The sequence below is a fragment of the Choloepus didactylus genome, chromosome 22 (genome assembly GCF_015220235.1).
Source record: "Choloepus didactylus isolate mChoDid1 chromosome 22, mChoDid1.pri, whole genome shotgun sequence".
Taxonomy (NCBI): domain Eukaryota; kingdom Metazoa; phylum Chordata; class Mammalia; order Pilosa; family Megalonychidae; genus Choloepus; species Choloepus didactylus.
The window spans coordinates 3,462,245-3,580,981 of record NC_051328.1 but is presented as its reverse complement, the minus strand read 5'-3'; the positions used below and the strand labels follow the sequence as shown (position 1 = coordinate 3,580,981).

Below are 118,737 nucleotides of genomic sequence, written 5' to 3'. Positions count from 1 at the left end.
ATGTGCTCCATAAAGTTTCCGTGTATTTCTGGGCACTTTTATTTTTAAGACCTCTTTTGGTTCAAACTTCCCGAGCAACTTACCAACCCATCCACGCTCTCCTTTTTCCACACCCCTGACCTAGAAGTAGGACTCAGCACCTTCTCTAATTCCCTTTGTGCATAAAGAAGACATTAATGAAGTTTTGGGCTAAAAGAAGGGTTTCAATCCCAGTAGCTCAAATAACCTCCAAGGGAATATGAAATACCTATCATTTTAAGGAGTTTGTCTCGATTCCTGCCCCTCAGGCTCTAATCTCCTTCACGCTGTTTGCCATTAACTGCTCTGTTCTCCTGGCCCCACCTCCCAGTTGTTGGACACGTTTTATGCAGAGCAGTTTAGTGTCACTTTTGCTGCCTTTTTCTGCTAAGCAAGTCATAAGAGCCTTATAGTCTACCCCAAGATACTTATCAAGGCAGTTCTCTAAACAAACTGTTTCCACCCCATGGTACACTCTGGTGCCAGCTGTTAAGACAGTAAAATGTCACCCCATTAGCTTAAATGTCCTCTATTTTATCCCCATCTCATTTAAATAAGCCTATGGAATCCAACTATGTCAGTCAGAAGCAACCTTAAAAGATCATCAGTCCAGATGTTCTTAGCCTGTGGTCCATGCACCTCTTGGCTAGATTCAGGGGATCCATGAACTTGGATGGAAAAAAATTGTCTTTATTTTTACGAACTGAAATTTAGTCTTTCCCTCAATTATGAACGGGGCAACAAACTCTAATAGTATTAGCAGTACCTGTGACTTTTTCACCAATAAAAATCAAAGATATTTTTGAATCTCATTTCACTTGTTTCAGATATCTCCAACTATCATTTATACACAACTACTACTTTGATATTAAAGTAGCTATCCGACTTGCTGCTAGATTGTGTTATTTAGTGCATCAATATAGAGAAATATATATTAAATATCCAATTTGTTGTTTAAACATATTTGTGTAACTATTTTTGGTACAATTGATTTTCTTTGCAAGCCTATGTACTTTATTTTATGCATTAGAAACACTATTCTGATAATACACGAGACTGACAAAGGAGTCCATGGTGCAAAGAAGGTTAAGAATTCCTGATCTAGTTTAGCTCTTTGATTTTATAGATGCATCTGGAGACCCAGAAAGAGGAGATTCCTTACCCATGACTATGCCACTGGCTTTTAGCAGGCTGGCTGGGGATTCGAATCTGAAAAAGAGAGGAAAGGAAGTTAGAAAGAAGGGACAGGCAGGCAGCAAGCACTGGAGAGAAACACCCGGCCCCAAATACCAGGGTCAGGCCTGGTCTGCCCGGAGCAGGGGGATGAATAGGCTGGCTCCCTGGCAGCCCTGTCTTCATGAGAGTTCTGTTTCTGATACTCGGCCTACCTTTAGTTGGGTTTTGCTACCTGCTGTAGCAACTGCGAGTAACATCAGGGGAAAACTATTTCTCATTTCAACAAAGAAGGGTATAATTTTCTAACTTAACGACAGTGTTCTTTGAAAAATCTGTGGCTCCCAAATGCTCTGTGATCTGCACTGAGCTCTAGAGAAAACTATACTCCTCCCAGAAGCTTCTATTTCAATATGAGGGTCTCAATCCCACTTGGCATTCACCTGAAATACTCTCTCCCTGCTTTCCCCAACACACGTATTCTGGGGTTGTGCTTGATTCATGACTTAAAGCTTACAGAGCACATTCTCAGACATTATTTCACATAAAATGTATGCCACAAGATTGTGCCCAGATACTAGAGATGGCTAAGAGTTTTCACTCTCTGAGCTCCTTAGCAGTAAATGCAGAGACAGAAAGAAGATGTCTCACAAGAACTTTATGACCCAATTGTTGAAAGAAAAAAAAAGTTGCTCACAGGAAGCCCAGTTTTCCTGGTCCTGAGAATGGAGAGGACTCTTTCCCATATATGGGGTGAGTTTTCATTCCCAGGCTCAGCTCTTGACCACTACGTGCTCTTGATTCTGTACAACCCCATACTCTGATTTCTGAATGATTCCTGGGGCCTTTGGACCAGGTCAGTCTCTCTATCTATAGTATCTATAGCATGTATATATCTCCCTCTATTAAATCTCTATACATACCTATAAATTCTCTATATATTAACTCTCTCTTGCTATAAAACTATATATATTTAAACTCCTATATCAACTAAACTTTCTCTCTATATTAGTTCTCTACCTATATTTATATGTTTGTATATATGTAAACATTTTTTTTTTTTTAAAAATGACCTAACTCATGACTTTTATGGTTTATTGAAGACATGTTTGTGAAGGGCAAGAAGAAGGAAGAATTCAGACAGAGCCTCACTTGAGAAGAAAGACATAACAGAACCCCAGAGCTAGGAAAACTTTCTAGACCAGAGAACCCAAAACTTTCCACTGAGCACACTATTGATTTTGGGGCACATGGAATCCCAATTTGTGCATGTATATTTGTTTACAAATGATGTTCAGGGTATACTCATATATCACTGTGCTAATATCTCTGTACAAAAAATAGATTTTTTTTAAAGGATGAGGAATAATATAGAAAGGATTTCAAATTTTCTTCCTGGACCACAATGGGTTCTCTTGCCCCCGACTCCTGGGGTGTGGGTGCATTGCATTGGGCCTCCATTTCCTGACATTTGTTGAACACACACGGTCTGGAACAGGAACTTCTCTCTTCTTTTTATAAGGGCTCCCTTGGGCAAAGATTTTTCAACCCCTCTCCAGCATTCTATCTCAGAAATCTATCTCCTGATAGGCAAAACAGTCTTCTTTTTACAGTGCCAAAATACTCTCTGTCTTGGTAGAAATCCATGTCTGCCCAGCCTTCCGTGAACAGGGAGAAAACAGCTCAGCTTCCTCCTTCCAGAAACTTGACGATATTCGAATCTGTCTGGAAAAGGGTGAACATGAGTCTGTGCTGTGTTTTTGAGACCTCCTGGAGACGTGGCGAAGATCAGGAGACAGAGAGGATGCAGAACTCCGTGATACACAAAGGGCACTACAAATGTCAGGTGATATTATTAGCAGTGATTTGCATTCATGGAGGAAGGAATGGAGGCATAAAATGAGACGCTTTAGACATGCACAAAGGATGCCTCTGCTGGCCTGGTCCCTCCCCAGGCCAGGGCTCCTTCCTCTGAGGACCCTTGCCCCAGACTCCGACATCTTCCAGCCCTCTCCCTTTACCACCTCCCTTTTGGGCAGGGGAAGAGAGAGGAGCAGGTGGGTGAAAGCAGCCTCCTCTGTGAATCACATCCCCAGGAAGCGGAGGAATCCGGAACAGCCAGCAGGGGGAGGAATTGGCCAGGATAAGAGTGGCAAGAGGCCCCGGGCAGGCTTGAAAATAGATGTCAAGATTTGTCATAAAATCCATGTGAGTTAGGAGGAGAAGATCTCCGAAGGTATCTGAAAAATTCTTAAAAATAAAATAAGATTGGTGGTTTCTGAATTTAGAGACTTTGTTCCCTTCCAACCCATTCACTCTGGCAGCTGTAGAACCCTGGGCATCTGCTCTGGGCAAGGCACTGTGGCTGGGTGTTTGAATGGATCCAAGAAGCAGGAAAAAAACGTGGGTTCCAGGAGTTTTCAATCCTTGAAGGATGATAAACATGAGGCTTTTATATGCAAGAAGAGCTGTTAATGCCAGCCCTGGACTTACCCTTCATTCAATCTAAGAAACAAAATTGAGTTGAAATTGCCTTTTGACTTTTTGTTAAATTAATGGGGTATGAATAAATGAATGAATGATTGTTTATTTTCTGTATTTTGAAGAATGGATTTCCCCCATGTCCGCTCACCCCAGGGTTGCTTCACTTTTGCTGGCACACCTGGGAGAAATGGGATGTACTCTTATGGGTAGGTCCCTGGACTGGGGATCAGGAGACACAGGTTTTGGTGTCAGTGCTGTCCCACGCTGCTCATGGAAAGCTTTCTGTCCCTCGGTTTCCTCATTTCTAGAATGGGGGCGGGCAGGTTTCTCCTGCTGTTTTGCAAAGGTGTGTTGTGACAGGCCTGGGACTGGGTGGCTGTGCAAGCGCATCGTGTGGGCCCTGAATGCCCCTGAAGGAGCTGACCATGCCACAGGCCCGTCCTGGGAGGGGGCAGTGCCCTTTAACGTGGGGAGAGGGAATGTTGGCCCCCCAGAGTTCCCTGGGCCGGCGTGGCGGGAGTGACAGTTAAATGGGGCAGTTGAAGAGGAAGGCTCCAGGCAGGTGGGACAAGGGACACCGAGGCTGAGGCCATCGAGAAGGGGCCCCCAGCAACGCAGGCAGCAGACACCACCATCTGAACCCCAAATCTGCTGATTCCTGCCCCTCTCCCTCTCAGCCTCAGGACACCCATATTTCCTACTAGGTAAAACTCTCTCTTTAGCAATTGGTGGTCTCCAGTTAGTCCCATGGGACATTGGCTCTCTCATCGCTGGGACAGGCTGGGGTGAGCTGCACTGGATGTGGCAGCTGTGTGTGGTGGGGGAGCTGGGACCTGGGGCTTCCCAGAGGTGAAGAGAGGCCTGGGGCACTTCCAATTTTGGAAGCCTCTGGTATCATAAAAGAAAAAGTAGAAATGCCAAGACAGGATTTCAAAATCTGTGACACATAGACGTTTACACTGAATCATTTAAGTGTCAATGCACGCACAGAAGAAAGAAGTCAACCTAACTGTACATTGTGCAATTAAATCACAGAATTTTTTAAAACCTTGAATTCATGGTGCACTGCTGTGTAGTTCACTCAGGGTTAAAATAGGGAATTGTCTGTCTTTCTTCCATCTTATAAGATCCTCTGTGATAGAATGGGTGACTTTTGGAGATACCGTCGCAGGTTACCGTTTGGGTTAGGTTATAGATTGGGCCCTCTGGGGACAGAGGACTTGAGCCAAATCCTCCCACCCCCCTTTCTGCACCTCTCAGGCTTTGTGCTCTCCCACCTGTCCGTGCATCCCTCCCTCATCCTCTCTTCACTGCCTGCTCCCTTTCTAACACCAGCCCCAGGTCACTCGCTGGTCCTTCTCCCCTGTCTGGCTGCCTCGATGGCTGCTGGGGGACAGCCAGCATGGACAGACGGGAGAGGTGAGGGGCAGGGGCTGAGGAAAGCCCCCCACAGTTAATCCTCTGTGCTGGAGGCTGGTTGGTCCCTTGGCTGTGGGAGTTGGGAAAAGGGCAACAGGAGAGCGTCACACATTGGGAATCTTCGTGGCTTTAAATCAAGAATGGGTTTATTATTAAGATAGGAGCAGGGGCTACAGGGGTCTCCTATCTGGGAAGGGCTTTATGATTCAAAGTGTGTCTGCATTTGGGTTGAAGCAGGGGAGCCCTAAGGAAGGACTTCCACTAATGGCACCAAGGAAGGCAGGAAATTCAATCCTCAAAAGAGGCAGAAATAGAACATAACCAAGCCAAGTGGGTAGGTGTGGGAAATGTTTCCCCTAAAATGCCCTCTAGACATCTTTTGTTCTCCCACTTTTGACAGGAGACAAGGATAGAGAAAAATGAATTTAACTGTAAGGAAAACAACAGTGCAAATGTGGGATGATAACTGCCAAGTGACTCAGAGCCCTGGGGTCAGGCAGACAATAAGGAATGGTGGAGACTGTGGCAAACCAAAGCCTGCATGCTCTGCCTTATAAGGGGGGGCTGCTGCTCAGTGTGAGCTAATTGTAGCCACAAGAGCATATAGACCCAGTGTGGCCAGAGTTCTTCCAACAGAAGTCAGAGGGCTTTTTTTTTTTTTAATGTGGTATTCTAAATTTTCAATTGTTTACCAAAAATTCAAAAATCTTAAAAACTGTGCAGAGCAAATAAAATGAACCTATAAGTTGATTATGGTTCGTAATCCACCAGTTTGTGTCCTCTGCTCTAAACTGCCTTGTCTAGTCTATTGAGGTTAGGGTAGGCCCCCCCCAACACCTGCAAACAGAAGACCCCAGTGACTTTTTTTTTCCCTACAGGAGATGGGAAAAAAAGTCAGATACTCAGGGTGTAAAAAGTCATGCCAAGAACAGAGTCACCGTGGCTGCAGGGGACCTGGCCTGGTCAGGCCTCACGCCGTCTGGTTCCCCTCAGCTGCTCCCCACTTGCGCCCCATGACTGCCGGCAAGCAGATGTCTCGCTCTAGGCAGCTCCTCACGCCTGGCAGAGGATGGCATGACAGACGGGGATGGAGACGTTAGCCAAAGCAGACTTCCTGATTTTAAAAAAAGTCTCATTTTCCCCTGGGACTGCCAAATTTAGCAACGTGCTATTCCAGCTGCAATGCTTCCAAGCTGACTTAGGTAATCATAACTCTGCATTTCCCTGTGGAGAACTCAAGGAAATTACCTCCCGGCATCAATTTCCTTTGCACTCTGATTACCGGATCCTGGCCAGGGAAGCCTGGCCTCCCATGTTTGGCATCTTGGAGTCAGAACCCCCTAAGACAAGCGTGATGACAACTTGCGGCCAGAAACCTTTCCCATTAGGAAAATGATCCTGTAGAAATAGAAATCATGGGTATGGGTTCTCCACGGAGGGTGAGTTCCAACCTCTCAGAAGGCCATGGATGCAAGGGCTGGGGATGTTTAGCTTAGACAAGAGATGAATCACAAATGGGTGGCTGGGGGTAAGAGGGGTTAGGAAATGACGAATTTCAGAGGGATCACCCAATGAAGAGGGTACAGGCGTGTGGTCTGCATGGCTCTAGAGGACAGAGCAAGCATTGCAGGAAAATAGACTTCAGTTCCACAGAAAGAAAAAAATGCCATCTCTGTTGAGGCTATTTCTCTTAAAAATGTTTAACTTGTTTATTTTGAAAGTAAGTATAATAATACCAAGAAATCCCAATTACCCTTCACTCAGATTCGCAAATTAAACATTTTGCCACATTTGCTTTAGTATTCTCTCTCTGTGCATGCATATTGTTATTGTTGTTATTATTATTCTGAACCATTTGAGAGTAAATTGCAGACATTTTCTCTAAATACTCCATTATCCCTAAATACTTTGTGTATTTCCTAAGAGTAATGACATTCTCTTTCATAACCACAGTATGATTACCAAAATCAGGAGATTTAATATTGATATAATATTGTTATGTAATCTACAATCCAGTTCTTTTTCAAATTTCTCCACTTGTCTCAGTAATGTTCTTTATGGTAATTGTTTTCCTGGACCAGGAGCCAATCCAGGATTATGTGTTGCTTTTAGTTGTCCAGTCTCTTTAGTTTCCTTTAATCTGGAATGTTTCCTTGTCTTTCTGCATCTTCCATGACATTGGCATTTTTGAAGGGTACAGGCTAGTTGTTTTGTAGAATGTTCGTTTGGGTTTGTCTGATACTTCCTCAAGAATTAGATTCTGGTTATGCAGTTTTGCAGAAATGCCATGTGGAGAAGAAGTGACTGGGATCTGTTGCCAAAACTTGCTGAAGTGTAGTCTGGCTGAGTTTGCCATGTCTGATATCTCTTGGATCCTTTTAAATTCCTAGATTTTATGATTCTCTTTCCACCAAATAATTTCAACTGGCTTTCAGGATTTGTTGTGAATTCCTCCTTCTTCCTCAGCTAATCTGCTTTGCTCAGACCCACCTTGGGGTCTTTGGTGCAGGGCTCTGTGGGCAGGGAAGTGACAGTGGGAGGTCATGGATAGCGGTCAGGGATCATGGCTTGGCTGTTCACATTCCATATTCGTGGCAGTAACAGGACAATGGGAACACTGCAGAAAGACTCATGGACAAAGGTAGTGCCTTGTTCAGTTCTCTCTCCTCCTGCCTCCACGGCCAGGGCTGGATGACATCAGCCAAGGACCACCCATCATCGGTGAGAGGCCAATTCCTTTACCTTTCTCAGTCTGAGCAGCCCTGCAGATGCCAGCAGCCCTCCACCATCTCCCTACAGCAAACCCAGAAAAGTCAGGGGGACACAGTGTTTTGGGTAGAGAAGGGCTTCCTGGTAAACAAAGGAAGTCTTGTGGGGAAGTCTCTCCAGAGGGACATTTGCCCAGGGCCAGGCCTTTGCAGGGATCAATAGGCTTATGTCTCCATAGGCAGGAGCTAATCCAGGGACCTTCACTCCTGCTTCCAACTTTGTAGTTCTTGACTCTCTTGCTCAAGCCTGCTGCACGTGGGTCCCTTAGGGGCCTCACAATGCAGTCAGCACACGCCAATCTCAGCCAAGAGCTGAGATGGGCTTGCTGTCAAAATCTTCTTCCTTCCTCCCCATTCCCTTCCAAGCACCCAGTTCTATTTCACCTCCCCTAGGTGTTCCTCCTTAACCCCACCTCCTCCCAGACCATACTTACCTCTCCTTTTTTGGAACTTCTGTAGCACAGGTGGTCTGTATTACTCAGTGACATGGAGCACAGCTAGCCTGGTTCCAGGCTTTATATTCCTTAAAATATGATTAAATATTACAACTACATGGAGAGCCCCCGAGAACTACAAAACTACAAGTTCTCATTTCCCTACGTCCTAAAGTCATTTGGACTTTGGTGATATCTTTCCCATTCCTTTTTTTTTTTTAGTTTTTATAACAGTTTTAGATTTACTGTGAAAAATTGTGATGCTAGCGCAGAGAATTTCCATATGTCCTGTGTCCAGTTTTGGTTACTATTAATATCATACAAGGGAATGGTATATTTGTTGCAATTAATGAATAAATATTGATACATTAACTAATGTCCATAGTTTAGATTTCCTTAGTTTTTACCTAATGCCCTTTTTCTGTTCCAAGATCCTATCCAGGACACCACATTACATTTAGTTGTCATGTCTCCTTAGGCTCCTCTTGGTTGTGACAGTTTCTCAGACTTTCCTTGTTTTTGATGACATTGACAGTTTTGAGGAGTATTGGTCAGGTATTTTATAGAATGTCATGAGTAACCCCAAGTAACCCCAGGATTATAGGTCTTTGGGAGGAAGACCACATTGGAAATTGCCATTCTCATAGCATCATATCCAGGGTACACGCTATCAACATGACTTATCACTGTTGACATTGGCCTTGATCACATGGCTGAGGTGGCGCTTGTCAGGTTTCTCCCTGCTTGCCCCCTTTCCATGCTGTACCGCAGCCTTTAGAAGCACTGTATTCTAATTAATGAAGTTGTTTCACACAGGAGTACGGGGTTAACAATTCTGATATAGCTATACATGTGTATTCAAATTGAACAATTAAATAAAGGGATGGTGGATGTTGGGGGTCAGGTTTCTCATTGTTGGAATTGGAATTTTCAGATAAGCAGGGAGAGGAGATTAGAATTATCCCATGTGTAATGGATTAGAGTTGGAGAATAAGTATGGATGCGTGTTTAGTTTAAAATAGATATAGACGGTTACATGTAGAACTATTTTTTGACATGTGACTATAGATGGGCTATAGTACACACATGCATGTCCTTGCTCTGTCATTTGAGAGAGCCTAGATGCAACAACACCACAGTAGCAAGGAAAACACCTAGTGTCCAGACCTTAGTTTCCAACATCATTCTCCAAAACTAGGAACCAGGACTCCTTGGAGAAGTGGCTGATTCTAGGACTGGGGCTGGAAACATACAAGATGAGCCTGAAGCATCTTGTAGCACCAGAAAGTAAAGAAGAGCCGAAAACAAAAACCCACAGTGATGAGGATATGTCAGAGGGACAAAGGAGTCAACTGAAAGCACATCCAATGGCCAAAGCTGGGGCAATTCAAGCAAAAAATAACTACAGTAATATTGAATTATAACCCAAAATATAAAATAAATATCCACAAGTCCATAATGATATAAATAGATGATTGGATAAATAAATAAATGGAGGAAAAGAGACAAATCTCCTGAGAAGAATAATTTCAAGTAATTTATATAGGTACTGTCTTTCAAGGAGTGGGGTGTAAATCCCAACTCCTTAAGGATGGGCTGCACTTAATGTCTCCCATTCACTTTTTTTTCTTATGAGTCAATTTTTAATGCAATTTTATTGAGATATATTCACACACCATGTAATCCATCCAAAATAGACAATCAAATAGCTCACAGAATCAGCATTTAGTTGTGTATTCATGGCCACAGTCAATTTTAGAACATTTTCTTTACTCCAAAATAAAGAAAAAAATATATATATATATAAAAGAACACCCAATGCATCCTATACCCCTTATTACTCCTATTATTTATGTATTTTTGCCTTTATTTTATTATTCATTTGTCCATACACTGGATAAAACCAGTGCCAGTCACAAGGTTTTTACAATCACATGGTCACACACTAAAAGCTATATACTTATACAATCATCATTGAGAATTAAGTCTACTGGATTACAGTTCACCAGATTCAGATATTTCCTACTAGCTATTCTAATACACTAGAAACTAAAAAGGAATATCTATATAATGTATAAGAATAACCTCCAGAATGACCTCTCAGCTCCATTTGAAATCTCTTAGCCTCTGAAACTTAATTTTGTTTCATTTCTCTTCCCCCTTTTTTGTCAAGAAAGCATTCTCAATCCCACAATGCCAGGGCCAGGCTCATCCCTGGGAGTCATGACCCAAGCAGTGGGGAGGGTAGTGAGTTTATGTCAAGAGTTGAGTGAGAGAAAGGCCACATCTGAGCAACAAAAGAGGTTCTCCGGGGGTTACTCTTAGGCATGTTTATGAGTAGGCTTAGTTTCTTTTTGCAGGAATAAGTGCCATAAGGGCAAGTCCTAAGACTGAGGTCTTGACTTATTAAATTGGGAGTCACTAATGCTTGTGAGAATATCAGGAATTCCCCAGGTGGGGAATTTGAATATTTCCACATTTTACCAGTCTCTTAAGAGGAATTTGCAAATATGTTTTTATTTTCTGCCCAAAGTACTCTGGGATGTATCAGGATATTACATTAACCTTCACAGAATAACAAGACCTTATTCCCTTCTAGGTTCCATGTAATTATGTTTAAATTAACTGATCATACAGGTTAAATTAGATAGTGTGCTACAGAGAATATAAATTTTGTACCAAATAAACATCTCTTAAATAACAGTTAAAAATCACAAATAGATGTGACTGCTGTAAGAGCTTACAATCTAGGAACCTTTACAATAAGTCTTATTGAACATTCTGTACTCATGCATTGTTGATTGCCCAATCTCTGCCCATGTTCTATCCCCTGATAACCTATGCTCTCGAATTCAATTCTCAGCATTTTCTCATTATGGTTAATTTATATTAGTGAGGGCTTATAATATTTGTCCTTTTGTTTCTGGCTTTACTCAATGTCCTCAAGTTTCATTCACCTAGTTGCATGCCTCATAACTTCTTTCCTTCTTGCAGCCACTCAATATTCCATTATATGTGTACACCACAGTTCACCCCTCTGTTCACCCATCATTGTACCCTTAGGCCACCTCCATCCATTGCAAATCATGAATACTGACGCTTTAAACACCAAGTGTGCAGATGCCGATTCATGTCTATGCTTTCAGTTCTTCCAAGCATATACCAAATAACAGAGTTGCAGGATCATATGACAGCCCAACACTTCCCTTTGGGGAACCACCACACTGCCCTCCAGAGAGGCTTCCCTATCAGCAGTAAATATTCTCTCTCTCCACTCTAGGTTTTGCTAAGTTACACAGTCCCATTTTTATCTTCTATCTTTCCTTCTGGTGTCATACATGCCCCAGCCTTCCTCTTTCAACCATACTCACATTCAGCTTTGTTTGTTATACTTACAATATTGTGCTTCCATCAGATAATAATGAGTTTTCCATTTCTGGAACTTTACAACCAATTCTGTTGAACATTCTTTACTCCATCAGCATCAAATGCCCAAACTCTACCCTCTTTCTACCTCTTGATAACCTGTGTTCTTAACTTGAACTCTCAGAGTTTGCTCATTATAGGAGTTCATATTAGTGAGACCATACAGTATTTGTCCTTTTGCTTTTGGCTAATTTCATTCAACATAATGTCCTCAAAGTTCATCCACATTGTTGTATGCATCATGACTATTCTGTCTTAACACCTGCACAATATTACATCGTATGTATATACCACAGTTTGTTTATCCACTCGTCTGTTGATGAACATTTGGGCTGTTTCCATCTCTTGGCTATAGTGAATAATGCCGCTGTAAACATTGGTGTACAAATGTCTCTCTTCGTGTCCCTGCTTTCAGTTCCCGTAAGTATATACCTATTAATGGGATTGCTGGGTCATACAGTAAATCTATACTTAGCTTCCTTAGGAACTGCCAAACTGCCTTCTGAAGTGGTTGCACCATTCTACATCCCCACCAACAATGAAGAAGTGTGCCTCTTCCTCCACATCCTCTCCAGCACTTATTGTTTTCTGTTTTTTTGATAATGGCCATTCTAGTAGGTGTGAGATGACATCTCTTTGTGGTTTTGATTTTCGTTTCCCCAGTAGCTGTGAAATTGAGCATCTTTTCATTTATTTTTGAGCCATTTGTATTTCCTCTTTGGAAAAGTGTCTATCCATGTCTTTTGCCCATTTTTAAATTGGGTTTTTTATCTGTTTGTTGTTGTCTTGTGGGATCTCTTTATGTTTTCTTATCTGATATGTGGTTTCCAAATGATGTCTCCCATTGTGTAGGCTGCCTTTTCACTTTCCTGTCAAAATCCTTTGATCTGCAAAAGTATTCAATTTTGAAGAGAACTCATTTATCTTATTTTCTTTCATTGCTTGCACTTTGGATGTAAGGTCTAGGAAACCACCTCCTATCACAAGATCTTTAAGATATTTCCCTACATTTTCTTCTAAAAGTTTTATGATCTTAGCTCTTAATGTTTAGTTCCTTGATTAATTTTGAGTTAATTTTTTTATTAACATGTGACATAGGAGTCCTCTTTCATTCCTCTGGGTTTGGATATCCAATTCTCCAATCATTTTTTGAAGAGGCTGCTCTGTCCCAGTTGAGTTGACTTGACTACATAAATCAAAAATCAATTATTCATAGGTGAGAGGGTCTATTTCTGAACACTCAATTCAATTTCATTGATCAGTTTACCTATCTTTATTCTAGTACCATGCTGTTTTGACCACTGTAGCTTTGTAATATGCTTTAAAGTCAGGTAGTGTGAGACCTCTCACTTCATTTTACTTTCTCAAGATATTTTTAGCTATTCAGGGCACCCTGCCCTTCCAAATAAATTTAATTATTGGTTTTTGTATCTCTGCAGTGTAAGATTTTGGGATTTTAATTGGTAATGCATTGAATCTATAAATCATTTTGGGTAGAATTGACATCTTAACTATATTCAGTCTTCCAGTCCATGAACACAGTATGTCCTTCCATTTATTTAGGTCTACCTTGATTTCTTTTAGCAAGGTTTGGTAGTTTTCTGGGTATAGGTCTTTTATATCCTTGGTTAAGTTTTTTCCTAAATATTTGATTCTTTTGGTTGCTGTTGTAAATGGAATGTTTTTCTTGATTTCCTCCTCAGATTGCTCCTTACTAGTGTACAGAAACACTACAGATTTTTGCATGTTGATCTTGTATCTTGCCACTTTGTTTTATTCATTTATTAGCTGTGGTAGCTTTATGTAGATTTTTGGGATTTTCTGTATGTAAGATCTTGTCATCTGCAAACAGTTTAAGTTTTACTTCTTCCTTTCCAATTTGGATGCCTTTTATTTCTTTTCCTTGCCTAATTGCTCCAACTAGAACTTCCAGCACAATATTGAATACAAATAGTGACAGTGAACATCCTTGTCTCATTCCTGATCTTAAAGGGAAAGCCTTCAGTATTTCCTCATTGAGCAAGATGTTAGCTGTGGGTTTTTTATATATTCCCTTTATCATGTTGAGGAAGTTTCCTCCTATTTCTGTCCTTTGAAGCGTTTTCATCAAGAAAGGATGTTGAATTTTGTCAAATGCTTTTTCTGCATCAGTTGAGATGATCATGTGGTTTTTATCACATTTATTGATGTAATGTATTACAATAATTGATTTTCTTGTGTTGAACCACCCTTGCATACCTGGAATAAAACCTACTTGGTCATGGTGTATAATTCTTTTAAAGTGCTGCTAGATTTGATTTGCAAGTATTTTGTTGAGGAGTTTTGCATCTATATTCATTAGAGAGATTGGTCTATAATTTTCTTTTGTTGAAGTATCTTTGTCTGGCTTTGGTATTGGGGTGATATTGGATTCATAGAATGAGTTAGGTAGCTTTCACCCCTCTTCATTTTTTTCAAAGAATTTGAGCAGCATTGGTACTAATTTTTCTTGAATGCTTGGTAGAATTCACATGTGAAGCCATCTGGTCTTGGACTTTTCTCTTTGGGGAATTTTTTGATGATTGATCCAAACTTTTCACTTGTGATTGGTTGGTTGAGGTCTTCTATTTCTTCTTGAGTCAGTGTCAGTTGTTCATGCTTTTCCAGGAAATTGTCCTTTTCATTTAATTTGTCTAGTTTGTTAGTATATAGTTACTCATAGTATCCTCTCATTATCTCCTTTATCTCTTCAGGATCAGTAGTAATGGCTCCCCTTCCATTTCTGATTTTATTTATTTGCATCCTCTCTCTTGTTTTCTTTGTCAGCCTAGCTAAAGGTCCATTGATTTTATTCATTTTCTCAAAGAACCAACTTCTAGTTTTGTTGATTCTCTCTATTGTTTTCAATTTCTCAATTTCATTTATTTCTGTTCTAATCTTTGTTATTTCTTTCCTTCTGTTTGCTTTGGGGCTAGTTTGCTGTTCTTTCTCTGGTTCCTCCTGGTGAGCCGTTAAGTCCTCTACCTTTGATATTTCTTCTTTTTTAATGTAGGCATTTAGGGCAATAAATTTTCCTCTCAGAACTGCCCTTTGCTGCATCCCCTAAGTTTTGATATGTTGTGTTCTCATCTTCATTTGCCTTGAGATATTTCCTGATATTTCTTGTAATTTCTTCCTTGACCCAGTGGTTGTTTAAGAGTGTATTGTTTAGCCTCCATATATTTGTGAATTTTCCAGTCTTCCACCTGTTATTGATTTCCAACTTCATTCCATTATGACCCAATAAACTGTTTTGTATTATTATGATCTTTTAAAATTTATTGAGGCTTGCTTTGTGAACCAACATGTTGTCTATCCTTGAGAATGATCCATAAGCACATGAGAAAAATGTGATTCCTGCTGTTTTGGGGTGCAATGTTCTGTAAATGACTATTAAGTCTAGTTCATTTATCATACTATTCAAAATTTCTGTTTCCTTATTGATCCTCTATCTAGATGTTCTATCTATTACTGAGAATGGTGTATTGAAGTCTCTGACCTATTATTGTAGAGGTGTCTAGTTCTCCCTTCAGTTTTGTCAGTGGTTACCTCATGTATTTGGGGGCACCCGGGCTCAGTGCATAAATATTTATGATTGTTTTGTCTTATTGATGAATTGTCCTTTTTACTAATACACACTGTCCTCCTTTGTCTCTTTTAATTGCTTTACATTTCAATTCCAATTTTTCCCATATTAGTATAGCTACCTTTGTTCTTTTCTGGTTGTTGTTTGTATGAAATATCTTTTTCCAGCCTTTCACTTTCAACCTATTTTTGTCCTTGGCTTTAGAGTGTTTCTCTTGTAGACAACATATAGATGGGTCCTGTTTTTAATCCATTCTGCCAGTCTCTGTCTTTTGGTTGGGGATTTTAATCCATTAACATTTAATGTTATTACTGTAAAGGCAGTACTTTCTTCTACACTTTTGTCTTCTGGATTTTATGTCATCTTATTTTTTTCCTCTCTTTTTACCCTTATAATCTTCATTTCTACACTCTTCTCCAAACCTATCTTTCTTGTCTTTTCCTATCTGCCTGTAGCACTCCCTTTTGCATTTCATTTAGAACCAGTATCTTGTTCACAAACTCTCTCAGTATCTGTTTCTCTGCAAATATTTTAAACTTTTCCTCATTTTTGAAGAACAGTTTTGTCAGATATAGAATTCTTGGCTCTTTCAGTATCTTAAATATATCATATCACTGCCTTCTCATCTCTATGGTTTCTGCTGAGAAATCCACTCATAGTCTTATCAAGCTTCCCTTGTATGTGATGGATCACTTTTCTCTTGATGCTTTCAGAATTCTCTCTTTTTCTTTGACATTTAAAAATCTGATTAATAAGTGTCTTGGGGTAGGTCTATTTGAATCTATTGTGTTTGCAGTATGCTGTGCTTTTTGGATCTGTACTTTTACATCTTTTATAAGAGTTGAGAAATTTTCATTGATTATTTCCTCTATTATTCTTTCTTCCCCTTTTCCCTTCTCTTCTTCTCCTGGGACACCCATAACATGTATTTTTGTGCACTTCATGTTGTCATTCAATTCCCTGAGATCCTGTTCATATTTTTCCATTTTTTTTTTTACCTCTATGTTCTTTTGTGTGTAGGATTTCAGATATCATGTCCTCTTTCTTTTGCCTCTTCAAATCTGCTGTGCCGGTTTGAATAGATTGGGTCCCCCAAATGCCATTATCTTTGATGTAATCTTGTGTGGGCAGACATTATCAGTGTTGATTAGATTGTAATTCTTTGAGTGTTTCTTTGGAATGAGCCCCACCCAACTGTGGGTGATGACTCTGATTGGATAATTTCCATGGAGGTGTTGCTCCACCCATTCAGGGTGGGTCTAAGTTGATCAGTGGAGTCATATAAATGAGCTGACATAACAGAAGAAAGTCAGTGCAGCTGTGAGTGATGTTTTGAAGAGGAGCTACAGCCAAAAGGGACACTTTGAAGAAAGCACAGGAGCTGCAGATGAGAGACAGTTTGAAGATGGCCGTTGAAAGCAGACTCTTGCTCCAGAGAAGCTAAGAGAGGACAAATACCCCAAGTGCAACTAAGAGTGACCTTTTTGAGGAACTGTAGCCTAGAGAGGAACATCCTGGGAGAAAGCCATTTTGAAACCAGAACTTTGGAGCAGACGCCAGCCACGTGCCTTCCCAGCTAACAGAGGTTTTCCGGACACCACTGGCCATCCTCCAGTGAAGCTATCTGATTGCTGATGTGTTACCTTGGACACTTTATGGCCTTAAGACTGTAACTGTGTAAACAAATAAACCCCCTTTTATAAAAGCCAATCCATCTCTGGTGTTTTGCATTCCAGCAGCATTAACAAACCAGAACATCTGCCATTTTATGTCTCCATTGTGTTTTTCATCTCTTCTATTGTGCCTGTCATTCCAATAAGTTCTATTTGTTTTTCAAGCTTTCACATTCTTCTGTATGGTCACTCTGTCTTCTTTGTATCCTTCATCTCTTTGGCCATATTTTCCTTCTACTTGTTGATTTGATTTAGAGAAATCCACTCTAAATTTGTTTGAACATATTTAATTAGTTGTTTGAACATATTTAATTAGCTGTTTCAACTCCTGTGTCTCATTTCAAGTGTTAATTTGTTACTTTGAGCCATATATTCATGCTTCCTGGTCTGATTCATGATTTTTTTTGCTGGTTTCTAGACATATGATTTCATTGATTTGTTTATTCTGGAGATTATTTCCTCTCTTTTACCTAGGGTTTTTCTTGTTGGCTAGCTTTGTTCTCTATCTGTTCTTTGACATTCAGTTCAACTTATGCTAGACCTCTAGCATAGCTTCTGTTTAACTGATCAGAAATTTTTAGCTGTCATTTTTCTGCTTCTTGCCCTGCCTATTTGGAAGTGTTTTTTTGAGGATGGTCTCCCCAGGTAGGATCGACCCCAATCAGATTTTCCCATAGAAGACAGGCCCCATACTCAGGAAGAGGGTGTAATCAGTATCAAAGTTCCCTTGGGATGAAACCCAACAGGGTGCCAGTCTCTAACTATGAAGCCTCTTCATTCTGTGCTTTTTCCATCCTACCCAGCAGGTGGTGCTTCTCATTCAGCAGCTCCCCACTGGTGTAAAGTTTATGTGCCTTTAATTATCAGCAGACCCCAACCCTTCCAGGGGCTTGGTTGAGACACAGGCTGAGGCAGAGGGTGGGATTAAACTGTTTCTCTTTACCAGCCCCTAGGGTCTAAATTCTCTGAATGAGAGCTGCCACTTGTGCTGGTCCCTGACCCCCATTCTTCCTGAAGATATGCTGTTCAGGGAATTATCTCCTTCACCTGACTTTTCTTTGTCTGTCATATGTTCCTTAACTCTGCCCTTGCCTGGGGCAGTGCTGACTACTGAAAAACTTGATGCTTTCTTTATGCTAAAAAGAAAAAAAAATCCTTTTCAGATCAGGTCCCTAGTGTCCCAGTTCACCAATAAAGAGCTGAAGTGGGTACCTGGCTTTATGTGTCCCTCTCCTCGGGGCACAGCCCTTTTCTAGTATTCTGTTCTCAGCCAACTCCAAATGCCTCTTTTTTCTCCCCATCAGCCCCACTTCCTCTCTGCCAGGGAGAGATCTTCAGGTTCCTTTTATGCTTTCTCTGGGTTTATCTGTGTTCAGAGCTTGTATTCAGCAGTCTGAATTTGTTAATTAAATCTGCAGTTGGAGCTTGGTTGAGCAACCTTTCCTTGCTTCTAGGAGAGACTCCTTCTTTTTCCTACAGGGAAGTGACTCCAACCCAGCCTCCTATACCAGTAGGGAAGGGTCACCAGCCTTGACAGATTGGTAGACTACTTAAAGTTCTCCACTGTGATCTCAGCCATTCCATCCATTCCAGACTGGTGTACAATGTCTGTCTGGTCATGGAAGTCCCCCAGTTTCTCCAGACTGTACTTGGCTATTTAACAGCTGCCATAGAGGAAGAATGAAATTCCATACCTCCCCACACTGCCATCTTGCCCCCTTATATGCCCCATTCACTTGTTTTTGTTTTTTTAAATTCAATTTTATTGAGATATATTCACATACCATATAATCATCCACAGTCAATTGTTCACAGCACCATTATATAATTGTGCATTCATCACCACAATCAATTTCTGAACACTTTCATTATCACACACACAAAAAAATAAGAGTAAAAGTTAAAGTAAAAAAGAACACTGAAAACATCCAATACCCTCATCCCTCCTGTGCCGGTTTGAGTGTATTGTGTCCCCCAAATGCCATTATCTTTGTGGTCTTGTGTGGGGCAAACGTTTTTGGTGCTGGTTGGATTTGCTTGGAATGTGCCCCACCCAGCTGTGGGAGATGATTCTGATGAGATGTTCCCATGGAGGCGTGGCCCCACCCATTCGGGGTGGGCCTTGATCGGTGGAGCTATATAAATGAGCTGACTCAAAGAGGAAAGGAGTGCAGCTGGGAGTGATGTTTTGAAGAGGAGCAAGCTTGCTAGAGAGGAACGTCCTGGGAGAAAGCCGTTTTGAGGCCGGAGCTTTGGAGCAGTTGCCAGCTGCCTTCCTAACTAACAGAGGTTTTCCAGAGGCCATTGGCCATCCTCCGGTGAGGGTACCCGATTGCTGATGTGTTACCTTGGACGCTTTGTGGCCTTAAGACTGTAATTGTGTAGTGAAATAAACCCCCGTTTTATAAAAGCCAATCCATCTCTGGTGTTTTGCATTCTGCAGCATTAGCAAACTAGGACACCTCCCTATTATTTATTTACTTTTTGTCTTCATTTTTCTATTTAGCTATCCATACAATGTATAAAGGGAGTGGGAGCCATAAAGTTTTCTCCATCCCATGGTCACATAGTGTAAACTATATAGTCATTCAGTTTTCTTCAACAATATAGGCTACTGGGTTGCAGTTCAGCAGTTTCGGGTATTTCCTTCTAGCTATTCCAATACACTAAAAACTAAAAAGGGATATCTATATAATGTATAGGAATAACCTTTAGAATGGTCTCTCAATTCTATTTGATATCTCTCAGCCACTGAAACTTTATTTTGTTTCATTTCTTTTCCCCCTTTTGGTCCAAGAAGACTTTATCAGTCCCACAATGCTGGGGCCAAGCTCATCAACATGAGTCATGTCCCACATTGCCAGGGAGATTTACATCCCTGAGAGTCATGTCCCACATAGGGGGGAAGGCAGTGAGTTTACCTGCTAAGTGGGCTTAGAGAGAGAGGCCACATCTGAGCGACGAAAGAAGTTCTCTTGGGGCTTACTCTTAGGAACAATTTTCAGTAGGATTAGCCTCTCCTTTGCAGTAACAAACTTCATAAGAACAATCCCCAAGAATAAGGGCTCAACTTTCTAAATTGGTAGTCCCCAGTGCTTGTGAGAATATCAGTAATTCCCCAGGTGGGGAAGTTTAATATTCCCACATTTTCACCTGTCCCCCAAGGGGGCTTTGCAAATACATTTTTATTCTCTGCCCAAATTACTCTGGGATGTATTGGGGCTTCATGCTAACCTGCACAAACCAAACACATTTCATTCCCTATTCAAAGTTCCATGTAATTATGGTGTTTGAAAAAACTGACTGTCCAAGTTAAATTATATAGCATGTTACAAAAAAATTTTCACTTAATAAACATCTCTTCCTTTGGTCTCACATAGAAGTTGAAGTTTTAAAACACCATCATTTTTGTCCTTTACCCTTTAGTCATATTTGCCTTAGTCCTAACCAAGCCCATTTCATTAATATCACTAATTGAGGTCTAATATCTTTTTCAATCTCTTTACCATTTGCTGTGTAGGGTAATGCTGACATTCATAGCTGCTGGACTCTGGCTCTGAGTCTCAGGTGTCACACAGACACAAAGTTCCAGGGACAAACCAGGTTATAAACAAAGAGCCCAGCATCTCAGAATTTGAAAATAGTCATTACAACTCAGGAATAGATGCAACTGCTGTAAGCTTACAGTCTAGGAACCTCTACAATAAGCCTTCCTCTGATAACCCATACTCTCAGATTCAATTCTTAGAGTTTGCACATTATTTTGAGTCCATATTAGTGAGTCATTATATTGTTTGTTTTTTCATTTCTGGTTTATTTTACTCAACACACTGTCCTCAATGTCCGTTCACCTAGTTGCATACCTCACAACTTCATTCATACTTGTAGCAGTGCAATATTCCTTTATATGTATACACCACAGTTCACCATTCCTTTCATCAGTCAATGTACCCTTAGGCCACCATCATCCATTGTGAATTATGGATACTGCCACCATAAACCCCACTGTGCAAATGTACATTTGTGCCTCTCCTTTCAGTTCTTCTAAGTCTATACCCAATATCAGGGTGGCAGGACCATATGGCAACCCCATGCTCAGCTTCCTGTGGAACCACAACACTGCCCTCCAGATGGGCTGCTCCATTCTGCCTCCCTACTAATGGTGATTAGGTACATCCCCTTCTCCACATTTTCCCCAGCACTTGTATCCCTCTGTTTATTTTTTAGACAGTTATATACACACCCCATACATTCCATCTTAGGATAGCAATCAATAGCTTCCCTGTATAATCACATAGCTATGCATTCACCACCACCATCCACATGAGGACACCTCCAGTTCTTCCAGAAAAAGGGAGAGACAAAAGAAGAAAAAAGAAAAAAAGAAAAAGAAAGGAAAAAATTACAACTAAAATGCAACAAAAGAAATAATAAAATTAAAATACAATTAAAAAGGTCAGACAACAAGACTAATGTCAAAAATCCCATACTCCTCCATTATATCCCCCCCTGCAGACATCCAGCCTTAGTATATTGCCTTTGCTACAATTAATGGAGGTGTATTACAATGCTACTCTTAGCTACAGATTCTAATTTGCATTGATTGTATTTTCCCCAATACCATCCCATTTTCAACACCTCACTAAGTTGACATTCATTTGCTCTCTCACATACAAAAACATTCTTATATTTGTACTTTTAATCACAATCATTGACCACTCTAGGTTTCAGTAAGTTATACCATCCAAGTATTCATCTTCTATCTTTCCTTCTGGTGCTGTACATGCTCCTAACCTTCCTCCTTCAACTGCACTCACAGTCATCTTCATTCAGTGTGCTTGCAGCTTTGTGCCATGATCACCCAGCACTGTGCCATCCATTTCTGGATCTATACAATCAATCCTGCTCAACATACCATACTCCTTCAGCATCAAACGTCTGATCTTTACTCTCTTTCTCTCTCCTGGTAAACCTTTCTCCCTTGTCTTTTCCCATCTGTTGGCAGCACTCCCTTTAGTATTTCCTGTAGAGGACATCTCCTGTTCATGAACTCTCTCAGTGTCTGTTTATCTGTAAATATTATTAACTTTCCCTCACTTTTGAAGGACAGTTTTGCCAGATATGGGGTTCTTGGTTGGCAGTTCCTGTCCTTCAGTGTCTTGAATATATCATATCCTGCTTTCTTGCCATCATGGCTTCTACTGAGAAATCTGCACTTGGTCTTATTGCACTTCCCTTGTATGTGATGGATTGCTTTTGCCTTGCTGCCTTTAGCATTCTCTCTGTCTTTGATACTTGACAATCTGATTTGTAAGTGTCTTGGAGTAGGTCTATTTGGATCAATTCTGTTTGGCATACACTGCACTTCTTGGACCTATAGTTTTATTTCTTTCATAAGTCTTGGGAAATTTTCATTGATTATTTCCTCTATTATTGTTTCTGCCCCTTTTCCCTTCTCTTCTCCTGGGACACTGTGCCAGTTTGAATGTATTATGTCCCCCATAATGCCATGTTCTTTGATGCAATCTTGTGGGGGCAGACATAATTAGTCTTGATTAGGTTGGAACCTTTGGATTGGATTGTTTCCATGGAGATGTGATCCACCCAACTGTAGGTGATAACTCTGATAGAATTATTTCCATGGAAGTCTGGCCCTGCCCATTCAGTGTGGGTCTTAATTAAATCACTGAAGCCCTACAAGAGCTCAGACAGAAGGAGCTTAGTGCTATAGCCAAGAGAGAAATTTTGGAGATGGCCATTCAAAGCAGACTTTTGCTTACACTTTGCTCTGGAGAAGGTAAGAATGGACAAAACACCTCAAGAGCAATATTTTGAATAATGCACAGGAGCTGAGAGAAGAGCTGGAACACAACCAGGGATCAACAGATTCCAGCCACGTGCCTTCCCTGCTAACAGAGATTTTCCAGATGCCATTGGCCTTCCTTCAGTGAAGGTATACTTGTGCTGATGCCTTAATTTGGACATTTTCATTGCTTTCAGATTGCAAATTTGTAACCAAATAAACCCCGTTTATAAAAGCCAATCCATTTCTGGTATTTCACATAGCAGCAGCATTAGCAAACTGGAACAGACAGCTACAACATGTATATTCATGCACTTCATGTTGTCCTTCAGTTCCCTGAGCTCCTGCTCATATTTTTCCATTGTTCTCCCCATCTGTTCTTTTGTGTGTAGGATTTCAGATGTCCTGTCATCTAGTTTAATAATCCTTTCTTCTGCCTCTCCAAGTCTGCTGTTGTATGTCTCCCTTGCCTTTTATTCCCATTAGTTCTGCTATTTGTTTATTCAAGCCTACAAATTATTCCTTTATGGTCATCCAGCATCTTCTTTATATCTTTCATATAACTCATTGATTTGATTTAGATTTTTTGAGCATCTTTAATTAGTTGTTTCACCTCTTGACTCTCAGTTGAGGTGTTAGTTTGCTCTTTGACTGGGCCATATCTTCATTTTTCCTGGTGTGGCTTGTGATTTTTTGCCGTCTAGGCATCTGATTTTCTTGATTAGTTTATTATGGATGTTGTTGTCTCTCTTTTGCCTAGGGTTTTCTTGTTGGTTTTCTTTGATCTCTTTATTTCTTTGTTTCTGTCACTGGCCAGTTGTCAGATTGAATCTGCCCCCCAGTCTTCCCCCCAAATCAGTTACCCACCATGGCCTGCCACAGGGATGGGAGGTAGGCACTGGGCACACCATCAAGTTCACTGTGTGGCAATATAGGTCTGCTGGCTTCCAGTGGTGCTCTACTTCCCATGTACTTTCCAGACTGTCCAGAAGATGGTGCTGTTCAGTAACTTAATCACTTTCAGAGGCTGCTTTGCCTCAGAGCACAGGGTGCATACAATTGAGCTGAAACTGCAGGATTCCTGCACCCTCACTTTGCTGGCCAAAATCTGGCTTGATTTGGGGCTACACCTGTGGTAGAATACTCCCTCAGCTGACCCAGTATTTCAGCTGTCCTCAAGGCAAGGAAACAGCTGCCAGCTTCTGCTTCCCTCAAGGGTGGGGGAAGAGATTTCAGACCCAGGGCTGGAAACAGTCTCTGCCCACATTTTCTGTCTCTTTGTCCCTCAGTAACCTGGGCCTTGCAATGTCCTCTCCTGTCCCCCAGGTCTCCAATAGTGGGGGAGTGCTCTACTGCTGTGAGAGATTTCAAAATCTGTTTCCCTGGTGGGAGGGTTCCCATCTGCTGATTCTGTGCCTTTCCCACACGGAGACCAAGTGAGGGGTAGAGGAGAGGACAAGCTGGTCCGAGACAGAAGATTCCTACCTGATATTTCTTCTCTCTCTTCAATCTGGCATCTGCAGGGCCTTTCTCCTGTGTGTGTGTGTGTGTGTGTGTGTGTGTGCGTGTGTATATACACACACGCACACACACACACATATATATATCTCCTCCTGCAGAGTTCCAACCAATTCAGAGTTGTCCTTTTTTTTCATTGAATCTCTGGAGAGGAGTTTTCAGTAGCTGTTTATGTCACCATTTGATGATGTCATCCCCTGTGTCTCTTTTTAACCTTTTAGAAATTATATTTAATTACATTTATTTAACAGACATAATTTTAATATCAATCATTTACTTCATGGTTTCTGATTTTTAAATTTGTTAAGCTTTCATTTCCTATCCTGAGATCATAAATACAGTTTTTTATATTTACTTCTGACTGTATGGTGTTGTCCTTTTACAACCTTTTATTTTCAACCTATCTGTGCCTTTATATTTAAAATGTAAATATAGGCAGTATTGGAACCTGATTTTTGATCCAGTCTGAAAGCTCTGCATTTTTTTTTTTTGTAGATTAATTTGAGTATAATTACAGAAAAAAAAATATAACATACTGGCTATACAAATGGCCAGCTATTAATTAACAAGTAATTTGAAACACTGCACAGCCAAACAAGCTCCTATAGTACAAAAGGTCTAAAATACCTTCTCTTTCTGTAGCAGAGCTCTATTATCCAGACAAATAAGACTAACATGAGACTTACATTTTTTCTTAGGCTCATTACTACTTTATAGAGTAAAACACCTAATGACAATCACTAGCTAGTTTTTCACCATTCTACAAAAATGATATGCCTCATTTACAACTCCACAACTCTGAATATCTCTCTGCCCAAAGTCTCTTTTACTTCTTATTTGCTCTGCATTTTAATTGAAATGTTTTGGTCTTTTATGTTTAATATAATTATTGATATGGTTGGGTTTAAGTCTATCAGCTTGTCTTCCATATATCCCTCATCTTCTTTATTCCTCTATTCCTTCTTGCTGACCTCTCGTGGACTAATCTACTGTTTTTGAGTGTTTCATTTTATTTCCTCTATTTATTTCTTAGCTTTAACTCTTATTTAGTAGTTTCTTTAGGACTTACCCTATGCCATAGTTTACATATTCATGTGTATTATTGCATGCTTATTTCTCCTTTTCTAGGAGGATAAGTTATGCCTTAGACTTTCTCATACTCATCATTACACATTCATCTATTCAGTGAATACATTTGAACATTTACTGTGTGCTAGGGTCTGTGCTAGGTGTTAGGAATATAGCTGTGAACAAGATAGGTCATTCCAGAGGAATGCCTCTTGTAATGTAAGCAAGGGATTTTCAAAGGTTATGGGAGAAGAGAGAGAACATCAATTTCTCTGTATGTAGACTACTCCAGATAAGACAATGCCAGTCATTCTCTGTGCACGCTTGAGGATGGCCTTTCCCCTCTCTGTCTCCTTTCATGTACAATGAGGAGTTTTTAAAAGATTGCATCTGAGGACACTTCTTGCTCTGACATGCCCTGGATTTTCACTTTGATGGGAATTGATTTATCTGATGTTTCTAGCCATGAGCTGGGGAACATGAGAGAAAACTCATGGGAATAGGACCCTGTGCATGTATAATAGCAAGGGTGCTGGTTTCAAGGGACAGAAACCAATTCAAGATAGCGTAGGTTTAAAAAAAAGAAAATTAATACATAGGGTATAAGGAGGGATGTGTCCTGGAACCTCAGGAGAAGAATACAGCTGGGTCTCAGCTAAGAACTGGAACTTATTGGACTAAATAGGAAAATATTCAGGGTCATTAACCATGGTAATTTTTCTTTTTCTCTGTGGCTATACTTTTTTCATTCCCTTTGCTTTCTGTTCTTCTCTGGTTAACATGGGGGTATATGGTGGTTGCTCAGCTCCCAATTCTACCCATTCTTTATCTTGATTTCATATTTCTGAGTGGTAGAGAATCTGGTTGGCCCAGCTTGATCAGGTGTGTAGTCCTGAGCCAGTCAGCCATGCTGATGGTAGGGTGGGGTCATGCACCTCTACGGGTTTAGGGAGGTTGGTTGCTAGAGAATGGGGTGGTTGGTTTGTTGGTTGTGAACTTGACAGGAACTTCAAAAGTGTCCTCTCACCTGGACTGTTTGGTTTGCATTGTAGGTGGTGATCACACAAGTCGGAATAATGTGGCCAGTCCTGAACGGGGGTCAGGAGCCTTGTTTAAGGTCTCTGGCTACTTGTGTGGGGAAGTAAGGCACAAACTCTGGGTACCTGAGGGAATCTGAAAGAAGGGGTGTGTGACAAACTTGACTGTGGGTCACACTAAGTAAGCAAAACCACCTTCTTGGGACCCTACCTGGCTGGGACTCAGCTTGGCCATGGGCTGAATCCTGATAGAAAACCCACAATAGGCATTCCTGCTCCCAGTCAATGCACAATGGGATAAGGAGAAGCATGGAATATCCTTGCTGATAAGAAAACCTCAATGTGGAGTTGAGAGGTATGGTGGGGCTTCTGTCCATGGCCTCCCATGGCGAAACTAGGTCTGAGGGCACAGAGAAAAGGAGCTGGTCTGGATGGAGTAGGAGCTGCCCAATCCCCATACCAGAGTACCCTTGCTTCTCAGTGAAGCTTCCCCATTTCTCTCCTGCAGAGTGAAATTGTCCCAAGGCCAAGAGCTCAGGGCTCTAGACTGCCATCAGAATGGTGGGTGAAGGCCCCTACCTTATCTCAGACCTGGACCGGCGAGGCCAACGGAAGTCCTTTGTGGAGAGATATGACCCCAGCCTAAAGACCATGATCCCGGTGCGACCCTATGCAAGGTAAGCCAGGAGGAGGCTTGGAGGCCTCAGGGACCGTGGGAGATGGGGTGGGGTGAAGCAGGGCTGGTGCAGAACCTGGGAATGGTTTCTAGCCCATCATAAAAGCCAACACTGTCCCTGCTCCCCATGCTGCTCTCCCTGTCTTCCTGTCCTTTTATCCGCTCATCACACATTTATTCATTTATTGACTACTCATTTCTTGCCTCCTCTTGTCCTTGGGTAAAAGGGAGACAATAGCTAATGGTAAGGAGCTAATGTACCAGAAACTTTACAAACATCTTTTCATTCAATCTTCACAACTACCCTGGAGGTGCTACCGTTAACCTTCACATGATAGGTGAGGAAACTGAGGGACAGGGAGGTTAAGTAAGTTGCCCAAGGTTAAGCAGGTAGTTTTTGCTTCATCATAAACCATCTCAACACTCCACAGCTTAAAACAAGTGTCATTTATTTAGCTTAAAATTCTATGGGTCAGCAACTTAGGCTAAGCTCATCTGGGTGGTTCATCTGGTCTTGCCTGGGCTAACTCATGCAACTGCTGGTCAGCAAGGTGGCTGTGCTTCTGGGGATTGGCTGGCTGCAAGCTGGGGCAAGTAGGTCAAATGGGACATATGAGCTCTTCATCTCCAGAGGCTTCCCCGGCTTGATTACATAGCCATGCAGCAGGCTTCCAAGAGAATGAGCATGGTGGCATGAAGGGCTTTGGAGGTTCAGGCTCAGAACTGGCACACTATTTCTTCTGCTGCATTCTGTTGGCCAAAGCAAGTCTCAGGATCAGCCAAGGTTCAAGGTGTGTGGAAGTAGATTCCATTTCTTGATGGAAGGAACTACAAGGTAACATTGCAAAGGGCAGGGATACAGATAAGGAGGGAGAATTGGGGTCATTTTTGCACTTCAGGATAGTAACTCAGGCAGTCAGACTCTGTAACATGCTTAACCATAATATTATATTTTATATATTAACACTTTATTAACCACAACATTATAAAATGCTGTCTTTTCTACATGAAATGGGGCCAAATGGCATCTCTGGCAGTGAAGTGACATTCTCCCAGAATCTCTGGATGAAAGGTGCACATTTCAGCCTTCAGAAGTGAAAGGTGAAGGTTGAGAAGTGAGGGCACGGGCCCCAGGAGAGCTCTAACTGCCCACTGTTTTGGCCCAGTTTAAATTGCTTAATGAAGAGGCAATGTGGGGTGGTGCTTAAGCACATGATGGGGCCCTGGAGTCAGCATGAAGTGGGTTGGAATCCAGACTAAAGTTAATCTCTCTGTGCCATGATGTTCTTATCTGCAAACTCTAATACCCATCTCACTGAATTGTTGGAAAGTTTAAAGGTAATGCATGACTTTATAATAAAAGCCACCTTTTATGAAACTTCCACTATGTGTCAGGCCCATAGTACCTATATCAATATTGTCTTAGTTTGAGTTCACCCAGAAGCAGAGCTTGAGTCAAGAACTTGGATGCTAGTAGCACATTTGGGAGGCGATACCGGGAAGCAGGAGGGAAGATTTAGGCAGAGAGGGGCAGTGAAGGAGAAAAAGTGACTACAGGGGTGTTTCATCATGGCTTACTGATGCAAGCCGTGGAGACTGGATTCTATCAAGTCCTCCTGAGAAATTAACAACTTTTCCACTGGAAGGATGGGAGGTGGGGCATTTATCCATTTAATCCACCCTCCATTACTTAAGGTTTGCCCCCAGAGCATCAACCCCTCCAATTTTGGGCTGCACTTACACCCCTGAGAAGGTCCTGAAACGGAAAGTGAAAAGAGGCACAGAATACACTGGAGATGGGCACTGCTCTCCTGAGCCTGAGCTTGCACAAAACTGTCCTCTACAGCTGAGACCAGAAGTGGAAGTGACAAGAGACTGTGGCTTGGGCGCCTTTAAAGAATCTGCTAGAGAGAGAAAGCTCTTTGAGGGCCTGACATGTAATAAACCCTCAGTAGGTAGATATTACTCTGACTCTGATTTTTACTCCCTCATGGATTAATCCCTCATGGGCAAAATCAAGGTCGTCTTCCTCACTTTCTCTTCCGTTTTTCCTCTGCCTCTCCTCTTCCCCTATCCCCCTTCTCCTCCTCTTTTTCTGCCCTTCCTCCTCCCTTTCTACTTTCCCTTTCCTTTCCTCTCCCTTTTTCCTCCTCCTTCTTTATCTGGTAGCTAATATTTGTGTAGCCCTTTATCTGTATTAATACATTCAATCCTCATAATAAACCACGAGTTTGCCTCCAGCAGCCCCACCCTCACCCCACCCTGGGTCGCCTCACCCCCTTCTCTGGCCCTTCCCCTGCCTCCTGAGAGCAAAACATGTATCTGACTCCTGTGATGACTCCACTGATGGGTCTCCACTTCCTCACCTGTCAAGCAGGGCAGGCATCCTCTTTCCCAGTAGACAGCCATGAGGCTCAAACGCTGGTAAACGTCCAACAACTGACTTGCTAAAAAAATTCCCTTGTTTGTGACATTTTATCATTTTTTTATGGTGCAAATACTCCTACTGTGGCCAATTTCAAGATACCAACATGATGCCACTGAAGGCAGAGTTGGAAAGAGATGGGCCATGGCACACTATTATAGGGTCCCAGGTATTGCAATAGACTTAAATAACTGCAAGAGCATAGATATTGGTAAAATGTTGAAAGATAATTAGGTAGCTATGAATTTTGCATGTCTGTTACCTTTGCTTTTAACCTAAATTATTTAATTGTAAGCTTATATAATGCAGTTTTTTAAAAAAAGAGTTGTGTTTAACAACCAATGTGCAAAAATTCCTGAAAATTTAACTATCATCTCACAAACTGGTCCAAGTTGGCTCCGGCACACTTCTGCTCAAAGGGCTAACAAGAGTGAGCCCCAGGCTCTGTGTGCATCTGTGGTTAGTACTGTCGTTGAGAATTCAAGTTGGGGAACCAAGGCATTGTCCCCGACGTCCTGGAACACCAAGCTTCTTATTTGTCTGTAGGTTGGCGCCCAACCCGGTGGACAATGCTGGGCTGCTCTCCTTTGCTACATTTTCCTGGCTCACGCCAGTGATGGTCAGAGGCTACAAGCACATGCTGACAGTGGAATCCCTGCCTCCACTGTCACCATATGACTCATCCGACCCCAATGCCAAAAGGTACCAGGGCTTGCTTGGGACTCCTTGGGTGAGAAGCCCATCCTAGGAAGGGGCCTTGCAAGCCCCTTAGTGTGCTTCTGCTTCTCAGGTACGGAAACTGAGGCCCGAGGTCCCAGTGACCTTCCTCAGTGGCTGCTCCAACCCTTGGCCAGATCCTTGGGGAGGTGAGGAGGGGGAGGAGTTGTGGGGCGTGGTGGAGAAGGTGCTGGTTGAAGAGCTGTGGCCTGAAGCTCAGGACCATTCTCCTGGGCCATCTGCTTGTTTGTAGAGGGGCCATGTAAGGACGAGAGGGGCTGGCCACTCACTTTTCTCTGTGCTGGTTGGACCCCACTGGGGCTGCTGCACACAGCTCCAAGCATCCTGTTTTGCTTCACTTTAAAGGACATTATTGGATTTTTAAATTACCAAATATATTTAGATCGACCCAAATGAAACTGCCAATATTTGACAAGTTTGACTTGCAAAAATGGCAATTTTAATTTCATTATAAATGATCATTAAGGCAACAGAAGTTGTAAAATGAAACAGTGGAAGTATCCCCATCATACCCAGACTCCACCCCCCAGAGGAGGGTACTGTTAAATGTTGGTGTGGATCCATCCAGAATTTTTTCTACTCTGATTACATACATCCTATGTGATACTATAAAAGTACCACATAGTATACGTATATAGTATAGTATAGTACAAGTCAAACTTGTCAAATATTGGCAGTTTCATTTGGGTCAATCTAAATATATTTGGTAATTTAAAAATCCAAAGAATCTTTAAGAATCAATAGCCCCTTTTCTTCCTCCTACACAAAGTTGTGTTTTTTTTTCTATAAACAAAAAATGAAACATACCACATGATTGTTGATCACTTTGTTATTTTCACTTATGAGTTTACCAAGATTTTTCTGTGTTAGCACAAGGACAAAGACAACTTCATTCTTTCCAACAGCTGAATCGAACTCTGAGGTTCCAATGAGCCATCATGTCCTTTTTGGGGATAGATTTTACTTTTAGAGCAGTGGTAGGTTTACAGAAAATTGACACAGAAAATTGGGCTCCCACACGCCATCCCCACATTCCGAGCTTTCCCTATTATTAGCGTTTTGCACGTGTGGTATATTTGTTACAATTGATAAACTAATATTATTAACTAAAGTCCACAGTTTACATGAGAGTTCACTCTTTGTGCTGTTCAGTTCATGTTTTTTGAAAAATTTTTATTGTGGAAACATATATATACACAAAATAAAATTTCCCATTTTAACCGCTTTCATGTATTCAGTTCAGGGCTGTTAATAACATTCACTATGTTGTGTTACTGTCACCACTATCCATCACCAAAATTTTCCATCACACCAAACAGAAACCCATTAAGCATTAACTCCTCATTCCCCACTTTTACCCCTTGCCCTTGTAATCTGTATTCTACATTCTTATCCTACGGATTTACATTTTCTAGTTATTTCATATAAGCGAGACTGTACAATATTTGTCCTTTTGTATCTGACTTATTTCACTTAAGATGTTCTTTTCAAGGGTTATTCATGTTGTAGCATGTATCAGAACTTCATTCTTTTTAACAAAGGCATTGTAAGGATTTTCCACATTTGTTTATCCATTCAGTTGTTGATGGACACTTGGGTTACTTCCACCTTTTGCTTTTGTGAATAATGCTGCTGTTAACATTAGTGTACAAATACCTGCTTGACTTCCTGCTTTCAATTCTTTGAGGTATATACCTAGAAGAAGTGGAATTTCTGGGTAATATGGTAGTTTGATATTTAACTTCCTGAAAACTGCCAAACTGTTTTATATAGTGGCAACACCATTTTACGTTCTCACTGCTAACGCACCCTCGCCAAATCTTGCCAACCCTTATCAACTCTTGTTATTTTCCATTTTATTAAAAAATAATTGCCATTGTAGTGTGCATGAAGAGGCATCTCACTATAGTTTTGATTTGCCTTTCCTTATTGGCTAATGACATTGATCTTTTTCACGTGCCTACTGAGCATTATATATCTTCTTTGAAGAAATGTCTTTTCAAGTCCTTGACACATTTTCTAATTGGGTCTCCTCTTTTTTTGTTGTTGAGTTGTAGGAGTATTTTTAATATATTCTGGATATTAAACCCTTATCAGACATATAGTTTCCAAATATTTTCCCCCATTCTATAGGTTGTCTTTTCACTGCCCTGATATGTCCTTTGATGCACAAAAGTTTTAAATTTTGATGAAATCCAATTATCTATTTTTCTTTTGTTTCTCATGCTTTTGGTATAAAGGCTAAGAATACATTGCCTAATAAAAGGTCCCAAAGACATCCCCTATGTTTTCTTCTAGGAAGTTTATTGTTTTAGTTATTATGTTTAGGTCTTTGATCCTTTTGGGTTGGTCTTTGCATATAGTGTGAAGTGTAAGTCCACTTTCATTTAATTATATTGTGAATATCCACTTTTCCCATCACCATTTGTTGAAGAGACTATTCTTTCCCCATAAGTAAACTTGACACTCTTGTCAAAAATCAGCCACAGACGTGAGGGATTATTTCTGTGCTCTCAATTCTATTCCATTGGTCTATATGTATGTCCTTATGCCAGTACCACATAGTTTTGATTATTTTAGCTTTTAATAAGTTTTAAGTCAGAAAGTCTAAGTCCTCTAAATTTGTTCTTTCCTTTCAAGATAGTTCTGACTATTCAGGACCCACTGCCCTTCTATATGAATTTGATAATTGGCTTTTTCATTCCTGCGAAGATTGGGATTGCATTGAATCTATAAATAGCTTTGGACAGAACTGACATTTTAACACTATTTAGTCTTCCAATCCATGAATACTGAATGTCCTTCCATCGATTAAGGTGTTCTTTAATTTTCAGCAATATTTTTTAGTTTTTCACATACAAGTCTTTTACATCCTTGCTTAAATTTATTTCTAGATATTTAATTCTACTTGCTATTGTAAATGGATATTTTTTTCTTGAATTCCTTTTTGGATTATTCCTTACTGGTGTATAGAAAGCCCACTGATTTTTGTGCATTGATCTTGTACCCTGTCACTTTTTTTATTCATTTATTAGCTCTAGCTGATTTCTTGTAGATTCTTCAGGATTTTCTATACATTGGATCATGTCATCTGCAATTACTTCTTTTTCAATTTGAGAAATAATTTTATTTCTTTTTCTTGCCTAATTGCTTGGGCTAGAACTGCCAGTTCAATGTTGAATAGAAGAGATCAAATGAGCATCCTTGTCTTTTTCCTGATTTTAGGGGGAAAGCTTTCAATCTTTCACCATTGAGTATGATGTTAGCAGTGTGTTTTCACACATGCCCTTTGTCATGTTGAGGAAGTTTCCTTTTATTCCTGGTTGTCTGAGTGTGTTGATCAAGAAAGAGTGCTGGATTTTGTCAAATGACTTCTGTATCAATTGAAATAATCATGTGATTTTTTTTCCTTCTTTCTATTAATGTGGTGTATTGCATTAATTGATTTTCTTATTCTGAACCAACCTTGCATTCCTGGGATAAACCTCATTTGGTCTTGGTGCAAATAATTTTAATGCATGGTGGATTTGGTTGCTAGTATATATAGTTGCAGATTTTTTACATCTATATTCATATGGGATATGGGTCTGTAATTTTCTTGTTGTGACACCTTTATCTGACTTTGGTATTAGAGTGATGTTGGCCTCATATAATGAGTTAGGAAGTATTTCCTCCTCTTCGATATTTCAGAAGAGTTTGAGCAGGATTTGTGAAAATTCTTGAAATATTTGATACAGTTCAGCACTAAAGCCATTTGGTCCTGAGATTTTTGTTTTGTTAAGAGGCTTTTGATCACTGGCTCAATCCCTTTGTTAGTGGTCTGTTGAGGTCTTTTATTTCTTCTAGTCCATGTAGAATGTTTGTGTGTTTCTAGGAATTTGTCCATAGTTTATCTAAATTTTTGACATAGAGTTGTGCATTGTATCCTCTTATAATCCTCTTTTATCCCATGGGATCAGTAGTGATGCTCCTCCTTTCATTTCTGATTTTAGTTGCTTGTGTCCTCTCTTTAATCTTTGTCCCTCTAGCTAAAGCTTTGTTGGTTTTATTAATCTTCAAAAATCAACTTTTGGTTTTGTTGATTCTATTGTTTTTGTTTTTTTTAATTGACTATTTCATTTATCTCTGCTGTAATCTTCATTTCCTTCCTTTTGCTTGCTTCTGTTTTAGTTTCATTCTCTAGAACTTCTAGTTGTGAGATTAGGCCTTTGATTTAAGAAATTTCTTCTTTTTCAATACAAATATTCAGAGATCCTTCTGAATATATCCTTCTCAGCCCTGGTTTTGCTACATCCAATTCGTTTTAGTATGTTGTCTTTTTGTTTTCATTTCCCTGATAGCTAGTGATGTTGATCATTTTTCATGTGCTAATTTGGCCATTTGTATGTTATATTTGGAGAAAGTCTATTCAGGTCTTTTGCCCATTTTTAAATGGTTGTTTGCCTTTTTATTGTTGAGTTGTAAAATGTCTTTATACATTTTGGATAGAAACCCCTTATTGGATATGTGGTTTTCAAATATTTTCTCCCATTGAGTAGGATGTATTTTTACTTTCATGATAAATGCCTTTGAGGCACAACAGTTTTTAAAGACACAATTTATCTATTTTTCATTCCATTGCTTATGCTTTGGGTATATCTGAGAAGCCATTGCCTAACACAAGGTTCTGAAGTTGCTTCCCTATGGTTTCTTCCAGGGGTTTTATGGTTCTGGTTCTTATGCTTAGGTCTTTGACCCAATTTGAGTTGATGTTTGTATATGGTGTGAGGTAGGGGTCCCCTTCATTCTTTTGCATATGGAAACCAAGTTTTCCCAGCATCATTTGTTGAAGAGTCTATTCTTTCCCTATTGAATGGTCTTTGATCCCTTGTCAAATATTACTTGGTCATATATCTCCACTCTAACCTTTGTTATTTACTTCTTGCTCCTTACTTTGGATTTAGTTTGTTTTTATTTTATTAGATTCCCTAGTTTTGAGTCAAGTTCTCTGATTTGCGATCATTCTTCTTTTCTAATGTAAATTTCAATCTCAGCACTGACTTTGCTGCATCTCATGATTTGGTATGTTGTGTTTTCACTTTTGTTTGCCTCAAGATATTTCCCAATTTCCCTTGTGATTTCTTCCTTGATCCATGGGTTAAGAATACATTGTTTAATTTCCACGTATTTGTGACTCACTGTTATTGATTTCTATTTTCATTCCATAGTTGTCATAGAAGATATTACTGTATTATTTCATTATTTTTTAATTTGTTGAGACTTGATTTGTGACCTAAGATATGGTATATTGTGGAAAGTGATTCATCTGCACTCAAGAAAAATGTGTATTTTGTTCTTGCCATTGGTTGAAGTGTTCTATATATGTATGTTCTGCTAGTTAGTTTGTAGTATTGTTCAAGTTCCTCTACTTCCTTAGTGGTCTTCTTTCTAGAGGTTCTATCCATTAAAGAAAGCAATGCATTAGAATCTCTTACTACTCATGTAAAACTATCAATTTCTCTCTTCAAATCTGTCAGTATTTGCTTCATATATTTTGGAGCTCTGCTGTTATGTTCATATATATTTAAAATTGTTACATGTTCTATTTAATTGACCCCCTTACTGGTATATTATGACTATCTTTGTCCTTCATAACTGTTTTTGACTTAAAGTCTATTTTCTCTTTTATTAGTATAGCTACATCAGCAATCTTTTGGTTACTACTGGTTGATATATTTTTTCCATCCTTTCACTTTCAGCCTTGTAGACAGCATATAGTTGGGTAATACTTTTTCTCTATTCTGCCAATCTCTGCCTTTTGTCTGCAGAGTTTAATTCATTTACATTTATTGTCACTACTGATAACGCAGAACTTTTTTTTTTTTTGCCATATTGCTATTTGGTCTTTGTAAGTCTTATAAATTTCTTGTCCCTCAACTCTTTTGTTAATGTCTACTTTCATATTTATTTCATTTTTTTTTGTGTTGTAACATATTGGCTGCCTTCTCATTTCTATCTGGATATATTTTTCATGCATTTCCTTGTGCTTACAATGGGGGTAAAATTTAACTTCCTAAATATGTAACAATAATATTTGATTTGATACCAATGCCAACTTGACTTAAATATCATACACATACACTTTTCCTATATCCTCCTACCTTTTTTATCATTTGTACTTGTTACCAATTATATCATTGTACATTGTACGTCCAAAACAATATACTTATCATTACTTTTCATGCATTTGCATTTTGGGTCCTGTAGTAAGTAAGAAATGCAGTTATATACCAAAAATACAATACAATAGTACTGGCATTCATAATTAGCCAAAAGGTTTCCTTTAACAGAGGTCTTTATTTCTTTATCCTGCTTTGAACCACTGTCTGGTACCCTTTCCTTTCAGTCTGAACAACTCTTTTTGGCATTGCTTGTAGGAGGTCTAGTGTTGATGAACTCCCTCTGATTTTGTTTATCTTGGACTACCTTAATCTCTCCCTCATTTTTGAAGAAAGCCTTTCTGGATATGAAATACTTAGTTGGCCATTGTTTTCTTTCAACATTTTAAGTATTTCAACCCACTGCCTTCCTGCCTCCAAGGTTTCTGATGAGAAATCAGCACTAATTCTAATTGGGACTCCCCTGTACATAACATGTTGATTTTCTTTTGAAGTTTTCAGAATCCTCTCCTTGTCCTTTGCATTCAATAATTTGCCCAATATGTGAGAGGGTGTACTTTTCTTCAGGAATATCTTGTTTGGTGTTCTCTGGTCTTCTTGTGCAGATTCAAGTCATTTGCTAAGTTTGGGAAGTTTTATGTCATTTTTTTTTTTTTTTTTTGAGTAGTCTGTCTCCATTATCTGTCTTTTTTTCTGGAATTCCCATACTGCATGCATTGGTTCCTTTGTTGGTGTCCCAGATGTCTCTTAGGCTATTTTCACTTTTTATAATTCCTTTCTGCTCCTCTTTTCACTTTTTATAATTCCTTTCTGCTCCTCAGCCTGAATCAATTCAATTGTATTATCTTTGGTTTCACTGATTTTTACTTATGCCAGCTCCAATCTGCTGTCAAAACCCTCCTACCAATTTTTCATTTTAGTTATTGTCGTCTTCAACTCTAGTAGTTCTGTTTGGTTCCTCTGTTAAAATTTCTATCTCTGTATTGAGATTCTCATATTATTCATTGTGTCCTGATATCCTTTAGTTCTTTCTTTGTATTTTTTCATCTCCTTGAGCATACTGAATATCACTTTAAAAATTTTTGTCCATCATATCCACAGTCTTGTCTTCTTCATTGGTGTTTTCTGAATTTTTATATTTTTCCTTTGGATGGGCCATCATGTCCTGCTTTTAATCTTTTGGTGCACTGTGCATTTTAATATTTTAAAATGTTAACTCTGGGATTTTTTCCCAGAGATGTCTATTTCTTGAGTTCGTAACCAGCTGGTGATATGATAGAGATTTTATTGAATGTCAGCCCTTCTACCAGGAATGTCTGCCCAAGGTGAATGCAAAGTACAGGGTCCTCCCTGTCTTTTGGGGGCTTGTGTCTTATCCTGGGGTTCTGCTTGCTAGTTGTTTAAGACTTCTCCTATTTAAGTGATTTTGAGTGCCCTCCTCTACTTCCCAGGAGACAGAACTTTTCTCTCTCCTGTTTGTTCCACTGCTGAATTTAGAGCAAGTGAGACTCTGTTCCCCCTCATCCACCTCAGTTGTTTCTTATTCTTCTTTCATTGTCTCAAGCTGCTTTTGCTTGGATGCCTAACTCTAGGAAGGGGTCACACCAGAGAGGAATTTCTGGACAGTCTCTCCCAGGCAGAACAAGGTCATGGGGTCATAGATTTTTATGTTCCTTTCTGGCACCAGCAACGTTAACCTGAGGCCAGAGTCCACTAAGGTCTGCCATGAGAGTGGGGGATGGGTCCCAGAGAGAGCAATTTACTGGCCTTTACAGGAATTTACCAGCCTCTTGCTCCTGCTTTTGATGTTGTGCCATATTCTAGTGGGCTTCAGAGTTTTAAAATAGTTGCTTCAGACAGCTCCTGGCTTTTTAGTAGTCGTTCTGGTGGAGGGACTGATTCCTTGAGCTTCCTATTCCACCATCTTTCCACAATCTTCTCCTCTTCTTCATTTTTGAAAGATAGTTTCACCAGTTATAGAATTCTTGGTTGGCAATTATTTTCTTTCAGCACTTTTAATATATCATTCCACTGCCTTTTTTCATCCATGGTTTCTGATGAGAAATTGACATTTAATATTATTGGGGCTCCTTTGTGTCTAACACTTTGCCTTTCTCTTGCAGCTTTCAGAACTGTTCTCCTTGTCCTTGACATTCACAGTTTGGCTACCATGTGTCTGGGTTTGGTTCTCTTCAAGTATGTGCTATTTGGGGTTTGTTAGCCTCCTTGAAAGTGTATATTCACATCTTTCATTAAATTTGGGAAGTTTACTGCCATTACTTCTTTGAATATTCCTTCTGCCCCTTTCTCTCTTTCTTCTCTTCTGGCACCTCCATAAGGTGTATATTGGAACATTTGATGGTGCTCCACAGATCTTTTAGGCTCTGTTCACTGTTTTCATTCTTTTTCCTTTCTTCTCCTCAGCCTGAATCATTTCAGTTGGGTTATTTTGAAGTTGACTGATTCTTTCTTTCACCAGCTCAATCCACTCATGAAATCCTCTGAGGGAATTTTTCGTTTTAGTTACTGTGGTCTTCAACTCCAGTGTTTCTCTTTGGTTCCTTTCTAAAATTTCTGTCTCTTTATTGAGATTCTCATATTGTTCATTATTTTCCTGAAATTCTTTAGTTTTTCCTTTGTGTTTTCTTTTACTCAGGAGCATACTGAAGATCTTTTTCAAATATTTGTCTGGTATGTCCAAAGTCTGATATTCTTCATTGATGGTTTCTGTATTTTTATTTTCTTCATTTGGATGGGTCATCATTTCCTTATATATATATATATATATATTTTGTCTTTCAATCTTTTCTTGCACACTCTGTATATGTTAATATTTTAATGGTAACTCTGGGATTTACTCCCTGAGCTGTCTGTTCGTTAAGTTTGCATCCTATTTGTGATATGAGAGAGATTTCCTTGGGTGCTAAGAGCTAATAAAAACAAAGAAATTTTAAAAAAATGCTTTTCACCGTCTTTGCAGCTGGGCTCTGCATTGGCTGGTGCTTTCCTTCAGAGTTCAGTCCTTCTGTCAAGAAGATCATACTGAGGTGAAAGTGAAGTGCAATCTTCATCTTTTTTGGGCTTGTCTCTCACCCTGGCTTGTGCTTGCTCATGGCCTTAGGAGTCTCCCCATTTACAGGAATCTGAATGTTCCCTCTCCTCTCTAATACATAGACACCCACCACCACCTTTCGCAGATGCTTTATTGTATGCCTTAAACTTGATAATCCTTTGCCTCAGGCTGCTTCAACTTAATTGCTTCTTATACTGCATTAGCTGTCCACAAGCTTCTTCTGCCTGCAGGGTAAATTCTGAGAGGGCAAGACAGAGACTAGTAACTTCATTTAGTATTTCAGGCTGCCATCTAATATATTGGCACCTACACACATATACCCTTGTATAGGGTTTATTCTGCTCCCTGTGGAATGGGGCTGGTACCCATAATGAGAGTCCCTACTATGCTGGGAAGGGTTGGGGGAGTGGTTGCCAAGATTGCCACAAGCTTCTCCTACCATGTATAAGCTGCATTTTCTTATTTCGCCACTGGACCAATTACTACAATCCCTTAACTGTTTTTCTGGGATTTTGAGGAAGATTTTGACTTAAAGGCTCTTCCAGTTTTTGCTAGTTGATCAAAGATTCTGTAGGGGAATGGCAGCCTGGAGTATCCTACACTGCCTTCTTTGTTGAGCATAACAACACTCTTATTCTTCTTTTCCAGTGTAAACATTTAGAGCTGTAAATTTCCCTCCCACCACTGCCTTTGCTGCATCCCATAAGGTTTGGTATGTTGTGTTTTATTTTCATTCATCTAAGATATGTCTTAATTTCCCTTATGATTTTTTTCTACCACCCATTGGGTGTTTAAGTGTATGTGTTTTTAAAAATTTCCACATATTTGTGAATTTTCCATTTCTCCCTCTGTTATTGTCTAGCTCCATTTCATATGGTTGAAAGAAGATACTTTGTATGATTCAATCTTTTAAAATTTATTGAAACTTTTTTGGTGACCCAACGTGTGTCCTATTCTAGAGAATGATCCATGTGCACTTGAGAAGAAGTTGTGTTTTGCTGCTGTAGAGTGAAGTGATCTATATTTGTCTGTTAGTTATAGTTGTTTTATAGTATTGTTCAAACCTTCTGTTTCCTTATGAATCTTCTGTGTAGCCATTCTATCCAGTATTGAAATTGCTGTATTGACATCTCCTATTATTAATATAGAACTGTCCATTTTTCCCTTCATATCAGTCAATATTTATTTCATATATGTTGGGCTCTGCTATTAGGTGCATATATATTTATAATTGTTAATATCTTCTTGATGTATTGACTCTTTTGTGAATATATAGGGTCCTTCTTTTTCCATTGTAATGGGTTTTGACTTAAAGTCTCCTTTATCTGATATTAGTGTAGCCACCTCAGCTCTCTTTTGGTTACTATTTTTTCCCGTCCTTTCACTTTCAACCTACTTATGTCTTTTAATTTAAGGCAAGACTTTTGTAAACAGCATATAGTTGGGTCATGCTTTATTTTAATCCATTCTGCCTTTTGACTGCAGCATTTAATCCATTTGCATTTCAAGTTAACTACTGATAATGCGGGACTTTTTTCTGCCCTTTTGTTATTTGGCTTTTCTAAGTCTTACACCTTTTTTTGTCCCTCAATTCTTCCATTACTGCCTACTTTTGAATTTGGTTGGTCTTATGTGGTGGAACCATTCAGAATCCCTTCTCATTTTCTTCTGTGTATACTTTTCATGTATTTTCTTTGTGGTTACTGTGAGGCTTAAATTGACCATCCTAATCTAAAACAATCTCAGTTGATTTGATACAACTTCAATTAGCATACACTAATTATTTTCCCATCTTTATGTTGCTCTTGTCATAAATTATATCTGTGTACATTTTACATCAAAAAACAGATTTGTCATTGCCTTTTTGAAAATTTGCATTTTAGATCCTGTAAGAAATGTCCTTTCCTTCAATTTGAAGAACTCTGTTTAGCACTGCTTATAGTGTAGGTCTAGTCATCATGAGCCACCTCAGCTTTTGTTTACCTGAAAATGTCTTAATCTCTCCCTCATTTTTTTTTTTAATTTATGGACTTTATCTTTTTTTTGGAGTAATTTTAGGTTTACTGAAATATTGTGCAGACAGTACAGAGAGTTCCCATATAGCAACCTTCCTCTGCCCAGTTTTCCTTATTATTAACATCTTCTGTTAGTGTGACACATTTGTTACAATTGATGAATTGTCATATATTGTTATTAACTAGAGTCAATAGCTTACATTAAGGTTTGCTCTTCATTTTGTATAGTTCCATGACTTTTGAAAAATACATAGTATCATGTATTCACCATTAGAGAATATTGTACAGAATAGTTTCTCTGCCCTAAAAATGCCCTGTGCTTCATTTATTCATCCCTCTCCCTTTCCCCTGAACCCCTGACAACCACTGAACTTTTAAAAAATTTTAAATGCAATTTTATTGAGACATATTCACACACCATATAAACTATCCAAAGTATGCAATCACTGGTTTCACCTCCAAGAGAGAGTTTCATTTGCCTCTTCCTTCTCCTGGAATGTTGTTCTGTTCTGTTTGTTTTTGTGCAGACTTTTCTCCCCAGCTCCTATGATTTGTTTAAATTCTCTCCCTCACTCAGTCCCCCATTTTCCTTACACTTTACAGTTCCAAGACCTGTCCTGTCTTACAGCAGTTCAGTTTAACCCCCCTTCCCCTTTTTTTTTCTGTGAGGTTTTTCTGCCTCTGGTTTCTTCCCCATTAAGGTATCCCACCCCAGGGAGCCAGATGGGATCAATCCAGAAAGGTGTGATACTTCAGAAAATCTGTGTTGTGTTAGGTCATCCAGCTGAGTGAAACTGGACTGAGGGCATAACAGTTCTTGCCAGCATTTCTATCTCAGTCTATTTTCCTCCGTGGCCATGCTTTTGTTATGCAGCACTCCTCAGTGGCTTGTTTTGCACCCTGGATCTGTGTGGACTTATTTCCCTGTGCCTGGAAAACTGTGGAGCTCTAATTCACTGCTGTGAGTCACTCTAGGATCTCTTTCCACAGTAGGAGGGAACCAGACTGTGCTGCCTCTGTGCGACTCCCAAACCGTGCAGGATCGAGCAAGGGCAGGGGAATTGGAGCAGACAGGAAGTCCAAGATGGAATTTTCCTACCTGATATTTTTCCATTTCTTCGGTTCAGCATTGTTGGAATACTTCCCCGGCCCCTACAATCCTCCCCCAGCCCCTACAATCCTCCAGAGGTCAAAGCAAGTAGGATTTGCTAAATCTCTGAGGAGGCCTTTTCTGGGGATGTCTTATGTTGCCATGTTGATGACATCCCACTGGTATTTGTTTGTTTTAATGGGCAAATGTTATAACTCTCCATAGCTCTCCATGATCTTTGAATTGTTCAGTTTCCCGGGGATTGCAAGCTCTTTTGCCCTGACTCCAGAGCCAGTGGACTAGTGGCAGCAGGCACCAGAAGATCGCCTTCAAATCTTTGATCATGTTGAAGGTTATTTAAAAAGTCTTTCTCTGGTATGTCAACAGTTTGGTCTTCTTCATTGATGATTTCTTATGTTTCATCTTGCTTCTTTGAATGGGCCATCACTTCCTGTTTCTTTGAATGTCTTATAATTTTTTGTTGCACATTGCACATTTTAATATTTTAATGTGGTAACTCTGGAATTTAGTCCTTGAGCTGTATGTTCATTAAGTTTGTATCCAGCTAGTATTATGACAGTTTTCCTTTATTGCCAGTAGCTTAGAAAAATAAAGAAATGCAAAACAAACAAACAAACAAAACCTTTCAGTCTTTGTAGCTTGTCTTTGTGTTGGCTGTTGCTCTTCTTCAGAACTTAGGTAGCCTAACAGTGAACTTGAAAAAATAGCCCTAGGCAAAAGCATATGGTTATCTCCTTTATTTTCCTGAACATCCGTGTTTTCTGGGGCATGCACTCATGGACTTAGGAATTCCTCCATATACTTCAGTCTGAATGCTCCCTCTTCTTCCTATTAAAGTCTTTCTTCATGGCCTAGGCTCTCTATTTTATGTCTTAAAGCTGGTAATCCTTTGCTCCAGACCACTGCAATTTGTTTCTTAGCTGATTTATCAGCCCACTGTCTGCTTCCACTTGCAAGGCAAGTTCTGGGATGGCAAGCCAGAGATGCATGTCCAAGTTCAGTCCTTATTCTGCCACCAGAAATATTGGTAGAGACATATATGCACTCCGGTATGCAGATAGCTGTTAGCCTATTCCCTCTGGAAACAGGACCAGGGATCTGCACTGAGAGTGTGGGCTGGCTCCACACTGAGTCATGGTGGGGGTAGGGGAAGTACCATCAATGGAACCACAGGGTTTTCCTACAATCTTTAAGCATCCTTTTTCTTGATTCAGCACTTGCCCAGTTATTGCAGTTTTTTAACTTCTTTCTGGGACCCTGAGATAGTGCTGACAATTTTTGTTAGTTGTTTAAAGATTCTGTGAGAGAACAGAACCCTGAAGTGTCTCACTCCGCCATCTTGTTCTGCATATAACTCTGTGTTTTCCATAATGTCTTAAACAGCAGAGGAGTTCTCAAAGCTCTTTGCATTAGTTTCTCCTGGATGTCTCCTTATCTTTGGCTACAGCCCAGAGTATATACTTAAAGGGCTAGGAGTTCCAGTCATGGCCTTGCAGTTGATTCTAGAATTACGCTTCCCCTCATCTGTGCTCTAAAGAAATCTCAGTCAAGTGGTAACTTCCAAAATCTACTGGCTACAGAAAGTTGCCAGTGATCTCTGAGAGTAAGGGGCTGGACCAGTGTCTTGTGGGTCCATGTCCGTGGAGTTCTGGATTTTTCTTCTACCTTTCTGACCAGTCTGTTTTTAATGTTTCCTTCCATCTGCCCCAAATCAATTTAGGCCCTCTTTTCTTCCAAGCTATATCTGTCTCTGGGTGATCTCATCCACTCCAAACACTTAAACACCACACACATGCTGACCACTTTATAAAATGTCTATCTCCATTCTGTGCTCTCTTCCAGACTCTGAATTCACATATCCAGTGTCTGACCTGGCAGCTACACTTGTAAGTTTCCAGCTATCTGACATATAACACTAAATTCTTGACCCTCTTCCCCAACTTGACTATATTCTTTTCCTCTTCCTCTTTTCCCGTCTTGGTAAACTCCATTCACTCAGTTGCTGAGCCAGAAAACCTGGATTTATCCTTATTCCTGCTTCTCCTTTCTCCCACATCTAATTTGTTAGTGAGTGCTGTTGTCTCTCCTGTCCACCTTTCCTTAAATCCACTGCTTCTTTACCCCAAGCCACTGCTACCTCTTGCCTGGACCCTGACAATCTCCTACTGCAGTCTCCTTGCTTTCACCTTTGCTGCTCCCATAATCCACCAATTTCACAGCTGCCAGAGTGTTCTTTTAAATATATAAAATGATCTTATCACATCTGCTTAAAAACCTGTGCTGTCTTCCTTTGCTCTTGGAACAGAATCTAAACTCCTTCCTGAGACCTGTGAGGTCCTCTGTCATTGTGGTTTGGCTCTACCTCATCTCCCAGTGTCACCTCAGCCCCCTTCTTTGCTGCGCACACTGCTGTCACACTGGTTTCCTTTCAGATCTTTGAAATGGACAAGCTCTTCTCTGCCTTGGAACAAATTTTTCCCATGACACCTCTGTTGCCCGTCTTCTTATCACAGCTGGTATTGTGCTGATAAGCAGTGCTGGGTGCCAGGGAGAGGCAGGAAGAGGAGAAAGTGAAGGACTCTTGTGTCTAGTCTCTGCCCCCTGCAGTATCCCACTGCTCCCAGAAAAGATGAAAAGAGGATGAATGCTGGCCTCTGAAACTGCCACTGCCAGGGTTGAGGGTTGTGTCGAGCATCCTTGCAAGCGAATGTCCATCAGTCTAGCTTCAAACAGCAAGTGGAAATCTAAGGCTTTTCCTGTATTCCTGCCTTTTCATCACAGATTTCGAATCCTTTGGGATGAAGAGCTAGAAAGGAGGGGAGCTGAGAAAGCCTCCCTGGGCCGAGTGGTCTGGAAATTCCAGAGGACACGTGTTTTGATGGATATTGTGGCCAACATCCTGTGCATTGTCATGGCAGCCATCGGGCCGGTGAGTGGTGGCAGAGAGGAGGCCTTCTTCCGCCTTGTCTCCTAGGTCCCCAGACTGGTGCAGAACATCATTAGTTACTTTCTCTACGAGCTGGTGGGTTTAGTACATTATCGTTATCATTGTGCTCCTTGGGGCGAATTTTTTATAAGGCTAATCCTTGTGAAGCACAGCAGCAGCCACTGGAATTAATTAAAAAGTTTGCCTCATAAAGTCAGCTTGCTGACATTATGTGGGCCTCTTGTACCAATCTCAACCCCCAGCAGCCCTCTTCTCTCTCCACTGCATTGTTTTACAGACGGTTCTCATCCACCAAATCCTGCAGCAGACCGAGAGCACGTCCAGGAACGTCTGGGTTGGCATCAGCCTGTGCATAGCCCTTTTTGTTACCGAGTTTACCAAAGTCTTCTTCTGGGCCCTTGCCTGGGCCATAAATTATCGCACTGCAATCCAGCTGAAGGTGGCCCTCTCCACTGTGATTTTTGAAAGCCTGGTGTCCTTCAAGACACTGACACACATCTCTGTTGGTGAGGTAAATTGGTCCAGAAGGAGTAAAATTTTAGAAAATGAAATCCTCAGTTTGCTGAATGTATGTGAGATGTGCTTCCTGGAAGGAGCACCTGCCTTCTTTGTGCTTGTTCAGGCCCTTCCCATCATGCCCCATCTTGCTGCTAAGTGGGAGTGGAGACTCAGAAAGCTAGAGAAGTTCAGGGAAGGGAGCACTCCATTCAAGCCGGAGAATTTGGAAAGTCCTCCTAGTATCCCATCTGAAACAGGGTTTAGGGGTGACTTCATCCTGCAGCTTTGATTCTCAGTGAGGGCACTGAGGCAGTGCTAAGCACAATATCAACATTAAATAAAACTGATTGACTAATGGATCAGAGAATTCTGATTGTGCAAAAATTGGGGCCACAGTAATGACCGTGCCTGTTGGACCTCAGAGTTGAAATTTCCTTAAGCCCTTAATCCTTAGCAATAAAATCCCCACCACTTACACAAGAGAATTTCCCCAGTCAAAGGAACCCCAGGAGGTACAGAGTGAGGAAAAGAATTTGCTTCTTTTTAACAGTTGTTTTTCCAGTATGTTCAAAGCATCCCATGTCATTTATGATTAGACTCAGCTGCATATGACAGAAAACTCCAAATAACAGTGGATTAAACAAGATGAATTTATTTCCCTCTTATGTGGAAGAAATCAAGAAAATGGTCATCCAGGGCTTTCACAGGGGCTTCCAGGTCCTTCTGTCTTTCTGTATAACTAACCTAGCACAGGAGCTTTCATCCTCAGGGTCACCTAGTGGTTCAAGATGGATGCTAGAGATCCAGCCACACCAACCATGTTCCAGACAATTGGTAGGAGGAAGCAGAGAAGAAAAAAGGGGAGTGCCTTCCATGTTAGAGTTGGCTCCCTTTAAGAATTCATTCCCAAAGTCCCATTCAACACGTTTGTTAACATCTCATTGCACAAAACAAGGTCACGCGGCCATACTCCTTCCATAAAGGAGGCTGGGATATGTAGTCTTTTAGCTGGGCTCATCGCTGCCCTGAATAAAACAGGGTTGTGCCAATCAGGAAGAAGGGGAGAATAGATATAGGATAAGTAGCTAGCAATTGCTCTAACATGCTCCTAGATGGCAATGTTACTCTTTAAGCATGTCTTCATTGGGATTCTCAGTCCTAAAAGACTGGACTTTATCCAAAGTCCTGCCAGAAAGAGACTCACAAAATCCATTGCTTTGGCCCCTTGATAACCCTCCAATTAAGGAAATTTTTCTCTTCTCTCTTCAGAGCCCTTGGCTATTCTGAAAGCCTTTGGTTGAGGAAATGTTTAGATGACCTATCCAAAGCCCAAACCCATGTGCTTTCTTTCAGGTGCTCAATATACTATCAAGTGACAGCCATTCCTTGTTTGAAGCTGCCTTGTTTTGTCCCTTGCCAGTCACCATCCCCATCCTAATGGCCGTTTGTGCAGTGTACGCCTTTTTCATTCTGGGGCCCACAGCTCTTATCGGGATATCCGTGTATATCATATTCATCCCAATCCAGGTAATGGCAGCCCCTTGCAATGATAACTGCTCTACACTTACATTGTGCACCCACAACCTCACTGAACCAGATACAAGGCTTCATTTCTGAAGCATGAACCGGAGGCCTGTGTACCCAATCTGTGCTCATAGGTGTGCTTTCTTTTGCTAGCACAGTGTAGTTTTTTAAAAAACAGAATTTGAATGCCTGGAGGAGGGGGGTGTGCTTTTTCAGTTTGCCATAGTCCCAAGCCCCAGGGCACCACTATCCTGGGAATTCATGCATTTATACTGCCTGATCCCCAGCAGTTTTCCCCAGACCGCATCAGCTGCCATAACTCAAGGGCTGAGAATCTCGAGCCAACTACTCTTAGAACTTTCCTGGCACTTATATTCCAATCTCTGGATTTTTAGGCCAACTGCAATTCAGCAATTCTTTCTGAACAGTGTTTGTACCTTGATTTCAGATGTTTATGGCTAAGCTCAATTCAGCTTTCCGAAGATCAGCAATTTCGGTGACAGACAAGCGGGTTCAGGCAATGAATGAGTTTCTGACCTGCATCAAGCTGATTAAAATGTATGCCTGGGAGAAATCTTTTATGGACACCATTGGAGGTAGGATGAGCAGCAACTTAAAGAGGCACTTACTCTGTAGAATGTGCTCTTCAAAAGGGTTCTTGATATTCCCCGGGCTTGGCATTCCAGAAGGGGCTGAGAGAGTCCTCTGAGCTGCTCTGTAGGTTTTTCAAAGGATTATGGAGATTTTGTAACACAAGTCGGCATCTGTTCTAGTGAACCCAAGGGCTCATCAGGTTGGTTTAGACATATGGTTTAGACTTTAGAGAGGCATGGGGCCCTGGTATTGACCAGTCACTTTTTAGAAAAATAATTCACTAAAACATTATGAATAGGAGAAGAGCTATCACAAGCTATTTCCTTGACTTTAGAAAATGTCTAGACATACACAAACATACACACATGTGCAGACACTCACACTCACATACTTCTCCTCCTCACCTGTAGCAGCTCCATCATGTTTGGATGGTCCACTGACTCAACATTCCTTGGGTAGATATAAGGATGAGTGTACAGTTTTTTTTTTTTTTTTAGTATGATACTAAAACTATTTCAATCAAATATAAATGCGAATCTAATTGCAAGGACATTTGCATAATTGCTGACATAGACTCAGGTGGTTGGCCGGTTAATGATCTGAGCCACTGTTACAATTGACTCTCTGGATCTACAATTACACTTTTGCACCAGCATGTAATTGGAACTGAATCTGTAACTGTGTTGCAAGGACTGGATTTAGGATGAGCCCCAGGGTGGGACACCAGCAGTCCTTCATGACCCTCTTTGAGGACCTGGAAACACTTCCTCACACTTTCAGCTCACTTCAGTATAACATAATTTGATTTGATTAAATCTGATTCCATTTAATTCAGTTTAACTCAATTTAAGTTGTCAATTTAATCCAACAAATATTTACCAAGTTCCTACTATGTACAAGGCCATGGAAGCTACACAGTAATCAGGAAAAGGATCCTTGCTTTTAAGAGTAAGGGAAGATGAACTTACTAAGCCCAAAAATAGCTCTGAAGTTTTTGGCTCTATTTCCAGAATATATCCAGAATCCATCTGTTTCTCTCCATTCCTCCGCCGCCTTGGTTTAAGCCAACATCCTTTCCCTTCTGTCCTCTGGCAAAAACTTCTGGATGCTCTCTCTGTTTTCCCTCTTGTGCCCCACAATCCATTATACACCTAGCAGCCAGAGTGATCTTTGAAAAATGTCAATCAGATCATTCCCCTCCCCCGTTGAAAATGCTTTGGTGGCTGCTCATCACACTTAAATTTATTCAAACTTAGGACTTTTGAAGGAAACCCAAATTCCTCCACCTTGCCTATTAGGCTGACAGGCTCTTCCCGCAGCTGAACTCTCTGCCCTCATTGCATCTTATGCTGGCCCTTGGAAAGTCCACTCCAGGCATGCTAATCTCTGTCTATTCCTAGAACAGCATGCAAAAGTCATTCATACCTCAGGACCTTTGCACATCCTGCCTAGAATTATCTTCTGCTAGACATTCCTGGTGACTTTGCCTTGACTGTAGGACTCCTCTCAAATTTCATTAACACAAGGAGGGCTGTTGAACACAGTCCATGCAGGCCCTCTCCCACCAGTTCCTCTTAACCATTTGACACTGTTTATTTCTTTCATGTCCTCACCACAGTTTGTAATAACCTTATTTAATTGTCTGTTCCTTTATTGTCAATCTCCTCTACTGGAAGAGGGCTGAAACCTTGCTTAAACTCTCCAGCACCAAGGACAGGGCCTGGCATATAGTAGACATCAGGTGAAAATTAGTTGAATGAGTGAATACGTAAATCAATTATTCTATAGGATAAAAATAGGGAAAGTGCCACAAGAAACTGAGAGGAGCTCATGGCCTCATGGCAGAAGTGGCATTTTAGATAGTGCTTGAAGGATGGGAAAGATTGGGACACAAAGAGAGCTGGGGAGGTCCCCAGGCAGCAGCAAAAGCCTAGAGGTGGAGATGTGTGGGTGTGCTTGGGGAAAGAGAGGTGGCTGGGTGTTCTGGAGGCGAAGGGCATGTGGTCCCAAGCTGGCTCCACCACTTAACAGGCAAGTTCCTTAACCTGTCAAGAGGGTGTCACTGTGGCCTCTCCCTCACCACCCAGTGGTGGGAGCAATCTATTGAATGGGGCAGGTGAAGGGCCCAGCAGAGCACCTGGCAGCTAGGGAGCACTCAGTGAGCAGTAACTAGGGCTGTGGTGCTGCTAATGCAAAAGGGGTTTTGCAGATGAGGCTGGAATCAGGGTTTTTGAGGATTTTAAGCACTAGGGGAAGGAGGCTTGAATTTAATATGTGAGCACTGCGGAGACATGGGCATCATCTGGAGTTATTAGAAGGGAGAAATGCCGTTCAGTTTTTGTAGCCATTCCTGGGACACAGAGCAGGGGCCCCAATCTAGTAGTCTTCAGGCCAACATATGTATTTACTTTGGCCCTTATAGTAGTTAAAATTTTTCCCAATTAGTTCACAATATTTAAAAGTAGGCAGATCTTTTGCAAAAGTCTGGATCTCAGATTTCCAAACAATTGAAGGTGTGGTAGCACTAGGCTTGCTTGTCCACATGGCACCTGTTTGCTGGTGCTCAGAAGTGGCTGCCCCTTTCAGCAAAGCACGTGCTCCCCATTTTAGTACATTCTACACCCCCCTTCTGCTCTTACTCTGCTCGTGCCCCTCATTTATGTTACTTGCCCGGCCCCTGTAGGCATCTGAGTTTATGACTCCTGACATATGGAGAATCAGAACCGGAAGGAACTTTGGAACCATCCATTAATGGCAGCTGATGTGCACCGAGCTCCCAGAACAGGCTGGGCTTTTGCTTGGCTCTTTTTGTGGACTTCATCGCCGAAATCATTTCATTTGGAGGAGGATTAGGGAGGGGTAATACATTTCTTGAAGCTGGTGCTTGACATGCAAGATGAGACCACCTTGGACTGTTTTCCATTTCACAGGTATAAGAAAGAGGGAAAGAAAGTTACTGGAGAAAGCTGGATTTGTTCAGAGTGGGAACTCGGCATTGGCTCCCATTGTGTCCACCATCGCCGTTGTGTTGACATTCTCCTGCCACATCCTCCTGGGACGCAAGCTCACCGCCCCTGTGGTAAGAACTCTCTCTAGACCTGGCCGCTTTTGCAACCAGACCATGTAAAGCCCCGGGTGGAAAGTTCCTCCTCACCTCTTCCATTATTGGCATCAGGACACTCCATCCTGTGGGCCAGACCATGCCGGGCTTCAACCCTAACTTTTAAAAGCAATTGTTCAAGCTGATGAGGAGCCCAGGAGAACCTGGCAGCGATTCCTGAGTGGTAGTAGTAGTAGTACACATTGGAACATAATTTTACATTTGCAAGCCAGAACTGAAACCAAACACTTGGTTGTTTTATTTGTACATATTAGAAGAAAGAGAGTTGGAGAAAATTCTGTTTGTGGGGTGTGTTGTGAGTCTAAGGAGAGGCAGTGTGGGGCTGTGCTCAGAGCCTGGGGCCTCGTTTAAATCCTGCTCTATTACTTGCTGGCTACGACGTACGGTAGATAATTGAACCCCTCCTTCCTTGGCTTTATTGCCTGTAAAATGGGGATGATAACAGTTCTTGTCAGTGTAGTTGTAAAGGACCGAATGAGTTATTTTTTTTTTTTTTAATTCAGTTTTATTGAAATATATTCACAAACCATACAGTCATCCATGGTATACAATCAACTGTTCACAGTATGATCATATAGTTATGCGTTCATCACCACAATCTATTTCTGAACATTTTCCTTACATCAGAAAGAATCAGAATAAGAATAAAAAATAAAAGTGAAAAGAGAATACCCAAACCATCCCCCCATCCCACCCTATTTGTCATTTAGTTTTTACTCCCATTTTTCTACTGATTTTTTTTCAATTTTTTAACTTTGTTTATCAAAAAATTAAAAACAAACAGGCAAACAACAACCAAAAAAACCCCACAACATTTCAAACAAAGCAATGGATTAAGGAAAACAAATAACCTAAAATAACTACTTTGCTTCCAATATGTTCCTACCATACCCCAAGAAAATAAATAAACCATGTCCAAACAGAGGAGTAAGAAAAACAAATAATCTAAAATAACTACATTGCTTCCAACATGTTCCTACCATACCCCAAGAAAATTAACAACCCCTAAGAAAACAAAGGAATAAGAGAAAAAAAAAACCTAAAATAACTCTATTGCTTCCAACATGATCTTACTATATCCAAGAAAGTTTACAAACCATAATCATTCCTGAGCATTCCCATAACATTGAGATTACCCTCCATAGTTTATCTGTTCTTATTAGATTATCATTCCCCCTCCACTAATTGGTATCTCTAGGTCCCCTACATTCTACAGTATAAAACATTGTACATTTTTCACAGAATTCACATTAGTGGTAACATACAATATCTCTCTTTTTGTGCCTGGCTTATTTTGCTCAGCATTATGTCTTTTTTTTGTTTTTTTTTTGTTTTTTTTTGTTTTTTTAATCTTCATTTCATTGAGATATATTCATATACCACGCAGTCATACAAAACAAATTGTACTTTCGATTGTTCACAGTACCATTACATAGTTGTACATTCATCACCTAAATCAATCCCTGACACCTTCATTAGCACACACACAAGAATAACAAGAATAATAATTAGAGTGAAAAAGAGCAATTGAAGTAAAAAAGAACACTGGGTACCTTTGTCTGTTTGTTTCCTTCCCCTATTTTTCTACTCATCCATCCATAAACTAGACAAAGTGGAGTGTGGTCCTTATGGCTTTCCCAATCCCATTGTCACCCCTCATAAGCTACATTTTTATACAACTGTCTTCGAGATTCATGGGTTCTGGATTGTAGTTTGATAGTTTCAGGTATCCACCACCAGCTACCCCAATTCTTTAGAACCTAAAAAGGGTTGTCTAAAGTGTGCGTAAGAGTGCCCACCAGAGTGACCTCTCGGCTCCTTTTGGATTCTCTCTGCCACTGAAGCTTATTTCATTTCCTTTCACATCCCCTTTTTGGTCAAGAAGATGTTCTCCGTCCCACGATGCCAGGTCTACATTCCTCCCCGGGAGTCATATTCAACGTTGCCAGGGAGATTCACTCCCCTGGGTGTCTGATCCCACGTAGCGGGGAGGGCAGTGATTTCACCTTTCAAGTTGGCTTAGCTAGAGAGACAGGGCCACATCTGAGCAACAAAGAGGCATTCGGGAGGAGGCTCTTAGGCACAACCATAGGGAGGCCTAGCCTCTCCTTTGCAGCAACCGTCTTCCCAAGGGTAAAACCTGTGGTAGAGGGCTCAACCCATCAAACCACCAGTCCCCTATGTCTGTGGTCATGTTAGCAACCATGGAGGTGGGGTAGGCGAATAACCCTGCATTCTCCACAGGCTCCTCAAGGGGGCACTGCATCTTTTTTTTTTTTCCTTGTTTTTTTTTTTTTTTTTTTTTTTAACTTTCGCTTCTTTTTTAAATCAACTGTATGAAAAAAAAGTTAAAAAGAAAACAAACATACAATAAAAGAACATTTCAAAGAGACCATAACAAGGGAGTAAGAAAAAGACAACAAACCTAAGATAACTGCTTAACTTCCAACATGTTCCTACTTTACCCCAAGAAAGTTACCTAATATAGCAACATTTCTGTGAACTTGTTCCTACTATATCCATCAGAAATTAACAGACCATAGTCATTCCTGGGCATCCCCAGAACGTTAAATAGCTTATCTGTTCTTCTTGGATTATTGTTCCCCCTTCCTTAATTGCTCTCTATTGCTAGTTCCCCTACATTCTACATTATAAGCCATTTGTTTTACATTTTTCAAAGTTCACATTAGTGGTAGCATATAATATTTCTCTTTTTGTGCCTGGCTTATTTCACTCAGCATTATGTCTTCAAGGTTCATCCATGTTGTCATATGTTTCACGAGATCGTTCCTTCTTACTGCCGCATAGTATTCCATCGTGTGTATATACCACATTTTATTTATCCACTCATCTGTTGAAGGACATTTGGGTTGTTTCCATGTTTTGGCAATTGTGAATAATGCTGCTATGAACATTGGCGTGCAGATATCTGTTCGTGTCACTGCTTTCCGATCTTCCGGGTATGTACTGAGAAGTGCAATCGCTGGATCGAATGGTAACTCTATATCTAGTTTTCTAAGGAACTGCCAGAATGACTTCTAGAGTGGCTGAACCATTATACAGTCCCACCAACAGTGAATAAGAGTTCCAATTTCTCCACATCCCCTCCAGCATTTGTAGTTTCCTGTTTGTTTAATGGCAGCCATTCTAACCGGTGTTAGATGGTATCTCATTGTGGTCTTAATTTGCATCTCTCTAATAGCTAGGGAAGCTGAACATTTTTTCATGTTTCTTGGCCATTTGTATTTCCTCTTCAGAGAACTGTCTTTTCATATCTTTTGCCCATTTTATAATTGGGCCGACTGTACTATTGTCATTGAGTTGTAGGATTTCTTTATATATGCAAGATATCAGTCTTTTGTCAGATACATGGTTTCCAAAAATTTTTTCCCATTGAGTTGGCTGCCTCTTTACCTTTTTGAGAAATTCCTTTGAGGTGCAGAAACTTCTAAGCTTGAGGAGTTCCCATTTGTCTATTTTCTCTTTTGTTGCTTGTGCTTTGGGTGTAAAGTCTAGGAAGTGGCCTCCTAATACAAGGTCTTGAAGATGTTTTCCTACATTATCTTCTAGGAGTTTTATGGTACTTTCTTTTATATTGAGATCTTTCATCCATTTTGAGTTAATTTTTGTGTAGGGGGTGAGGTAGGGGTCCTCTTTCATTCTTTTGGATATGGATATCCAACTCTCCCAGCCCCAGTTGTTGAAAAGACCATTATGACTCAGTTCAGTGACTTTGGGGGCCTTATCAAAGATCAGTCGGCCATAGATCTGAGGGTCTATCTCCGAATTCTCAATTCGATTCCATTGATCTATATGTCTATCTTTGTGCCAGTACCATGCTGTTTTGGCAACTGTGGCTTTATAATAAGCTTCAAAGTCAGGGAGTGTAAGTCCTCCCACTTCGTTTTTCTTTTTTAGAGTGTCTTTAGCAATTCGAGGCATCTTCCCTTTCCAAATAAATTTGATAACTAGCTTTTCCAAGTCTGCAAAGTAGGTTGTTGGAATTTTGATTGGGATTGCATTGAATCTGTAGATGAGTTTGGGTAGAATTGACATCTTAATGACATTTAGTCTTCCTATCCATGAACATGGAATATTCTTCCATCTTTTAAGGTCCCCTTCTATTTCTTTTAGTAGAGTTATGTAGTTTTCTTTGTATAGGTCTTTTACATCTTTGGTTAAGTTGATTCCTAGGTACTTGATTTTTTTAGTTGCTATTGAAAATGGTATCTTTTTCTTGAGTGTCTCTTCAGTTTGTTCATTTCTAGCATATAGAAACATTACTGACTTATGTGCATTAATCTTGTATCCCGCTACTTTGCTAAATTTGTTTATTAGCTCTAGTAGGTGTATCGTCGATTTCTCAGGGTTTTCTAGATATAAGATCATATCATCTGCAAACAATGACAGTTTTACTTCTTCTTTTCCAATTTGGATGCCTTTTATTTCTTTGTCTTGCCGGATTGCCCTGGCTAGCACTTCCAGCACAATGTTGAATAACAGTGGTGACAGCGGGCATCCTTGTCTTGTTCCTGATCTTAGAGGGAAGGCTTTCAGTCTCTCACCATTGAGTACTATGCTGGCTGTGGGTTTTTCATATATGCTCTTTATCATGTTGAAGAAGTTTCCTTCAATTCCTACCTTTTGAAGTGTTTTTATCAAAAAGGGATGTTGGATTTTGTCAAATGCTTTTTCAGCATCTATTGAGATGATCAATTGATTTTTCCCTTTTGACTTGTTAATGTGTTGTAATACATTGATTGATTTTCTTATGTTGAACCATCCTTGCATGCCTGGAATAAACCCCACTTGGTCATGGTGTATGATTTTTTAAATGTGTCTTTGGATTTGATTTGCAAGTATTTTGTTGAGGATTTTTGCATCTATATTCATTAGGGAGATTGGCCGGTAGTTTTCCTTTTTTGTAACATCTTTGCCTGGTTTTGGTATTAGATTGATGTTAGCTTCATAAAATGAGTTAGGTAGTGTTTCATTTTCTTCAATGTTTTGAAAGAGTTTGAGTAAGATTGGTGTCAGTTCTTTCTGGAAAGTTTGGTAGAATTCCCCTGTGAAGCCATCTGGCCCTGGGCATTTATTTGTGGGAAGCTTTTTGATGACTGATTGGATCTCTTTGCTTGTGATGGGTTGGTTGAGGTCTTCTATTTCTTCTCTGGTCAGTCTAGGTTGTTCATATGTTTCCAGGAAATTGTCCATTTCTTCTACATTATCCAGTTTGTTGCCATACAGTTTTTCATAATATCCTCTTATAATTTTTTTAATTTCTTCAGGATCTGCAGTTATGTCACCTTTTTCATTCATTATTTTGTTTATATGGGTCTTCTCTCTTTTTGATTTTGTCAGTCTAGCTAGGGGCTTGTCAATCTTGTTGATCTTCTCAAAGAACCAACTTTTGGTGATATTTATCCTCTCTATTGTTTTTTTGTTCTCTATGTCATTTATTTCTGCTTTAATCCTTGTTATTTCTTTTCTTGTACTTGGTTTAGGATTGGTTTCCTGTTCATTTTCTAGCTTCTTCAGTTGATCCATTAGTTCTTTGATTTTGGCTCTTTCTTCCTTTTTAATATATGCGTTTAGTGCTATAAATTTCCCCCTTAGCACTGCTTTTGCTGCATCCCATAGGTTTTGGTATGTTGTGTTCTCATTTTCATTCGTCTCTATATATTTAGCAATTTCTCTTGCTATTTCTTCTTTAACCCACTGATTGTTTAGGAGTGTGTTGTTTAACCTCCAGGTATTTGTGAATTTTCTAAGTCTCTGATGGTTATTGACTTCTAATTGTATTCCATTGTGGTCAGAGAATGTGCTTTGAATAATTTCAATCTTTTTAAATTTATTGAGGCTTGTTTTATGTCCCAGCATATGATCTATTCTGGAGAAAGTTCCGTGAGCACTAGAAAAGTATGTGTATCCTGGTGATTTGGGATGTAATGTCCTGTATATGTCTGTTAAATCTAATTCATTTATCAGATTGTTTAGGTTTTCAGTTTCCTTATTGGTCTTCTGTCTGGTTGATCTATCTATAGGAGAGAGTGATGTGTTGAAGTCTCCCACAATTATTGTGGAAACATCAATTGCTTCCTTTAGTTTTGCCAGTGTTTCTCTCATGTATTTTGTGGCACCTTGGTTGGGTGCATAGACATTTAAGATTGTTATTTCTTCTTGCTGAATTGCCCCTTTTATTAGTATGTAGTGGCCTTCTTTGTCTCTCAAAACATCCCTGCATTTGAAGTCTATTTTATCTGAGATTAATATTGCTACACCTGCTTTCTTTTGGCTGTAGCTTGCATGAAATATTTTTTTCCATCCTTTCACTTTCAGTTTCTTTGTGTCCCTGTGTCTAAGATGAGTCTCTTGTATGCAACATATTGATGGTTCATATTTTTTGATCCATTCTGCGAATCTATATCTTTTAATTGGGGAGTTTAATCCATTTACATTCAACGTTATAACCGTGAAGGCATTTCTTGAATCAGCCATCTTATCCTTTGGTTTATGTTTGTCATATTTTTCCCCTCTGTCTATTAATATCCTTTATTGTACCCATACCGAATCTCTTTAGTACTGAACCTTTCTCCAAGTCTCTCTGTCCTTTCTTTGTTTCTCTGTCTGTAGGGCTCCCTTTAGTATCTCCAGTAGGGCAGGTCTGTTGTTAGCAAATTCTCTCAGCATTTGTTTGTCTGTGAAAAATTTAAGCTCTCCCTCAAATTTGAAGGAGAGCTTTGCTGGATAAAGTATTCTTGGCTGGAAATTTTTCTCACTCAGAATTTTAAATATATCGTGCCACTGCCTTCTTGCCTCCATGGTGGCTGCTGAGTAGTCACTACTTAGTCTTATGCTGTTTCCTTTGTATGTGGTGAATTGCTTTTCTCTTGCTGCTTTCAGAACTTGCTCCTTCTCTTCTGTGCTTGACAGTGTGATCAGTATATGTCTCGGAGTGGGTTTATTTGGATTTATTCTATTTGGAGTTCGCTGAGCCTTTATGATTTGTGTATTTATGTTGTTTAGAAGATTTGGGAAGTTTTCCCCAACAATTTCTTTGAATACTCTTCCTAGACCTTTACCCTTTTCTTCCCCTTCTGGGACACCAATGAGTCTTATATTTGGACGTTTCATATTATCTATCATATCCCTGAGGTCCATTTCGATTTTTTCAATTTTTTTCCCCATTCTTTCTTTTATGCTTTCATTTTCCATTCTGTCATCTTCGAGGTCACTGATTCGTTGTTCAACTTCCTCTAGTCTTGTACTATGAGTGTCCAGAATCTTTTTAATTTGGTCAACAGTTTCTTTAATTTCCATAAGATCATCCATTTTTTTATTTAGTCTTGCAATGTCTTCTTTATGCTCTTCTAGGGTCTTCTTGATTTCCTTTATCTCCCATACTATGGTCTCATTGTTCATCTTTAGTTCTTTGAGTAGCTGCTCTAGGTGCTGTGTCTCTTCTGGTCTTTTGATTTGGGTGCTTGGGCTTGGGTTATCCATATCGTCTGCTTTTTTCATATGCTTTATAATTTTCTGTTGTTTTTGGCCTCGTGGCATTTGCTGAACTTGATAGGGTTCTTTTAGGATTTGTAGACCAATTGAAGTCCTTATCTCTAATTTATCAGATCTACAGCTTCGTGGAGTACACTTTCTCTAACTAACCAGCAGGTGGCGTCCATGAGCCACCTGTTCTCCACAAGCCAGTTCTCCCCTGCTTAGCCTTTTTGGTGAGTGGGGGAGTGAGTCTTGTGGGGTCCAATTGGTGTACCAAGCTTGCGTGTGTAGTTGGTGTTGCCTGCCCTGTATATGGAGCGTGTTTCTGGGCAGTCAGGGAGGGGGGGGGTGGCTCTAACAATCAAATCTCCCTGGTGATCCTAGAGTTTTAAAGCTGCTGCAATAGTCTAATCCTTCAGTTCAGTCCTGCCACAGTTTGTCTCTGCCACTGACCCACAAGTCCTTGGTATTGGCGTATGGCTCCAGAGACTTGCAAGTGGGCCCCTCTTCCAGGCCGTGCACCCCGGGTCCTCTGTTGAGGGATGACTGTGCTATGTCACAGGTGAGTGCCGTCCCCCCAGGGCAGTTCTGGGCTGCTGGGCTGTGTAGGGAGTCTCCCAGTCTGCTGAAATGATGGCTGAATGGGGCTTTGTTAATTCACACTGCTCTACCTTCCCAACTCTGGGACAATCAGCTGAGGTTGCAGGGAAGGCTGGTGTCCACGCCCAGTTTTGTGGTGTGTGCCTGTTATTTGAAGCACTTCCATCACACTGGGTTGTCTGGGGCAGTTCTGGGCTATGGGGCTGGCGATGGGCAGGAGTGTTTCCTGTCCACCAGGATGATGGCCGTGAGCGGACACCCCCCTTTTCTTGGGAAGTTGTGGTGTTTAGTGAATTTTCTCAGCCACTGGATTATTGTGTTTTGTCTCAGAGCTCTCCTAGTTCTGCTCTTGACTTGACCTGCCCAAATAGTAAGTCTTTGAAGCTTTCTGTATTGGCTTCTTAGAGTAATTGTTGTAGAAAAAGAAAAAAGGATTAAAAAAAAAAAAAAAAGAAAAAAAAAAAAAAAACGGGCCCTCCTCAGAGATCTAATGGGTTATTGAAATGCTAAGAGACAAAGCAACCAGGGCCATTAAGGAAAGGTCCACAGGGCAGAGAGATCAGCTTTTCTTCGGGATTTGCATATGCGCCTCAGGGCCCTTCCCCTTTCTATGTTCACCAGAACTCCAAAAATCCTCCACTTTTATTCTGGAGTTTTTCGTGCTGTTTTTTTCTATGCCTGTCTCCTCTCTGCTGGGCTGGCTGCTCTCAGATTCTCTGGTGTCTGGTCTCAGTCTATCTATGGTTGGAGTCTGGATCAGTAGAATGAGTTTCCAATAAGGGCTGCCACTTCAGTTCTCCCTTCTCCTTCCCGGAGCTGACAGCCCCTCCTCCCACGGGACTGAGCCTGGCAGGGAGGGGTGCAGATCCCCTGGCCGCAAAAACTTACAGATTTCGCTGATCTCAGCAGTTCCACGTTTTCATGAGTGTTGTATGAAGTATGCCCAAAGTCAGATTGCTCTGTGGTGTCCAGTCCACACAGTTCCTGGCTTTCTACCTACTTTCCTGGAGGAGTAACTAAAACATACAGCTCACCAGTCTGCCATCTTGCCCCGCCTCTGAGTTATTTTTTGTGAAGCACATAGAAACGTGCCCAGGCATGCAGTAAGTGCTGCATCCCTGTTTGCTGTTATCATTGGCCTGCCTCTCTTCCAGGTTGGAAACCTCAGTGGGAGAAGTAAGATGAGTGTGAGATGCTCATGTTTTGTTTTGATTTTTTTACACAAACGGGCCTGAGCAGTCAAAGGCAAAGAAATGTTAAGCTAGAGGAAAAATGGCCCTGGCTTAAATAAAGAAACAAACAGCTAAGATATCAAACCAAGTGTCTGAAAGGCAAGTAGTTGAAGGAAAGTCAAGAAAGACAAAACAAACAAACAAAAAAACCAAAAACCAAAAAAAAAGGCAGAAAATACGTAAGCTTAGATGCAACCAGAGCAGAAGAACTGCACTCAAATCAGGGACCCCAAGGGGAGGCAGGAGGTATGTTTGAGAAGCCAGGATGCTCCTGTCGGGGCATGTTGATCCCATTATCGCCTCATGTTTCTTTGTGAGGTGCTCTTATTTTCTCAGGTTCTTCAGCACGTAATAGCTCATGCACAGTTTACTCTCACACACTCCAGGGGCTTGAATGGGGCCATAAACTTCAAGCCAGAATGGCAATAATGTACTGAAGCCGAAACAGAACACAGCCCAATTATTGTGACTTCTTTCTGTCATCACGGACAAAAAGAAATTTCCCCAACAACATACCAGGCAATCGATTGAAAACAAATTCAGTGCACGTAGTTAATATTTTCTAAAACAATTGCTGCAGAAGAAACCTAGACCCCAAACAAATTTCCTGAAAGCAAGGCTCGTATTTCTTTGGGATTGGAATCCCAAAGTCACCTCCCTTGCAAGGACCACATCAACAGGGATTCTGTTGCGAGGTGCTTGCTCGCTTTGGCAGCTTGGGGTAGCACAAGTGCTCTGTCTACCAAGGCCTGGGCCAAGGTGGGGTCTTGGGACCCGGGGCAATTGAGTTCTCCTCAGGAATGGATTTAGGACCATATACAATGGCAGCCTCCTTCTTCATCCTTTTAATGAAGTAGTTAGGATTAGCTAAAATCTGGTACCCTATCCATGGGGCCCATCCAACAGCAGGCAGGATTACTCAGGAATTTGTTGAAGGAAGTTAATTTCTTGAATGGGTGGCTGGGGAGATGCCTCTCATTACAAGTGGGACAGATGAGAAGATGAACTCAGAGATGAGATCATACACCCCTAGGGCACAAACAGAAGCAAAGAAACTTATTGTCATTGAGGCTCTAAGTTATTAACAACCCACAAGGCAGGGTTCAGTTCCCAGTGAAGAGTGGAAGTGATGTTTTTGGGAACCTCAGTTGGACAGAAGCTGTCAGGTCTGGCCCTGTTGTGTGGGAAGGCAGGGCATGGAGGCCAGGAATGAGGGAAGGGGAGTCCAAGGTCTCTCTGCAGTAGCCAGCGTTTTCCTTCCAGGAGGTTCTGCTTTCATCATTGGGCTGTGTGTGGTACAGAGACCTTCTAGATCTGAAGGTCAGATGCCTCTGAAACAACCAAGAGGATGGGATGATTTAGAAAAATCTGCATAGAGTTTTTTTCTTTTTTTGATTGAGATTGTTCAGATACCATACAACTATCCAAAGATCCAGTGTACAACCAACTGCCCATGGCACCACTATACAGCTGTGCATCCATCAGCACAATTTTTTTTTCAATTTTTAGAACATTTTCACTACTCCAGAAAAGAAACAAAAGACAAAAATAAAGGAAACTCACATCCTCCCATACCCCTAACCACACCCCACCCCCTCCATTATTGATTCATAGTTTTGGTATAGTACATTTGTTACTGTTGATGAAAGAATGTTAAAATACTACTAACTGTAGAGTATAGTTTGCAGTGGATATATATATTTTCCCTATATGCCTCTCTATTATTAACCTCTAGTTATAGTGACATACATTGTTCTAGTTTGTGAGAGAGATTTCTAATATTTGTATAGTTAATCATGGACATTGTCCACCACAAGATTCACTGTTTTATATATTCCCATCTTTTAACCTCTACCTTTCCTTCTGGTGACATGTGTGACCCTGAGCTTACCCTTTCCACCACCTTCACACACCTTTTAGCACTGTTAGTTATTCTTATTACATGCTACCATCACCTCTGTCCATTTCCAAATATTTAAGTTCACCCTAGTTGAACATTCTGCCCATAATAAGCAACCGCTCCCCATTCTTTAGCCTCATTCTATATCCTGGTAACTTACATTTCATGTCTATGAGTTTACATATTATAATTAGTTCATATCAGTAAGACCCTGCAATATTTGCCTCTATGTGTCTGTCTTATTTCACTCAATATAGTGCCCTCAAGATTTCTTCATCAACCCATTTCTTTTAAGATGGTTTTGTTCAAACACTGTACATTCCGTTCTAAGTAAACAATCGTTGGTTCCCTGTATAGTCACGTATTTATGTATTGAGCACCATCGCCACGCTCTATATAAGGACATTTCTTCCACAAAGACAGAGGAAGAGTCAAAGAAGGCAGAGACGCAAAAGAAAAAGGCAAGAGAAAGAGAGAAAAACAAACAAACAAACAAACAAAAAAACTTGATAGTTAGAAGGTGACAAATGGGAAGATAGCCTTAACCTAAAGTAGAATAAAGAATCAGACAACATCACCAATGCCTGGAGTCCCATACCCCTCCCCTATTCCCCACCCCCCCCATATGCATTTAGCTTTGGTATATTGCTTTTGTTACATTAAAGGAAGCATATTACAATGTTTCTGTTAATTCTAGCCTCTAGTTTGCATTGATTGTATTTTCCCCCCAATCCTACCCTATTTTTAACATCTTGCAATGTTGACATTCATTTGTTCTACCTCATGTAAAAACATATTTGTACCTTTTATTACAATCGTTGAGCATCCTAGGTTTCCCTGAGTTACACAGTCCCAGTCTTTATCGTTCGTCTTTTGTTCTGGTGTCCCACATGGTCCCAGCCTTCCTCTTTCAACCATATTCACAGTCATCTTTGTTCAGTGTACTTACTTTGCTGGGCTACTATCTCCCAAAATTGTTTTCCAAACCTCTCACTCCTGTGTTTTCCTTTCTGTCTGCAGTGCTTCCTTTAGTGCTTCCTGTAGAACAGGTTTCTTGTTCACAAACTCGGTCATTGTCTGTTTCTTGAGAATATTTTAAGCTTTCCCTCATAGCTGAAGGATAGTTTTGCCAGATATAGAATTCTTGGTTGGTGGTTTTTCTCTTTCAGTATCTTAAATATATCACCCCACTTCCTTCTTGCCTCCACACATAGTCTTATCAAGCTTAGTTTGTATGTGATAGATCGTTCATCTCTTGCTGCTTTCAGGATTCTCTCTTTATCTTTGACGTTTGATAATCTGATTATTAAGTGTCTTGGTGTAGGCCTATTCAGATCTCTTCTGTTTGGAGTACGCTGCGCTTCTTGGATATGTAATTTTATGTCTTTCATAAGAAATGGGAAATTTTCATTGATTATTTCCTCTATTATTGCTTCTGCCCCTTTTCCCTTCTCTTCTCCTTCTTGGACACCAATGACACGTGAATTCTTGCTTTTCATTTTGTTTTTAAGTTCCCGGAGACGATGCTCATATCTTTCCATTCTTTTCTCTATCTGTTCTTTTGTGTGTAGGCTTTCAGGTGCCTTGTTCTCCAGTTCCTGAGTGTTTTCTTCTGCCTCTTGAGATCTGCTGTTGTATGTTTCCAGTGTGTCTTTCATCTCTTGTGTTTTGCCTTTCATTTCCATAGATTCTACCAGTTGGATTTTGAACTTTCAATTTCTACTTTATGTACATCCTGTGTTTTCATTATACAGTTCATCTCTTTTGCCATATCTTCCCTAAACTTTTTGAATTCAGTTATTATTAGTTGTTTCAATTCCTGCATCACAGTTGAAGTGTAAGTTTGTTCCCCTGACCAGGTCATAACCTCATTTTTCTTGGTGTAGGTTGTAGTTTTCTGTTGTCTAGGCATGGTTTCCTTGGTTACCCCAATCAGGCCTCCCCAGACGAGAATGGGCTAAGGTCCCAGAAGGAAGAAATATTCAGTATCCAGTTTCCCTGAGGGTGTGTCTCAGAGAATTGGTACACCCTCTGATGCCTCCAGTCACTGTGCTTTTCTGCCCAGCAGGTGGTACCTGTTAGCCTATAATTCTTGACTGGTGTAAGTTCTGACTGAAAGGCAGGTAGTAGAGCTGGGCCCCATCCCTTTCCTCTTAAAGAAGTTAGACCCCCTAGGGGGAGGTCATTAGCATTTCAATGGTCTCTCTTTGCCTGTGCTACACCCTTGTCTGGGTCACAGAACTGGGAACTGAAAATGGCTGAGGCTTTCTCCACTGAGTCGAAAAAGGAACAGAGCTAGTCCGAGGTGACCCTCTGGCTCTCCAAGGTCAGTCATCACCCAAAGCCTCTGTCTACTTGTTGGGGATTCCTACCTCATAGTGAGCAGTTCACACTCGCTAATTAAAACCCCAGTTGGAGCTCAGCTGAGCTATATTTGCTTGCTGGGCAAAAGCTTCTCTCTGGCACCACGAGGCTTTGCAGCTCAGGCTGTGGGGGAGTGGTCTCCTGATTTGGATCTGCAGTTTTTACTTAGATTTTATGCTGTTATCTCAGGCATACCTCCCAATTCAGGTTGTTGTATGATGAGTGGATGGTCACGTTTGTCCCCCTGCAGTTATTCTGGATTATTTGCTAGTTGTTTCTGGTATTTTTTAGTTGTTCCAGGGGGACTACTTAGCTTCCACTCCTCTCTATGCCACCATCTTAGATCTCTGCATAGAGTTTTGAGTCTGGGTGTAGTAAGGATGTGGTATGGATGGAGATTTCCAAATGCATTCAGTTAGAGACCTGCTTCAGATTCTCTCTCCTCTGGATCAACACAGTCAAGGGGATATATTTCCCACCATTTTAGTGAAAATCCAAAAGCAGAATGGGTTAAGATGCTGCAGATCTTAATTTTCAAACCCATGGTCCCTGAGCCATGCAACATAAAAATGATTCTTCTGAGAATTCCAACTAAGCCACTATTTCTCATCTTAGTGAATTTAACCCCATGGGTATAATGGTGCAAAGCCAAGGCAACATCCCATCCTAAACCCTATACCTCTCTTTTTTCCTTCAGGCATTTAGTGTGATTGCCATGTTCAATGTAATGAAGTTTTCAATTGCAATCTTGCCTTTCTCGGTCAAGGCAGTGGCTGAAGCCAATGTCTCTCTAAGGAGAATGAAGGTATAAACGACACTGGGTGAGTAGGGAGCTCTGGGAGGGAAAATTCTCAGACATGGGGAAGACAGGTCAACATGTCGGAGGGCTGGTTCACAGGGTGGGTGGACACTGGGAGAAGATCCATTCAAAGTTGGATCATCCATAGTTGTGCATGGAGGAGGATACAGCAGAGTTTTATAGATTATCTTCCCTTTTAGTTAACATGAGATAGAGTCACTGTACATGGAGATGATTATCCTGACCCACTATTTTCTATCCAAGCTATACATCCTAAATTGTTCCAAGAGTGGTGTTGGGATTGTGTTGAGCCATCCCTCTTTAACTTCCTTTCTCCTGTGATGGGTGTGGTGATGGACATGGTGAAGAGGGTGGTGGGGTCACCACATTTATGCACTCATTTAATCACTTCATTCATTCATGAAAGGTTTTCTGTGTGCCTCCTATACACAAGGCACTGTGGGACATGCAAATATAAGGAAGAGAAAGTCTCTGCTCTCCAAACTAGGGTAGAACAAGGTACTCCAGTAATTGCTATGCAAGGTAAGGATATAAGTGACATGCAAGAAGGCAGATAAAATGGTTTTGAAGTTCAGACAAAGGAAGGAAAATGGAAAGGGCATTCCAGTTGAGGGAATGGCATGTTCAGATATCTATGAATTGATTGAATGACCTTATTCACTCAAGCCAGAAACCCAGAGTTTGTTTTAAGCATCCTACGTTCCTGTCTCCTTCCCTCATATACCACCCACATCCAAGCAATAAGATGTGGTTGAGTCACCTTCTGGTCACTATATTCCCTTGATTTTAAGTAGCACCATTTTAAGACTGGATTGGAAGGAGTGTCTTTGAGTTAAAACAAAAAACAAAAACCACCATGATAACATTAATTGTGTATATCATGATATCAAGAAAAATATTGGAAGTGTTTTTTAGACTAGTGGAACAATGATATGTTTTGAATCATCAATTTCCTCCATCACTATTGTTATCACCTCCATTCAAGGATTCATCGTCTCTCATCCGAACAATCACAATGGTTTATGAACCAAGTTTCCTTTTCCCAATGTTGTCATCCTCAAATCCATCCAATTCCACTCAACCTTTGGCCTGACCACTGATAATTATCTGCTTGAAATCCTTGAATGTTTCCTTGCCCCCTCCCACAGGATTGAACTGGAACCCTCATCAGCTGGTCCTCAATTGTGTCTCCATCCCATTTCCTATCCCCTTCCTACCTTGAACTCTGTGTGAAGTAATCTTGAATTGCTTCGTTCATGCCCCTCCCCAAATGCTGTTTCATGTTTCCTTGCCTTTGCCCCTGCTGTGCTGCCTGCGAGATGCTCTCATCCCCTCAAGACTCAGCTCAGGCTTGAAGCACATGGACCTCTGGGATGGGGAGCCAAGAGTGCCTCTCTGGCAGTTAGTTGCAGGGCTTTGTCCTTGTCACATTTCACCATAATGATCTGTGCATGTTCCTATCTACCCTTGGACTGTAATCTGTTCAAGGGCAGGAACCACATCTTATTGATACTTAGGTTTCTGCAGTTTAACCCAGTGGCTGGCACGTAACAGACAATTGGCAAATGTTTTACTGAACTGAACTGAATGGGGACCCAGAAGGAGGATACAGCATTAGTGAGAATTAGTTCCAAGCAGTGAAGCTTGCCCCCCCAAAACTAGCAAAGGCCCACTATCTTGTGCGTGAGGAAGAAATGTAGCTAAGATCAGCATCCTCCAAAGTGAGTGAACTATGTTGGCCTTGTGGTTAAAAAGGCATCCGTCCTGAATAGTATGACCTAGTGGACTATTTCTGGGGCTGCCTCTCTTGGGAGAATATGTTCAGAGTCTCTTTCCTGGATGTCATATATAGAACTGCCAAGATTGTGATTGTGGGTCATTAAAAGCTATATTGGGATGATTCTTACAAGTGGATGACGTCTGCACAGTTAATCTGTCTCTTTAATTTTAGAAAATTCTCATAAATAAAAGCCCCCCATCTTACATCACCCAACCAGAAGACCCAGATACTGTCTTGCTTTTAGCAAATGCCACTCTGACATGGGAGCAAGAAGCCAGCAGGAAAAGTGACCTAAACAAAACACAGAACCAGAAAAAGTATTCTCTCAAGAAGCACAGGCCAGAGATGTACAGTGAGCTGAGTCCCTCAGCCTGGGGAATCACTGGCCCAGAGGAGCAACGTGGCAGCCCCAAGTCGGTTCTGCACAATATAAGCTTTGTGGTGAGGAAGGTGGGTATGCATTCTAAAGGTGTGGCCTCTATCCTCTCTCCTTGTATTGCACAGCTACAAGCTTCTCAAGTCCTAGTAGAATCCAGTTTGAGCTGGAGGCTCTGATTTTCTTCCCAAGTTTTAAACTATGCCTGTGAACTTGGAAAGCATCTTCTGCAAGCTGGCAGAAGACAGTGGTTCTATTAGTTCTGATCCTCAATGCCTCTTTGAAGCCACCTGCAGTTTTGAATGGACAATCCATAGCAGGTGGCTAGGCCAATGAACTTTGATAAAATTATCACATTTGTTCTTAATTTCACATTGGAGTATTGTGATAAATAATAATAACTGCTAATTATGATCACTTATAATTTACCAGGTACACCCCAATAACCCTGTGAGGTGGATACTATAACTACCCCCAACTTATGATTGAGGAGAACAGCTTGCATGAGGTCACACAGCTAACAAATGGCGGAGAAGGGTTTCACACTCGGTACTTGGCTCCAGAGTCTGTGCCATGCAATGCTGTTCTTGTCAAAAGCAAAAATGGAATCAACAAGCTACTCAATGAAGGAAGTCAGCCAGAGTCTGTGGGCTACTCCCTTCCTGCAGAATTGGTAGAAAGTCCTCAAGCCAGTAAGGAATTAGGGAATATTTGGCCTTCTCCTGTAGGTAGTTTTGTTGCACAGGGAACTTGGGAGAAGCGCTCTCAAGGTGGCAGTGTTGATTTTGTTGCAGAGGGCTTTACATTGATCTTTTGCCTAGTCTTTTAATCACCTATCTTGTTGACTCATCCTTTCTCCACGTGAGCACTATAGAATGAGAGGTTCTTATTTATTATGCGATGTTAAGGTCAATGGCCAGTGTGAGAGTGCTATCATTTGTAGCTAACAAAGGTGTCTGCCATGTATTCATTGGAAATGACACACAGTGTGCTGAGTGCATTTGTGGTCTGTCTCTGTTAAAACCTGCTGCGTGTAGCCCACTTTGCTTTCTCATCACTCTTCCCCTGCATTGGACGTGCAGCCCCCTGATTGCTGCAACCCTGTTGCCTTCAGAATTGCTTCAGAGAGGCGTCACTGAACTGCTCCCATGTTCCAAAAAAGGCTGTCTTTTAGCCCTTCAATTGCTTTTCTTCTAATGTTCTTTTCATGAAGTTGTTAATTTCTGTATTTGTGCATCAAGGACATGGTCAACATTTTGTGAAATAAGTTGAAGATAGTAGAGGCAATATGGTGTCGTGTGGGTTAAGAGTTTATCTCTGGCGTCCGATGGGCCTGGGTTCCAGTCTTGGCTCCTCCACTTATTAGCTGTGTGACCCTGGGTCTGCTGTCTAACCCCTCGGAGGCTGTTTGTTCATCTGCTTGATGGATGTTTTAATAACAGTACAAGGTGGTTTTGAGAACTAAAAGAGATAGAAAACATAAGCATGCTAAACCCAGAGTAAGTCTCAATTGATGTTAATGATCATGCCCCGCTTAAATGCTGCCCTTAAATATTCTACATTCAGGGTATTCAAGTTTTTCCCAACTTAGCTCCATGATTGCATGTGCCTGTAGCCTCCATGAGGCCAACGTGCATTTGTCTCATTCACATTGTGTCCTCAGCAGCAAGCCTAATGTCCGGCACAGAGTAGATTCCCAATAATATTTATTGAATGAACAAACAAGCAATCAAAAACCTGTGGGTACAGGCCTCATATATTGTCTGCTGAAGACAAGATTGCATCTTGAAGGATCAGACCTGGCCCCATGTAGAGGACAGAACTCTAAGAAGAGACAAGCATGTTGGGAGGCTGGATCCATACCTGGGGTCTCTTTGTCCAGAAGTCTCCACAATAGCCCATTTCCTTGAAGTTCTTTCAGTGGATTTAAAATGGATCTGTTTCACTTACGTGAAGCTTCAGTGACATTGTGGCCTGCATAAGAGCTTGAACTGGATCTGCCCCAATCACTATTTTATCCCCAGTGCCCAGTGTGGTGCTTTGGTGTTCAACAAAGACTTGTCAAAGGAATTAATGATAAGTAGTGATCCCTGCATACTGGGAGTGGCAGTGTGTGGTGGGCCCTTCTGGTCTAATTCAGGGTGTGAAAGGAGCTGTATTTGGTCCCATGTTGGACATCTTTGTTCTGAGGAGTTGCAGGGAGCAGGTTGAAACAAGAATGTTCTTAGCAGCCCACCTTCAGCATTGCTTGACCTGCTTGAACACAGCGGAGGGTCACTCCCGCCTCCGGAGTGGGATGTTCTGCCTGTCTGGTTCCCCTGGCATTTGTCTCCATGACATCCATCTGACATACTCCATATTTTGCTTATTTAACTTGCTTTCTGCCCATCTCTGACAGGTAAGCTCTGTCAATGCAGACACAGACTCTTGTCTGTTGTGTTCATTGCTGTATTCTTATTCCCGGAACGGTGTCTGGCACATGGCAGGTCCTAAAAATAATTCAATGATTGGGTTAATAAATTTACAACTGTGGAGTATTCCACAAGCCCAACATGGTAGCATAGCTTAACTGCTCAGAAAGTTCAGATTGTGTTATTATGGTGGAGCAATACATAAAAAATGACTTCTGGAAAACGCCCCTACTTTGAAGGTTATCCTTGGCCCCCTGGGTTCTGTAGCATTTTCCCTTCTATTAGATTTGCTTTCCTGGAGTCTGGGCACAGGACAAGCTCCATGTCCAGGGCCTGGGCCTTCCAACCCAGCACAAGGCTGTGTTTCACATCAGCGCTCACACATGACTTCTAGAAGGCTGCAGGGCACTCTGCTGTGCTGTGCATGGGAAAGCAGTTAATTAAGGCTTATGTTCCCATATCATCCCAGGGGTAGGTGTCAGGGCTGGGACTGTGAGGCTGTGGCTGCCACCTCAGAGCCAGCAGTGACTCTTGGGTCCCTGCCTGGCCCAGCTAAGGCACTTCGGGGTAATGCCTCTGGCCCAAAGCCCTCAAGGAACTGGGAGAATGACAGTGTCTCATCTCTATTTCTCTGGTAGGGGAAGGTCTTGGGAATTTGTGGGAATGTTGGAAGTGGAAAAAGCTCCCTGATTGCAGCTCTCCTAGGACAGGTAAGCTGTGTTGTGAGTTTTGTGATGATGGAACGTGAATGTGACAAAACTGCCAAGCTTGGGGGCCCCATGAGAACAGTGGACCCAGCAAAAGTTCTCAGTGCCCTGAATGCTGTGCACTCAGCCAGCAATGAGCTTGGCTGCTCCACAACCCTTGGAGGTTTTGACACAGGTCTGAGCTTTTCACGCACTCTTGGGTTTGCCTCCTGAGGATTTGTTTTAAATGTGATGGCTTCCTGGCCTAGAGTTCCATCATGATCAAAGGAAGAGATGGATCATTAAACCCAGGGCTGTCTTTGCTTAGAAAGAGCCTGTGGTAGGAAGAGAGAGGGACCTGAGGTTCCAGTCCCTTTTCTGCTGTGGACAAATCTTTTGCTATATTCACAGGCTTCTAAGTGCAATGGATTCTAAGTTGCATCCAAAATGAATGAGAAACTGTCTGGGAAAAGATATTAAGTGCCCTTTCTCCCCGCACTGCTGTTCCTAAGGAGAAGGTTGGGCTGCTTGGATTGCCGATAGTAGGGAGAAGTTGGGGTGCCCCTGAAGAAATGGGGCTGCAAGGCTCAGAAAAGCCCCACCAGACCAGGGTGGGGATGTGTATGTGTGTATGTGTGTCTTATAAGCTCCAGTATGGGTGACGTATTTTGGCCCCTGTTGACTAACTGGTAGAGAGAGTGATTCCTCCTTCCCTGAAGGTGGGGGTTGAATCAGGTGTGCTCCTGAGGTCACTGCATGATCTGGGGTTCAACCTGATACCCTTGGAGTTGGCAGGCACGCTGGAGCTCTCCCCACCGATAGTGTGAATCCTCTCAACAGCAACCTCTGCTTGGTTATTTCCAGCAATGGGGAACTCGTTATTTCACAGTCAGTTCCCCCTTCAGAGAATTATGATGTATATTGGAGTGAAATTTGTTTTCTTTTAAATTCTTCCCTTTGGTCTGCTCCTTTGGAACTTCTCAGAGAAAATGGGAACTATCTCCATGTGACAGTGGTGTGATCAGGCCCCTCACCATGACTGGGGAGGCAGGGTGACACGGGGGTTAAGCGAGTTGCTCCACCCAGCCTGGGCCCACCACCTGTCTCAGCACACGCTCACTTTTTGACCTTGGACAGGAACTGTACCCTCTCTGAGCCTTGGTTTCCTCATCTGTAAAATGGGGCTAAGAATGCTTGTGGTGAGGATGAAATGAGCTGAGATACACAATGGTTAGCAGTTATAGGATAATTTCCAGTGCCAATCATGGTGAGAAGCACTTTGTGTGCACTTAACATAGGGCCTGGCATGTACCCTACACATTTTAGCTATCAATATTATTACTATTACTATTATTATGATCATGATCTCTTCCCCAAGCCTAATATTCTTGATGTCTTGGATCATTACGGAGGTGAAAGAACATCACAAAACCCTAACCCCCTTGGCCACCACCTTCCCTGCCCAGGACACACTGCTCTGCCTGGTGAGCATCAGCTCCTAGCACCCTGGCCTGCCCCTCCTGCACTATCTCCTGATAACATTGAACATTGCATCACCATCTATTGAATGCCCGCTACATGGGGTCATCGTAAATGAACTGATGTACTCAGGATCACAGACTGGAACCCATGCCTGTTTGTTAACTGGATGGCAGCATGTTTTGAAAGTTTAAAAATTCCATATAAAACTGGATTTTCAGCTCCTCTTGAAAAATTAGAAACTCTGGCCATATTGAGCATGCCTTCTTGCATGGCACCAACTGTGCCACTGAGTTGAGACTGCTCCCTTAAGATGAGGCATGCCAGGGCCACCATCCTCAGTGGTGCCACCTGTTCCCTGAGCCCAAGGGCACAGCTGAGGAAGGTCAAATGCAGCTCAGTTCCGGCCAGGGCACTTGGAGGAAGGGGAGCCTCCTGTGATTGGTCCGCCCAGCACAAAGGTTCCAGGTGTGTAAGGAGAGGTCCTGCGGCCTGGCTCTCAAGTTTGCAGCTGAAGGTCACACTGCCTTTTCTGGAGCATCCTGTTCTCCCTTCTCATTTATGTTCTCTGCTGGGCCCCTTGCAGAAGTTTGACTTTAAGACCCATGACCTGCACAGTTGGGCAGAAATGACATCTGGTCAACCCTCTTGTACCTTCTTACCTGATTTCATGGAAAAAGTGGTGGCAAGTTTGCAGTGACACCCAAGGAGGCCTCCATGAGGCTAGGATTCTGAAGCTTCTCTGGTGTTGTTGCCCCAGATGCAGTTACAGGAAGGGATCGTGGCAGTCAATGGATCACTGGCCTATGTTTCTCAGCAAGCATGGATCTTTCATGGAAATGTGAGAGAAAACATATTATTTGGAGAAAAGTATGATCATCAAAGGTAATATTAACTTTTAAAGCATGAGGCACTTTAGTACTTGGTATACTCTGCTACAGATGCTGGTGCCATTGGTAATGATTGCTAAGTGGGCTTCTTTAATGGAGTCTGATTAAATGTTCATCAGACCCAGATGGGTGTTGGATTTCTCTCCCAGACCTAGGAGTTCAGCAGAAGCATCTTCTGCAGACCTGTAATTGTGCACTGAGAAGCAGGTAGGATCAACACTCGATTCCCATTGCAGAGTAGCATATGTCAGGAGGTTCTCTGTAACAGCACATGTGTAGTAGTCTGACTAGAGAAAAACAAATTCAGCAATTTTGCTTTAGGCGGAGTAGCCAAAACTTATGAGATTGCGAGTAGCAGGTATGTGATTAATCAGCCCTGACATTATTAATTGGCATCAGAACTATCAGGATACATTGCTGTTAGCATCCCCAAAGGATCTAATAAAATGAAAACAAAGTTCAAGTCGTAATTATCTAACACACTTTGGTACAGCTTGGCCCATCATCTTTAAAATCTGGGAGGTGATAGCCAGAATGAACCTCTTATGGTCCTTTGCCAAGTTTGATGTGCTCCCATATGCATTCTCTCATCTGAGTCCCATAACCACCTGTTTAGGGAGATCCTGGCATCAGATTCCCATGTTACAGATAAGGAGGCGAATACCCAGAGAAATGATTGACCTGCCTGAGGTCAAAGCTATTAAATGGCAGAGTCGAGTCGTGAACCCCAGATCAGCATCATTTGCTCCTGCTGGAGCTGCCCAACCCTCTAGGTCACCTTGAAACCTCTCCTAGAGCCACAATGCTAAAGCAAAGAGAAATGAATTTGGTCATAAGAACCTGGCTGCCAACTCTCCGATGGCTGGTTTGGACTTCCACATTTTACTGTCTGAACCCACAAACTCTGTCCCTGCTGATAGGAATCGGCCAGCATTTGGCTTCCCAGCAGCCAAGAGGGCCGTTCTTTCACCTCCTCTTCTCTAACCATAACATCTGTCACCAGGAGGCTCAAGGGTGGCCAGAAAGTCTCATCAGTGCAGGAGTCCTTGTACCAGCCAACTGCTCCATCAGCACCTCCTGCCCTGCCCTGTCTGTGCCTCTCTCCCCCCCACTTGGAATGCCTTCTCCTTCCAGGGCAGCAGGCTGGAAGGGGGTGGGTGGTTTCTTTTACAAATCAATTAGGATGTTCGGAGAGCAAATGTTTGCCAAAGCCTGTACCACGCAGGGCTCCATGAGGCACACAGGGATGGTGCAGTTGTATCTTTGCCTTAGGAGCTCATATCTGGAAGAGAACTTAAGAGATGCCCAGAAATGGTGCTGCACCAAGGAGGCGAGTGCCAAGTGGCCAGAGACTATGCTGGGGTTGTTCAGAGGCAGCAGAGAGCCCACGAGGGTGAGGGTGGGGTTCAGGGAAAAAGGGGGTGGTATCTGAATCGAGCCTCAGAGGAGGTACGAAGCACCCTTCATGTGTGCTGTCTCTAGCAGAAGTTTTGCTCCTAGGGTGGAATATTTCCTCCTAGGGTGGGAGGCAGCTTATAATTGGGGGCAGCCCAGGGAGGAAAAGGTGCTGAGCAGGCTGAGTCTTGTAATTGAAAGCTTGCCTAAGGTATAATATTAATAATCATTCCCATTGATGGGGATTTTGCAATATACCAGACATTGTGCTAAAGGCTCTACATTTGTTATCCCACCTCATTCTCACAGCAACTCAATGAGATTATCCCAATTTTACAGAGTGAAGAGTGAGTGTCAGGGATGTACACTTTCTTATGCAAGGTTACCCAGCTGGATTCAAACCCAGATCACTCTGGTTCCAAAGCCCCTGATCATATCAACAGTGTACCCCAGCCCTAAAGTTGGAACATGAGCACGATGCTTAGGGCTGCTGCTCAAGTTCTGTCCCAGGGGCTGTCCAGTGTCCCCAGGGCCTGTGTGTGGGTCCAGGGTAAGAGGCCACCCCAAGTGCAGCTGCTCATGACCTGCCTGCGCTCTCCCCTGCTGGCACTGCCTTATTGGGAAGCTGAGTTGTGGGTCTTACCCATTGCCATCACCGAGGAAAGAGAATCCTGATGTTGATGATGATAGATAATCAACCAAACAATCAATCAACAGATAAGTCCCGTGGAGCAGACAGCCCGCCAAGTGGGGCAGATACCTAGGGCCCAGTTCTGGGGCCTGGCGGAACTGAGTGGGGCGTGAGCCTGAGCTGCCACTGTGCACACAAGGGGATTCAGAGCAGGATTGAGTTCCCGAGGAGGCTGAGCAGGGGTGGTGGCATCCTGGGGAAGATTCTGTTAACAGTGGGGCTGCCTGAGTGGGGCCGATGTGCCCAGAAAACTGAGGGAAGGGATTCAGGCCTCTCCCACAGCACAGGACCTGGGTGCCCTGACTTCCTACTCACTAACTTTCTGACGTTCCTAGAACCCTCAGTGCCACGGGGTGGCCTCTCCTGGGGGCCGAGTGGGGTCATGACTGGGAGGATGGCTGTGGAGCTGAGCCCCTCTGCTTTGCTCTTCTCTGCAGCTCGGCTGCTGCAGATTTGGTTAGGGCCTCGTCTGTCAGACACCCCCAAAGGCTAGTCCCCAGTGTTAGGCAGTGGGAGATGCTGTGGGGGTGATGGGCACAGCAGTAGGGCTGAGAGGTGGGAGTGAGTATCCTGGAGCAGAAGGTGCTCGGCAGGTGGCAGGGGTCACCATTTTCAGTTGCCCAGCCCTGTGCTCTTCCCTTCCACCCACACAGATGCTCTGTTCCACCTGCTGTCTCGCTTCAGCCCTGCTCCCCTAGGAAACCTTCCCCTGTGGTCTCAGCCCACACTGGAGACCCCTTTTCTGACTCCCATGAGTCTTTGTAGTAGCTTGCACCCCAGCTTTCCCTTCAAGGGTTCCGTGTACACTGACTTCATCTTTCCTATGTGGCTGGGAGCTCTGTGAGCAGGGTGGCCTTCCCGGAGGCAACTTTGCATCAGGGCATGGAAGAGGCCCAGGGGTCAAGAAGAAGCTGCCCCTGGGACATCAAAGAGAGCAAGTAGGGAGGGAGACTTGAACAAGACACCTGCCATCTCCTTGCCTTGGGCCAACAATACAAACACCTTTAGCAGCAACCTAGGGAAGCGATGGTTACGGGATTTTCTTGCCACTTGGCACTCACAGGTACCAGCACACTGTTCATGTCTGTGGCCTTCAGAAGGACCTGAGAAACCTCCCTTATGGAGACCTGACCGAGGTAAGCAGAGCTGGGAGCTTGAGCCCACAGCAGCCTCATGGCTGCCCATTTCCCAAGGTCTGGAGGGCAGAGGCTCAGCAAGCATCGCCAGATGTCCAGAAGACAGAAAGGTCCCAGGAAGAGCAGAAAATTAGTGTTCCACCCTTCCTGAATTCTCCGTCTGGGCCTGTAGTTGATGGATATCACAATAGATATGACATTGACTCTACTTCTCCTTGGTTCAACAGGGCCATTTCCCGGAGTCAGTGCCCATCTGCCTTACCATCTCTGGAACACTTTCTGGTGGCTTTCTTACTTCGAGGGCCAGCTCTGTCCTCCAAAGACAAGGGCTCAGGGTTGTTGCAAAGTGGCTGGAGTGTCAAGTGCCCCTTCTGGCCTCAGTGGCTCTGTCCAGCCAGGAGTGTGGAGGTCACCTGCAAACATTGCCCCTGCTGTGCTTGTCCAAGGAGCTTGCTCGGTCTTGGGCTGAGCCTGCTAAGTCAAGTAACCTGGGGGTGTTGTCTTGCATCCTCCTGGCTCCCCATCCCAGTCATGCCCTCTGCACAGTCTTTCCCACTTTCCCGAGGAGCTCCAGAGGAAGGAGCAGCTCTGAGCATGTTGCCTTTCTCCACTTGTGCCCCTAGTCTGCCTGCATCAAGGAAATGGCTACCATAGCCTTCTTGGCTGGGCATTCAAGAACTCCCACATTGCTGCCCTGGCCTGACCTTCCAGTGTTTCTTTCTACCACCTGCCCTCGTACATGCCAGCCAAAGGGTCCACTCACCTTCCAGCCTCTTTGCCTCTCTTCCTGCTGTTGCTACTTCCCTTCAAATTCCAACTCCAAATCCACTTCCTGGAGGATGACTTTCCTGAGTCCCACAGACTGATGCAATTTGTCCCAAAGTGCTTGGTTTATACGTCTCATTTGACACTTAAAATTTTTGCTTTGTTCCATTTTTATGTATGTAACTATCTCCCCACTAAAATGTGGCCCCCAGTAGATAGAGGTTTCCTTGTTCAGCTTCATGCCCTCTACCCCAGTGCCTGGTGAACATAAAGGGGGTTCCTTTTGGATTCAGTTGGGTAGGGATGCAATGATGAACAAGGCAGACGTGCTTCCTAACTTCATAGCTTATGGTTGTCTAGTGGGGGGATGGTTGGTCCACAAGTAAATAAAGAGTTCCTTCCCATCTGCTCTCAGCCATATCTCCTTTCTTTCTCCTTCTCCGTTCTCCCAGAGCTTTCTGCTCAAACAATTCCCTTTGGTGCTAGTGGTCCTGGTGGGATGTGCATTGGGTGGGATGTGGTGTTAGGGGACAGGAACATTTCCTTCAACATGAGGAAGAACTTCCTCGAGAAATGGAGCTTGTGCACTCCCGGGGTATCTAGTGTGCCCAGAGGGTCCCTGTAAGGGTTAGAGGAGTCAGTCTGCACATCTTTCCCCTGAGTCCCGAGAAGCGTCAGGAAGCTTCTGTTCTTGAGAACTGCAGGGGGGCAGCTGGGACCTTCAGTGGGGTAGTAGCATTGTGCCTGTCTGCAGATCGGGGAGCGGGGCCTCAACCTCTCCGGGGGACAGAGGCAGAGGATCAGCCTGGCCCGCGCCATCTACTCGGACCATGAGCTCTACCTGCTGGATGATCCCCTGTCAGCCGTGGATGCCCACGTGGGGAAGCACGTCTTTGAGGAGTGCATTAAGAAGGCGCTCGGGGGGAAGACCATCATCCTGGTGACCCACCAGCTGCAGGTGACTGGGACTGACAATCCATGGGGGCACGGCGTGGGTATGGGGGCCCCGGATGCTCACCAAGTCTCCTCTTCCACCTAAGCCTGCCTCTCCCACCTGAGACTGTCCTCACTGGACAGGGTAGGGAGGAGCAGGGGAGGCAGGAGATACCAGTGGCCCCTCCCAGCCATCCTGCTGCTCCTCTCTGTTGATGACCACTAAAGTCCTTAACTCTGGACTCATAGGGCCAAGGCCTTTCCTCCACCAGAAGGTAATTGATCCCTGTTCTGGTTTGCTAATGCTGCCATCATGCAAAATACCAGAAATGGATTGGCTTTTATAAAGGGGGTTTATTTGGTTACATAGTTACAGTCTTAAGGCCATAAAATGTCCCAGGTAAGGCATCAACAATCAGATACCTTCAATGAAGGATGGCCAATGGTGTCCGGAAAACCTGTTAGCTGGGAAGGTACGTGGCTATGTCTGCTCCAGAGTTCTAGTTTCAAAATGGCTTTCTCCAAAATGTCAGTGTCAGCTTCCAATGGCCATCTTCAAAATGTGTCTCTCAGCTGCAGGCAGCTCATTCTGTCTGAGCTCTTATACAGGGCTCTAGTAAACTAATCAAGGCCCAGGCTGAATGGGTGGAGCCACGCCTCCATGGAAATTATCTAATCAGAGTTATCACCTACAGTTGGGTGGGTCACATCTCCATGGAAACAACCTAATCCAAAGGTTCCAATTCAATCAACACTAATATGTCTGCCCACACAAGATTGCATCAAAGAACATGGAGTTTTGGGGGACATAATACATCCAAACTGGCACAGTCCCCACCTGTGGTTCTGGACCATTGCAGGTGGGGAGATGGGGAGCAAGGTGGAAACAGTTCAGACCCTATCCTTCCTCCATCCAGGGCTAGCTGGGCAGGCCTGAGGCCGGGGCCCTTTGGTGACAGAAGGGAATGTTGAAACCCTGGGATGTGGGTGCAGATGCACCATTCCCCAGGGGAAAGAGGTCAAAGCCAGGCTTTTGTGGCTGAGATGGGAAGCTTTTCTCTGCTCAGAGCCTTAGGATTAGGATTAGGAGCAGGAATCCTGCTGAGGAAAAGCCTACCCGTGAGTGAGACTAAGAATTTGTCAGGGTAGGGACAGCCCTCACTGCATCAGTCCCACAGAAGGAGTCCTCAATGCTGGTGGGAATCCCAGACCCTCCTCCACCCTGCTACAAGCCTGATGACCCCCTTCCACACTCTCTCGCTCTTCTCCCTTCTCCACGGCAAGTTCCCAGAGGGGTGTGTCTGTGCATGTGCTTGCAAGTGCATGTGCATGTGTGCAAGTGCCTGTGTGTGTCTCCTGCTGGCAACAAGATCCCACGGGGCTGAATCTTCATTGAGAGGCCCATTGGATCAGGACATGGAAGTGCTGTCTTCTTTGCTCTCCTGCCGCCTGCCAGGGTAAATGCTAAAGAAGGGCCTGGTATGAGGGCAGGAGGCAGGTTTCCTTGCCTTGCAAAAGTAAGTCAAGCTGTGGGGGTAGGGAGGGAGACAGCAAATGTGGTTGCTATGGCTACAGGGCGCTGCAGCCACCATTGGGAGGGACCAATGTGGACAGCAGGAAGCTTCTTAGAGGGCGTGGAAAACCAGGCCTTCCTATCTCTGTGGTCTTGCCCCCAGCTAATCCTGGCCCCACAAGAGGTTCCAAGCATGCAAATGTTGCCTGTGGCGATCACCCAGGTTTCCTCTAGTGGGCTCTGTCACCTCCAGAAGTCATCCAGATGGCCAGGAGTGAGCAGTGCTCCTAGTTCCCTGCTGCCAGGGGTGGGGGTGGAGGACAGGCTTGCATTTCTGAGAATGGGACCCTCGCCCAGCCGGGGTGCCAAGTGTGGTAGCCACAGCTCTGCACCTGAACTTCCAGTCCCTGGAAACAACCTGCATTCTGGAGGTTGGGGGATCTTGAGCAGAGGCCTTAAACCTGGAAAGGTGAATCACAGCTGCTCCTCCAGGAGTCCATCGGACAGAGAACTCATGACCCCCATTCTGGTCCAGTCTTTGAAACTCAGTAACCAGTAGCGTGACCTTGGTCAAGAGCTGTCTTTTCTCAGGCCCCAGTCTGTCTCCTCATTTGTCGATGCTCAGGCTTCCTTCAGTTAAAAAAAAGAAAAAAGTTTTACCTTCACCAAGGTCATTTTATTTCACGTTTTGGGTGTTGGAAAATGCAGGCAGCCACCAGGTGGCAGTGGAATCTCAGTCCTCCTGTCTGTCCTGGAGGAGGAGGAGGGGGCTCAGTGTCACAGAACTAGATGGGGCTTTTCCAAAACACTTCTCTGCTGCTTTGCTGCCTGGCTGATAGGGCAGTGGGTCCCCCTGAGTACTTGGGCTAGATGATCGCTCCTCTATCGCTTGAATAAAGAAATGGAATGAGGCTGGGCAGCCTGGCTGCTGATGTCCAACCCAGGCTCGTGTTCTTTGAAGGTTTGCAGGTGAAGCTGCTCAAATCTTGCTGAGTCTCACTGGACTGAGCTGGCTGCTCGCTGGTCAGAGGAGCTTCACCATGAACTGCAGGGGCTAGAGCATGGTCTCGGGCACGGGCAGAAAAGGCCTTGGGGGTGCGGGAAGGGGGGGGGTGGCTATAACAGGCCCTTGGCCTTCCTTTTTCCCATCTGCCTGCTTTCTTTACTGGGTGGCAGGAGATTGAGAAATAAGAGATGGGAGCAGGCTTTGAAAAGTTAGATGTGTCAAGGTGAGAAGTTATTTTCAGGAAAAAGTCTCAGTTAAAAAGCATCTCAATAGGACATTCAAGGCCAGGCTGTTCTGCATGGGCTGTCTGGGGAGGGGAACCCTTAGCCAGGCAGGCAGGCAGAGGGAGCATAGAGACTGGGGCTGTCCAAACTGGTAGAACTGCCATAATCTGGCCTTTTGGGCCCCACCCCTCCCTCATCCTGTCTACACTGGCTAGTCAGGTATATGATGATCAATCATAGATACCTCTTTCAAGAGCATCAAAGGCTGACTTGACCTTGGGTGGGCAGAGGAGAAGACCCCAGCCCACACTGCAAAGGCTTTTTTGGCTAAACCATGTTAAACCTCACAGCATCTTGCCCACCTCCAGGAGAGGGCCTCCGGCTCTTAAATGGGTTGATCCTCTGAAAATAGTTCCATCTCATTGCAGAATTAAAGGAAACCCCTATTAGCAGAACTCTTTGATCTCAGGAGTGATATGGAAATGAAGAGGACTCAAATTAGAAATACCGAAGTGCTTTGGGCAAAATGTGGGCTGCGATCATTAAGTGTTGCTCCATCTTTATGCTGCAGAGAAAGCTGTTTAAGGTCCTCAGGCTGAGTGCTGGGGACCTCACTGTGACCTGTTCTCCTCGGGCTGTATGAGGATGACAGGGGGACTTGTAATATTGTTATTCAGAGGAAGGCTGTTGCTGAAACCTTGACGTTTCGCTTCTCTGCCAAGTGATTGGTTTTGGCTGCAATGACTTTGTTAATTTCATCTTGCAAATCTCCGTGATGCTATTTCTTAGCAGAGCAGCTGCATTTAGGAAGCAATAGCAAAGGAAGATTCAATGTGCCTGACGCTGACAGTGACTTTGGGCCCCTTTTGTACCCATGAGAGCTATGGGTACTAGATCAGAGTTCCTCAGCTGCGACTGATTTTGCGCTCACACACACACACACACACACACACAGAGAAATCCCACCCCGGGACATTTGACAACGTCTGGAGACATTTTTGATGTCACAACTCAGTGTGGGGGTTTACACAAGGGATCCCTGGGTAGAGGCCAGAGATGCAGGTAAACATCCTACAATGCACAGGATTGCCCCTTTAGCACAGAATTATCCAGCCTCAGTTGTCGCTTGTGCCGAGGTAGATGAACCCAGGGCACCACTGGATGGGAGTTTGGCATGGTGTTCTCCTCTCTCTTCCCAAGGCCATCGGTCCACTGCAGATTGCTTTACTATCTCTGCAGTTCTTGGAGTCTTGTGATGAAGTCCTTTTGTTGGAAGATGGAGAGATTTGTGAAAGGGGAACCCACATGAAGTTAATGCAAGAGAGAGGGCGCTATGCAAAACTGATTCACAACCTCCGAGGGTTGCAGTTCAAGGTAACTCTCTGCATAGCTGGGCGGGAGAGATTGGGAGTCTCCCCTCATGCTTTTGGGCCTGGGAAAAGGTCTGTCATTTAGATTTCAGAAGGAATTTCATTTCGTCCCCAGGATCCAGAGCACATTTACAATGCAGCCGTGGTGGAAGCCCTGAAGGAGAGTCCTGCCGAGGGAGAGGAAGGTGCTGGTACATACAGAGTTGGAATCCCTCTTCTTTTATTGCTCACGCCCATGAATGGACACGGGTCTCTCTTTATTTCTTACCCTAGTTTTGGCTCCAAGAGTTGAAAAGGATGAGGGAAAAGAATCTGAAACAGACTCAGAATTTGCAGACATGAAAGGTATTTACCATTCATTCCCTCAGTTGTACACGCTTAAATGTTTGTTAAGCACCTGCTGTTTGGGATAGAAAAATGTAGGCAGAGTGTATGGCATTTTGGGGAGCAAGCGTGCATGGCACTGTGAGTCTTGCAGTCTGCCTGCAAGAGTCCAAATCCTGGCTCTGCCGCTTACTAATTTTGTGACCATGGGCAAATTATGTGGCTACTCTTGAGGCTTGGTTTTCTAATCCTAAAATGGGGAAGTAGTAGTAGCAACCTCATAGATTCTTGCAAAGATTAAATGAGAAACTGTCCAGACAGGAGTTAGCACAGAGCCTGACATAGTTACCCTTAGCAGTTATTATTACTATTAATATTATTGTTAGTTGAAAAAAATCACCAGGATGCACAGGGACTAGAGGTAAAAGCCATCACAAGAGATATTTCCCACTCTTTATGAGAAGCATTAAGAAAGGATTGTGCAGTCACAGAGAGATCAAGGTGGGATAAGGTTATTCATTCTTTCAGCAAATGAGGACTGGGCATTGAGCCAGGCTGGGGAGAAAAAGGTGAAGAAGATATTGCCCCTGTCCTCCTGATCTTATGGTCTGGTGGGGGTTACAGGAAAATGGATAATCATCGGAAATAAGATAAATGGGGGGTAAGGGAGGGAGTAAGGAGTCAGGGAGCACTTCTCAGAAGAGGTGACCTTTGGAGTGGGCCATTGTGGTTAGAAGGTGGGGAAGGGGGAAGGGTTTGGAGCATGAGGGAATTCTAAGAAGGCAGGGAGGAGAGAAGTGGGAGGTGAGCCTGGTGAGGGCTGGGCTGGTCCAGCTGCCTGTTTTCCTCTTTAGACCCTGTTACCTTCCATCCCGTCATTCATTCAACATTTGCTGAGCAGCTACTATGTGCCCTGCCCTGTGCTGGGCACTGAGAGGGCAGAGATCAAAATTCACTGTTTCTTTCCTCAAAGTGCCCACCACGAGGTGGCTTTCTATGTTAGTTCTGTTCCTCAAGAATGTGTAGGTTGGAGGAGAAAACAACAACAATGTATTTCACCAAATTTAAAATGGCATCCATTTTGAAGATCACCATTATTTTATGTACCACTTAGAAAAATCTCAGTCAATTAAATGATACGACTTACTGTTAAATGGAAGGCACAACCTCATTTCAGAGATGTTAAAATGTGAAAAAAAAAGTGACTCTTCAAATTGTCGAAATTGGGCACCATTGATGGTCCTTGTAACAAATGCACAAACGTTTTGAAAAGACAATTTTTTTTTTTTCCTTCTGGAAACCTCCCAGGCTGGAGTGAGGTACCTGGCTATCTCTTCCATGTTCTGGCTCAAACCGCTTTCCCAGGAAAGCTCCAGGCTGCCCAGGATTTGGGGCTCCCCCTTTTCTTACCACCCCTGTTCTTTGAAGAGGAGATTGAAATCCTGACCATTTTACCTCAGTCTTCAAGGGTAAACAAAAGGGCTTCAAATGCTCTGAAAGCTATAGGAAGGGAAGACATTTATGAACCAGTTAAAGCCGCCTGCCCACCATGCCGGCTGCCAGGGCATTTTCTAAAGCACAGCAAAGGCGAGTCGAGGGCTGCTTGGATTTGACCAGCTCCCTTGGCGCTCCAGGATGCCCTTCATTAGGCTCTGCCGACTCACTGAGGCGTCTCCCTCATTTTGCAGTCCCAGAGGGAGACGCAATGTGCAAAAGGCAGCCTGAAAATTTTCAAAGCAGCACAAGAATGTTCCCAGGCAGAGCGTACAATGGTGGCTCTATTCAGCAAGGTGCCTTTGACGTGTGAAAGCTTTGAGGTGTCGGGGCAGGGTGCAGACAGCATATGTGTGTGGATGTGCCCCCTTGTCCAGCTCTATTTAGCTCTGCTTATAAAAGCCAAGTGTGGTTTATGATTCTGCTTTGGAGTTGACGTTTTCATGCTCTGTATAGAGAGGGAAGAGAAATGCATTCAATACTGTCTGCTGGGAGCTGGTTTAGCCAGCATCACATCCCTCTGAATGTTGTTTCATGAGAACATACTGCCATTTTCCCTCCACTTGGGAAAATGGAGAGGACTTGGGAAGGCCACATGGAGGGAAGAGAGATTCTATGCAGCAGCTGATGGAGAAGGATACCCTTGGTCTCTTCCAATGCATGAGCTCTGAGCAGCAGGGAGCCGCTTCTCTTTTGTTCACCCTACCCATAGCAGGTTCTGGTAGTGCCCTTACCACTTGAGTGCGTGCACACCAGCCCGATTTCCAATTGCAATCTCTACCTTCCTTTGCCTGAGGGCTCTGTCTGCTAGCCATAGGTGTTTCAGCAGCTGGAAGTGCTGGCAATTATCACCCCCTGGGAGCAACTCTCAGCCAGAGGCTAACATGCGAAAAAACTCTGAGGTGGATGTTCTGCAGTGGCCCTGAGATTTCTCTGCAGTGGTAGCTGGCTTGAGGGTACACCTTCCCACCTCCTTTAGCTGCCAAATAAACGAATACTCGTTTCCCCTTGTTAGGATCTGCCTCTAGGGGACCGAACCAAGGCAAACCCTGTGTCCTAGGGCCTGGCATATAGTAAGTGCTTAATAAATATTTCTTGAATAACTGAAAGCCACCTATGTCTTGGGGCTGTGATGAGGATCAAAGAAAATAAAATGAGCAAAAGGGTACTGGAAAATTTAAAGCACAGGGCAAACGAAAGCCTGGTTATAGCTGCCCCCAGCAGTGATGTGGCGAATGCGGACGTGCTGTGTGCTTGTCTCGCTGGGCCCCTCGGCCCGGAAATGGATTCTCTTGTGTTTGTCTCTATAGTTCCCGTGCACCAGCTCACCCAGGCCGAGTCCCTCCACGAAGGGTCAGTGACCTGGAGAACGTTTCACACATACATTAAGGCTTCCGGAGGTTTGTATAAAACAACGGGTTTCTTATTTTTTTGTTTTTCTACTCTAACTTTTTATTTTCCGTATTTAAAATAGCAGCCATTTTAATGGGTGTGGAAAGGTATCTCATTGTGGTTTTTTTTTTGGCTCTGCATTTGGTTTTTTTTTTTTTAATTCAGTTTTATTGAAATATATTCACATACCACACAATCATCCATGGTACACGATCAACTGTTCACATTACGATCATATAGTTATGCATTCATCACCACAATTTATTTGTGAACATTTTCCTTACACCAGAAAGAATCAGAATAAGAATAAAAAATAAAAGTAAAAAAAGAGCACCCAAACCATCCCCCCATCCCACCCTATTTGTCATTTAGTTTTTGTCCCCATTTTTCTACCCATCCATGCACACACTAGACAAAGGGAGTGTGATCCACAAGGTTTTCACAATCACACTTGTCACCCCTTGTAATCTACATTATTATACAGTCATCTTCAGAAGTCCAGACTGCTGGGTTGGGGTTTGGTAGTTTCAGGTATTTACTTCTAGCTATTCCAATACATTAAAACCTAAGAGGTGTTATCTATATAGTGCATAAGAATGTCCACCAGAGTGACCTCTCGACTCCACTTGAAACCTCTCAGCCACTGAAAGTATTTCGTCTCATTTTGCATCCCCCTTTTAGTCAAGAAGATATTCTCAATTTCATGATGCCAGGTCCAGATTCATCCCCAGGAGTCATATCCTGCATTGCCAGGGAGATTTACACCCCTGGGAGTCGGTTCCCATGGAGGGGGGAGGGCAGCGAGTTCACCTGCCAAGGTGGCTCAGAGAGAGAGAGAGAGGCCACATCTGAGCAACAAAGATGTACTCGGGGGAGATTCTTAGGCCCAATTATATGCAAGTTTAGCCTCTCCTTTGCAGTACCGAGCCCCACAAGGGCAAGTCCCATGATAGAGGGCTCTGCACATCAAACGCCAGTCCAAATGTTTGTGACAATATCAACACCCGTCCAGATGAGGATGTCCAACACTTCTGCGCCTTCCCCCAACTCCTCAGGGTGGGGAGGGGGCTGTAAAAATATTTTTTATTCTCTGTCCAAATTACTTTGGAATGTGTAACTATTTCACTCTAACCTATACCAACCCACTGTATCTCACTTCCTATTCAAAGCTCCATGCAATTGTGGTATTTGAACAAACCGACTGTAGAGTTATCCTGTTTAGAAAATATAGATCCTGCACCAAATAGACATCTCTTCCCTTGGTCTCACATGGAAGTGGAAGTTTTAAAACACAGTCAGTTTCGACCTTTACCCTTTGGCCCGGTGTGCCCTAGTCTTAACCAGATCTGCTTCATTCATATCACTAATTGAAGTCTGGGCTCTTTTTCAGCTTTTTTTGTTTAACAGTTGCTGTATGCACTAATACTGGCATTCATATCTGCTGAGCTCTAGCTCGGAGTTTCAGGTGTTTCAGAGATATGCATTGTTCCAGAGACCAATCAGGTCATACACTAAGGGATCAGCATCTCAAAGTTTAGAGACAGGCATTACAATTCAGGAATAGAGTTGACTGCTGTAAGAGCTTACAATATGGGGACGATTACAATAATTATTTCCACATTAGGCTATGTTCTAAGATTCAATTCTGAGTTTACACATTGTAGTTAGTTCATATTGGCGAGGCATTATAGTGTTTGCCTTTATTTCTGGTGTACTTCACTCAAATACAGTGCACAGGATCCATTCACCTCATTGTGTGTCTCACAGCTTCACTCCTCGTAGTTGCTCAGTATTCCATTGTATGCATATGCCACGGTTCACCAGTCTGTTCCTCAGTCTATGGACCCTTAGGTCACCTCCACCCATTGCAAATCATGATTGCTGCCTCCATGAACACCAGCTGGCAAATTTCCATTCATGTCTCTGCTCTCAGATCTTCAAATGACATACCCCATAATGTGGTTGCAGGACCTGATGGTCCCCACATACTTAACTTTTTGTGGAACCACCACCCTGACCTTCAGAAGGGCTACACCATTCTACCTGCTCATCAACAGTAGATAGGTACATCCCTCCCACCATGTTTTCTCCAACACTTTTACTCCTATATATATTTTTTCCTACAATTTTATAGAGTTATATTCACATACCATACGTTTATCCACAGTGTACAATCAGTTGTTCACGGTATCATCATAAAGTTGTACATTTATCACCATAATCAGCACTTGAACATGTTGATTACTACAAGAAAAATTGTTTTTTTTTTTTTAGCAATAATAAAAAAGATGATAAAAAGAAAAACATGTCATACAATACAATATAATAGTAAGGACAGTAAATAACACCACTACCAAGAATCCCACATTCCTCCCCTATATCCCCCTCTCATATACGCTTAGCATTGGCATATTGCCTTTGTTACATTTAATGGAGGGATATTACAATGTTACTGTTGACCTTAGACTCCAGTTTGCTTTGATTATGTTTTTTCCCAAATACCATCCCTTTTTCAACACTCTACATGGTTGACATTCATTTGCTCTCCCACATGCAAAAACATTTTTATATTTGTGTATTTAGTAAGAGTCATTGGCCACTCCAGTTTTTGCCAAGTTATACAGTCCCAGTCTTCATCATCTATCTTCACCTCTGGTGTCATACATTCTCCTTTCCCTCCTCTTTCAGCCTTACTCACAGACACCTTTGTTCAATGTACTTACAATATTGTGCTAGCATCACACAGTATTATGCGATCTATTTCTGGATCTATACAATCCCGCTAAACAATCTGTAGTCCTTCAGCATCAAATGCCTGACCTCTACCCTCTTTCTATCTCCTGGTCGCCTGTGGACAACGGGTTTCTTGACTTAATTTGCATTTAAAAAAATCCCTTCCCAAATTGTTGATTTTACTTTTTGTAATTTCTTTAACAATTACTCTCTTTATGCCAGGGATGTTTATCAATGTGTTTTTTTTTTTTCCTAAAACATCTAAAGTTTGATAATATGGCTTTTTAAATTGAATCATTCTTTATCTCCATTAAAACTGCCAGGCTCTATTTTATTGAAATGGAGTGAGTAGCAGCATGAACCAGCATTGGCTCTTCCACAACCTAATACTCTAATCACTGAGTACAGTGACAAGCAGCTCACTGCCTGCCTTCAATACAAAATTCCCATCTTGGTATGCAAAACAACAACAACAAAAACTTCTTGTTTCATTCTCCGTCTCTCCCCAACAAGACTTTTTTTTTCTCTAAAAAAGAAGATGGAGTCACTTCTATTAAAGTGCATATTGGAGGTTTTCCCAATATGCTGACATTTTGGACCCATTTTCCAACCAGGTGGATCATATTTTCTCCACTGGTGTGCTGGGGCCCAGCCCCCAGACTTGTTAGATCAGCCTAGAAGATGGTTCCCAGGGGTGGGGTCCTTTTCTCACAGACTTAGAATGACCCATCAGGATGTGGATCTGAGGAAGGCACGCCCAGTGCAGCCCCTCAAGTCCCCAGCTCCCTGGGCTTCACCCGTCCTCTTGCAGGGTACCTGCTCTCGCTCTTCACCGTCTCCCTCTTCCTCCTGATGATCGGCAGCTCCGCCTTCAGCAACTGGTGGCTGGGCCTCTGGTTAGATAAAGGCTCACAGGTGAGTTTCCCGTGGGCATTGGGAATGTTTAGTCTAGGAGCACAAAGGCTGCTGGTTGTGGGTCTGAATGAGCTCACTGGTATCCCTCAGACCCTCTTCTTATAGTTGAGGTCAGTTACTCCTGAGGTCAGGCTCCCAAAATCCGATTCAATTTTCAAGACAAGCAAGGCATCTGTATTTATACGTGCCACCTTCAGATCTTAAAGCATTGGCTAAAGAGAGTGTACCAGCCAGAAACAGCACGTCTGTGGGTAGCCGTGGCCTGCAGGATAGGGTTAGTTCTGCAGCCTCTGCTGCAAGACACCTCTAAGGATGGTCTGGGAGGGGCAGGAAGACTAACACCAATCTCCACCTTGGAAGAGAAACTGGCAATTTGTCACGGACACTGCTTGGTGCCAGAGGATTCCTCCGGCTCTGCTTTCCAAAGGCTCCTTGACAGGAGAGGGATACAGAATCAGCCTCAGTCCCCAATATGCTATCAGACCACTGGGAGCCTCCTCTGCTCCCCACCTCCACCCCAGGGTAGGGTCCCTACTGAGGACCAAGAAGGTCTGCTCTTGCTTGAGTTTGCTGGAAGTTTCCCAACTTTTGGCCAATGGTTTCAAAGCTTTTCTGGGAAATGCTGGGCAAGATTACATCTTGGTGGAATTTTGTGTCTATGACAACCAAAGTGAGAAGGTACTGGGGAGGCCTGGGCAGAGGAGAGACTGCTACCATGAGTTTGGCACAACTTCCCAAAGCCATTCCCCAGGGAAGAAGCCATTGGGTGGCCTACTCTATATCCCAAATAGAGAGCCGTCACTGGAACACATGTGTTCTCTCACTCCTGAAGAACCTCCTTCAAGGTGTAGGGTCCTAGCCCAAACTGAGTTAATTGAGCACGCGGCAATGATGGCACACCCATGTGTTTGCACCACATGTACTTGCAGCACAGCCAAGTATCCTCTTCAAGCTGGTTCTTTTATGAATGAGCTCTGTAGGGATGCTTTTGCTTTTGTGGATGTCTGCTATTACTGTAATCAGGAAAATTGTATTTAGAGGAAAGGATCTCATTTGCTCCCGAAAAACAGCCTTGACTTTTAGCCCATGGCCCAGAGGTAAATGAAACTGTCACTTTCTTGGGAGGAGGGGATGGCTTCTCCCTGGAAACCCCAGCACATGACTGCCTTCTCACCTAGGGGCCCCTCTTAGCATCCTCCAAGAGCCCCTTGTGTTCCCTAAGCACCCTCCTCCTCCTCCCCAGAGACTCCAGAGCAGTTGCCCCTTGGGAAAAGGAAAGGGAGGGCTGGGGAGCTGGCCTGTTGTAAAGAGGGATTCCCTGGATCTCCCCAGAGGCAGGGTGGTTTCTGTCAGGCAGCTCAGCATTTGGAGGCATGCCTGATTCCTTCTCCTGTCTAGGCTGCCTCAAGTTTGCTCAGCCTGCCTCCTAGAACCCAGATTCCATGTTTGCTCCCACCATGATCTTCCAGGCCCAGCACCTCCTCCGGTCTCCTGAGGCATAGTTAGCTTCTGAGATGGCCAGCTGTGTCTGCCTGGCTTGTCTGCCTTTTTTATTGAGCTCTCAAGTCAGGTGCCTACCCGGGAGGAGGACCCAAGCAAAGCTCAGAGGCCCTCAGAGAGAACTGACTTGAGTTTACTCATGTGACTCATCCTTAACAATGAGGCCCCACATTTAGGATTTCTCTCTCTGGAAAGATTCTCTGGAAAGTTCCTATTCTCCCGACAGTTTACCAGTTCTTTTTTTCCTCTTTCCTGTTTTTCCGAAGATGACCTGTGGGCCCCAGGACAACAGGACTGCGTGTGAGAAGAGCACAGTCCCGGCCAACAGCGGGGACCCCGTGTACCAGTGGGTGTATGCAGGGAGCATGGTGTCCATGCTGGCGTTCGGCATCACCAAGGGTTTCACCTTCACCAAGACCACCCTGATGGCATCCTCATCCCTGCATGACCAAGTTTTTGACAAGGTGTGGCCTCCAGGGGCTCATGTGTGGCTGACCGTCATTCAGGGGTTACTGAGCGCTGACTCTTCACCAGGTGCTGGGCTGGGCCCTGAGGACAGACAGCCCGCAGGGAGCTGGCGGCCTAGTCCGGGAAGACTCTCCCACATACCCAGTCACCAGCTGTGAAGGCAAACTCCAGGGAGCTGTGGGGTGGATCGTGGGCTCTCAGCTGGCCAGGGACCAGGTGGGGGCGGTCAGCAGAGCCTCCCTGAGGAAGCAACACTGAGCCACCTTTAGTCTAGAAGGGCCTGTTCTGCTCCCAAGAATTCTGAGTGACTTTGGGGGCCCCAAGAGGTACTTCCAGCCCCTCCTCATTCCGCAGCTGCAGTAGGCAGGAGCTGTAGAGTGTGAGAGCCCCGGCCAGTGGGCACAGCTTGCACACAGCAGTGGGGCTGGGGAGACGCCGCAGAAAGTGGCTTTCTGTTGCCCTGGGGCACATTAACCCCTCTCTACTGGGGCTCCTGCAGAAGCAGGATCTCTCACCCCCACTCTCACTCGTGGTGGACACAAGAATGGGAGCATCCTGACTTCCTCAAGATCACCTGGCATGTTGTGCTGTGCCCCGGAAAGAGAGGCAAGGCTCTGCACTCACAATCCCAGCCCCAGCAGAGCGGTGGGGTTTACTAAATACCCAACTCAACTCTGCTTGACTCTCTGCTTTTATCCACAGATCTTAAAGAGCCCAATGAGCTTCTTTGATACGACTCCCACTGGTAGGCTAATGAACCGTTTTTCCAAGGAAATGGACGAGCTGGATGTGAGGCTGCCATTCCACGCAGAGAACTTTCTGCAGCAGTTTTTCATGGTGGTGTTCATTCTCATAATCTTGGCTGCTGTCTTCCCAGCCATCCTTTTAGTCCTCAGTGGCCTTGCTGTGGGCTTCCTCATTCTTTTACGGTAGGTCGATGTGCTATTTAAAAAGGAGACAACCAAACACACACACACACACACACACACACACACACTTCCAATCGACACAGAGCATTCTCCATTAACTACACCCAATGGCCAGGTGTCATGTGGTATTGAACTCTTACTGTCTTCTCTGATGGTGGAGCATATTGATTTTTAGTACTTTGTGCTATGCTAAGTGCTTTGCATACATCCTAGTGGTTTAGCCTCAGGATAACCTGGCAAGGTAAATATTACCGGGAGGTTAAGTCTCTAGTCCCAGGATTGGTCACAAATAAGCGAGGTTGCTGTCTGCTGTGCTCTTCACCGTGGGGATCTGCCCTTCCTGGTGCTGGAGAAGAGTCAGGGGATCAGTCTTCACTCTGAGCTTTGAGAATTAGCCCCCACCCCAACCAGGGATATGGTTAGAGGAAAGCTTCAGGCTGTTCAGCATGGGGGTTTTCTGCTGGGGCTGTGCCCCCATGCCCACTCTCGTGCCCACCCAGGAGGGCAGCTATGATCCCAGCCTGCAGAAGACTGACTCCTCTCTGCTCCTGAGCAAGGTGGGCATTGAATGAGGGCCAAGGGTAGGAAATCAGCTCTGCCGCAAGACTAGTTGAAGGGCCTTGCAGAAATCAGAGAAATGCCTGCAAGCCTCAGTATCCCCATCTCTAAAATGCTGATCATTAAAATATATGCCTCATCTGTTTCAGAGGTTATGAGGATCAAATGAGACCATATGAGTAAAAGTGTCTTGTAAATTAGAAATGGAATACAATGTTAGGAAGCTTAAAGTTTACATAAAAATCAGCTCCTAGATGTGCCCAGCCCTGTGCTGTACTGAGGTTCTTAAAGAGGGCACCCCAGATTGTAAAAGCCTCAGCCCACAAACCCTAAACCTGCCTCTACCTGTAAGCAGGGCTGTTTTAATCTAGCCACATGCAGATTTGAGTTTTAGAAAGATTGCTTTGACCAAAATGTGGAGGATGGATGGAGCAATGGAAAGATCAGGGCAGGTCTACAGGATGGGCTTCTCTTGAAAGGTGGAGTATGAGTGACAGATGATGAGGCAGCCCCAGTGGGAACAGAAAAAGAGGAATGAATTGGGAGAGCCATGTCTGAGGTATTCATGACTGGTGGAATTTGGAGTACTGGGGAGATGGAGAAACCAAGGATGATGCCAAGGTGGGGAGTGATATGAAGAGAAGTGGGATTTTGGTCATCAGGTTTATGAGCTTGGTCTTAGAGGCTTCAAGTCTGTGGATCAGGTCCATGGGTGGTGCCAGTGGACAATGGCAAATGTGGCTGTAGAGATGCATCTAGGCTGCAGGTCTGGACTTGACATCTGGCAACAGTGGGGGAAGCTGGTGTGGCTACGGACACTAGTGCCTGGGAGTGGGGACAGCTGGACTCCAGTCTCCCACTGCATCAATGGTATTTCTGAGAAAGGACAAATGACCTCCATCTCCAGTCAAGGGCTTATTGTGATGACCAAATTAAATAATTTGTGTTAGTGCTTCAGAGATAAAGCTGACCTGGACATCAGTTCTTAAAGTAGATTCTTTGGGCTGGTGTTCTTTTTTTTTTTTTTTTTTTAATTATAAGAAATTTTATTTTGAGATAAATTCAAACTTACAGGAACAGTTGCAAAAACAGTACAAACCCCATACTTAGAACTCCAGCATACCCCAACTCCCCTCCCCTGATACCCCGATCCACAACCTTTAACATCCTGTCACACCACCATTACTTTCTTTCTTTCCCTCCCTCCCTCCCTATCATCCATCATCTATTGCTCTGTCTTCTGAACATATGAGAGCAAGCTGCACACATACTTGAAAAAACAATATAATTCACGTATATGTTTTCCATGAACAAGAACATTCTTTTATGCAATCCCATTAAACGCAGCTAAGAAGTTCAAGAAATTCAACCTTGATACAAAGCTTACATTCTCTATTTCCTTTTTTTTTTTTTTTTGCCTTGTGTCCCATCTGTGTCCCTTTGAGCCTCCTCTCCTCCATCCTCAGATCCCATCCAGGATCATCCTTGGCATTTAATTGTCGTTACCTATTTAGACTGTCTTTTTTTTTTTTTCCAATTGTGGAAACATATTTACAGCTTAAATCTTCCCATTCCACCCTTCCCTAGCATTCCATTAGTTGGATTAATCACATTTAGAATGTTGCAATGCTATCACCTTCCCACCATCCATTTCTAGAAGTTTCCCTTCACCCCAAACAGAAACTCTACACTCATTTCTTAACTCCCCATTGCTCCTTCCCCCACTTCGCAGAACCCCTACTCTACTTTTCATCTCTATGGTCATATTCTCTGATACTTTCTTTGTGTTTACCGTGGGGCTTAAATTTAACATCTGAAATCTGTAACAATCTTGTTTTTCTTTGATACCAACTTAACTTCAATATGACACATAACTATGTTCCTATACTCCTCCATTCCCCCACCTTTATGTAGTTCTTGTCAAAAATTACATATTTTACATTGAGTCCAAAACCACTGATTTATCATTACAGGTTATGTATTTTAGATCCTGTAGGAAGTAAATAGTGGAGTTACAAATCAAAAATACAGTAGTATTGGTATTTATATTTACCATGTGATCTTTAGTGGTACCCTTTATTTCTTCATGTAGTTTCAGTCAATTGTTTAGTGTCCCTTCCTTTCAGCCTGCACAAGTCCCTTTAGCATTTCTTATAGGACTGATCTACTGGTGGTGAAGTCCCTCAGCTTTTTTCTCTGTCAGTAGGGCTCCCTTTAGTATCTGAAGTAGGGCAGGTCTTTTATTAGCTAATTCTCTCAGCATTTGTTTGTCTGTGAAAAATTTAAGCTCTCCCTCAAATTTGAAGGAGAGTTTTGCTGGATAGAATACTTTATCTATTCTTGGTTGGAAATTTTTCTCACTCAGAATTTTAAATATATCGTGCCACTGCCTTCTCGCCTCCATGGTGGCTGCTGAGTAGTCACAACTTAGTCTTATGTTGTTTCCTTTGTATGTGGTGAATTGCTTTTCTCTTGCTGTTTTCAGAACTTGCTCCTTCAATATTTGAGAGTCTGATCAGAATATGTCTCGGAGTGGGTTTATTTGGATTTATTCTATTTGGAGTTCGCTGGGCATTTATGCTTTGTGTATTTATATTGTGTAGAAGGTTTGGGAAGTTTTCCCCAACAATTTCTTTGAATACTCTTTCTAGACCTTTACCCTTCTCTTCCCCTTCTGGGACACCAATGAGTCTTAAGTTTGGACGTTTTATCTATCCTATCCCTGAGATCCATTTCGATTTTTTCGATTTTTTTTCTCCATTCTTTCTTTTGTTCTTTCATTTTCTGTTCTGTGGATTTCTAGGACACTGAGATATTGTTCAGCTTCCTCTAGTCTTGTATTGTGAATATCCAGAGTCTTTTTAATTTGGCCAAGTTTCTTTTATTTCCATAAGATCTTCTATTTTTTTATTTACTCTTGCAATTTCTTCTTTATGCTCTTCTAGGGTCTTCTTTATGTCCTTTATATCCTGTGCCATGCTCTTCTTCATGTTCTTTATATCCTGAGCCATGCTCTTGTTGCCTGTCTGTAATTCTTTGATTAATTGTGCCAAGTACTGTGTGTCTTCTGATCTTTTGATTTGGGTGTTTGGGTTTGGGTTCTCCATAACATCTGGTTTTGTCATATGCTTTAGGATTTTCTGTTGTTTTTTGGCCTCTTGGCATTTGCTTTACTTGATCCCTAATTTGTCAGATCTACAGCTTGGTGGCGTACACTTTCTCTAACTAACCAGCAGATGGCGTCCATGAGTCACCTATTCCCCTTGAGTCAGTTCTCCTCCGCTTTGTCTTTGTGGTGTGTGGGGGTCTGATTCTTGTGGGGTCCAATTGGTGCACCAAGTTTGGGTGTGTTGCTGGTGCTGTCTGCCCTGAATGTGGGGCGTGTGTCTGGGTGGTTAGGGAGGGAGGGCAGCTTTAATAATCAAATGTCCCAGGTGTTCCCAGAGATTTAAGGCTGTTGCGGGAGCCTAAGCCTTCATTTCAGTCTCACCACAGATTGTCTCTGCTCTGATCCACAAGTCCTTGGTATTAGCTTAGGGTCCCTGGGATTTCCGAGCGGTTCCCCCTTCCCAGCTGTGTTCTTCCAGGAGCTCTGCTGAGGGAGGGCTGTGCCACGTCACAAGTGCCTGCCGGCCCGCAGGGGAAGCCCTGGGTGGCTGGGCCATGCAGGGGCGCTCCCAGCCTGCTTCAAAGAAGGTTGAATGGGATGTGTTAACCTCCCCCTTTATGCACAGCTCCGCCCTCCCAGCTCCGGGACAGTCAGCCGTGGTTGTATTAAAGGCCACTGTCGACAGCTGATATTGTGGCTTGTGTGCAGTGCTGTGGGAAAGATTCCCTGTCACACTGGGTTTCTTGATGTGGCTCTGGGCTGTGGGTCTGGCCCCAGGCAGGATTGTCCCCTGCCCGCTGGGGAGATCGCTGCAAGGAATGTGGTTTTTTTCTCCTTTTGGCTGTCCTCTGTTCCTCTGGTCTTGAAATAATCAGCAGTGGGTGTGGGAAGGGGTATCCTCCATGCCAGACACCGTGGCATTAGCCCAGCCCACTCCTGCCATGCTTCACTGTGTGGCTCTCCCCATCATATCTGCAGCCACTCCCAGGCTTTTTTTTTTAAAGAACTAGTCCATCTCCAAATGCCAGCCCACCATTTCCCCACACTGCAGCGCGGCCACAGGACTTTCAGCCGGCTCACTCACTCATTTCAGAATACAGGCTCCTGGTTTCACCAAATGCACATCCCCTGTGGATTTTGCAGACCTTGCCTGGCTGGCGCATCACTGGAAGTGGAGTTCTGGGTCACTTTCTGGTTTTTATCTAGTATTTTTCACAGAGGTGTTTTTTTGTCCTATCTCACCTAGCTGCCATCTTAGGTTCCCTGGTGTTCATTTTTATAAACCCTGCATTTGTCTGATCATTATTCCTGTTTGTTCCCTTGTTTATGATGTCAATTTACACAGCAACATTTCCCCTGCTCTGTGCTGTACCCCCATCTTTTGCTATAAAGACAAGTCAGAGCAGGGCTGAATTATCCAAATGCGTCCCACTCACTTGAGCTCTGAACTGATGAGGTTTTTCCCTCTCTCCTCTGGAGGTCAGATTAGGTTAGTTCTCACAGGCCGGCCTGCCAATGACTGCATCCTGGAGCTTCAGCACACAGGGGAGTTGCCTCCTATGGAGGGATCAGTTCTAAAATCAGCTCCTTAGGCTAGAGCGATTTTTGGTCAAAATTATCTTTGACCTTGGCAGCTGACACACAGGTTTTTTTCCCCCAGAGTTGGAACAGCTCATTTTTTCTTTCATTGGGCACCAAAAGGTGGTTGCCTTGTAATTAGGGGCTGCGCTGTACGGAGAATTCTTATCTTCATGCACTAGAGTCACATTATGCATAAAGACATTTATGCTCCGAGAAGCATGCAGAACTGAGACCCGAGGAAGGAACGGCAGACTCCCACTTCTCAGACCTTCCTTCCTCCTCCTCCCTGCCTGTCCCTCACACTGCTGCTGCCTTGCCCCATCTAGAGAAGACAGAGGGCCAACTCATTCTCCAAGTCAGGTGTTGTAAGTCCCTGACTGAGGCTTGCATGAGGGTGTAGTCAAATCTGCATGTGCCCGGTGTGAGCCCACTGAGACCACACTCGGTGGTCCTCTTGACCCCTCTTGGTTTCTCTACAGTGTCTTCCACAGAGGAGTCCAGGAGCTCAAGAAGGTGGAGAACATCAGCCGATCCCCCTGGTTCTCCCACATCACCTCCTCCGTGCAGGGTCTGGGCATCATTCACGCCTACAACAAAAGGGAGGATTGTGTCAACAAGTGAGTCCTGTGCGGGGTCCTGACCCACTGCCCCCGCCCCACCTCCCACTCCAGGCCCTGCCACTACCGGGAGGTCACAGGAGCAAATGGCTTCTCTGGCTCTGACACGAAAGGCTGGGTTTCTGGTGGAATTGAGGAGGAACGCTCTACAACACTTGGCTCTTCTTCCACACATCTGGGGCGCTCAATCTGTGACAACCTTAGCATGTGAGTTTACATTTTACTTTTCTCTATAAAGGTAAAATGTGCTCAATTCAGGAAAATATGGGAAAGCACAAAAAAGAAGGGGAAAAAAAAATTGCTCATTGGCTCCAAGTCCAAACTCTGATAATATTTTCATATATTTCCTTTCTGTATTTTTTTTTTCTATTCATAGGGGTTTCCTAAGTATTTATAATCATTTTTCTCTTGCTTTTTTAAAAAATGACATTTCAGGAGCACTCAAAGAGGATTTTTATGTTATTTCATTTTTTTTTTTATTTTAAAGGCTGCATTACATTCTACTTAGCAGGTAGACCAGTTTCCTCCTCTTTAAAATGTGGAGACTAAAGAGTCTTCTGCTCCAAAATTCTAAAATGCCATATAAATATGTCAATCACAGTAGGCTCACTGCTGTGACAAACAGCCTCACATCTTAAGGGCTTAACATAATAAATGCTTATTCTTTCTGAAGTCACAGTTAATTGAAGATCCATGGAGTGGGGGCAGGGTTCCGCTCTATACTCAGGTCCACAGCCTATTCATCTGAGGGCTTTGCCATACCCTAGGGCCTTGGAGTCTTCTCCAAGAACCCTCTGTGTGTAGCTGGGGGATAAGGGCTGAGAGGAAGTGGAGGGCCACATGGGGAACCTTCTGGGATAGACCTTTTGGAGACGTTCACCACTTCTGAGCATTCATTGGCCAAAGTTCAGTCACGTGGGCTCATGTAGCTGCAAGGGAGCTTGGGAAATGTAGTCCAGCTGAATTCATAGAGGGAAAAAAATGGAGATTGGTGAATCTGTAGCAGTTTCTGCCACACAAAGTTCTTACTTTTCTATCTTTTCCTTCCTTAGAAAGCTAACACACATTTCAATGCTTGTGTCTAATTCTTTCACTCACTCTTCCCCCACTTTGCCACCCAGGATCCCAATATAGATTTGGTGTCACAGCTCCATTTTTAGTTCAATCAGCAGCTAGTCCTGTTAACAGCTTGACCTGAGCATCATGCGTTGAGTCCTGCATCCACACGTAGACTGTTCCCATGTCCTGGTCATGAGGAAAACGCTCCTGTAAATGGAGACATCAGTCAGCTAAACACACTCAAGCTTTGTCTCCCTGCAGATTCTCCTCTGGTTTTTCTAAGAGAACCCTACAGAAATTTGGGCTTTTTCAAATAACTTGCTGTCCTGACGTAGGGTTTCCCGAAGGTTTGGGCTTCTGGCATTTATTGCTTTTGCAACTAGACAAAAATGCTACAGCATTGAAAACAAGGTTTGAGGTCAAATTCCAATTTGATCCCATCTAGTGATTTTGTTTCTGCACAATCTAACCAACCACACAGATTAAGAATGCAGATGACTTCTAAGTCACTTAAGCTGTCAGTTGAATTTGTAGGCTTTATAGCTACATGATAGCTACATCATGGTGTCTGGAAGAATATTTTGACTAAGCTCTGGGGAGAATAACTTAGAATAAAAAGATGAAGGAGGAGGGTGCAGCAGAACCCAAGATGGCTGGTCAGAGGAGCTTCCTGACAGAATACTTTGGGGAATTTTAGAACACAGTGTCCCAGTAATGGCTGATGGCACTCATCACTGTGCCTAAGTCAGCTTCCCTCAGCCCTCCCAACTCCGGACTGCAGGCTCTGGCAGGATCTGCCTTCCACATATTTGGTGGGGCAAGGAACTTGGGGAGTAGCCCTGGCTCCCTCTCCCCTGGCTGTCATCTTTTGGCAGCCCTCTCCTGTGCTCTTCTCCACTTGGCAAGCCCTTTGGTTTAGTGGACATGTAGCAGGGGGAGAAGATGTCAGCTCCCTCTTCTTGAAGGCACTCAGCTCGAAGAGCAATTACCTCAACTCTTCTCTCTCTGTTTTGGGGAGGGGAAACGGTCAAACACTCTCCCTTTCCTCCTCTACCATCACAAACACTAACTCTCCCTAAAGGTGACCACCTCCACCCCTTTTTTATAGATCAAGGGGGCCAGTTTTCAACTCTAGAAGGTCTTTGGGGGTGGCTGACTCCTTAGCACCTTGTGTTCTCAGAGTTGCCAATTCTGGAAAAAGCAGAAAGAGCCCACTCAGCACCATACTATACTGCCACCTGGAATTTCTCAAAATATGTGCAAGTCAAAGATTTCTGTGATTTGTATGGTCATAGATTTTAAAGAACCTGGGATATAGGTTCATTTTTTGCAAGGGTTTACTATGGTGGATTTCCCCCTTGCCCCCAGTAGGTCTAACTCTAAATCTATAGAAGCACAACCTATTTTATCTGATTTCTTAATTTTAGGTTTAAGATGCTAAATGACGAAAACTCCAGCCACCTCCTCTACTTTAACTGTGCTCTCAGGTGGTTTGCTCTGAGAATGGACATCCTCATGAACATCGTCACCTTCATTGTGGCCTTGTTGGTGACCCTGAGTTTCTCTTCAATCAGTGCTTCATCCAAAGGCTTGTCACTGTCTTACATCATCCAGGTAACACCCAGTGCAAGGCTGGGCGAGGCTTAGAGGCTCTGACACACAGAATGCATTAGGGAGGATGCTTTTGGACAGGAATGAAAGGAAAGCCAATTCAGAAGGGTTTAAACAATAAAAAGAACTTAGTGGCTCACATTGTTAAAAAGCGGTGGGTATGTGGACTTCAGGCATGGTCTGATCATGGCTCCAACTCCATTTCTTGATGATGCTCTTGGCTTTGTCCTCCTTCTGTGATGGCTTCATTCTTAGGCCGGCTTCCCTTGTGATTATACACTAGTGACCCATGGTATCTGGGTGTGTAACAGTGAGAAAGCAGGATGAAAGCATTTCCTACCCTAGCCACTGAGCAAAAGTCCTAACCTTCTCTCTTATTGGATTAAATTAGGCATCCCAGAACTAATTAGTGGTTTGATGGGATTAGGTCAAGGGGTGGAGTCACACATTCCCCACCTCCGAGTCACACAGCTGCCCCACAATGGGGAGAGTGGAATGAATGCTGGAGAGGCAATATTCACGGCAAATAATTACTGATTTCTTTTTGTTGGTTGCTTTGTTTATTTTGTATAATAGCAATAATAAGCTTACTCATGGCATTTACAATGCTTTAGGCACTGCTCTAAGTTCTTCACGTAAATTAGTTCATTTAATCCTTACAACAACCCTGTAAGAGAGGTGCTGCCCATAATGCCCATTTTATCGATGAGGAAACTGAGGCACAGAAAGACTCACCCAGAAAGACCTGCTATGTGTTAAAGCCAGGGGTTGAACCCAGGCCATTTGGGTCTGATTCTCTCATCTGAATCTTGTTGCTTGGTATTTGGCTCATGTATTTCTCTTTGTAAGCTTTTCCAATGATGTCCTTATCTTTGGTGTACTGAAATTACAGGACAATGCATCTGGGGTGTGCCTTTTTTCATTTATTCTGTCTAGTGCTTGTGGGTTCTTTCAGATTAATATCAGATCTCTCCTTGGCGCGGAGAAATTTCTCCCTTTCCTCCTTCATTTTGATGATTTCCTCCTGTCTTTTTCTCTGTTTTCTCTTTCTGTGACTCATATTGGTCATGTATTGGATTTCTTGCATCAATCTTGTTTCTTTTTTATCTCAAAGTTTCCATTTTGTTGTCTTTTCATCTTTATTCTTGGAATTTTCCAAAACTTTTGCCATTCAACCGTTTTTTTGAATTTTAACTTTGACAATCATATATTCATGTATTTAATTTCCAAAAGATCTTTCTTATTCTCTCAGTATTTTTAAAAAAGAGTCCTTTTTAATGATTGTAATATATTTTTGAATCTCTCTGAGAATACTGAGTAATTTTTTTCCTTTCTTTTAAACTCTTCTCTTCCTTCTCGTATCTATTTTTTTTTTTCAGGTCAGCTTTTCTGTTTGTTTATCTAGTCCTTGCCACTGGTTTTGCTCATATGCCTTTTGATCTGTTTGTATTTAAGAATAGGGTGCTGGGTTGGATTTTCAGGGTTTCTTCTGCCTTTGTGTATGCCTTGCTGATCTCACCTGATGGGAAGCTTTACATTGTGGGTGGATGGGTAGGTGGGGCTGGTCCACAGGTCCACAGGCTGGCTTTGTCTCAGGAAAGCAGACAGGGAGTTGTCCTTTAGGTGATCCCAATGCAAGATTTAAAGGAGTTTTCTCTAGGGTACTAGCATTTATTCTGGGATCTCCAATTATCCCAGGCAGCTATTCAATTTTTTTTTTTTAATATGAAAGTGTGTGTGTGTGTGTGTTTAGCCTGGGGGTAAAGTGTCCCAACTATCTCTGGATGGGACAAAGAAGAGGAAAGAGGAATAAATGTATCTGAAAGGAGTAGCTTTCTGTAGGCAGACTCAGTGTCAGCATCTTTGTGGGTGCCCTTCTCCCCTAGGACCTCTGGGTTCTGCCCCGTGGAAGTGTCCTTAAGCACCCGTGGCACACTCCGCTTCCATTCTATCAAAGGCTTTCATTTCCATCTTCCGGAAATGTGCCAAACTTTCTCATTCACTGGTATCTCTCCTTCACCCCCTTGCTGTTAAAGGTCTTTTCTTTTCTGAAAATTCCTCTGATACCATTTTAATGGCATGTTGGGAAGGAAAAGGAACAAAAATACGTTCCCAGTATTTTATTTTAAGTGAGAAAAAGTGAACTTTCCTTGGGTGGCCCCTTTCCCCATTGATGGATGTTTTCATTTGCTCCTGCCTAGTAAAATATAAAACACAAGATGTTGAATAGCTCGCCTCAATTGGTTCAAGTCAAACAGCTTTTGACAACCAAGGTCATGCATTTGGGGGATGCGATACTATCAGCTTTCCATGAGATTATTTTCAAACATTCCTGTATGGTGGGAAAAAATGTGCACATATTGAGGTCTGAAGGAATATTTCCTCTCCAGCTGGCTTTATGGCTTTATTGAGTGTTAGCCCCCTTTGGAGAACACAGAATCCAAATGACTAAGCTTGACTTGAGAATAGAGGAGACTCCCTAGATGGGTGAGAAATTGGAGTGAAATCCCACAGAGCAGAGAGTGAGTGCAAAGTAACCTCACATAACATCACAGTCCAGTCAATGAGCGCCCACTGGGGCCAACACCGTGCCAGTGCAGGAATTCCAGGCCTGTGGGAATTGACATTTGGGCCAGATCATCCTTGTGGGGGGCTGTCCTGTGCACTGTGGGGTGCTTATCAGCAACTCTGGACTCTACCCACTAGAAAGTAGACTAGATAGTTGGTCATGACAATCAAAAGTAGCTCCAGACCTTGCTAAATGGCCCCTGGGGGCATCATCACCCCTGGTTGAGAAACACAGCTCAATGGGAATCGGGAAGCCCCTGGCCTGCTGCAAGCAGGGAGTTAGCAAGGAAGACCTGCTGAAGGAAGTTCTGTGAGGGATCTTTACAAGGTCCTCCAGGGCCTGGGCCCATGCCTCTCTCTACCTCGCTCCCTCTGCTTGGGTCACACTGCCTCCCTTCCTGTTAAGCTCATTCCCTGCTATCCAGAGTTTCCTTACCCCCAGCTTTGCATGGCAGACTCATCATGGATGCCTCAGCTGAAACGTTGTCTTCTCACCATCTTCCCCAACTACCCTAACTAAGGGCCCTGCCAGCACCCAGCCACTCTCTCACACCACTCTGCACTCTTTACGTTCTTCTCATTCCCTGGAACTGCCTTGCCTGTAGTTTTTGTGTGTCTTGTCCTACCAGTTCATTAGAATGTAAGTTCTGGGAGGACACTTCCAGAGAAGCCAGCCCCTCATGCAGTGCTTGGCCCTTGGTAATGGCTCACTGCATGTAATGAAGGAAGACCTGGTCCTGCCTAACGAAAGGAGACCTGGTCCTGCCTCTAGCCCACTTTGTGACTGGGACAGGTGCTGCTGATGCCCTGTCCGTTTGCCCTCAGCACTCACTGGTCCAAGGCAGGCCAACTGACTCCCTCCTGCCACAGGAGGGTGCCCTGTCCCAGCCCAGGGCAGACTGGGGGTGTGGGGCAGTCCTCAGTCCTGGGACAGACCCCAGCAACAGCTGGGGAGAGTTAGTGCATATACACCCCAATGCACCCACTCTCACATGGGGCGACTCAGGTATGTCCCACAGAGTTTCCCAGGGGTCCCCAGTGGGATTGAGCCTTGGATATCATTGGCCTTAACCTGCTCATCAAGGTACCCTGTGTTGTCTACCTTCTCTTTCCCCATCCCCTGCTGGTACTTCCATGGTTCACCACCCTAATAAATTACTTGAATTCAAATCTCAGGGTTGGCTTCTGGGGCATCCCAGCCCAAGGTTGTTGGGACCTTATAGTAAGCCATGTCCCCTGGACTGAGTCTTGGTTTTCTCATGTCTGAAGTGAGTAGTTGGGCTTGATGGTTTTCTGGTCAGCCCCAGATCTGGTGTCCTGTGGTGACTGGGTTCTCCGGTGGGTAGAGGGGTAGAGTGCGGACGTGCAGGAGCCTGCCAGGTGGCAGGTGAGTGGCTCCTGGGAGAATTCCCACTTGGGCACAGCTCCCCACTGCTCAAATGTGGAGGCTTGGGAAGGAGTTAGTGCTGTTGGGGGATGGGGACGTGGGTGGTTGGATTCTTACCATCTGGAGTGTCAGGGGAAAATGTAATTACCATTTGTTTCTAAATACAAAGGAAGTGTTTAAAGGCAAAACACACCAACAGGAATATCTTTACTTCTGGGTGCTTGGCTGGGAGTGCAGGCTGCCTCTTCGAGTGGATTGGGCAAGACAGGGCAGGGGCAATTTACAAGGGTTGCCCCAGAAAGGGGACGCAGCAAAATCCAAAGGAGGAAATCCTATAACTGTGGCTGTTTCTTTCTTTAAAATAGCTAAGTGGACTGCTCCAAGTGTGTGTGAGAACAGGGACGGAGACCCAGGCCAAATTCACCTCCGTGGAGCTGCTGAGGGAGTACATTTCGGTGAGATATTAGAGTGTGAAAGAGGAGGGCAAGTTAACTGGGGCAGCACTCAGGCAATGTTTGATCTTTTTAGATGTGAAACGGATCTTTTAAGAAAAGGAAATCTGAGTACCTCATTTTTCTTAAAAGGAATGCAACCTAAGATCCTTGATTTTGAAAATAAGCTTTTGTTTTTAAAAAAGTCTTCAAGGGCAGTGTCTGTACACTGAAAAGATAATTCAATGGCTTACTTTGGTCTCCAGAAATTAATATTTGATGATTAAAGTTGTAAATTTTTAAAAAATCGAACTGTTCTTTAAAATCTTTTATGCTCAGCTTACAAATCCTGTTATTTTTTTGAAGCAAAGTCTGGCCAATTTTAGCAATCACTTTTAAGGGCCTTTGAATAATGTTTTGCTCCATTTACAAACTTAATTAAATACTTATAAACATTTTAAGCTGCATTTTAAAATTTAATACATTCAATTTCCTTTTTAAGTACCTCGATTATCTGATTTAACAAACAGCCTTACCTGAGGTTGTATAAATCTAATAAACGTATAAATATAGTGAGCTTTAAGTTCTCATAAATGTTCCAACACTGTGTATAACAATAAGATTTGGGCTTAAAATCATGTTTAAATCAATTATTCAATTATACATTTAAATTTGAATCACAATAGCAACTTCTGTTAATATTACGAATACTTACATCACCACATATAAAGATTCCTTAAACTAAAAATATTACTGTTACAGTTTTGCTTCTCTTCAATATTTTTATTCTTAATTCTAAATCTTCTCAGGGTTAAAAATGCACACTCTTCAGGGATACAATTATTTTCTCAGCTAACTGAGGTTGCTTATGGACCAGAAGTTTGAGCCCTATTTCCTGTCGCTAACAAGGACTTCATGACTTAGGGGGGAGTTGGTGTTGAAACCCAGCCAAGCTTCTGCACTCCATGATTAGACTTTGCATTTCCTGGGATCTTAGGAAATGGGGATGTCTTTTCTACATAACTCTGAAGACCTCTGGACTTGACACCCTGCATTCTTGTCATCTTCCTGCTTCTAGCAACATGGTGACCCTTACAGATGTTGAAATGACACCTAACTGAACTGTGCAACTCTCAGTCTTGGTTGGGATTCACGCCCCAGCTTCAGGGTCACACTGCTGACACTTGCCCAGGTCCACAAGTCATGATGTGACCTGTCCCTTGCTTATTCCTCTAAGTCATCTGTCTCTTTATTTGCTCAGCTCCAGCCATGCTACTTTTCTTTCTAGTTCTCAGCTTGCCCTAGCTTGTTCTGGCCTCAGGCCTTTGCACTTGCTGTCCCCGCTGCCTGGAAAGCTCTGGCCTTAAATCTTGTTGCTGGCATTTTCTGAGCATTCCAGGTCTCAGCTCAAATGTCACCTCCTCACAGTAGCTTTCCTTGACCCTCAAGTTACTTTTCCTCCTGCCCCCCCCCCACACAAGCCATGCTCTATTTTAATATCCTGTCTTATTGTCTTCATTTCCAAAGTTTTTCCTGTTTATTATCTTACTTCCCCACTGGAATGTGAGTTCCTTGAATGAAGGGTCCTTATTGGTCTAGTTCACCGCCACGCACTCCAGTTCCTAGGATGGTGTGAAACAAAATGAATTAAGTGGATAGAAAAGTCAATGGCTATTGACCCGCCGTTGGTTATTCTGCTCTTCAGACCTGTGTTCCGGAAAGCACGCGCCCCGTCAAAGTGGGCACCTGCCTCAAGGACTGGCCCAGCCGTGGGGAGATAACTTTCAAAGACTATCAGATGAGATACAGAGACAACACTCCCCTTGTTCTTGATGGCCTGAACTTGAACATCCAAAGTGGGCAGACAGTTGGGATTGTCGGAAGAACGGGTTCCGGTGAGGACAAGCTCTCATTTTGTTCCTTTCATGATGTTTTCTTGGAATTTCCCCTGGCCGTGCGAGTTAAGCCACACTAGAGAGTGATGCACAGGTGTGGTGGATTGGATGGTTTTCCTCCCCTCAACTCTCTTTACTGTAAATTAGGATTTCAGGTGGAATAGGTGTGTCGAATTGGAAGCAAACACGGATTGGTTTTTGAATTAATTAAATGGGACTCATTCCTGCTCAGCAAGGACCAGAGGATGTCGTGTATTAATGGCCTGTGCAGTGGCGGGCAGTTAACTGTGCTAGGGCTGCGGGTCACCCCATACGGTGAGGGTTTGTGTCTGCACAGCCATCCTCATAGAGCCATTTGCATAATATTAAAAATTCCCTTAATTAAATGCTTGGATATGATGTTAGTACAAACTGGTGTTTGATTGGTTGTTTTTGCTCGTGTTGTTCCAGGAAAGTCATCGTTAGGAATGGCCTTGTTTCGTCTGGTGGAGCCCGCCGGCGGGACCATCTTCATTGATGAGGTGGATATCTGCACTATCGGCTTGGAAGACCTCAGAACCAAGCTGACTGTGATCCCTCAGGACCCTGTCCTGTTTGTAGGTACGGTAAGGTAGCTGTTTTTGATCATTGCACATTCCTATTTTTGGATAGTGAAATCAGATGGACCAGGAATTTGTGGAGCCCCCCCCCACCCCTGCCCCCAGCGTGGCTGGCCTGGGAAACAGCAGCTCCAGTGCACGCGAGCACTGCTGGTCGCTGGTTCTGAGTGAAACCTTAGGAGGAGCTGAGGGCTATGCCCTGAGCATTACCAGCATTTTATAAATCCCATTATTAATAAATGATAAGCAAGATGCTTATATGGAGGTGAACAGATACCTGGGTCCCACCATCCCATCAAGCTTAGCAATGACCACTCTCAATAGTGCCCCAGTTGGCCCAATAAAATAGTCACTCTACTTATGGACCCACTCTTTGGGAAGTACATTAATTTATTCCCTTTGAGGAGTGAGCAGAAGCTGTTGCAACTTCTGTGGGGCCCAAGGGGAACATTACAGAGTCAAATTAAACTTGAAAATCCCACAGGAAGGTGTTACCCTGGAGTCCAGCCTGGAGTTTCTCAATTAGTCGAGTGCAGCGGCCATTCCTCTAATGAGAGGGACATTTCTCCCGTTAAGCAGCAAGCAATGTAGGGGGACTGTATTTAAAGGTCATTGTTTGAAAGGCACATTCTACATCTTGAAACACTAGAGTCACATGCTGCATGTGAGAGGCTGGCCCTCTTCCAGGCCCTGGGAGCCACAAGCTAACCTTTTGACTCTCAAAAGTTCATGCTGAAGGCAGAGTGAATGGAAGAGCAGATTTAATTGTACCCCACTTTCTCTGCCAAGAGCAAAGGAGATGAATTTGTAGAAGGTAAAATTGACTCTGCTGCATGTGCCTCCCGAAAGGCCCAGATGTGTCTTCCTCGCTTGACCCTCGGAGCCCAGTTTCACATTTCCCTGCCCACCTCACTGGTTTCTGCTTGGTGACGGGGTTGTGGGTCTTTGGTCTCATTGTCTGAGGTTGGTACGTAGTGAGCCATTGTCCTGGCCTAGGCACTGCTCTTGGAGCTGTGGCATCTTCATGTGCCACCAACACCTCTTCCCCATGTGCTGCAGAAAATGTGCTCACCATCCTCCCATCCTCAGAAGTCCAGCTCCCTCTCCTTTCCCTCACTGCAGGTACAACTTGGATCCATTTGAGAGTCACACCGACGAGATGCTCTGGCACGTTCTGGAGAGAACATTCATGAGAGACGCAGTAGGTTTCAGGGGCTGTCTGGGCGAATCAGTTTCCCAGCTCCCATGCCGGATCCCTGGTTTGGGCTTTAGTTAGGCAAACACCTGGCCCAGCACTTAACCAGGTTTGCTTGTGGGCACCACATAAGCCAGTGGAATATGCCCCTCATTTTACTCTTTATTTTTAAGAACAACAATAGGCAACATTTATTAGGCCTCTGGGATGATCCAGCCAAGAGCTCTACATGCATTATCTCATTCCAGCAGGATTACAAACCTCCGAGGCTAGTATTATTTCCCCCATTTTAGAACTGCAGAAGTTAAGGCTTGGAGTAGAGAATTGGCATATCCAGGCTAGTGAGTGGTAGAATAGAGACTTGAATCCATGATCTTAGTCTCTAGAGCAAAAGGAGTGCTCTGCTACTCTGCAAATGGCTTCATTTGCTTATCCGAATGTTGCCACGGAAAGGCCAAGGGGGTGAGGCACACTTCAGGAGTGGCAAGGATGGCTGGTTTGAGTAGACTGAACCATGTGTGAAATGGGATCCTGTCCTGTAAAAGCTCCAGCTCCAGCAACAGCTGGGTCAGCAGGTGAATGTGGACATCTCTGCACCTCTGGGGCACTCCACTATGTCTTGGTACCAAGGCGAACATCTCCCAAAGACACTTTGACTTGTCAGCCTGGAACAAGTCAGACCCTATCTTACCTTCCTTGATTGCCAGAAATCTCTCATCCCATCTCTATTTTGTCCCTGGAAATAGAGATCAGGAAAGCCATTTACACTTGTTTGTGTGCTTTCTGGAACCTACCTGCATCGTTTGTACTCTTTAGCAAGGTGTCTACAGGGTTCTGTGAGTCCTGCTGTGATTTTCAATAAGTAATGTCCACTTACTCCCTGGTCTTTCCCTGGTGACTCTACAATATTGAAATGACGGTTGTTTTGCATTTTCTTTTCCAGAGTAAAATAAAGCAAACTGGTAAATACAAGAGAAGGGGGCAACAATACAGAAGATGCAGGGCAATTTTATAGATCGTCAGAATAAATGTGGCATTTTCTGTGTTTTATAGATAATGAAACTCCCAGCAAAATTACAGGCAGAAGTCACAGAAAATGGAGAAAACTTCTCAGTAGGGGAACGCCAGCTGCTTTGTATGGCCCGAGCACTTCTCCGTAATTCAAAAGTAAGGAAACAGCACGCAAAATGGATTGGTCAAATTTTGGATATTTCCTGCGGCGCCACTCAATCCAGGAGGTGGAGCCATGCGGTTGTCTTTCAGCAAAGAGAGAGCAATTGGGCCACTTAAAAACCGATCACTTGTCCTCAAGACAAAGTTGTGAGGGGGTGAAAATTGAAAAATAACAGCCATTTCCAGCAGTAGCACCGTCCTCCCCTTGGGCTCCCGTGGGAGGTCTTGCTTAGGTAGTCTCTCTATTCTCTTATGTGGTTTAAGTTAGAAAAATCTGCCTCTTGCCTTTTTTTCCTTTGTCCCTGAATGATTCAAGCCTGATAAAAAGTACCCAGGATGCCAAAGAAGGCCATTGGAACATTAGGATATGAGAATTGTATAATTTATACTTATTTTTCACCGTGACTTAGGCATCCATGTGTGCTGGTTTCCAGGAAAGGATTGCTGTCGCCTTAGAAATCTGATTCTCTGGACTCTTGTGGAAGGTGTATCCCACTGTGTGTGTTCTCTGGATGTGCTAAGGGCAGGGAAAAGGGACCGTCCTGTATTTAGAGCCGACAGTGGCACTGGGTGTTGATGAGTGGTTTAATGGTGACTTACTCGTAATAAGGTGTTTTTACAGATGGGGAAATGGAGCCTCGGAGAAGTTAAGTAACTTAGCAAAGGTCAAGCGGCGTTAAGGGCTGAGCACAGGGCCTCAGACTTGCAAACCAGCACCGTGGTAGGTAGAATAATGGGCTCCCAAAGACATGTGCGGTGAGTATGTTACCTTCTGTGACAAAAGGGACTATGCAGATGTGATTAAGTTAAAGATCTTGAGACAGGAGGTTGTTTTGGATTATCTAGGTAGGCCCAATGTCATCACAGGGATCCTTATAAAGGGGAGGCTGGCGGTTCAGAGAAAGAGTACAAGATGTGACGACAATGAGCCAAAGCATGTGGGCAGCCTCTAGGAACTAGAAAACGCAAGGAATGGATTCTTGCCTGGAGTCTCCAGAACCTCCAGAAGGAATGTAGCCCTGACAACACCCTGATCTCAGGACTTCTGAAATCCAGAGGCATAAGATGAAAAATGGGCCCAGATTCAAGCCACTAAGTTTGTGGTAATTTGTTACAGCAGCAACAAGAGACTAATACAAGTCCCGTTTATATATCTCTTGTGATAATACAGTACCTGTAGGGGTGTTTTGTTCCTACCAGTTTGTAGGGTTCGAGTAAACCCCCTAAAAAGAGGAGTACACCACACACAACCTTGTTCCCCAGCAGGTCCTTTGAGTGAGATGGTGGTATAATGTGACTTATTTTCCTGTTCTTTCTCTAACTTCCTGATATGGATGCTTAGCTCACTACTTTTCAGGCTTTCTTCTTTTAAAATAAATACAACTAAGAATGTAAGTTTGCCTCTCAATGCTGCTTTGGCTTAGTATGACCTTTTATGGACTTCCTTCCTTGACAGATCATTCTCCTTGACGAGGCTACGGCCTCCATGGACTCCAAGACAGACACCCTTGTCCAGAGCACCATCAAGGACGCCTTCCGGGGCTGCACGGTGTTGACCATTGCCCATCGCTTAAACACGGTTCTCAACTGCAACCTAGTCCTGGTCATGGAAAACGGGAAGGTGGGGAAGCTCTCGTGGGCGTCATCTCCCCCAGGGAGCTCAGCTGCTTTGGGCTCATGGTGGGTGGAGATCTTTTCTGACAACTTCAGTTCTTCTCCTCTGACTTTCAGGTGGTTGAGTTTGACAAACCTGAAGACCTGGCGGAGAAGCCAGACTCTGCGTTTGCCATGTTGCTAGCAGCCGAAAACAAAATCCGGTTGTAAAGGTCCCGACTGAGGCCACATCGTGTGATTTGGGAAGAGGAGTGAGATGAGCAGGATGGGTCTGCAAGAGGCGGGGGAGACTCTCATTTCAGCAGACGGCCCTGATCCTCCACCCCTCCCACCCCATGGGGTCCAGGCTGAGCTGGGACAGAAATCATTTTCCCTGCCTTGCCCAGCACAGGCCATCTCACTTCTTGGTAGTCTTGGGGTTAGTTCTGGGTGGTGAACAGAGGCAGATGAAGCTAGTGGATTAAAAACTGCCTCTCACCTCCTAAAACCTCTGTGTCCCCACCAACACCACCTCAGTGCCTGAGAATGGGAACTTTGCAACTTTGGGTTGAAAACCTAACTTCAGAACAGGAAAATACTTAAGAGTGGAGTTTGTAAAGGTTTCTTTGCATTGTCATCAGAAGGGGAAAGCACAGGTTTCTATCTTGACCCTGTGACAGTAGGAAATACACAGATCTGTCGCATGAAAGATTGATTACAATGTTTGGCAAAAAAAGAAAAAAATTAACAAAAATCATATTATATGTTACATTTGATCTTTTAGAATTACCAGGAAAACAAAATGTTGGAGTTCCTTTACAAATGTCATTTTTATATCTTCTTTAATTGTCATTAAAATGCAGCACGAAAGTAAACTACTCTGAAATGTTGCCTGCAATTATTTTACAGAAGGTATTCTAATTTCTGTACTATTTGCTCTCATAGACCCTCACTGCTTTCTCCCTTGACTCAGTTACAACCCCATAGCATTTCCCAAATAAAGGGTTTTCTTTCCAGCCTCAAGGTTCACGATGACAGACACAGTAAAGATGTATTCCAAGTAGCTCTGGGAGTGAAGGCTGCCAATTCATGGTGATGTTTTAAAAAAATAGAAAATCCAACAGACACCTGTGCAGTACTTGCTGCGGGGCCATCTGCAGGTATGACTGTTGCTCATTCGTGAGTGCTGAAGGCCCCAGTGATGCTTCCTGGACCCTCCTTCCAGCCCCAGGCTGAGCTCTCGCTAGGGTGTAGGGCAGTGTTCGTCAGCCAAGCTTCCACTGGATGCCCCTTCCCCACTTACTTCTGAATCTTGGCCCCGTTACTCTCCCCATCCTTCCAAACGTGGAAGGAGATACAGTACCTGGCACGCGTGAGCACCCAAGACATGTCTGAGGCCTGAGCGAACGCACCATCTGTGAGTGCACTCAGCCACGGGCAGTGGGGAACCGAGGTGTATTTGCCCGTTAAGGACTCAAAGTGGAGAGGCTGAGATTTCCCGCTGTGAAGTCAATGACCCGCTTCTCAGGGCTGGGCTGGTGGGCCTTGCCTCTGTGGGGGATTGAGTCATGTCCCCCAGAAAAAGTACCTTCAGTTTCCAAACCCTGGTCCTGTGGGTGTGGATCCATTTGTAAACAGGACCCTAGAAGATGTTATTAGTTCAGGGGTGCCCAAACTGAATGAGGATGGGCCTTAATCCAACATGGCTGACATCCTTATGAGCAAAGGAAATTGGACACAGAGAAGTCACAGGAAGTAGCCAGAAGCTGGAAGTCAAAGCAACTTGGGATAGAAAGAAGACACTATCATGGGCACCATCACATGACAAAAAAGCTGATGATCAAGGATTGCCAACAGCCAGCCCCAGAACACCCCATCTTCGGGAAAAAGCATCTCCTTGCTGGGGTCTTAAACCTGTGACCCCACAAATTCCCGTCATTTTAGCCAACCCATTATATAGTCTTTGTTTTAACAGCTAGGAAACAAAAACAGCCTCCTCTACATCATCGTCCAGCTCTCTTCTGGCCAGGCCCTGGCAGGCAGCATTGTTGTTATTAATTAGCAACAAATTGTCTGTGAAGTGCTTCAGGCTCAGTTATGTACTGAAGGTAATTTTGAGGACAGGTGATCTAGAGGAAGGGTCAGTAGAGTTATAGCCTATTGACCAAATGCAGGCTGTCACCTGTTTTTATAAAGTTTTATTGAAACACAACCATGCTCATCTGTTAGCGTATTGTCTGCAGCTGCTCTCAGATTCCAATGAAGAGTTGCGTAGCAACAGAATGTGTGCCCCCAAAGCCAAAAATATTTACGATCAGACCCTTTACAGAACATGTGCTGACTTGTGGTGTAGACTTTGGCACATGATGCGATTCAGGTCAACGAGACATGAGATAAGAGGGAAGTGTGCTGGGATTGGGGGTGTGGGGTCCCCCCCATTGCTCACTCTGTGGTACCCCCCGTTGGGGGTTGAAGACAGATGGAAGAAGCACAGGTCTTTGCTTACGACAGTGAGCTGCTGATTTACCAACTCCGTGGTCACCTCACCTCTTGTCACGTGAGCGAGTGCATTTTCCATAGTGTTTAAGCCACCTTGAGTTGGGCTTGCTGTTCTTTACAGCCAAAAGCATTTTAAGTGATGCGGAAGACTCAGTGCTGTCTTCCTTCTTGGGAAAATGCTGATCCTAACCTGAGGACAAAAGGATCCCAATTCCCACCCAGGAAGGCATACTGACCTCCTCCAACTTAGATGTAGCACAAACGAACATTAAGTCACATCCAACCGAGGAGTAGTTTCTGGTCCTAGTTGTTTCCTGCCATTTACGATCATTTCCCTCCCCTCCCCTCTCTGCTGCCTGAGATGAGAAGGGCTCAGAACTCACAGATTTTATTCTTGCTATTTAAGTGAACAGATCTGAAATAGGCCCACAATTGTTGATAAAAATGTGAAATTGTCTTTGCTGAGAGTTGGAATCACTTTGGTCAGAAGAGCATGATTTAAAATGAATTGAAAAATGCAGGAGGTCAGTTTGGGGTCAGATGGACGATCAAAGAAATCACTTTTCTTTTGGCCCTGTGTAGAAGGTCACCTCTGGGTGAGGCTAAATTGGGCACCAAACCTTCAAGTATGCTGATTTCCACAGAGAGGTTCTGCCTGACTTCATGAGGTGCATGTGACATTGCTCCTGTGGAAAAGCGTTCCCTCCGGGTGAGGCTGAAATTAAAGGACCAAACAAAGTCTGCTTCCACTGTTTTAGCATAAAACATGGTGGCAGCCAGGCTGATCTTTGACCCTCAGTTCCAGAAGTCTCTAGATCTCTGGGCCTCCCCCACCTGGCAAGAAAGACACCCAGAGAAAACTAAATTTGTTTTATGGCAATTGTTTTGAATTTCTTTTAAAGAGGAACTTACCCAGCATGTAAAAATCTTAACAGGAGAGGCAGTGATCTACTATCTTGCAAAGGTTCTTTTTGAATAAATTGCTCTTGAATGAATATTCTCACAGAGTATCAGGATATGGACAAGAATGCATAGACTAATTGTTATTAGCTTTAATTTTTTAGTATTTACTATGTGCTAAACACCTGAGACACATTAAGTCTTTGAAACAGCTCGTGGAGTACGAATGATTCTTTATGTTTGCTCAGGGAGGTCACGTAACTTTCCCAAGTTTACCCAGAGGGTAGGTGAAGGAAACGGGATTTGAACCCCAGAGCCGGCTCTCTCAGTCCAATCCCTTCACTTTACAGATTAGGAAATGGAGTCTCAGAAAGTCTAAAACTGGCACCAATTTACCCAGTGTGCCAATGTGGGGATTAGAATCCAGAGGTCCTGAATTTCCACTTAGGGCAGATGACCATGGCCCCATATTGCATCAGACTGTTCTCGAAAAAGCCTATGGTGGGCTAGTTTTGTGATCTGAGCCATAAAGGAAATAAAAAAATAATAGTTCTTGTCCCCAGGGAGCTTATAATATTATTGGGGAAAGGACTTAAAACTGCCAAAGATTATACAGTAAAATATCAGGGGATGGAGTTTAAAGTTAGTTGGTGCCTTTACTCATTTATTAATTCATTCATTCATTTGCTCATTTAGTATTTCATCTGTTGATTCACTCTTTTGTCCCTTCCATCTTAAAAAGGAGAGGTGAATGAAGGTCAGAAGGGATGAGGATGATTCAGAAGATGGTGGTAGGACTTGTCTTAGGATATTCCCAGTTGAGGAAGCCCCCTGCTCAAAGACCTGGAGGTGAGAGTGAACCTTGTTGAAGGAGACAGTGAGTGGCTTGCCTAACAAAGGCTGCAAACTGTTTGGAAAATTGTCAGGTATTTCACTCTCTGTATTTCCAAACACAGTTGGTAACCACCGATGGCTTGGATACAATTGGTGATGGGAGAGCAGTTAATTGTAGAAACAATTGGGACAGCTCTGGGAAGAGCTAGAAGCAATAAAAGGAGTCTGGCCAGGAATTGTGGGCATCTCAAACAACCCCTCTGCTGCAGAGCCAACTAAGCTAAGGGGGAAAGAAATGGGTCGGTTCCTCCAGGTTGCACATTCCAGCTCAGGCTTGTGGAGGGATAGAAAAGCCAGGCACCCCGAAATTCCCATTTGCTGTAAGCATGCATGCTGCACTGCCAGCAGGAAACTCTCTACTGGGCACGCGGTGGAAGAGAAAGGAGAGCCAAGTTCTGTGCATCAGTTTAAACAGTTTGATCATCTGCATAGCAGGATCATTTCGGAAATGATGAGGCCACTCTGTGCAGAGAGCATATTTGGCTTGGCAATCCAGAGAGTTCTTTGGTAAGTGGTCATAATGGTGCTATGACCTTAATCAGATTCCTTGGTTTTCTCTGACTGGGGATTTTAGAGCCAAGTGCCTTCACTCTAAGCAAAGGCAACATGCTGCCATCTGGACTGACAAACTGGAGACCAGAGAGTGAGGCATGAAGAAAAGGCATGGGCTCTGGGTTCTATGAGCACTGTGGGTACCCTGCCCAGAGCGTCCAGGGTGCTGAATCCTGGTGGCCCCAGATCTCCCTAACCTCTGAAGTACCAACACATTCCCACTGTGCCTGAGCCATGCTGTGCTCTGCACTGCACAGTGTGTGTGTGTGTGTGCGGGGTGGGGGGGTGGACACCAGCTGGACCAGCCCCAGCCCACAAGGTCAGGCTGAGAACTCAATGCTAATTCAGGGCCAGAACTCCACCATACAAAACCTCTTCCCTGCAAATCAGTGCAAATCATGGCTTAGGCCCCAGTGGGTCCTGTGTTACACTGTCTCACCAGCACCTTGAAACAGAGGAATAAACATTTACTTAGTGCTTACCATGTGTCAGGTACTCTTTTAGAGCTTTTGTGGGAATATCTCATTTAATGCTCCTAGCAGCTCAATGAGTATATATTATCATCTATATTTGCTGATGAGGACACTGAAGCATATGCAAGTGAAATAACTTGCCCAAGGATCTTGCATTAGTAAACTGCAGTTAAATTTTTCCAGTGCTTTTACATCGTTAATCTCCTTTTACTATCAGAACAGTTTCTTGAATTAGGATTATAGTTCTTCATTTAGAATTAGGGGGGAAAAAAAAAACAAGGCATAAAAAGTTGAAAAATGTTGCCCATGGTCAAATACTAACCCTCAAGCCAGTGTTCATTCCTAAAACCATAGAAGCTTGGCATTGGAAGGAACTTTGGAAACCAAGCAGCTCACACTGCTCATCTAGCTGGAAGGAAGAAAGAGGTTCAAAGAAGAGAGATCTTTGCCTAAAGCAAATTTGGGTGTGGAGTCCCAAGCTTCAGTTCTTTTATCAAGTTTCTTTGAGAGTATGTGACTCTGTCTCTCTTTCACGTACACACACACACGTACACTGCGCCTGTCCATCCTCCAGGGAATGCTCATTTCCAATCCCCCCACAATCCCCAACCCCAGGGCCACCTCCCCCTAAGCTCAGGAGGACTGGAGTGTCTGTGCTGTCTGATGAGCAGCTCAGACCAAAATGGCTTCCCCACACACACACACTCAGGAAGTGTCCTCAGTAGAATCACCTCGGAGGGACTTTCACCTTTCTCTGATTTTTTAGGGGAAGAAAAGCTGAGGAGACAAGTACATGATCAAGGAGCCAGCATTTCCAAGGGATGGCCATGGCTCCTTTGTCCTACAGGGCTGATAAGAGGACTCTTGCCTTCTTCAATCCCTCAGGAGATTGTGAAGATCTGAGAGAGCAAAGTTGGAGGAGGAAGGGAGTGGAATGCTCGCCCAGTCAGACAGGCAGGCAACTCAGCATGCACGGGTCTGTGGGCTATCATGGTGCAGAGAAGACATGGTGACTGCAACCAAGGTGAGCTCAGGGTCTGATCTAATAAGACAGAGAAACCCAAATAAGTGAAAAATACCAATTTCACTAGAGGAGTAATGAAGAAAGCAAATCAACAGAGGCAGTGCAAATTCCCAGAGCTAATCCAAGCCTTTCCCTTCTCCCTTCAGAAAAGCAAAATGTTTGTGGGTTGATGCACATCTCCTGAGTCAAAGTCCACAGTCCAAGTAGAATTAATGAAGGCAATCACATTGAAATGCACTATATTAATAGACCTGAGCAGAAAACAAATTAAAACTGCTTTCACAAATGAGTCTAAGCTAGGAACAGAAATAAGACACATAGGACAATAGAAGGAGTGTGGGAGGGGAGAAGCCTGTGTGGGGAGGTGGGAAGACATTGAAAAATGATTACTGAAAGTTATTTATTTGAAGACCTTGATGACAGCAGTCCCAGAATGAGCTAGCTGATTAAACTGAAACATGAAAAGATGGCAGTACTTCAAGAGATTGGTACCAGAGAGGAGAATGATGATGAGAGCAAAGGAAAATTAAAAAAATCAAGAAGGTGAAGAGCATACCGCTATATAATCACTTTCTGCAACTGTGTATAAAGAGGAGTAGCTGGGGACAGAGTTACTCTGAGGAAAGGCCTGGGACATGGATGGATGGAATGTCCAGTTCTCTTCTGGCCCCTGCATTGTAGATGGAAGTCTTCCCATGGAAACGGTAATCATTCTGGGGAGGAAGGCCAGGGATCAGTCAGGTCTGGGCAATGATTAGCACTTCCCAGGGAAAATGAAGATAACATGAGTGTGTACTGGGGCTTTGCAATTCCTGTGAATTAACTGGAGCCAGGGCATTGAGTTCTCAGGCCAGGGAGTATGAGTGGTGGCTTTTCTTCAGTGGTGCTTAT

At 43.3% G+C, this 118,737-nt stretch overlaps 1 protein-coding gene across 1 annotated transcript; it reads left to right on the top strand.

Annotated features, from left to right (window-relative positions):
• The first annotated feature begins 26,983 nt into the window (after positions 1–26,983).
• Positions 26,984–112,227, top strand: ABCC12 (ATP binding cassette subfamily C member 12). Its single transcript, XM_037816090.1, has 29 exons — positions 26,984–27,102; positions 30,073–30,228; positions 45,403–45,550; positions 45,846–46,079; positions 47,420–47,593; positions 48,039–48,186; positions 51,115–51,263; positions 65,596–65,703; positions 67,670–67,948; positions 70,924–70,995; positions 73,211–73,335; positions 76,490–76,562; positions 78,082–78,285; positions 82,243–82,377; positions 82,489–82,568; positions 82,642–82,718; positions 85,502–85,591; positions 89,128–89,231; positions 90,998–91,195; positions 91,902–92,128; positions 97,856–97,993; positions 100,510–100,666; positions 104,984–105,073; positions 106,755–106,944; positions 107,395–107,554; positions 108,666–108,744; positions 109,792–109,905; positions 111,368–111,532; positions 111,643–112,227. The coding sequence occupies exons 1-29, from the start codon at positions 26,984–26,986 to the stop codon at positions 111,733–111,735; spliced, it is 4,086 nt and encodes a 1,361-aa protein (XP_037672018.1). The 3' UTR covers positions 111,736–112,227.
• Positions 112,228–118,737: the final 6,510 nt, after the last annotated feature.

Coding starts and splice junctions, on each gene's coding strand:
- ABCC12 (XM_037816090.1), top strand. CDS start 26,984: ATGGTGGGTGAAGGCCCCTACCTTATCTCAGACCTGGACCGGCGAGGC. Junction 47,594..48,038: donor TCATATTCATCCCAATCCAG/GTAATGGCAGCC, acceptor CCTTGATTTCAG/ATGTTTATGGCTAAGCTCAA. Junction 105,074..106,754: donor TGCTGAGGGAGTACATTTCG/GTGAGATATTAG, acceptor TCTGCTCTTCAG/ACCTGTGTTCCGGAAAGCAC.